At 37.6% G+C, this 144179-nt stretch overlaps 2 protein-coding genes across 3 annotated transcripts; both read left to right on the top strand.

Moving 5' to 3' along the window:
• The first annotated feature begins 46845 nt into the window (after positions 1-46845).
• LOC6053413 (POU domain protein CF1A) lies at positions 46846-53023 on the top strand. The gene is given in 1 exon segment (XM_038261610.1): positions 46846-53023. A coding segment is annotated over 1 exon segment (1602 nt). The 5' UTR covers positions 46846-48260; the 3' UTR covers positions 49863-53023.
• A 1314-nt stretch (positions 53024-54337) lies between these two features.
• On the top strand, positions 54338-122911 carry LOC119770523. 2 transcript variants are annotated; one of them, XM_038265545.1, is made up of 5 exons: positions 54338-54690; positions 121188-121309; positions 122486-122582; positions 122642-122736; positions 122800-122911. In XM_038265545.1, exons 1-4 carry the CDS (start codon positions 54348-54350, stop codon positions 122704-122706), a joined length of 627 nt encoding a protein of 208 aa, XP_038121473.1. In that variant the 5' UTR covers positions 54338-54347; the 3' UTR covers positions 122707-122736; positions 122800-122911. The 2 variants fall into 2 exon arrangements, with proteins under 2 accessions (XP_038121473.1, XP_038121474.1); XM_038265546.1 differs by lacking the exons at positions 122486-122582; positions 122642-122736; positions 122800-122911 and having other exon boundaries at positions 121188-122064.
• Positions 122912-144179: the final 21268 nt, after the last annotated feature.

Here is a 144179-nt window from a genome sequence, read left to right as displayed (position 1 = left end):
TTTTAATTCGTCCCATAAGCGTAACAATAATTATGAAATTTTGTTGTGGCTAAAAGTTTAAATTATTAACTGAATAAAATTTAACTGTTATGGAACTCAAGGATCTTTTGTTTCCACATCTTTCAAAAATGTTGCCACAAAACTGAGTGTATGCAATGACATACAAATGTTCAAGGAGGAAACACTTGTACCACTGATTATAAACATTTAAGAAACAACACAACTGGTGATCTTTTCTTTACTGAATGCGATTGCTTGGTCGTCACCCTTGTCACCCTCTTCTTGGTCACAAGAAGAGGGTGACGAGGGGAATTTAGCAATTTTAAAGTTTTATTCTATCAATGCTTCTTTGATTTGCAAATTAAGAAACAAATTCAAAAACAATACTGTAAATTTTGAAAAATTTGTAATTGATGACACGACCACTAAGTTGCTCAAATTTTCCCTTAAAAAACATGCAGTCACAGCCTAACAATTGAAAACCAAGTTTATAAAAATAAGTAAACCTTTTCCTCCAAATTTGGAGGCATGTTATTTTGAGTTTCAAAAAAGGTATCAAAAATCAATGAACATTTAAGTCGTAGTTTCCATCAAACTGGACTTTCTAACTTTAAAATTGCTATTGACAGCAAGTGAGCAACCTCGGTTCACTTTGATCATGTTTGAAGAAAGTGCGATAGATAGCAATATTTAGTAAAAACTTCAAGTTGGTGGAAATTGCGCAGTAAAACTCTGGATTTTTTTTTTAAATATTTGAGATAATTTTCTTTGCAACTGTGAATATTCCTTTACTGCTTATAAACAGTTGAGAATAAAAAAAAAAACAAATTTCAAATGTTGCTCAAGAGTCTTAATTTTCTTAAGGCGAAAATCCAGATCTAGCAAACTTTTGTTTACGTTTAAAAAAAAATAAAACAAACAAATAACAAGTTGATGTTTACCACCACCCACTATGACATAGACAAATTCATTTAACTCAGGAAAAATCATTCAGCGAGAACCAAGAATAGAAAAAAAAAATCAGTGCAGGTTTGAGTCCCACCAAACTACTGAATTGAACAAGCAGATTTGGAAAGCTTTTTCAACAAAAAGAAAGTATTCCACAAAGTAATTCAAATTTCGATATTAAACATACATTGTGAAGAATTACTCGGACTTAATAATTTATGCAAATGTTTAAAATTCGTTATAATTCTTTCAAATTCGTGTCAACAATTCAACTCTCGATTCCCGTAAATTTGAAATTTTGAGAATCGCCGCCCTCTAGTCACAAGCTGGACCTTATCACGACACTTTAGGGAAGGCGACCTATGGAATGTTATCATTAAGCTTAACATTGAGTTAAATATATGCGGCCCGATACTTTTCATGAGTCATGAGAAAATGTTACTTACTTTACTTTTAACTTTTGACTGTAACATAACTGCTACGTTGTGTTACGCATTTTGTGATACACCTAGTTTTTATTTTTTTAAATTAAGCATGAAATTTTATATTTAAATGAAAAAATGCAACTTATAAAACGATTGAAAATCAGTTGTTTTATGACATCATGATCAGGAATATTTTTTGGATTTTTTTTAATCTTCTAGAAAGTTTTTCGGCATGCCCGTTCATGCAGCTTTATCCTACACATCATTTTTGTTGTCACTCAATTTACGTTTAATGTTATCAATCGCGGGTTCGATTCCCGCCTTATCCACTGAGCTTCTATCGGATGGTGAAGTAAAACGTCGGTCCCGGTTTCTCCTGTCTCGTCAGAGGCGCTGGAGCAGAAATCCCACGTTAGAGGAAGGCCATGCCCCGGGGGGCGTAGTGCCAATAGTTTCGTTTTCGTTATCAATAGTTTCAGTGAAGAGGGGTTTGTCTAACGTTGCAATTCAGGGTTAAGTTTTAGAGAAATGTTGGCATTTTTTGCACCAGATTCCTCGAAAAATTTCTCATATTATATAAATAAGCAATGGTTTATAAATTAAAAAAAATGTTTAGGAGAAATTGATCACTGAATCCTTATAAACGAATTTCAATTTAATTGATTTGATTCTACTTTATATGCAAGATTACACTGTCAATGGCTTGCGATGAACTTTTCCCGGTAAGAAATGCGTATGAATAAATTAACCAAGTTGATAAATACACAATGTGATAGAAACAAAGACATGCTGCTTGCATTGTTTTCAATTTTCGGAAATGCTTGCCAAGCATATCAATTTCCTTGTACTACCAACTTAAGATATGATTCGTAATGCTGCACTCCCAAGACCCCAGTCACCGGTGTCTTCTTGCCATATCAGTACAGTCCTTGTGACGGATGCTTCTACAGATCCAGCAGCATCTTAACTCCCTGAATGCGTGTGTGTGTCTCTCAGTCTCTCTCTCTCTCTCGACCTGACTTTATGCACTCTCAGCCAGGAAAAGGATGCACTTCCTTAAGGGTTGTCAGCTGAGGGGAAGTTTTCCTTTTCACATGCTGACTGCACTCGTCTAAGATGGAATACCAAGCCTGGCCGAGGCCTCGGCATAATCCTGTGCCAGGTTTTCCGATTCCGATTAGTTTGCATAAGTTTCGTGTAAGGAGTAAACAATTGAATAGATTATTTCGCAATGGCTCGACTGCTTGGGTTTGACTTGGGTCTTGGGATGCGTCTTGTCTTGTGATGGACCGGAATCATTCTTCCTTGGCTGGTGCAACAACAGCACGACGTGCGTCAGGATTTACAGGCCCTGTCTTGGAAGAGGCCATGCTTGAAGGATTTATGCATGCGATTAGACAGTACAGAGTATTATTTCGACTCAATGGGCATGCAATAATAATGTGAGGTTCTTACTTCCTTTGCCGTTTGCATTATCACAGTCGGTTTGTGTTTGTGCACATGAGTGATAATCGTTAAGGTGATAATGTTGATTATATTTTATTGCTTTGCTTTGCATGAAAACATCAGTCATAAACGGGGTTGAATCTGTATTTCCTTGGAAAAACTATATTCATTGATTAATCTTTTTTGCGTAGTAGTTATTTTACAATCATCAAGTTGATGTAATTTTTCTTTCATTTTGTATGGACCAGGGATGGAATAATCGCGAAAAAAAATCATTCTCGATTGCGAACTTTCTTCAACCAGGAAAAAGAGAACACGCTGAAGAAAATCGCTCCCGAACTTTACGAAGAAATCAATCAGTTTAAGATTATTTGTGAATCTCCACACCCGTAGGAAAAATATATATCGAAATCTGCAACAGTGTATTTGCTGCAGAAAATGTTTATAACAGTTTTTGCAGCAAGCTTATAGATTATTTTTGCTAAACATGTCAGTGATCTGCAGTTCTCAATCTTACATAGTTTAGGGAAGTATTTTTGAGCTTTGATGTCAAAGGAAAGTTTGATCAATACAAAGTTCTACGTTGTTTGATCATACCAATACTAGGGCGGTCCTGAATTTTCTTATTTTTTTCAAAATCTGTCTCTGCACCCTGATGAGATAGGAGCATATTTTATTCGGCAGTGCAAACCATTTTGAACAACTTTGCTGAAGACACCAAATTTCTATCTCTGAATCTGTGCAGCCGGGACCGTGGTGTAGGGGTAAGCGTGATTGCCTCTAACCCAGTCGGCGTGGGTTCGATCCCAGAAGGTCCCGGTGGCAAATTTTGAGACGAGATTTGTCTGATCACGCCTTCCATCGGACGGGAAGTAAATGTTGGCCCCGGACTAACCTAAAAAGGTTAGGTCGTTAGCTCAGTCCAGGTGTAGGAGTCGTCTCTCTGGGTCCTGTCCTGGTGGAGTCGCTGGTAGGCAGTTGGACTCACAATCCAAAGGTCGTCAGTTCGAATCCCGGGGTGGATGGAAACTAAGGTGTAAAAAGAGGTTTACAATTGCCTCAACAATCAAGCCTTTGGACACCTAGTTTCGAGTTTTGGCAATTTTGATGTCTTGAGGGTATATTTTGGGGCCATTTCCAAATAACTGAAATTGCGATTTCATATAAAAATCGAAGTGTCATACATTCTAGTTGGCTTCGTTTAGCTTGAATATGATTTAGCAAACTTCCGGACATCAAAATACTAATATAATACAGCAGAAATTAAACGCTCAATTGAAATAAAAGAGATAGAAATTTTGTGTCTTCAGTTTTTTTTCGATACAATAGCTGAAAGGTTTTACTTTTCAGCACTCAAATGAGTGCTTTAAAGTTGAACTTTTCAACACTTGTATTGAAACGTAATACTTTTCAATATCATTTTAATTTGAACGGTGAATTGACAACATGAACGTTTGACTTTGAATCCCATTCAAAGGGTGTTTTCGGAGCTTAAAAGACAAATTTGTATAGGTCTGTCCATGTCACCTGAGTACGCTTTTGGACTCGACCTTCACCGATTTGGACCAAACTCGGAGGCAGGGCTGTGGAGTCGGAGTCGGAGTCGGAGCCGGAGTCGGTGGAGTCGGGTCTTTTTGGGAAACCTGGAGTCGGAGTCGGAGTCGGTGTCGTAAAAACTCGATTAGCTGGAGTCGGAGTCGGAGCCGGAGTCGGCAAAATTTTATTAGCTGGAGTCGGAGTCGGAGTCGGAGCCGAAAATTTCTGATTAACCGGAGTTGGAGTTGGAGTCGGAGTTATCTTAAATTCAACAAAAGTTATGTTTATTTTTTATTTTTCTTTGTATTTGCTATACTGCCGCTCTAATCGTGTCCGTCCCATATGTAAAAACAGCAAGCCGAAAAAAACGCGTGTCAAAGTTGTCCCGCTCATAAGGCTACGTGTTAAAATTTCACGAAAAAGTGGATTTTCTTCGGCTTTCTAGAACAAAGTACTACATTTTACTCGTTTTTCTGATAGTTTACATGATTTTGAACCAAACTGCATCATTACCTCAAAATTGACGAAATTACATATGGGACGGACTAGCTTCGAGCGGCAGTATAAAACAGATTAATTTACAAAACTTCTTATATTATTATTTTTTTTCAAGTTGCATGCGCTACGTTGCCATTTTTTTAGAGATCACTAAATGTTAACCTGATAATCAACTCGTACCCAAGTATGTAGTATCATCATAACACAAAATAAAAAATATTGGTTTTGTAGTCAGAAATATCTAATTGATTTTTTACTGCATCCTTTTGCCAATATTTATGTACCCTTTAAACTCAAATTTGACCAAATTTAATGTAGTTCTTTCTGAAAAAAAGTACACACACAGTCATCTTATAACCCGATAGCGAAAATCATGGTGGTTTTAAGTAAATCAATGTTCAGGAAAAAAGTTACGAGGCACATAAAAAAATATAAATAATAATCACTATTTATGGAAATCGAAAACAAAAAAAATCACTGACAGGATAACTCTTCCAACAAATATTCAACGATTATAACAATCTATTACTTGGAACTCAACATGCGCATTTTGTTTATAACTTTTTACAAAAAATTAAAAGTGTCTGAGAATGTTGATCCTTAGGCAAACTATTTTCATATTGTTGCAAATTATCGTTGAACAAATCTCAAGATTTTAGGATAGGACAGGATTTCAAGATTAAAAAAATATCCGTGACCTAGAAAATATTTATCCTTTGGATTTTTGTTTTTTATCCAATTCTAAGTTTTTTCATATATTTTCATGGAGGCGCACGACCATTCATAAAGCTTCGTTTTATGTGAAGATGCAAGAAGTATCGCGCGCCTCCTTTTAAGTATATAAAAAAAATTAAAAATTCAAATAAATCCAAAATTCCAAGGTAAATTATTTTCTAGGTCACGGATATTAGAAATGGACCCCATAAGCGTTCTTACCACGAAGATTTGTTTAGATACATTAATTTGTAATAATAAACTTCATCAGCCTTGGCGTGATGTCCATGTACGTCTCAAAAATTTCAATGGAGCTTAAAAAAATAGTTTCGTTTAAATTGTTATTTATAAATACAAAGTGACTATGATAGTCACTGTGCTTCTTATAAATGTCAACTTAAAAGTGAGCAAATTGAAATTATTTGTTAAATCAATCATTAAGGCCTGCTTTCTTTTGACGATCATAAAAAATAACAATTTAATATTTTAGCTTTGAATCAATTTAATGAAAATTTGAGGTTAAGTAAATAAATCCTAATTCACTTACCAAACTGTTCTTCTGAAAATGCCTTCAAACTGGTGTTTTTTTTTTATTTCAATAACGTCTAAAACTTGTAAAACTAGAGACTTTTTTCGTTTTTTTCCGCTTAAAGAGTTTTTAAATAATCCTATTTATGATTTTTTTTTCGAAATAATAGTAGACTAACTTTTGAAATAATTAAAAATATGTGGAGTCGGAGGGCTCCAACCATTTTTTGAAAGCTGAAGTCGGATTCGGAGTCGGCTAGAGTTGGTGGGCCGGAGTTGGAGTCGGAGTCGGTTGGATCTGAAAGCCGGAGTCGGAGTCGGCTAATCCCAGAAAGCCGGAGTCGGAGTCGCTTGAAATATAACCCGACTCCGCAGCCCTGCTCGGAGGAAATGTTCATTTTTCTGTAGTAAACAGAAATCCCAACTTTTAGACCAAAATACTTTCTTCTGGTTGCATTTTATAGGAGATTGTCCTAGGGATTCGATGAAAATATCTCAAATGCCTTTATTTTTTTTTACAATTTATGAAATAAAACGTGGCTTTCGGGTTTGGTATTTCCTAATCCTCTAAATATCTTATATGTGAGCTACCAAATTGTATTGATATTTATATGGAAAACTTTTTATTCATGGAAAACTGTGATGTTAAATGTTAAAACAGATTATGCGAAAATGCAGCATATTTAATTGAATGTACTCTTTTCTTGGTGAAAAGGTGTTCAAAAATGACAAATGAATCGTTTGTAATTAAAACTATTGACATAAATTTCTACTAAATCACATGAAGCTCTTATCGTTACAATCATGTTGCCGAGTGCGTATCGCATGTTTCACCTCTATCGGCAAAACTATCTGCACCAGGTTAGCCCAGACACCAGGCAATGTGTTCGAGATGCATAATTTTCGCGTTTTAAATAACTGTATTAAATGGCACGGCAAATATTCATGCCACGAGTTTGCTCAAATGAGTAAGTGAGAGAGCGCGAAAAAACATACGAGAGAACAAAAGAGGTGGAATGTATTTGCCGACGCCGCGAGCGAGCTCATAGTTCAAAGGCCGCGACCGATGCAACGACGACCGACGACGACGACGTGCTATTATTATTCGTGTAAAACGAGCAACAACGCAAAGGAACAGAAGAAAAAATAAATGCAAAAAGTGCGATACGATTATCATGAAATTAGACGTTGCTTGAAATCATAACAATTTTAACGATATTATTAAACAAACATCAACATGCCAAACGGTGTCTCTCGATCGTTGTGAGGAGGGAAGCTGGGGAGGTCTCCCTTCCCTTCCCAACTCACCGCGCCGGTGTCGATGATCGTGTAAAGCGAGGTAGCTTAGGGTAATCAAAGCTCAAGCCTTTTCAGCGCCAACCACAACAGATCGTCAAACGGACGAGACGAGATCGGCGGAGCAGCCCGCTCGACAATGAGAGTCACAATTTGTGTGTGTATGTGTGTGTGTGAGAGATAGAGAGAGAGTGAGAGAGCAAAAAGAGAGGTGCCGGGCGAATTTAAATATTTATTCTAATTGTTTTTTAATTAAGAGGATTTCCATATGAATACATTAATAAAATTACAATAATAATAATTTCTTCAGCGATTTAATCCGCGCTCGCTGGGTTGTCTTTTGTGCAGAGATCCGATGCTGGTTATAGGTATAGGTGGACGGTCGGAGTATCTTGTAACACGATCATGATCGCTCACTTATCATTTAGCACTTAGCTGCAAATTGTGGAATTACTGCCACTGTATATGACACTTTGCTACTTGGTGAAATTTATTGGAATTTATGACGTAGCTGAGCAATTCTCTGGAATTTCGATCATTCGATTTTTTTTTGTAATTTTTAATCCGGCTGAAACTTTTTTGGTGCCTTCGGTATGCCCAAAGAAGCCATTTTGCATCATTAGTTCGTTCATATAATTTTCCATACAAATTTGGCAGCTGTCCATACAAAAATGATATGGAGCAATTCCAGCTCAAATCAGGATTTTTTCTGGTACTTTTGTACCCGACCCTCTCCGATTTCAATGAAACTTTGCAGACTTGTTATCCTAGGCATATATAAGCCATTTTTGTGTATATGGAGCCAAAAGTACTCGAAAATAGCATTTGAGAAGGGCGTAAGGTATTCAAACATTTTTGTATTTAGTAATTTAAAAATTACTGTATCTCGAAGCCGTTGCTTCGTATCAAAAAGTGGTCTAAGACAAACTTGTAGGAAATTGGATGGGCTTTCTGAAAAAAAATACACTGAAACAAAAATACACGCCACATCTATGAGATTTTTTGATTTTTAAGTCTTAAACTTAAATTTAAAGGTGATGTCGCGATTTTTTTTCAAATTTTTTGAGGAAATAGCCTAAAATATAACCAAAAGACTGACGAAAAATGCAGGATGGTATGTCTCACCTAAAAAAATACAAAAATCATTTACTAAAACTGTTTTTTTTTGAAAAGTGGTCTAAACCTCAAAGTTTTTGAAAACCGGTAGTGGGAATCGATTCTCCAGACAATTGTACATAAAAGTCTCCATATTGACCATTGCCCTATGTCCAATCCTTGGGAAAAAACAGCGGTTTTAAAAATGAAAATGTTGAAAATACGGGTTTTTTTTGTGGTTTTTGACAATTTCTATATGACAGACTTGGTTTTTCAGTCTCGTAAATATTTTTACCGGATAGCTCGTCCAATTTCCCATAAGTTTGCCTTTGACAGCATTTCAATTGGATGTAAGGGCTTACAGATATAAGCTTAATTACATTGCTTATAACTGAAAATAGAATATTTTTTTCAGTGTGGTAGAAACCAGGATAGTAAATTTGATTACGTAAATTTAAAAACGACATAAATCAAAAAGCTGTCAAAAACAATGTCAATTTAAAAAAATAAAAATAGTGTTTATTTTTGCAAATTAAGTTTAAGTGACAAACAGTGAAATTAAAAATCACCATTTTTTTTAAACCGTGTATATTTTTTTCAGTGTAGTCCATATCCTTTGCCGAAGACATCAAATCGATCAAAAAATTACTTCAAAAGATACAGATTTTTGAATTTTCACATATCATTTTTGTATGGACAGCTGCCAAATTTGTATGGAAAATTATATGAACGAACTTCTTTGGGCTTCTTTGGGCTTACTGAAGGCACCAAAAAAGTTTCAGCCGGATTAAAAAATACAAAAAAAAAAATCGAATGACCGAAATCTCAAAGAATTGCTCTAAATCGTAGTTCCAGTAGTTTAGAAGATACTAAAATGTTGGTATCAAAACTCTGGGTGCAAAAGCACTGATTGATGTGCACATTATGCTCCGATAAATTAAAAACATTCTAAAAGTAATGTTATTCAGATCAATTGAAAACGAAATAGATGTAGCTGTTTCGATAGAGTTTCAAATGTTTTTTCACATTTCAAACAAGAACAGAGAGATTTTCGTTGTGTTAGAATATGTTATAACTTAATTACAAAACAATTTCCTTTCATCAAGTAAAAATTGACAACATTAGCAGAACAACAGAAATTGCCCTACACTGCGTCATGCTCCATCGATTATCGTCATAAAGCAATGTTTGTGTACTTCTACGAATTAAAAATTCAAATTAAATCACACTAAACGACCCCACATCCCGCGTGCCGTTGGGCCCGCGATGACAAGATGACTTAATTATGTTGCGGCGATGCGATAGGGTCATTTGCGATATGTTTCTTTCCTTCTTCCACCACCATTCATTGTCGTGATGAATGGAATAGCTTTTCCAGTCTAGCCAGGAGCCTTCTGGTTGTGGCGATAAATGGCGCGACGGAACAATTACACACGTGTTACGGAGGCCGGAGAGTGAGTGATCGAAAGACACGGGATAGATGACGAAGGGAAAAGCGAAAGGTTGGAAAATTTGCTCAGGAGAGGAAAACATGGCGAGGTCTGCTTAGCGAGTGGGGCGCTACCTGGTGGGAAAAGTCGAGCGCCAAAGTTGGGCTGCCTTCGACGGGGTTGCTCGTTACTCGTTGCTATATTTTTCCCTCTGCTCGGTATGGAAAATGGTATCGAACGAGTCCGGGACGATATGGCAAGACGGCAAGATGTGTGAGAAACATGTGCAATTGGAATGATTTGTAGAGTTTAATTGATTTTGCATAAATTACGATTTTTTAACGATACTAATTGCAATTCTTAGGCTGTTTTTAGGAACATGAAATATTGCTGGTTGTCGTAATGACCATATACTTTGACAGATGTGTAATGTACAGCGTGTTGGAAAAGGGAGGAGAATTTTACGTAAAGAAAAAGTGAAAAAAACAGTACAACAGAACAACAGAACAACAGAACAACAGAACAACAGAACAACAGAACAACAGAACAACAGAACAACAGAACAACAGAACAACAGAACAACAGAACAACAGAACAACAAAACAACAGAACAACAGAACAACAGAACAACAGAACAACAGAACAACAGAACAACAGAACAACAGAACAACAGAATAACAGAACAACAGAACAACAGAACAACAGAACAACAGAACAACAGAACAACAGAACAACAGAACAACAGAACAACAGAACAACAGAACAATAGAACAACAGAACAACAGAACAACAGAACAACAGAACAACAGAACAACAGAACAACAGAACAACAGAACAACAGAACAACAGAACAACAGAACAACAGAACAACAGAACAACAGAACAACAGAACAACAGAACAACAGAACAACAGAACAACAGAACAACAGAACAACAGAACAACAGAACAACAGAACAACAGAACAACAGAACAACAGAACAACAGAACAACAGAACAACAGAACAACAGAACAACAGAACAACAGAACAACAGAACAACAGAACAACAGAACAACAGAACAACAGAACAACAGAACAACAGAACAACAGAACAACAGAACAACAGAACAACAGAACAATAGAACAACAGAACAACAGAACAACAGAACAACAGAATAACAGAACAACAGAACAACAGAACAACAGAACAACAGAACAACAGAACAACAGAACAACAGAACAACAGAACAACAGAACAACAGAACAACAGAACAACAGAACAACAGAACAACAACAGAAGAACAGTAGAACAGAAGAACAGAGGAAAGGGACCATCCATAAACCACGTGGACACTTTAGGGGGGGGGGGGGTATTGCGATTGTTCATGCTCCATACAAAAAAGTTTTTTTTTGTATGGACAATTGTCCACGAGGGGGGGGGGTTAGGATTTACAAAAAAAAATGTCCACGTGGTTTGTGGATGGTCCCAAAAGAACAAAAACTAATAGCTGATCGGAACGGAATGATCAAAACGGCAGACCTTATCATCAATCCAAACCTAACGAGCCGTAACGCGTTGGCATTGGAATGAAAGTAAACATTTTTAATTTTATTCAATTAGTCGCTCTATTTCTGAAAGTTCCCACCGGAGGAAAACTCGTCCGCACCAAAGTGTCCATCTGCAACCGGTTCGGTGAGTGGCGGCCAGAACTTCATCACTGTGTGTCGTTGTCGTTGCGACGGACCGTTGAGCAGGAAATTCTCAAACTTCCGAATATAGATAACATCGTCTCAGCTCTACACTAGATCATCGCTCGATTCAGCACAACATGGATTGGGCCCAAAATCGAATTCATGTTTTGAAACCAAACACACATTGTAGTCTACCATAAAAATCGAAAGGCTGTAAAAATACTAAGTGTTTTATAGGGTTTTATTGGTCGTTAAAATATTTTATCGCCCAATAAAGAGAGTCGCAGTGCGTTTCTAATAAACTATTTCGGGGCGGGTTCGATCTTCGCGACACGCAACGCGATCGAGAATCTGCTTGGTTTATTTGATCGAGTCTGATATGGTGGAGTTGAGGCCGTGGACCGTGTCTTTTTTTTATGGTGACAATTCAAGACCACGCAGTCTCGGCTGCGGCCGCGGCTCATCTTCTGGATTTTAATCTCCCCTCCGGTATCGAAATGGAGAAGATGACTCTCTCGCATTCCGTTTGAAGTATTTTGATCGTAAATCACGCTTTAATTATATCGCTGATTTCCAATCAAACGTAATGTCACGGATTTTAGTTACATGGACGATGAGGGTTGGCCTTCAGCTTAGGGGAGCTTTCTGATTGGATTGATGCGTTCAAGGGATTTCGGATATGAAGGTTGCAATCAAACAACACGTTGAACATGATTGTTGTACAGATTTATTTGTGCATTTCAATATGTTATCGAATGTGGTGAAGCTGGTGAAATCTTACAAATAAAGTTGTCCTCTTTTGAATTGAGTTGATCTTTACATTTTCAAATCGATCAAAATATTGTTTTGCAAACAGCTCCAGCAAATATTTTTATTAACAAAATTAGATAAGGCTCCCGGGTTTCATAAAAATTGCCAAAAATGTTTGTTTTTCCTCCAATTTGCGTTCATAATCTGGAAGGTTCGTCGCTTATATAAAAAGGATCGTGAAATATTTTTCATAACCTGCTTTAAAACATTGTAACAAATTTGTAAAGGCGTTATGAATTTACAATACATGTGTGTAACAAACAACTTGCAATCGTAAGAATATTCATAAACTAATCAGGCTAAATTTCTTCTTCTTTCTCTTAATTCTGCGGAAGTTTCGCGTTTGTTGAAGCAAATTTACACCAACTTCCGTTGCGAGGACCGCTTCAATTTAGGTCCATCATGTAACCGGTGACAAGAACAACTCGCCGGCAGCAGCAAAATTCCATTCTCCACCGGCCTCCCCCATGCCGGTGCCAACAACGCATCACTTCCGGTTGACCGTTCCGGTTACACATTTGCGGAACGCAGCGCAAATGCAATGGAGGTGCCTATCACCTTTGCTACCTCCCGGGGAAGTTGTTTCAAGTTTGTAGCCTACATCCAAAGTTTTCCTGTACGGGGTCGGTCGGTTAAGACGGATATCCAGCAACAATCCACGTGACGACGGTGGAGAAACTTTTCCAAACTGCTGCAGTTTTGCAGTGTCGTGGTGAGTTCTGAGGGGGAAATTTATTATTGCGCTGCTGAGCTTGGCCTAAACTAGGTGAGCTAATGAGAAATTCTCTGAGATTTTCTATAACTTTATTTTTCCATGAAATCTTAATGAGCAAAGTTTTTAAATAGAATTTGGGTTTTTAATTGAATATGAAGAAAGCAAAACAAAACGACTAACGTTTTTGAAATGATTTCCAGAAAATGTATTTATAATGATTTGAGACGCTACTTTCTCCCGATTTTGTAATTTGTTCTAGGCACGATTTTAACAGTATTTGGAGTTATCATACGACTTATTCTATATAAGGGTAATTGATTCGAACTCCAAACTTTTTTTCCCATAATAGTCAAACAAATCACCTTCTAAGTGCGGCTGAAATGACGCAAAAATAATATGTTTTGAAAATTATTTTTTTTTGCTAAAATCGTCATAAAACGTCATTTATCAAACCACCCTAACACGGAATAGGTCACTGTTATGACCAAACAAATAAAATATGTGTCGAATTATTCCAGCCAACAAACCCTCAGTCTAATTTTGAGCACGATTCAAGCACTTTTGTTTCGATTTGTGCTCTTTTAATAAGAAACTGCTGTACCTTTTAAAAATTTTAGAAATTCTGTGTGATATATCAAAATCTATTTTGGAGCATTTTTTTTTCAACTAAGGGATTACACTACTCGACAAAACAAAACTTGTGTCAAGGGATTGACGATATCTCATCCGTTCCTGAGAGAAAAGGCATCCCCGAATCCGATGCATTCGACAGAATTTGATTTTATGTCCACGCGGACTGATGCAAATCTGGTAAATTTTTTAACATAAAAAATCGAACAATTTAAAAAAAACCATGCGTCTCCTCCCAATTATATGAGCCATCTACAAGAATATGGAAGCGCCTGGTGCATAGCCATTTCCTTTAAGCACAACGGAAACAACCAATACAAATGTATAAAAGTTGTCAAGTTCTCGGGGGTCCACAGCTAGCATTTTTTGTACGATTATAAAAAATAAATATTAAAAGTTTAAAATTAATTTATTTAAAAAACATATTTTTTGATTTATTTGTTTACTAAAATTTTATGTATCTTAAAGGTCTTAAAGGTCATCCAAGGACTCCCTGGAGTTAAGATCTACGAGTCTACCGCCGTAACAAGCAAAAGGTCGTGAGATTTTGACCCGGATCATGTGCGTATAGCATCAATGGATATGGTAGACTACTATATGAATGTGTTGGGATGTTCATGGTCATCCAAGGACTCCCTGGAGTTAAGATCTACGAGTCTACCGCCGTAACAAGCAAGAGGTTGTCGGATTTTGACCCCGGATCATGTGCGTATAGCATCAGTGGATATGGTAGACTACTGTATGAATGTGTTGGGATGTTCATGGTCATCCAAGGACTCCCTGGAGTTAAGATCTACGAGTCTACCGCCGTAACAAGCAAGAGGTCGTCGGATTTTGACCCCGGATCATGTGCGTATATCATCAGTGGATATGGTAGACTACTATATGAATGTGTTGGGATGTTCATGGTCATCCAAGGACTCCCTGGAGTTAAGATCTACGAGTCTACCGCCGTAACAAGCAAGAGGTCGTCGGATTTTGACCCCGGATCTTGTGCGTATAGCATCAGTGGATATGGTAGACTACTATATGAATGTGTTGGGATGTCCATGGTCATCCAAGGACTCCTGGAGTTAAGATCTACGAGTCTACCGCCGTAACAAGCAAAGGTCGTGAGATTTTGACCCCGGATCATGTGCGTATAGCATCAGTGGATATGGTAGACTACTATATGAATGTGTTGGGATGTTCATGGTCATCCAAGGACTCCCTGGAGTTAAGATCTACGAGTCTACCGCCGTAACAAGCAAGAGGTCGTCGGATTTTGACCCCGGATCATGTGCGTATAGCATCAGTGGATATGGTAGACTACTGTATGAATGTGTTGGGATGTTCATGGTCATCCAAGGACTCCCTGGAGTTAAGATCTACGAGTCTACCGCCGTAACAAGCAAGAGGTCGTCGGATTTTGACCCCGGATCATGTGCGTATAGCATCAGTGGATATGGTAGACTACTATATGAATGTGTTGGGATGTTCATGGTCATCCAAGGACTCCCTGGAGTTAAGATCTACGAGTCTACCGCCGTAACAAGCAAGAGGTCGTCGGATTTTGACCCCGGATCATGTGCGTATAGCATCAGTGGATATGGTAGACTACTATATGAATGTGTTGGGATGTCCATGGTCATCCAAGGACTCCCTGGAGTTAAGATCTACGAGTCTACCGCCGTAACAAGCAAGAGGTCGTCTTATTTTGACCCCGGATCTTGTGCGTATAGCATCAGTGGATATGGTAGACTACTGTATGAATGTGTTGGGATGTTCATGGTCATCCAAGGACTCCCTGGAGTTAAGATCTACGAGTCTACCGCCGTAACAAGCAAGAGGTCGTCGGATTTTGACCCCGGATCATGTGCGTATAGCATCAGTGCATATGGTAGACTACTGTATGAATGTGTTGGGATGTTCATGGTCATCCAAGGACTCCCTGGAGTTAAGATCTACGAGTCTACCGCCGTAACAAGCAAGAGGTCGTCGGATTTTGACCCCGGATCATGTGCGTATAGCATCAGTGGATATGGTAGACTACTATATGAATGTGTTGGGATGTTCATGGTCATCCAAGGACTCCCTGGAGTTAAGATCTACGAGTCTACCGCCGTAACAAGCAAGAGGTCGTCAGATTTTGACCCCGGATCATGTGCGTATAGCATCAGTGGATATGGTAGACTACTATATGAATGTGTTGGGATGTTCATGGTCATCCAAGGACTCCCTGGAGTTAAGATCTACGAGTCTACCGCCGTAACAAGCAAGGTCGTGAGATTTTGACCCCGGATCATGTGCGTATAGCATCAGTGGATATGGTAGACTACTGTATGAATGTGTTGGGATGTTCATGGTCATCCAAGGACTCCCTGGAGTTAAGATCTACGAGTCTACCGCCGTAACAAGCAAGAGGTCGTCGGATTTTGACCCCGGATCATGTGCGTATAGCATCAGTGGATATGGTAGACTACTATATGAATGTGTTGGGATGTTCATGGTCATCCAAGGACTCCCTGGAGTTAAGATCTACGAGTCTACCGCCGTAACAAGCAAGAGGTCGTCGGATTTTGACCCCGGATCATGTGCGTATAGCATCAGTGGATATGGTAGACTACTGTATGAATGTGTTGGGATGTTCATGGTCATCCGAGGACTCCCTGGAGTTAAGATCTACGAGTCTACCGCCGTAACAAGCAAGAGGTCGTCGGATTTTGACCCCGGATCATGTGCGTATAGCATCAGTGGATATGGTAGACTACTATATGAATGTGTTGGGATGTTCATGGTCATCCAAGGACTCCCTGGAGTTAAGATCTACGAGTCTACCGCCGTAACAAGCAAGAGGTCGTCGGATTTTGACCCCGGATCTTATGCGTATAGCATCAGTGCATATGGTAGACTACTATATGAATGTGTTGGGATGTCCATGGTCATCCAAGGACTCCCTGGAGTTAAGATCTACGAGTCTACCGCCGTAACAAGCAAGAGGTCGTCGGATTTTGACCCCGGATCATGTGCGTATAGCATCAGTGGATATGGTAGACTACTGTATGAATGTGTTGGGATGTCCATGGTCATCCGAGGACTCCCTGGAGTTAAGATCTACGAGTCTACCGCCGTAGCAAGCAAAAGGTCGTCTTATTTTGACCCCGGATCTTGTGTGTATAGCATCAGTGCATATGGTAGACTACTGTATGAATGTGTTGGGATGTTCATGGTCATCCAAGGACTCCCATGAGTCTACGAGTCTACCGCCGTAACAAACAATAGGTCGCCGTTTGGCTTAAGTGGTAAGCAAGGATATACGCACAAGATCCGGGGTCAAAATAAGACGACCTCTTGCTTGATACGGCGGTAGACTCGTAGATCTTAACTCCAGGGAGTCCTCGGATAACCATGGACATCCTAACACATTCATATAGTAGTCTACCATCCATGATGCTATACGCACATGATCCGGGGTCAAAATCCGACGACCTCTTGCTTGTTACGGCGGTAGACTCGTAGATCTTAACTCAGGAGTCCTTGGATGACCATGAACATCCCAACACATTCATACAGTAGTCTACCATATGCACTGATGCTATACACAAGATCCGGGGTCAAAAAGACGACCTCTTGCTGTTACGGCGTAGACTCGTAGATCTTAACCAGGAGTCTGGATGACCATGAACATCCCAACACATTCATATAGTAGTCTACCATATCACTGATGCTATGCGCACATGATCGGGGTCAAAATCCGACGACCTCTTGCTTGTTACGGCGGTAACTCGTGATCTGCTCGGGAGTCTTGGATGACCATGAACATCCCATTCATACAGTAGTCTACCATATCCACTGATGCTATACGCACATGATCCGGTCAAAATCCGACGACCTCTTGACGGCGGTAGATCGTGAACTCAGGGAGTCTCGGATGACCATGAACATCCCAACACATTCATACAGTAGTCTACCATATCCACTGATGCTATACGCACATGATCCGGGGTCAAATCCGACGACCTCTTGCTGTTACGGCGGTAGACTCGTAGATCTTAACTCCAGGAGTCCTGGATGACCATGAACATCCCAACACATTCATATAGTAGTCTACCATATCCACTGATGCTATACGCACATGATCCGGGTCAAATCCGACGACCTCTTGCTTGTTGCGGCGGTAGACTCGTAGATCTTAACACCAGAGTCCTCGGATGACCATGAACATAACATTCATAGTAGTCTACCATATGCACTGATGCTATACACAAGATCCGGGGTCAAAAGACGACCTCTTGCTTGTTACGGCGGTAGACTCGTAGATCTTAACTCAGGAGTCCTTGGATGACCATGAACATCCCAACACATTCATATAGTAGTCTACCATATCCACTGATGCCGCACATGATCGGGGTCAAAATCCGACGACCTCTTGCTTGTTACGGCGGTAGACTCGTAGATCTTAACTCCAGGGAGTCCTTGGATGACCATGAACATCCCAACACATTCATACAGTAGTCTACCATATCCACTGATGCTATACGCACATGATCCGGGGTCAAAATCCGACGACCTCTTGCTTGTTACGGCGGTAGACTCGTAGATCTTAACTCCAGGAGTCCTCGGATGACCATGAACATCCCAAAACATTCATACAGTAGTCTACCATATCCACTGATGCTATACGCACATGATCCGGGGTCAAAATCCGACGACCTCTTGTTGTTACGGCGGTAGACTCGTAGATCTTAACTCCAGGAGTCCTTGGATGACCATGAACATCCCAACACATTCATATAGTAGTCTACCATATCCACTGATGCTATACGCACATGATCCGGGGTCAAAATCCGACGACCTCTTGCTTGTTGCGGCGGTAGACTCGTAGATCTTAACACCAGGGAGTCCTCGGATGACCATGGACATCCCAACACATTCATACAGTAGTCTACCATATCCACTGATGCTATACGCACAAGATCCGGGGTCAAAATAAGACGACCTCTTGCTTGTTACGGTGGTAGACTCGTAGATCTTAACTCCAGGAGTCCTTGGATGACCATGAACATCCCAACACATTCATATAGTAGTCTACCATATCCACTGATGCTATACGCACATGATCCGAGGTCAAAATCCGACGACCTCTTGCTTGTTACGACGGTAGACTCGTAGATCTTAACTCAGGGAGTCCTTGGATGACCATGAACATCCCAACACATTCATATAGTAGTCTACCATATCCACTGATGCTATACGCACATGATCCGGGGTCAAAATCCGACGACCTCTTGCTTGTTACGGCGGTAGACTCGTAGATCTTAACTCCAGGGAGTCCTTGGATGACCATGAACATCAAACACATTCATATAGTAGTCTACCATATCCACTGATGATATACGCACATGATCCGGGGTCAAAATCCGACGACCTCTTGCTTGTTACGGCGGTAGACTCGTAGATCTTAACTCCAGGGAGTCCTTGGATGACCATGAACATCCCAACACATTCATACAGTAGTCTACCATATGCACTGATGCTATACACACAAGATCCGGGGTCAAATAAGATGACCTCTTGCTTGTTACGGCGGTAGACTCGTAGATCTTAACACCAGGGAGTCCTTGGATGACCATGAACATCCCAACACATTCATACAGTAGTCTACCATATCCACTGATGCTATACGCACAAGATCCGGGGTCAATAAGACGACCTATTGCTTGTTACGGCGGTAGACTCGTAGATCTTAACTCCAGGGAGTCCTTGGATGACCATGAACATCCCAACACATTCATATAGTAGTCTACCATATCCACTGATGCTATACGCACATGATCCGGGGTCAAAATCCGACGACCTCTTGTTTGTTACGGCGGTAGACTCGTAGATCTTAACTCCAGGGAGTCCTTGGATGACCATGAACATCCCAACACATTCATATAGTAGTCTACCATATCCACTGATGCTATACGCACATGATCCGGGGTCAAAATCCGACGACCTCTTGCTTGTTGCGGCGGTAGACTCGTAGATCTTAACACCAGGAGTCCTCGGATGACCATGGACATCCCAACACATTCATACAGTAGTCTACCATATCCACTGATGCTATACGCACAAGATCCGGGGTCAAAATAAGACGACCTATTGCTTGTTACGGTGGTAGACTCGTAGATCTTAACTCCAGGAGTCCTTGGATGACCATGAACATCCCAACACATTCATATAGTAGTCTACCATATCCACTGATGCTATACGCACATGATCCGGGGTCAAAATCCGACGACCTCTTGCTTGTTACGACGGTAGACTCGTAGATCTTAACTCCAGGAGTCCTTGGATGACCATGAACATCCCAACACATTCATATAGTAGTCTACCATATCCACTGATGCTATACGCACATGATCCGGGGTCAAAATCCGACGACCTCTTGCTTGTTACGGCGGTAGACTCGTAGATCTTAACTCCAGGGAGTCCTTGGATGACCATGAACATCCAAACACATTCATATAGTAGTCTACCATATCCACTGATGATATACGCACATGATCCGGGGTCAAAATCCGACGACCTCTTGCTTGTTACGGCGGTAGACTCGTAGATCTTAACTCCAGGGAGTCCTTGGATGACCATGAACATCCAAACACATTCATATAGTAGTCTACCATATCCACTGATGATATACGCACATGATCCGGGGTCAAAATCCGACGACCTCTTGCTTGTTACGGCGGTAGACTCGTAGATCTTAACTCCAGGGAGTCCTTGGATGACCATGAACATCCCAACACATTCATACAGTAGTCTACCATATGCACTGATGCTATACACACAAGATCCGGGGTCAAAATAAGACGACCACTTGCTTGCTACGGCGGTAGACTCGTAGATCTTAACACCAGGGAGTCCTCGGATGACCATGGACATCCCAACACATTCATACAGTAGTCTACCATATCCACTGATGCTATACGCACAAGATCCGGGGTCAAAATAAGACGACCTCTTGCTTGATACGGCGGTAGACTCGTAGATCTTAACTCCAGGGAGTCCTCGGATAACCATGGACATCCTAACACATTCATATAGTAGTCTACCATATGCACTGATGCTATACGCACATGATCCGGGGTCAAAATCCGACGACCTCTTGCTTGTTACGGCGGTAGACTCGTAGATCTTAACTCCAGGGAGTCCTTGGATGACCATGAACAACCCAACACATTCATACAGTAGTCTACCATATGCACTGATGCTATACGCACAGATCCGGGGTCATAATAAGACGACCTCTTGCTTGTTACGGCGGTAGACTCGTAGATCTTAACTCCAGGAGTCCTTGGATGACCATGAACATCCCAACACATTCATATAGTAGTCTACCATATCCACTGATGCTATACGCACATGATCCGGGGTCAAAATCCGACGACCTCTTGCTTGTTACGGCGGTAGACTCGTAGATCTTAACTCCAGGGAGTCCTTGGATGACCATGAACATCCCAACACATTCATACAGTAGTCTACCATATCCACTGATGCTATACGCACATGATCCGGGGTCAAAATCCGACGACCTCTTGCTTGTTACGGCGGTAGACTCGTAGATCTTAACTCCAGGGAGTCCTCGGATGACCATGAACATCCCAACACATTCATACAGTAGTCTACCATATCCACTGATGCTATACGCACATGATCCGGGGTCAAAATCCGACGACCTCTTGCTTGTTACGGCGGTAGACTTGTAGATCTTAACTCCAGGGAGTCCTTGGATGACCATGAACATCCCAACACATTCATATAGTAGTCTACCATATCCACTGATGCTATACGCACATGATCCGGGGTCAAAATCCGACGACCTCTTGCTTGTTGCGGCGGTAGACTCGTAGATCTTAACACCAGGGAGTCCTCGGATGACCATGAACAACCCAACACATTCATACAGTAGTCTACCATATGCACTGATGCTATACACACAAGATCCGGGGTCATAATAAGACGACCTCTTGCTTGCTACGGCGGTAGACTCGTAGATCTTAACTCCAGGGAGTCCTTGGATGACCATGAACATCCCAACACATTCATATAGTAGTCTACCATATCCACTGATGCTATACGCACATGATCCGGGGTCAAAATCCGACGACCTCTTGCTTGTTACGGCGGTAGACTCGTAGATCTTAACTCCAGGGAGTCCTTGGATGACCATGAACATCCCAACACATTCATACAGTAGTCTACCATATCCACTGATGCTATACGCACATGATCCGGGGTCAAAATCCGACGACCTCTTGCTTGTTACGGCGGTAGACTCGTAGATCTTAACTCCAGGGAGTCCTCGGATGACCATGAACATCCCAACACATTCATACAGTAGTCTACCATATCCACTGATGCTATACGCACATGATCCGGGGTCAAAATCCGACGACCTCTTGTTTGTTACGGCGGTAGACTCGTAGATCTTAACTCCAGGGAGTCCTTGGATGACCATGAACATCCCAACACATTCATATAGTAGTCTACCATATCCACTGATGCTATACGCACATGATCCGGGGTCAAAATCCGACGACCTCTTGCTTGTTGCGGCGGTAGACTCGTAGATCTTAACACCAGGGAGTCCTCGGATGACCATGGACATCCCAACACATTCATACAGTAGTCTACCATATCCACTGATGCTATACGCACAAGATCCGGGGTCAAAATAAGACGACCTATTGCTTGTTACGGTGGTAGACTCGTAGATCTTAACTCCAGGGAGTCCTTGGATGACCATGAACATCCCAACACATTCATATAGTAGTCTACCATATCCACTAATGCTATACGCACATGATCCGGGGTCAAAATCCGACGACCTCTTGCTTGTTACGACGGTAGACTCGTAGATCTTAACTCCAGGGAGTCCTTGGATGACCATGAACATCCCAACACATTCATATAGTAGTCTACCATATCCACTGATGCTATACGCACATGATCCGGGGTCAAAATCCGACGACCTCTTGCTTGTTACGGCGGTAGACTCGTAGATCTTAACTCCAGGGAGTCCTTGGATGACCATGAACATCCAAACACATTCATATAGTAGTCTACCATATCCACTGATGATATACACACAAGATCCGGGGTCAAAATAAGACGACCTCTTGCTTGCTACGGCGGTAGACTCGTAGATCTTAACACCAGGGAGTCCTTGGATGACCATGAACATCCCAACACATTCATACAGTAGTCTACCATATCCACTGATGCTATACGCACAAGATCCGGGGTCAAAATAAGACGACCTATTGCTTGTTACGGCGGTAGACTCGTAGATCTTAACTCCAGGGAGTCCTTGGATGACCATGGACATCCCGAAGTACCCATAGACCTTTGAGATACATAAAATTTTAGTAAACAAATAAATCAAAAATATGTTTTTAAATAAATTAATTTTAAACTTTTAATATTTATTTTTATAATCGTTCAAAAATGCTAGCTGTGGACCCCCCGAGAACTTGACAACTTTTTTATACATTTGTATTGGTTGTTTCCGTTGTGCTTAAAGGAAATGGTTATGCACCAGGCGCTTCCATATTCTTGTAGATGGCTCATATAATTGGGAGGAGACGCATGGTTTTTTTTAAATTGTTCGATTTTTTATGTTAAAAAATTTACCAGATTTGCATCAGTCCGCGTGGACATAAAATCAAATTCTGTCGAATGCATCGGATTCGGGGATGCCTTTTCTCTCAGGAACGGATGAGATATCGTCAATCCCTTGACACAAGTTTTGTTTTGTCGAGTAGTGTTATCAAGAGTAAGAATAAATGCAAAAAAACTGACTGAAATTGCAAAGAAAAGTGATAGAAAAAGTTTAAAACTAGATCAAAATTTTTTATCCTTCGTAGATTTTGTTTTATTTTTTTTTTGTATTTCATAGTATAATTGTTAAGGGGGAGATAAGATTTTCAGGCCCAGGCGCGAAAATAAAAGCAGCTTACATCAAATATCTCAGCGTTTTTTTTTTTTGATTCAGTGGGTTTCAGTGGTTTATTATTGAGGAAAATGTTCAACTTTAAGCATTTACAAAAGACATGATAGAAAATCACAACTAAATGACCATATTTCTAATTTTGAAAATATCTTAAAATGTTATTGTTAGAAAAACTTTTTTTTCCATTTTTTTGCCTTCCTCACTGAGGTAAGGCTATAGGTAATCCTGCTCTAAAATTGAACTTTTTATATAAAGCTCGAAAACCCACCTTCATCGACTCAGAACTGAAAACAAAACAAATGTGTGTGTGTGTGTGTGTGTGTGTGTGTGTGTGTGTGTGTGTGTGTGTGTGTGTGTGTGTGACCAACATTCTTGCCAAGTTTTCTCATCACTGACTGAACCGATTTTGATCAAACCAGTCTCATTCGACTTGGTTTAAGACCCCAAAAAGCAAAGCAATCCACTTTAACGACCCCCGGGTCTTTTGTGGTCTCTGTTGCAAGTTTCTGTTCACTTCTAGGCGTCCGAAGGTTATGTGTGGTGAGTCATCCTTAACCTCTTTTACGCAAATGGACCGACGTTTTACTTCCCCATCCGATAGGAGGCCAGGAGGATAAGGCGGGAATCGAACCCGCGCCCCATAGCATCTTAGGGATCGGCAACCGAAGCCGCTAACAACCGCACCACGAGGCCCCATACTGCGCTATTAAATTGTTTGAAGTTTCAATAAGTAGTTCAAACGTTATGTATAAACATGAGTTTTCGCAAATAATCATATGTTAGAAAAGTGGCATTGAAACAACTTAAATACCAGTATGTTATACATCGTTTGTTAGGTAATCGAAGGACCTTTCAACGAGCCCAAAATATTGCAGATCTGGCAACCCTGTCTTAATTTATGACCTCTTAAGTGAAAGAAATTTCTAAAAGTCCAAAACATTGAAGATCTGGCAACCCTGTCTCAAGTTATGTCCCTAAAACACCTAAATAACATTGAAGAATTAGTTATAAAAATGATTTAAGAAAACTTGTTCAATCATTCAAAAAATTAAATTTTCTGACAGCACTGGCCCAAGATATCGATACTGAAGTGCATTTAAGCTTTTAAAGACAGGAAATCGTTTTTATGGGAGTTTTTATCTTTGGAAAGGTGATTAAAAATCATTCCGACAAATTGTAAAGTTTTTGTTGTTTTTTAGACGATGATTGGGAGCTTTTAGTATTTAGTTAGACTTATAAAGAACATCCGACACAAACGTAAAGCAAGAAGATGTTGGATTTTTTTTAAATTGCGAAATCAGATTATTTGATTAAAAAAATATTGTAGAGCTTCAGAATAATAAAAATTAAAATCAAGGCAAAAAAGTTGAATTACAGAGAACTGCTCTTAGGAGAAGGATGATGAAGGAGTGGACTCTCTCGGTCCCCTCGACACGAGTCAAGGATTCAAGCCGGAACGGAACCTAGGAGCGATGAAAGTTTTGCCGGTGGTGGCCAGTAGGTAGGTAGGTGGCTGGTGGTTGTTTTGCACTCGGCTGGATGTTTTCGCTCACTCGGGCTCTCCTCCGGTGTGTATATTTTATCCATTATTCTAATGTGCCATAATGTAGTGTAATGGAGAATTTAGCGCGAAAACCCGGAACCCCTGCTGGTGGAGGACCGCAGGGCCGGAGAAGGCCCAAGCCCCCTCGTGTCGTGGCCGTGGTCGTGTCGCGCGTCAAAGAGGTATGGCAGAAGAACGGGACTTTTGCGAGTGAAAACAAGTTCATATATTTTAATTTGCTGCGATGAAAATGTGGAGTACATTTTTGGGAAATTTACTACAAGACATGGCGCGCACGTTTTGTGCCACACGTTTTGGCCCTTTGTAGTTGTAGTTTGTGTGTGCACACACACCATCGATGGCAAGGTTGGGGGGTTTGCGTGAAAACTTTGCCGTGCGCTCAAAATATGTTGGGGTTAATTAAATAATTCCTTGGCTCTTTAGGTTCTGCCTGGCCGTGAGGTGGCGCGGCAAGTTGGATGCACAAAGCGTGAACAAGTGCGGCACGGCAACTACAACACCCAACGATTTAATTTTCCTTCGTCAGTCGCTGATTGACAGCGTAACATTGTGATGTTTTTGGCGAAGTTGTATGTACTTGATGGGACATTTTTTTCTTACACTCGTGTAGTACTAAAATTTAGCGAGATATTAAGAAAAAAATTAGTTAGACTGGGAATTCATCATTTTTAATTTTTAATAAATAAATCATTCATATTTATGTGCATAAGGTATTTCAAAATGTCTATAGTATTCAATGAAGGATCAATTGCTTTGTGTCTCACATTAAATTGATTTCAATTAAGGCTTAGATCACCAGAAATGCATTAAAATTTTAATACGAAGAGTGCTGAAAAAAGTGTTGCAACAAGTTGAACATAACATTGTTTGCAATTACCTAACTTGTTGTACGTCGCTCATTTTAATGTTTGACCTTGAATAAACAAAAACGAGAGCACGCAATGTAAACAATAACAAACACGTTTTGTTTGGTTGACCATCCTGTGAATTTTCCTGAAGTTTGGTTGAATTTGCTTACCGGGGTCCCGAGTTATGATAGAAAAATTTTACGGTAGTCTAGCTTGTACGTGCGTCAAACGCGTTCTGACCTGACATCCCTTTGACCAGTTGTCGCACTTACATCAATTTTCAGGCTGTGTCAAGATAGCACGAGAAGGTTGAAACTTCTTTCATATGAAAAGTGGCAAAAATGCACGGAGTTTTTTTTCGGATTTCGTTGAATATCTCAGGATTGAAATCGAATTTTGGGGATCTGTGAAGGTCAAAAGGTGAGACATTGTGAGCTGCACAAAATGGTGTTCTTAACTCAATTTGGCCCAAAATGCACGTACGACAAGTTAGCACAACAGTGACGATTTGTCGACAAGTTAAGTATCATACTTCAAAACAGTATCGAAAAGTATAATGCTTCAAGGACTTTCGGTAATGTAATTTTTTTTTGTTGAGCCTTATGACCACTGCGACCAATTAGAGGAATATTCTGGTTAATGTTATTTAGACGGAACATAAAACTTAATTTCAAGTTTAATAAAAAAGGACAACAAAGTGTTAAAATTTATCAAATGTTACTCTAGGCCGCTGTTGTAACTCTCGACATATGAAGTGTTGGGTTATTTTTGGCTTGATCAGTTGTAGTAAGGAAAATGTGAAAATGTGATGATCGTTAACAAAGTTTGTATCAGAACTGAATCTATGAAACGGTCACTTTGAACACAATCACTATTGCGCATGTTCCAAATTGTGTTGCAAACTTCATTCCTTATGACTCATTCATTGGAAACGCACCTTCCGAGTGAATAAGGAATTCGAGCAGAGTTCATTTCAGAAAGGGGAAGTGCTTCAGTTCTGTTTCGTTTCGCTAGGGGAAGTTACTTCATCTTCGTCCTGTGTTGGAGGTGAGTGCATACGGCAATCACAATTCGAAGTGGAATGATAAAGCTTTCCAGTTGGATTTTTTTTGTAACGCAGTGCAGGAAGTTGCAGAAGTGTTGAATTAAAGACCGAACATAACTGTGGCACAGCTGAGTGGTGATGGTCGTTTAACGCGCCAAGCATTTCCAACGTTTCCGCATATTATGTCCTAGTAGCACATTAGACCTGGTTTAGGGTAGACGCCGAAGTAGGAGACGCCGGTTCCATCACGCATCATGACCTGCCTGCTGCTGTTTAGATCCGAAACGGACCTCCAAAAAACTGTCATGCATCATAAAACATACATTAGAGTTTCTTCGAGTTTCTGCTGCTGCTGCTGCTGCTGTCCGAGGTGCTTCTCGATCAAAAGGAAAACCATTATAAAAAAGGCCGAGCGTGAAGAGCAGGAAAAAAAGCCACGAAAAATTGTTCAGAAGCAAACAACCCCCGAAAATAAACATCATAGACCGAACCACGGTCGCAGCAGCGCGCTTCAACTGGATTAGAGAGACAGCTTGTGCTAACCAGGGCTTTGGGTTTTTTTTCTCGGTTTGGTTTGGTTTCAATTCGTTTGTTTCTTCGCTTTGCTATGGGACAGCCCCGTATGAGTAACGAGTCGAGCATAGCGAAAATAAAATAAAATTAATTACCGGAAGAAGGTGGATTTATTGCGCGCCGGACAAGCACAACATTTTTGGCGGAAAGCCCGCGCGTGGTTTAACGTGGTTGTGTCGATACAATTGATGTGTTAGATGGAAATGAACAAATATTTAGAAAAAAATCCTCAGCCAGACCAACTCGTTTTTTCTAAGCACCACAGGTAAATTTCCAATCAATCAGATGTGGTAGATAAAATTTAAAAATGATAAAAGAAATCTATCAGTTCAGAACAGTTTCGGGGAAACAAAATGCATTGATCTCTAAGACAAAGTATACACGCACACTTTTTCGAAAATTATGAAAATATGTATTCATTAGAGCTGGAAATTTGGATATCCGTATGAAACTATAAAAAATTGAACTAACATACACCAGGTCCTGCCAACTGTCAATCCCGTCTATAAGGCGACTCTGAGAAGAAACAAAAAGGTCGTAGTTCCTAACCTTGTCCTGTCGAACACTTAGTTTTCCGACCTTGCCTTTTCAAAAATTGTATTTTAATTGTTATTTTCTAATTCCTTTAAAACAAATTTGCCCGATAAAAACGTGTGGTTGGATGAAACAAGACAAGGCTTTTTGAGTCCAGTTGGTTAAAATAAGTTTCTAGCTGATCAAAAGCTTACAGAAACCTGAATTAAAAACATTTCACTTGGATGAATATTATTTTCATACTCACTCAGAGCAATATTATTCGTGAAAGACTTAACATTTTGTAAACTGAGTACCGTAAACTGGGGTCAATCGGGACACATGGGGCGAATTGGGACAGCAGTTTTAACCATGTTGGAGCACAATATTTTGATTTCTCTGGTTGGTTTCGGTTAGAACAGACTCAGGCCAATAAAATGTGTACATCCATTTCCAAATTTAAAAGCTTTAAGTGCTCTAAAAACTGCTGTCCCTATTCAGACTGTAGTCCCGATTCACCCCAGATTACGGTATAACAAAATATTGCAGGATCATAAATATTTGATTCAGCAATTGCATAATTGTTTAAAAGTTTTCCATATGCCATGGAATCATATCGGCTAACTGTTCGGATTTTAGTTTGGCAATAGTCGATAGCCTTAACTTCGAATTAAGACTGAATCAACCGATGACAGTTTAAATGAAAATTTTTGGTAATTCATCAATTTTTTAGGTTTTTTTTCTTCTCACTAGGGTAATCACTTAGCTCTATCTGTTGGAGCTGTAAAAATGTAATTTTTTCGAAGTTTACAACGATTTTAAAATTTCAGTTGTTTACCCAATTTAAAAGAAAAAATAAATGAAATAGTTTAAAAATTATTGTCAACATTTTTTTCCAAATTCAAAAATGTGTCTATCATCAATCCCCACGAAAACAGTATGATTCGAAAAAAAAGTTCTCCGATCGGGCTCAAATTTTTTCTGGGGGATCCTGGGCTGAAATAATTCACCGGCATTTTTTTTGTTTGGCCATTAGGGTGACCTACACCCTGTTAGGGTGGTCCGAAAAATGGCAATTTAAGAAGATTTTCGCAAAAACCACTTTTAAAAAAAATCATATCTCCACGCCATTTCATCAGATTTTAGCTGTCCTAGACGCAAAAGAATGGTGTTTAGTTTGGCTTTTTGGAAAAAATGATTAGAAGTTTCAAAAATCTAGATAAACATTTGAAAAAATCGTATGAAAACTTAAAATGCTGTTTTGAAGGTCTCGGGACCAAAGAGCCTATGTTTGAAAATATTTTTATCGGATTCCTCGGAAAATTTCACATAACTTATCAAAAACTGGTGAAGTTATGTTTTCGATACTCTGAGATATGATTTTTTGAAAATAAAAACTGGGTTTTTCGACGTGCCACGCACAAAAATGGAAAAATGACGAAAACGGGAAAACCCGACTTTTTCACTAAAACTGCGATAACTTGAAAATGTCAGCGATGACCTATACATGTTAGGGTACCAAAATTTTTGTGACCGTTTTAGAACTCATTTCCAAAAAAATGATGAAATTTTTGAAGAAATTTGTTATTTTGAAACACATTTCGTATAGTGACAAAAAAAAACTTGAACTAAACCTTTTTTTTTAATTGTAAAATCACTTTACAGATGGACTAAGAGGTAATTATGGTCCTTAATCATGATTCCCAGGTCCATTTCCGATATCTCGTGACGGTGAGGCGGTTCGACTCCTTAAATTTTTTGGATTTCACTAAGACACGTTTTTCTGTGAATTGTAGCTCGAACCCGAGAAGTGATAGACATTTGGCGGCAAAGGGACTTTTGTGTTAAACAGGATGTACTTGGTGGCGACCCTAAAGTATAAAATAAATATTTACATGAATATGCAATAACTCCTCTTCAATGTTGTTTTTTAATCTGGAATGAAATTTTTCATTTCTAAATTACGTGGTTTTTGTATAAGGGGTTTGGATGTATTATCCACGAGTTATCAGCATTCAACGTGAAAGTTTTTTGAAATATGTAGTGACTTTCATTTTTTATTGATCAAAAGAATATATACATTGAATCTAGAATAAACTGCAAAATTATAGTCAAAATTTGATAAAAAAACCCTGAACCATTAGGCATAAAAAATGTTAAAATTTACCAGTGTAAAAAATCATGTGTTTTTTTTAAATAAATCTTTCAAATTTTTCAAAACTCTAAATTCACGTAAATCGACAAATATCATCGAAATTCACCCTCTAATGAAGTGTTTCTGAAACGCTCCATTGATACCGCAAACAACACCCAAATCAACAACCACCGAAAATTGCTCATCCTACACACTGTGTTATCGCGACTTAGGCCACACAATCCTTCCTCTCTGGCTGTCTGACTCTGTGTGTGACTGCACTTTTGCACCGGGCTCTGGTGGTTCGTTCATAAATCTTCCGCGAGTTCCATCAATGACCAAATGCTTGGGCAGGTAGCCACGATGAGCGCGTTTGTTCGAGCAGTGTGGATCGGAGTTGAAAAATTATGCCACTTTTCAGGATCAGCCCCCCGATAGGAGATTCATCATCCTCGAGGTGCCTCATTTGGGCGGCTGACGGGGGCAGAGAGTTGTTGTTGTTTGAGCAAAGGATTAAAATGCAGTGTTTTAGAGATACATTTTTCGGTGGACAGTGGGTGAGAATCGTTTTGTTGTGTATTTTCGTTAACCCTCGACAGTCACTTTTGATGCAGCAAAAGGTAGAAGGTTCTAAAATTTTAGGAAAAAAAACTGATTAACTCAGTGTTGATGCAATGGATCGATTTAGTCTAAGAAGGGTAAGTCATGTGGGTTTCAAAATTCTCTTTTAAGAAGAAGCGAATAAATTAGACAAATGTGTCGTCAGTCTCGGCGATACAGTCGCGGCTTTATTATTTTAATGCTTTAGGTAGCATTTTATTTAATGATGCCCGTAATGATTGGCCATTTATCTTTGCTTCTGTGCGCCGGCGGATTGTATCCGGTGGTTCCTTTCCCCTATCCCAGGATAAAGCCGGCAGGTCCTCCACAGGTTCCAGCCATAGACACAGTTGACGAAATAATTTGGTAGTCAAAGTTTTATGCAGATTAGGACGAAAAAAGGGTTCGTCCGAGGGGAGGGTGCCAAGTGGCTGGCGGAGAGAGACATGATTTGTTTTGGTCACTTTGCAAGACCGGATGAGGCCCGAAATTCCGTACAACAAGCTCGGTTGGCCGCCCCTTGTCGGATCTTGTTCCTTGTTTTCGCGCGCGCTTTTTCGAGTTGAAGAAGTGCTAAATCGATTTTCAATGTCGCGCGTTGGCGGCGACAAGCGAGGTGCGGATTAGGTGAAAAATGGCTGTTTAATTTAGTTGTGACTTTAAAGGGGAGAAATTTGTCGGCTTCTTGCTGCAAAAAACGAGGAACGGAAACATAATTAAAGCGACCATAATGTGGGCATTCAGGGCAAAAGAGTTTAAGAGACTAAACAGAAGCCCAATTTCAAGAAAATGAAGACTGTTGATCTGTGGTTTTATTGCAGTTACAATTTAAATTGACTTTTGAATAGCCCTAATTCAGAATAAAGTTTAAACATTTGCCTACCTCGTATTATTTAAGTGAATGTTCATCAATTTAAAATGCCTTCAAATACTCATTTAGTTTCAAACTGCTTTCAAACCACTCAGCCCGGCTTTAATGAAGTTCTTTGCTTAGTAGTGCAGCACCGAGCACCGATCGTCTGACCTTGAAACGTAAATTAAATTAACCTGTTTAAAGCGAATTACCGGGCGTATAAAACAAATAATTAACGATTTATAGACATGCAAACACGTCTCCCACTAACTCTCTCGTGAGTGCGCAAATTAAGTGCATCCTGGCTGAGCCACAACACCACACCTCAAGTAACTGGAACTGTGTGATGACTATACAGCCTCAAGTCCAGATCGGTGAGGTTCGTCGCCTGTGTGGTGGAAATTTGAGGGAAAGTGTGTTCGAACATTTTGTGAAATCTTTCCTTCAAATTATTAAAAAAACACTTCTCCGTAATCAGAATCATACAACTAAACATGAGCAGGCAAATCATCTGAAAAATGTGAGGCTCTGCAGATGCATTGGTCCCCCCAAATTTACTGCAATTTCTTTTTGAAATTATTATGTCCCTTTATGATATCATGTCGAGGAATTCTTGGTGCCCTCTGCTTAAATTATAGGTTTTGAATTCAGGAACAATGTTTTCGTAGACAAGACAAACTATTAAATACTTTCTCACACCGCATTAAACACGGTTTAGGGTCTCATACATCGCCATTAAACTAATTAAAACTTTGAAAAAGTAGTTCAAAACTTATGTTTCAAAAATGTGTTTCCCCATACATACATCCGGATGTCAGATGAGCGGCCAGAAATCAACTCAAGAACCGTAATTTCATACATTATTTCTGGAGTTTTTTTGAAAAGGTCCAATAAACCAAATTTCCAGTTTTTGCTTTTTGGGTGTTTTTAGAACCGCCTTGAGTCAGGGGTATTGAAAAACACCCAAAAAGCAAAAACTGAAAATTTGGTTTATTGGTCCTTTTCAAAAAAAACTCCAGATTTCAAAGGTAATTGCGAAATATTTCCGACTTAAACGATAACTTAAGATATGACAAAACTAATTCATGTTATGACCACTTATTTAATATTTCTGTAATTTATTTATGCCGAATTCCACTAATCAGTTTGAAAACTTTGTAAGGCTTCTTAATTTACGAGGCTAAAATTTTGAAGATATGGCAACCCTATCTCAAGTCTTTTACACTTAAGTCATATTGACATACTTTACGAGGATGAATCTCAGTTTGATCAAGATGGTTCCCAAAGAGTTGACAAATCAGAATAAAATCATAGTCGAATCTTTTGTGTGACCAATTAATGTTCAGCAGTAGGGAAGGCATCAACCATATAAGTGGAATAAGCCAGTCAAAAAAAAAAAAAAAAAATACGCTTGAAATCAGTACACATTATGCGCAATTCTCTAACAAAATCGGAAATGGATATTGATTATATATTTTTTGGTTTAATTTTGTTGGGTCCTTTCCTATGACCGAAGAAGCTATTTATTGCCATTGCTTCACCCATAAAAGGGTTCATACCATTTTACAATGTGTTCATACAATAATGGAAGGTAAACACTCGAAATAATTTTTTGTATTTTTTAATCCGACTGAAACTTTTTTGGTGCCTTCGGTATGCCCAAAGAAGCCATTTTGCATCATTAGTTTGTCCATATAATTTTCCATACGCATTTGGCAGCTGTCCATACAAAAACGATGTATGAAAATTAAAAAATCTGTATCTTTTGAAGGATTTTTTTTATCGATTTGGTGTCTTCGGCAAAGTTGTAGGTATGGATATGGACTACAGTGAAAAAAATGATTCACAGCAAAAAAAAAAGTTAAATCCATTTTCAGGTGACTTTTTTTGAAAATAGTCGCAGTTTTTCATTTTTTTAAATTAGTGCATAGTTTGCCCACTTTAGAAAAAAATATTTTTTAAATGCTGAGAAAATTCGCTATATTTAGCATTTTTGAACTTTGTTAAAACGACCCCTAGTTGCTGAGATATTGCCATGCAAGTGTTAAAAAAACAGATAAATTGATGTTTTCTTAGTCTCACCCAAACAACCCACCATTTTCTAACGTCGATATCTCAGCAACTAATGGTCCGATTTACAATGTGAAAATATGAAACATTCCTAAAATTTTCCGATCTTCTCGAAAAAAATATTTTGAGTCAAGACTAACATTTCAAATGGGCTAATATTCAATATTCCGCCCTTTTGAAATATTAGTCTTGGTTTAAAAATTTTGAAAATATTTTTTTTCGAAAAGATCGGAAAATTTCACGAATATTTCATATTTTAATATTGTAAATCGGACCATTAGTTGCTGAGATATCGACATTAAAAAATGGTGGGTTGTTTGGGCGAGACTCAGAAAACATCAATTTTTCTGTTTTTAAACACTTGCATGGCAATATCTCAGCTACTAAGGGTCGTATCAATAAGGTTCAAAAAAGCCAAATATAGAGAATAGAGACAAATTTCAGCTTTCCAAAAAAAAATTTTTTCTATAGTGGGCAAACATGTGCACTAATTTAAAAAAATGAAAAACTGCGACTATTTTTAAAAAAGTCACCTAAAAATGGATTTAACTTGAAAACGATGCAAGTTATCAAAATTTCACTTAAGTACTTTTTGATTGCAAATTTGATTTTATATCGAAAAATGAAGTTGAAAAATTTCGATTTTTTGAAAAAAATCAGTATTGATTCAAAAATTCATAACACATAACTGGAAATTTCTGAAAAGTTGGCATTTGATGTCCTCTAAAACATATCAGAAAAGGAAAAAATATAAATATTGTTTTTTTTGCAAAGCAAGTTTTAGTGACAAAAAGTGAAATTAAAGATCACCATTTTTTTTGCTGTGTATCATATTTTTCAGCGTAGTGTAGTATGAACATATACCTACAAATCGATCAAAAAATTCCTTCAAATGATACAGATTTTTGAATTTTCACATATCATTCTTGTATGGACAGCTGCCAAATTTGTATGAAAAATTATATGAACGAACTAATGATGCAAAATGGCTTCTTTGGGCATACCGAAGGCACCAAAAAAGTTTCAGTCGGATTAAGAAATACAAAAAAAAACTAATGACCGAAATCTGAGAGAACTGCTCTATTGTTAACAGCATTTAAAAAAAAATACATTAAACATTGTTTTATTTGAATAGTGTGAACTTTATTAAACATTTGCAAGAGATAGTTAATGCAATTTACGGTCGTTGAAGGTATCCTTCATTCTTGTGGCAATGACAGTCAATGATGGTTCTGAATTCAGGGTTCAGAAATGCTTCTACAAACAACACAATGAAAGGCAATTTTTGATTGAAACATTTTGAATCGAGATTTGAATGTTTTTTCTAAAACGAACATGGCCGCCAAATGGCCGATCGGTGATGATGCCTTCCAGAGCCTTAAAATTCAAAAATTAAATAAACACATCGGTAATGCACTTTAGCTCAAAATTTAGCACTCTTGGTGCACTTAAATATAATTAATTTAAATAAATAAATAAATCGAAGAGGGTGAAGTTTAACGAACTCGTTGTCTGCTTATTTATGCGGAAAAGTCTTAATCATAACCTACAACTTTGGTGAATATAACTAATCAAAGAAAGTTCAATAACGATTCTAAATTAAAATGTTAAAAAACGCGATAAAAATATTGCGAAAAGCTAAATTTTTGATCCTCAGTAAATGTCATTGAAAAACTAGCAGAATTAATGAAAATGTGTTTTTAATTTCAAATATGATCTGACCCAAATATTTGATGTTAAGAAAACCAACCCACCGTCAAGACCCGATCTTTATTAACAGTTTTTCTGAAAAATGTTGTTATATGTTTCAAAAAATTTCAAATCCCTTTCTGATTTATAACAGTTTAATTACAATTTACTTTTCTATGTTTCGTCTCCTTAACAGTTGCTCCTTATTTTAAAACCATCTCTCGACAAAACATTCTACGATGTCGCAAACACGAAATACACTAATCAGTCAGTCTAGTTTAGCACAGAGCGTCCATCCCTCGGCTAAGCTTGCCGTTTTTTGGCTCCCAGTTCCGCCCAATGTGGTGTCGTCGTCGTCGCCTACTGATCCGACGAACTTCCAAAGGGAACCAACCGTTTCCGATCAAAACTCCCGCGCCAGACTACTGGGATGCCACACACCACACACGGCGTTGGCGTGGCCAACTCATCATCACCATTCCATTGTGGGGCGCACTCGGCGGTTTGGCATACCGTCAAGTGGCGTTCTTGGGCCGGCCAGGGCTTGGCCGTCTCTGCGCCATCGGAACGGATGCGACCGCAGCACGAAACGTCCACCAGAAACCAGCATGCAAGTTGTGAGTGTGTGTGTGGCTTGTATGTGTATGAATATCGGCATAATATGTAGGTCTCTGTACCGAAACCGAGAACAATTAGGGGTGCATAATTATACATAAATTAAAGTGAGTTTGCCTTTTTTGTGAAGTTGCTGCCGGTTGCCGTTTGAATGAGCGCGGTTTGCACACTTGACTTTGCTGAACTTGCTTGCCACACACTGTTGTTGTTGTTCTGTTGTACACATGCCCCGTAATGGGTACGTTCTGACGGGGACCGGACTCTCTTCCCCGGGGTGTTCTAATGTGACCGATGGTGACGAGATTTTTTGTTCCCCGCGCTTTCGATCGGCATTTTGGTTCCGGAATCCGGCTTGGGAAATGTGTATAATTTCAGACTTTTTAGAATAATTTTGCTTGGTAAACAGTCAGTGCTGCCGGAAGGTGTTTATTGAAAGACCGGGACCGTAGTGCTGGACGGTCGTTGTAGTGGACACCAGAGGTGAATTATCAGCAGAAAACACCGAGTTTGTTGCAGCACTTTTCCAGAGACTTTGAATGCAAATTGTGCTGGCTAATGTTTAAAATGTTTCAATTTTGAGCCTTGAGTACTGCATACAAACGAGTTATTTAAAAATTAATCATCAAAATAATAGAACATATGAACTTTGCAGCACTGAAATGGGTGCTGAAAAGTTGAACTTTTCAGCACTAGTATCTAAAAGTAAAATTTTTCAATATTTTTTTTTGTTTTGAACGTTTAATTTACTTAGTACATGGATGTTTGATATCAAATTCCATTCAAAAAGCGTTTCTCGGAATTGCAAAAATGTTGCAAGCATAAACTACTATTAAAAAACATAGTATGCCAAAAAACAAGATTGTTCAATCGACTTCTTGAAACATTTTGAATTTCCTCATTAAAACACCCAGTTCATTCAAATCGCTTATCACAATTCAATGCTCACGCAAAGTTCTTCCACATGCTTACCTCGTTACAGTCAGTTTTCCATTTTTCTTCGTTGAAGTCTCCCAAGGAATTCCGCACAAAGAACTGTAATTGCGCGTTTAGATCCAAATCGATACCAACCAACCGACGACCTTCCCCGAACTCCGACCAGGGCGGTAGACTACTAAAACTTCCCTAACGACCTATTTAAAGCGGAACCATCCCTGCAAGTCGACAGCAGTCTTCTAGTATCGATCAGCTGAAGAACTCACACGGGAGGGGGTCGGGTCATGTGTCTTCCCGAAATTGTTTTAAAGCCTCTCTCCCACCCCCTCATGTGGCTTGATGGGTTGGTTTGCAAAACCGATTGTTTATTTTATCGATTTTCCAGCCAACCCTGAATACTAAAACATTTCCGCGCCGACGACCGAAGGCAAATAGGGCTCAACCCGGTGTAAAAAAAAGACACAGTGTCTGTAGGCCCAAGGCTAGAGGGCACTCTGCTGGCAGAAAAGTGAGTCCTGTAGGTTCATCCTGGTCGTGCTTTATCGCATTTCATCACCCCTCTTCGCCGTCGTCCTGTTAAGGATTCCACCCGGTGTATATGTTTGCCTGTGTGCGTTAGGGTGATGTTTTCAATAGTCTCTCGTTATTCATCCAAAGTCGTTCTCTTCTTGCTCTCTTTTTGCGTCCTGAAGGATTCCAATCAGAATTCTTTTGAAAACACGTAATCGTATTAGATGGTGCTGATGATCGTCGGCCGAGAAGGGTGAAAGGATTCAACCACCCACTCTAGAGGGAGGGGGGGGGGGGGGGGGAGAGGAACGAGGGCATCAACGAGAGTGAAAATCAATTTATTCACCACATTCAAATTTAACAGGCACACCGACACCGACACAAATGCCATTGTTGTGGCGCGGCAAGTGCGGGGGAGTGGTGTTGAAATAATCTACAACACAATACAATAGAAGCCGGCAGCGGCAGGGCAGGCAACAGCAGGGTGGCGACTCACTCCGTTTTGCCTTCCTCACCTCAATGAGGAAAGGCTTTAAAATCACTCGAAAAATCTGGAATTTTTTTTTAATAGGTCCAATAAACCAAATTTTTAGTTTTAGCTTTTTGAGTGTTTTTTAATACCCCTGACTCAAGGCGGTTTAAGAAACACCCAAAAAGCAAAAACTGAAAATTTGGTTTATTGGACCTTTTTTTAAAAAAAAACTCCTGAAATGAACTACTTTATTCCACATCGTAGGCCCACCTTCACGTATACCTATCGAATCAGAATCAAATTCTAAACAAATGTCTGTGCGTGTGTAACTCTGTAAGTCCGTGTACGAAAAATATGCACACGATTATCTCCGAACTGGCTGATCTGACTTGGACCATTTTGGTCTCACCCTAGTCAATATTATGAAGTTTAGAAAAGTACTTCAAAAGTTATGCTAAAAAACGATTTTAGCTAAACTTCGGAAAATTGTAAAAAGGGTGTTTTTCGTCATGTTATACAAGGTATTCAAAAGACCTTTCCAACAAGCCCAAAACTTTGAAGTTCTGACAACCCTATTGAAAGTCATTACCACTTAAGTGTTATTTCTACACTTTTTAGTGGCCGGATCTCAGATATTTTGATGAAAACGTTGACCAGATCTACCATGCCACCTATCGTTGGATGGGTAATCAAGAGATCTTTTCAAAGAGTCCAAAAGATTGAGAATCTGACAACCCTATCGAAAGTTATAAGTACTTTAGTGTTTTTAGTTACCTTTTTTTAGGCCGGATCTCAGATATTTTGATAAAAATAAGTGTTATTTATACCACCTAAAGGGGGATTTAGTAAGGGTTTTGAGTCTAAATCTAGGTTATCGGACAAAAAAAATGTTACAAAATTGAAATTACAGGCCACGGTATCAACATTTGAATGAAAAGAGTGTTTAAAAATGCATTATATACAGTGTTGGTATCATCGCGCTCTCGCAAGAAAATTTTCTCTCTATCGAGTTCTCGCCGCGAGTCTCGAGCTGCCGAGAGAAACTCACCGATTGCCCGGGCTCTCCTCCGCTCGCGAACGGGCTTTCTCGCGAGCCAGAATTGCCCGTTCGCGAGAAGTTGAACGTGTTAGAAACGAACAAAAAACAACACAGCGATTGAAGTTACACCTCTATACCATCGCCTGGTTCGTATTCATAAGCCTGATAAACAAATTGCTAGCTTAGGGCGAACGGCTAGCACGAGGCGCTCGCGAGCGCTCGCGGCGAGAGCGAGAACGCGAACGAAAATGCGAGCGCGAGCGAGAAGAGAAAAGTACTACAAGTTCTCTCCCTCGTTCGCGAGCGAGAAATGCTTTCCTTCTTCTCGCTCGAATTCCAACAATGATTATATACCTGTCAAGTTGTTTTGCAATCATTAATTTCCAAGATTTCTAAATATTGACGAAACTTTTGTTTTTGGGATCAAAAAAGTTTTTGCGGTGCTGCACATTGTAATTTCTTAAAAGTTCAAAATATTTTTAATTGAGCCCAAACAACCTAAATATGATTATCAATGCCGGAAAAGGCATTTTAGATTGTTCTCAGTTGATTAGATTTCTATTTCCGTTGAAATTTTGATGTTTTTTTAATTTTAATTTTTTTGACCATTTTGAAGGAGGAAGCGGGGCTGGTGACTTTTTTGTGATTTTCATTGTATGCACCAATTGATTTATTTAGTTTTGTTTACAACCATTATTAATCTACGGACAATGATAAGTCATTTTTGGTCGTTTGACATTACACCTGCAAGTGTAGTAGTGTAATCGATGTTCCGCTGAATTATTTTTTCATTTTCTTTTTACCGATTTTTCGTGCGCCAGAGAGGATAGTCATGTTCCCTTCCGATTTTTCCTCATGATGAGCGATAAAAAAATATCTTTTGATGAAGATTCTCACATCGCTGTATTGCTAAAAATAAACTTTTCAGAAAATGCCAGAGTTTGAATAAAATATTAATTCAATAATGGTGCCGATGCTTAATACTACATGACTTAATGCCTTCAACAAAGGAAATCGCTTCGATGAAGGGGTCTTAGTAACCTTTCTTTAGTTTTTCATTTCTGGGCTGCAACTATTTTTTAAAATTTAAAACGTAGGTTTCTCAACTTTGTGGTCTGGTCATATATTAAAGTTATGGACATTTATTTTACAAGTTTAATTTTTAAAATTTCCACAGATTGCCACAAATTTATTGCGTGTAGAAATCTGAAGTTTTTTTTTTAAAGGTCCAATAAACCAAATTTCCAGTTTTTGCTTTTTGGGTGTTTTTGAAACCGCCTTGAGTCAGGGGTTTTGAAAAGACCCAAAAATCAAAAAGTTAAAATTTGGTTTATTGGACCTTTTCAAAAAAAAAAAAAAAAACTCCAGAAATATACTCATCTAATGTCGCTTATTATAGTCTCAAACAAATTTCCTGAGAATCGAGAGGCTCAAAAATGGCTGGCTTCATGCTCATCTCCACTTTATTGAGGGAAAATAACATTCCAGTGGAAAACAAATATTTCCCAGGAAATGCAAAAAAGTCAACTATCTGCAAAATTTGATTTATAAATAATATAAGATCAATTAACAAAATTTAAAAATTTTCAATGGCCTAACGATTTTTTACAGTGCTTAAATTATAAGTGTTTTCCCTGTTTTCCTATAAAATATTATGTTGCCAAATGTTTCAATAAAAACGTGTCTGTATATTTAACAATCAAAAAATATGTTCTCCTAATTTTACCATAATTTGGGGCGAATCGGGACTTCTGAATAGGGACAGCAGTTTTTAGAGCACTTGTTGGTCTGAGTCTGTTCTAACTGAAACCAACCAGAAAAATCAAAATATTGTGCTCCCAGTTTACGGTTCTCATACTTCTTAATTTAAGAACGTTGAAAATGAGGAAAATTTAGAACTAAAAGAAAAAAAATAACTACAAAATTTCAATGCAAATTACTACTAATGCCTAAAAAATCAATGCCTGAGGCATTGATAAAAGTTCATTTTTTTTTAAACGAGTCCAAACATGCTAAATATGATTATCAATGCAGAAAAAGGCATTTTAGATTGTTCTCAGTTTATTAAACTTCTATTTCCATTGAAGTTTTGATGTTTTTCGAAAAAATAATTTTTGGTCCTCTGATTTTTCGAACCAATTTTGAAGGCGACATAAGCTTTGGAAAATATTTGCAATGGCCTTAATGGTTTTAAAAATAATATGTTTTTGTTGAGATTAAAATATGTATTACATACTAAAAAATTACCATTTAAAAGAAACTGATTTATAAAGATTTATTTCATGTTTTGTGTTCTAAGCCTGCTAAATTTCCTATCTAGTTATTATAAGAGAGCACAGAGGCGTCGATGAATTTATTAGCATTTGTCTAAAAATAAATAAATAAAATACGATAGAATACAATTTTCCATCGCTTTGAATGAAAATGATGATTTATGCTGATTGCATACTAGATTTCACTACGTTTTTGTGATTATTGAATAGTTTAGTTAACCAAGGCAAGGCAGCGGCTATGTTTAACGCAAAACATTTCTGTAAAGAAATATTCAATTTTCTGAATGACTTATCATCTCAGGTTTTTTTAAACACAGTTAAGCTACAAACGAAAAAAAAAAATCAAATAGTTTATGAATTCAACTTAATTTGAACGTGATAAAAATGGTTTTAGTTATCCGTTATCAATACATCATACAGAACATAAAAATAAATAAAATATTGAATGAAATCTTATTATTGCACCTCAAAAAACATTTCTCCGACATTAAAATATCCCTTTTCAAGTGGCCACCCTGCCACCGCCAGGACTCGTGCAAAACATTCCAACAATCGGGTCGTCGTTGTCGTCGCCGTTCCGTTGGTGAGTGCCTCCAGGGCATGTTCCACTCAGTCGACTTGTGTCACTCTCTTCGGGGGCTCCGGAGGGCAACAGAAGAACAGAAAAGTTCCAAAAAAGCGAGCGCAAAAACCCACCGAGAGCAATTTATCGATTTTCCAATTTACTTTCAAACTAGAATTAAATTTCACTTTAACACGAGAGGGAGCGCACGCCTGCGAAAAGTGCCATTTAAGTTCGAGGGGTCCATCACCTCTTCAACAACGTTGCAAAGTGAGTGAGTGAGTGCGGTAAAGTAAGACGACAACCACCGTATTATTGACTTGTGGCTGTGGCTAGGTTTTTTTTTGACGTTCGAATTAGAAATTCAAATTTTTAGCAAACTGAATACAATAACCTCACCTCACACTCGATAGGTCTGATGTCTGCAACGCGGAGTGCACTTGCAGGGTCCGAGGGCAGGCCGGCGGGCAAACTCGCAATGTCCATCCTTCTTTTTTTTTGCTGTAAACTAGACTTTGGTTGGGGCAGCGAGGAGTGTGGTGGAGGAAAAGACAACACTCAAAAGGTGTGAAATTGACTCAATTTTTTGTTAACACACACGCAATAGTCGCGAGCTATAGCGAGTGACGACATTTTGTATCAGATTCCAATGATCACTTAAAAATAATCTGCAGAATTTTTTATTCTTTGCGTCCCATCCAATACTCGTTCAACGGCAGCGAAATTATGGGAATATATTTTTATCAAACTTGGTTTATGTCGAAACAGCTAGTCTCAGGATAAGCAGGTATTTAATATGAGAAAATGAAATGGTTTATTACTACTGAACAATTCACTTCAAGAATGCAAACCTTCTAACAAGCGTCGGGTTAGCATCCCTGACAGCCAATCCAAAGATGATAGTTCGAATCCCAATTGAAACAAAACAAATCTTCTGCTTTTTGCCATACATTTTGACGATTTTTTCCATACAAACTTCAAGCAATTAAAGGGGTTCCAGTGGTCAGAATGAGCTCAAATTTTTAATTTAGTCTAGTGATGGGCCAATCTTTAATTTCAGGGGGAAGCCCCGAGAAAGCCCGATTTTGGGCAACCCCAATGATCATATTTTATGAATTTTTGAAATTCCAATGTTCAATACCACAGTACATAGTACTTTTTTTTCAGCACCACTTAAGTAACCACAAGCACTTAAGAGCGAGTCCACGAGCAAAGCATACCCATCTCGCATCGACCTCACCAATCTGCCACCAATCAGGGGATGTTTTTTTCATATAAAACTAGCATCTGGCCAAAATATGAGCACTCTAGGTCAACGGGAAGTTGGGCAAATCAGGACAAAAATTTTGAAGGTTCAACAATGTCAAAAATCTTTAAAAGGCTATAACTTAAGCAAAATTTAATTTAATTTCAAAATTCAAAATACATCTGAAAGGTCTTAAAAATGCAACAAAATGCAGGGAGAAGCATCCCAATTGGTTAAATCTTATTGGCATTTTAGTGAAAAGATAGCACACTTTTTAAACTCAAATAAAAAAGTGTGCCATCCAGATATCAACTTGATTCGACCTGCAGCTTGTAGGGGACATCTGGGACTACCATCTGAGACTGAGAACGCTTTGGGTAAGGTAGTTTAACATATTAAATAGACACTTTTACTGATTGTGATTTTTGCTCGGGGACCCCTAAGATCCCATTTCCTGGTGATAATTTTATCATATTCGTGTTATAGCCTCTTTTAAGAATTTTGACGTTTCTGAACCTTCAAACTTTGTGTCCCGACTTACCCCACTTTCCGTTGACCTAGAGTGCCCACATTTTGGCCAGAAGCTAGTTTATGTGTACAAACAACCCTTGAAAATTTCAGGCAGATTGGTGAGGACCAAACGACATCCCATACAAAGGGGTATGCCCTGTTCGTGGACTCCTGGACTTGCTCTTAATTGAAGTATTGATTCAGTACTAAATCAGCAGTTCAATCACAAATTTTAGATTTGATCTTTTTATTCTTTTATTATATTCGAAACTGTACCACATTTAAAAGTTTAAAAAAAACTGCTGTCTATTTTCAGACTGCATTCCCAATTCACCCAAGTTAACGGTACACGATTAAATTATTTAAGGACAAATTATCAATAAGTTCATTCAAATATTAGGTATTGAATTGGGTGAATAGGAATAAGAAGGATAATTTATCTAGCGATTAAAAAAAAGATGAAATATTACATTCGCTGTCGAATATACATTGGAGTAATGAAAACGACTTATCATTCCTGCTACATTTAAAATGTTTATTATCAGTTTCTCGAAAAGAATGCTAGTTTTTCGGAATCAAAAAATATATTTATCATTTTTAAAGTGAAGAAGAAGAAGACTTCCATCATTGCCATGATTTTTTGTTTAAAGATATAAATTTTGCGTTGCTATCAATATTTTGACAAAATTTCTTCTACAAGTTGTTCAGTATAGTGCCCTACACATGCTGATGTCCCTTTCCTTGCAAAGTTGTGGAAATTGTCATTAATCAATGATTTCCAACTAGAACGTCAATGATTGTGCCACAAAATTATATAAATTTTGAAACATATTTGATTTAAACCAAAAATTCTTTCAGTGGCTTCAATAAGGCAACAACTGGCTTATGCTGATTTATTTTGGTGCAGAAATTTGTTACATTTAATTCAATACAGAGAATTTTAGAATGATGATCAACGGCTTCACCTTAAGAAATATTTGTACTTTTTTTGCCGCTAAAAACAACATAATCGTTCTTAGCCCCAATGGTTTGACACCAACTGTTGTCTTCACAGTAGGACGTAACATTAGGCGTGTTCAAGCAAAGCTACGTCCTATTGAAATATTAACTTAGAACGGAAACTTTTGTTTTGTTCAGTGGTTCATCAAATTAGTTAAATGATTACTCAGGTTTCCAAGAATATTCGAGTTTTAAATATTTTCAAACTATTCATAATATTGTATGTTTTTCCATCCGACACCTAATGTTGGCATAGAGCTTCTGAAAAGCGTTTCCAATCGATAACAAGTAATAAATAGATTCATTAGAAGTGAGTAAGCAAGTTTTTTTTTCAAAAGTACACATAAACTGTGATAAGCCTCCACTCTTTTCTGGCTAAACGTTACTGTTATTAGTTTTGAACTAGTCTAAATGCTGCAATTTTTCAAATTATTTGCTAATTGGGTCCTAAAATGAAGCTTGGATTGCTGATATTATTGTTTACAGCGATAAAGCTTATTTTTATGAGTACAATGACCCTTTGTACGATCACAAAGAGTTTAAAATGAATCAATTTGGAAAAATTAGCCTAGCGCTCCTTCTTGACTGAAAAGTTCCTACTTGACAGCTCGTTCCAAGGGGACCGTAGTGGATCCATCGAAAAAATGTTGTCTTGTCAACATTTTTTTTGCATTAAAATGAAAAAAAGTGATCAGAAATGGCTTTTAATCGTGTTTTTTACCGTTGTACAAACAAATTGACATAGGGCTTTAGTACCCAATTAAATACACTTGTCAATTGAATCTGAAGAAAAATATTTGTAGAAATGTACCATGTAACCACTGAACCTAAAATAAGTCATAAAGCTGTCCTGGCACAACGGAAGTAAAAAAATATTTTAAAAATAAAACAGGTATTTTAATCGATCTTCATTCAAATGCAAAATAGAATTTCAAGTTTTGAAAGTATGTTTTTTCCAGTTTTTTTTTAACATTAATTGTTAATTTTTATTGGAAGGCAACATTAATCTATCAACACTTCTGACTTATTTCCTCTTAAACTGTTTTGAAAGTTTTGATTATTAATTATAACATAAACTGAACAATCCTGTTGAATGATATTTTTTAAATTACCAAGCAATTGTCTCACATTGTCACTTTACTTCTGTTTAAATGTATCTTTTCCAATTATTCTTTAATTTCTTCACTTTTTAACTTTTGTTACTTACCTTTATTGCACTTAACAACTAAAAACATATATACGATCCTAGTACTAATTCTAACCAGAACCAAGAAATCCACCTCGACGCAGCACCTGAAATTCTCAGCTTCCGCACCTTGCTAAACTATAGAACAGCAAAATTTCCACCCCACGGCAAACAAGAATTTTCACCGTCGTCGGTTGGTTTGCGGAGAGTTTCCGCGCCGAGTCGGCCAAGACCAGCAGCAGCAGGTTGAGCAAAATGAAGCGCGCGCTCTTCGCGAAGTTCTCCCGCGGGTTGGTCCCAGCAGGCTGCCTCTTCCCGGTGGTGGTGGTGGTGGCAGCTCCTGTACGCATGCACCACTGTTTTGTGTTGTTTCTTCTTTCTTTCTAGAGAGGTACCGGCACCACAGCAGCTCGACACAAGTTTGAGTGGTGAAAAACGATAGAAAGGGATGGGGAGATGGAGCGCGTATAGTCGTGTGTGGTGAAGACACGAGGAGAGCAAGGCGCTTGTGGTGGTGTGTACGTGTACGCGTGAGAGAAGTGAGGAGTAGTTGCGCACTCGTTCTGGTACGAAATGGTTGCAGGTGAGAGCGAGGGAGAGCGCAAACGGAAAGGGGTGGAGCCAAGGTTTTGACGTTGAAGTTGGAAGAACGGAATGAGGTGAGATCAGCCAAAGTGGTGAGGTGAAGTGGATTTCGTGCGATGGTGTGTGTGTTGGTGCGATGAGTAGCGAACGAAGTGTGCCTTGAGCGCGACGCTGTGTCTTGTGTTGTGCTGTGGACCAGCTAGGCCTACTGCGAGTGTGTGCGTGGAGTCGTGTGTGGAAGAGCGACAGCAAAAAACGATCGAGTGAGACACGGGAACCACACCGAGTGCGGTGAATAGTTGAATATATTGTTTAGTCAACTTCTATGATTCGGAGCGTTTGCACGTATATGTCTCGATTGTGCGTGTATATTTATTAATTTATTTTTTATTTTACACACAACGTTTCTTTCCTCCTGGAGCGTTCGTCGTGGAGAGTGTGTTTTGCTTGAGATCTGAGCACCGCGCGATGACAGTACGGCGGTCGACGACGTAGCAGCGACGTGAAATCCGTTTTTCACCCGAGATCGTAAAACAATTTGGACAAGCACACACAGGTCGTGAACAACAGAAAATCGTGAACGTGAACGCCGCGAACGAGTCAAGTTCTGGCCAGTGATTGCGTTGACAGCGAAGGTTGGTTGACGCCGCCAAGTGACAACGAGGAAAATTTGAGTAACGAAAAATATCCAGTGAAATGTGAAGATAGTCGTTATCAAAAGACGTACCTGATACCTGAAATCTTGGAAGCGAGTTGATGCAAAAGTCAAGAACCAGCATCAGGCCACACTTGGTTTGTGACAACTGAGTGGGACTGCCATAGCGATCCCGAGTGAGGGTGAAGAAAACAAGAATAGCATCAGCAGCAGCAAGTGATCTAAACCGAAGAGCGCGCGCGGGATGTGTGCATAAGTGTGTTTATGTTTTGATCGTTTTTTTGTCAGTCGCGCGCGAGAGTTCTTTATGGTTCCCGGCCGGAGAGAGAGAGAGAGAGAGCGGGGAAAAAAAGGAACCCAAATAAATGCCACAATTAATTTGAATAATCTTGAATGAAGAAACAGAAATTAACATAATTCGTATACTCGCGGGACGCAGTAGCGGCTTGAAACAGCATCCAGTGGCGAACACCGAACGCAAAGTTGTACGCGCGAAGATACAAACAAGAAACTAAGAATACGGTTGAAAATTCCAGCGCCAGTAAAACAATTTGAAAGAGTTGGAGAGAAGCAAAGAGAAGTTATTAGCGAAGAGTAAACACCTGAGCGATGATTGATTGATTCTAGCTCTGCACTGGAGAATTGAATTATCGAAACTCACACACAGCCAGCAGCAGCAGCAGCAGCTTGGAAGCAAACACACAACTTAAGACAACGGCTCAGTGTGGACGCTGAAAGAGGAAGACAAATAAAACAAGTCTCTGATTTGATTACTTTGACGTGATCGACATTTTTTGTGAGTGTGTCTCCAGCGCGAGAGATCATCGGTGAGAACCAGGCGCGACCTGTTACTGCGGCCAGTGCAGGTTTCGGGTGAAACCTGATAGTAAAACGGGACAGCAAACGCCAAACGCCGGAATAAGGGCAGTGGAAGAAGCAAATTTTCGGTGCCGCTGAGGCGTGTTATGCTAGTGAACCATTTTTGTTAATATCGGAAAACTGAGCCCAAATTTGGAGCCCTACCCCGCCAGCGTGGACGGGCTTAACAGCCCGAGAGCGGTGGGGATGGCCGCTACCACGTACATATCGTCCAGCGGGGAGTTGGATATGGCCTTGGGCGGCGGATATCATACATCTTCACCGCGGAGTGCAGCCGATGCAAACGAGATGAAGTACATGCATCACCACCACCACCAGAGTCACCACCACGTGCCCTCGAGTCCTAGTCCTAACCCAGCCGGTCTGGGTGGCGTGACGGGTGGACTGGGCGGCGTAGGTGGTAACCCATGGGCCGCACTCCAGCCAACCGATCCTTGGGCCCTGCACTCTCACCATCCTCACAGCCACCCGCATGCGACAGACGTGAAGCAGGAAATGCATTTATCGCAACAGGCCCGGGCACAACAGGGCATGGCCTCACCACATGCTTGGCACGCACCGGTACATCCTGGAACGCACTACGCGACCGGGGGATCTCCACTGCAATACCACCATGCAATGAACGGTATGCTCCACCATCCTGCTCATCCTGCTCATCACCAAAGTGCACCACCTATGCATCCCTCGTTACGGGGTGAATCGCCTCAGCTACACATACCACACCACCACCTGCAAGGCGATCGGGACGTGAGTGCCGGTGAGGAAGACACCCCAACGTCGGACGATCTGGAAGCATTCGCAAAGCAATTCAAACAGCGACGAATCAAGCTCGGATTCACCCAAGCCGACGTCGGTCTAGCCCTCGGTACCCTCTATGGCAATGTTTTCTCCCAGACAACGATATGTCGATTCGAGGCTCTACAGTTAAGTTTTAAGAATATGTGCAAGCTAAAGCCACTGCTGCAGAAATGGCTCGAGGAGGCTGACTCAACGACGGGATCGCCGACCAGTATCGACAAGATTGCGGCACAGGGTAGAAAACGGAAAAAGCGAACCAGCATCGAGGTGTCCGTGAAGGGCGCACTCGAGCAGCACTTCCACAAACAGCCCAAACCATCTGCCCAAGAAATCACATCGCTTGCCGATTCGTTGCAGCTCGAGAAGGAAGTGGTCCGGGTATGGTTCTGCAACCGACGGCAGAAGGAAAAGCGAATGACGCCACCGAACACGATGGGCGGCGACATGATGGACGGAATGCCACCAGGGCACATGGGTCACGGTGGACACGGCTACCATCCGCACCACGATATGCACGGTAGCCCCATGGGTACGCACAGCCACAGCCACAGTCCGCCCATGCTCAGCCCTCAGAGCATGGGAGGTGGAGGGCACCATCAGCTTACGGCCCACTAGCAATCAGAGCACCAGGAGTCCAGCAATAACCCGGCGGTATTCCAACCGATACACCATCCGGCGATAATGCAACCGCATCATCACCACCATCATCAGCATACCGCCGCTGCCGTCTCCTCCGTCGCTGGCAACAGCTATAGCATAGCATCGACCACCACGAATACCTCTTCGCCACCGTCGATGACGTCGCCATCTACCGGGGCACCGATGCCCGGCGGATCGCCCTCATCTTCGGCGGCGGCTGCTGCTCAAATGTACATAGATCATAGGCATCACCAGCAGCAACAGCAGATGCACGCTAGACGGATATTTCAAGAATGGACTCTGCAGTTCGGACCAACCGGATCTGCGACTGGTGCACGATATCTCAACTAAGGACCCTCTCCAAGGACGGGGTCTTTCCCAACCGTAAGAAGAAGACGAAGATCAACATTCCCACAAACGGCAACAACAACAACAACAACTGCAACTTATATGAATACAACACACGAAACCAATAAGATGCAAGCTAGTAAAATATTAAATAATTTGATGCCCCCCTTAAATAAATTGTTTAAATAAAAGTTTAAACTCTAAACAACACACAAAAATCAAGCAAAAAGTGGTGACTTAAATACAATTGGTGAAACTCCGATCGAAACTGTGTTTACCTGTACATAGAAAAAGAAAACAAAACAAAAAATATGCAAAGTAAAACAAGTAATGAAAGTAAGCTAAATATAATCAGTACCGCGTAAGAAATGTATGCAAAACTTAGAATTTATAAATGAGATAACAAAAAAACAACAAAAAAAGCAAAACACACAACAGAGCTAGTTAGGAATGAATGGAGAGCGCGCGCGGAATTCCAAGAGCAAAACCAGAGAAGTTCTAGTGATATATATAAAAAATGAGTAAAGTAGCACCGAAAACCCACGAAAATGATACCACAAAAGTGTGTGAAATGTATAAAAAATGAGCGAAACAAAAAATATACTTTGTGCAAAATAGAAAATCTAACCATCGAAAAGTGAGTTCAAGCTGTAAGTATTCTTATCCAAGTGGGCACTGCGTTGCAGATTTTTCGTGATTGGCCGACGGCAGTTCGTGGCTTGCTTAGATTCCAAACTTTTGTTTTGCAAAAAAAATTAAACTGGTGGCAGATTTTTGTACTGCCGGCCAAGGTGTTAGCGTTGCGAGGGAGATCCAACGGCGACGTCCAAAACGATTCCGGCCAAATAATCGTGAAATTGCTCTGCGGCAGACCTTCGGGAATACCCCGGGGTTGTTCGCTCGTTGCCGGGTGTGTGTGTATGTGTGCACGAGGTCGTAAATTTTTGAAGTATCGTTTTGTTTTCTGGGCCTGCTTTGTTTCTTCCTTGCACATCCTTGATTCTTCCTTGAGTCGATGCGCCCCGCTTGCTGTGTGCGTGTGCGTGTCCTGTGTGTCTCGTGCGGGAAATTTCCTGTTCAGGAAATTCCGGTAGTATCCTTTTACGACCCGGAGCCCCGACGGCAGGCCGATTAGTGATGATTGTTTTTTCGTCCTGTTGCTTTCACACCTTTTCGGCTAAAGTGTCCTTTCGTGTTGGCTTGCTAAGCTATAGCCCAATTCGCTAGGTCAACAAGGGGCAGGGCTATCGATGGTTGTGCCGTTCCCTTTTTGCGCTGGCTTCTTCTTCCGATTTCTTCCAATTTCTGGAGATTCTTACGGAATTTCCCCGTAATCGTCCCGGTGACGAGTATTTATAGCTTGTGACCCCCGGGATGGTTTAAACCTGGGAAATTCCTCGCCACACTCTTCGCAAAGAAGGTCGCAAGAATGCTGAGAATTGACTTTCGATGAAAGATTTCCTAGTTTGAGTGTCCACCAATGTATACCGAACCCCCTTGGTATACATAAACGCAAGCAAAATATTTGTAAAACAAAATGTGAGATCAAACATAAAACAAACACTAGACAGATGTAGAGATGCGTCAGATGGAATCTATAAAATCAATACAAAAAACTGTGTACGAAACAATTACAAAACATAGAATACCAATATTTGTAAGGTCGGATAAGATCTACGAGGAGAGTAAAATCCCCAGCAAAAGTGCGTTCATCAAACATTCCAGAATAAAATTCCTTGTTTAATGCTCAAAAGTACACACATTTTTTGTTCTTTTTTAATTTCGTGAAATCCCTCAAACTTGATATTTTTACACTAAAACCCCGATGGTTTGACAACGATATTTGCCACCTCTTTTGTGCGAAGCTCATACGCTCTACCAATTGTTAGTTTTGCTAGTGTGCATGAGAATCGTGTAAAAAGTGACAGGTCGTCATTTTAGTTTGGCTTTATCAAACCGACGGGATACAAACTAAAGGATCAAATTAAATGATGTTAAATCAGTAGGTTAGTGTAACATGCTTTTTATCTATTTTCACAAGCTAAAAATTCAACTGTTGAAAAATTCTTTCAATTAAAGATATTCCTTACTTGTTTTTGATGGAATTGGTTAAGAAGTCATTTGCAGTTTGTAAATCAACAAAAGATACTAATTCTTTATCCGTTCAATTTAATACGCGTTGTTTTAAAACTAAGTGGGTTCACTCTTGATTGAAAACATTAATTATAATCAAATAACATTAATTCATTTAACAACTAACTAAATTCAGATGTTTGAAAACAATTTTAAACAATTGCATTAAAAAATTATTCTGCCGTTTTTATTTGAATATCTTTGTAAATTTCTCCTTAACTAATTCTCCCACAGTTTGGATGACATAAAAATTGATTTAAGAAAAAACAACAATGGCTGAGTTTTTTGCACTTAGAAAGATTTTTTCTTACATTTCCGTGAATTTGATTTTTTAAACTCTACATTTGACATACATGTTTCATCTCATTTGTTTCCGAATCAAACCAAAACATTTCGTTGCTACGCAAAATTCGCACAATTCGGCAGTTTCGAAACCTCCTACTTTCCACGTGCAACACGCATTTTATACGACGAAGCAAAATCGAGCAAAGAAAAAAAAACTTAGCTTAACGAATAGGTTTAAACAAAAAAGATAAAAAAGACAGGGTAAAATTATAAAAGTAAATGAAAATACCAACCAAGGTTTACGTTTGCGTTCTCTAGAAATCAATTTCGCTCAGTTTGGCCAGTAGTGCCGTTCCTGAACATAGGGCGGTATTTGTTTGTTCTTGGGTTCTTGTTACAGTCTTCTCACTCACATACTTTGAATTGGGTCATTTATTTCTCGAAAATCTTGGTGTAAAACAACATTTATTTTTTTCTCAAGCTTGGCAAGCGAAACAAATAATAGACTCGGAAATCGACTTAACTCTATATTTATGTGTTACACGTTTTGAATCAAAAATAAACTGTAAATCGCGAAATCTCAATTTTGTTATTTAATGTGTAGAGAAGAAAAAATAAACGAAAACGACGACAAAGAGTTTAGAGATGAGGATAAAAAACAAAAGCTTATAATTCTACGATTAGTTAATTGTGAAATCGTGAAACATGATTAAACTTAGTACGAGTTTAAGTAAAAGAAAAAAAAATACAAGCAAGTCATGTATAAGAAAGCAAAACGTACATTACACTTGATTATTGAGGAATCTCCCGCATAAGCAAAATAATAAGTGTAGAAGTGAACAAACAAAAAATCCAACCCATGCAAGTATATATAAAGTGAAAATACAAAGCAAAATTGTACTAAACATCTAATAAGTTTTGTCGACTGTAAATACTTGTAGAAAGACGTGTTTCCGCTCGGTTTGTTTTCCGTTTCCGTATTTCACTCCGTTGCTAGTGAAGAGAGTTCAAGAATTTTCTCGTGAACTATTAGTACACTTTTTTTTTCTTGTTTTGTGTTTACATACGTAAATGAGATTTGTTTGTTCAAAATCAAATTAGGCAATGCAGAAAAGAAAATCAAATACTTTATTGAAAGTAAAGTCAGCCCGTAAAGAGTTTAGTTTAAAAAACGCAACCAACATTCCAGTGCGATTGGAATCGATCGCAAATTCCCAACAGAGACAGGACTTAATTATTGGTTTAGTTTTATTCGTGTCTCGTTTCTTGCAAAGATTATTTTTACTCTGATTTGTAAGCAAAACAATGTGACAAGAAAGCACACACACACAGAGAAGAAAGATTAAGATAAGTAATTAATTATTAGAGTTATTATTATTCTATTATAATTATTATACACGAAGAAAAACCAATTTTATTAAAAATATTTATGATGAAAACAAAAATACCCAGCATTTCCTTTGATTTGACGCTTCGAAAAACAGACAACAAAAAACTCTCAACAAAGTTTTCCATTTTGGGGTTGCTTGTCTCGTTTTGGTGTTGGTGTCTTTTCTCCCCAATTCTAAACGATGTTGGTGGTGGTGTTTGTAGCTTTTCCTGGACCAAATCTCGCAGTCTCCCCACGAAAAACTCCAAACGGTGACGACACCAACACCAGCGCAGTCAAAGCAAGCGTCGGAGTGGGAAAATCCGAGAATCTCCAACAAATACACCCACAGTGGAAGAGCATGCCATGGCAAGTTGAGAGTGAGAGTACCTGCGTTTTCCTCAAATTTCCACCGTCGTCGTTGATCTTGCGGGTTGTGTGTGTGTGTGCGTTGGATGCTGTGCATGTCCTTTCTGTCATGATGTCCTCCGTCGCGGGGGGCTTCCGACGATGATGGCCAATGATGACGGTTTGGGGGGGCTAGCCGACGTTTCCATGGAAACTGTCTCGCGCTTTCCCCCTTGGAGCATCTGTGTGAGTGAGTATGAGTGTGTGTGCGTGCGCACCGTGAAAACAATGTACTGCCGCCGGTGACTTGGATTTATGTTGCTTTTCTAGTGCTAGTAATGTGGCCTACTACGATGACTAGCTCTCATCGCCGAAGAAATTTGCGTGCGTTTGCGCGCGTGTGTGTGTGTGTGTGTGATGGCGGCGGCGGCGACTGTTTGTCATTGTCACTGTGGTATAGTGTGGTGTGGCACAAGTGTCATCATCGCTCAGTGTCATCACGCGTGAGACACGGTCGACTCTGTCGCCATTTTAATGATGATGGAGGCGGTTTTGTCGTCCGCACCACCACCAGCGCCATCTCGGAGAGGCACCTGAAACGAACCGACGGCTGTTGGTGTTGTTGCTGCTATTGTTATGCGTTCCGGTTGTGTTGGATGAGTCGTTTTGGCGGTTGTTGGAATGTACAACGCGGCGGTAAGTACGACCCCAAGCCAGCACAACTTTACTCGCACACTCTCTCGTCGGTTAGCTTGAAGTTGGAATAGCTGAGCAGAATGGCTTTAAAGTTTGCTGGAATTTTGTCAGGTAAAGTCGGGGGTAGTTTGTTTGGGATAAAATGACTAAATTTAAGCTAATAATTTTTTTTTTTGACTAAATAACATTACATTTGAAGATAAAGCCGTCAATCATTTTCAAAGAAAATTCATCATGACTCTAATTGCTATATATTGGATGCTTTATGATGAATGTTTTCACCTTAATACTTTCTCAATTAATTCTCACCAAAAGTTCACGTTCTTGGTTTAATATGGGGGTTGAACAAAATTTTAAATTGATCTAGAGTAAAATGAGAAATATATAGAATATTTTGTAGAGTTATGTTGACATTTGGATATGAATTGAAAATAGAAGTAGCTATGCGGGAGACATAACCGGAACGGAGTTGGATATCATAAATGACGTCAGTTTTGTAAATATCGTGGCATCTCCTGGACTTTGGAAACATTTCGATATTTGCTCAAATTGATATCAAATTGGAAGTTAATAGTTTTACTAAATATCACTACAAGAAGTCTTTTCAACCATGCATTTCGGTATTAAAAATATCTCAATCGCTCATGTTTTAAGTCATGTGAACTCTGCTGATTGCATTTAAAAATCATTTAATCAATTTTGGGAATTGTATGATTTAATGATCACTTGCGAAATGTGGACAACCATTTTTAATTCCCTTTAAAAAGAAGCTTAAAAATGGTACTTTTACTGATACTAAATACGACAAAATACCTACATCTGTTTCATCAACTCTTGTGGAATTTTTGTTGATTTTCGCAATAAAACTTAAAATTAAAAATAAATCTTATCATCGGTCATTCTATGTGCAAACTGTTGTTCACGATAGTATCTCTCCAAATGAAATTTAAAAGATGACTGTAAGGGCACAAAAGCGTTGCCACCTGATTTTGTTTATTATTGATTCTCGGAGTGCAGATTTATAATTGGAAACTTAGGGAATCCCACACCTTAGATATGTTTTTGAGACTTTTTCAAATCATTTCAAGGGCTCCTCGATCATGAAATTATCTTTAATTGATTTTATGATTTGATAAATCGAATCCTGTCTGAATCAAGACTAACATTTCAAATGCGCCAAGCTTTCAATATTACGCCCTTTTGAAATATTAGTGTTGATTTAAAAATAATGAAAATGTTTTTTTTCGAAAATATCAAAAAATTTCACAAATGTTTCATATTTTAACATTGAAAATCGGACCTTTAGTTGCTGAGATGTCGACATTAGAAAATGGTGGGTTGTTTTGGTGAGACTTAGAAAACATCAATTTTTCTGTTTTTAAATCTTTGCATTGCAATATCTCAGCAGCTAAAGGTCGTGTCAAACAAGTTCAAGAAAGCAAAATATAGAGAATTTTCTCAGCTCTTCACAATTTTTTTTTAAATGTGGGCAAACGTGGGCACTAATTTTGAATAATTGGGCGTCATCCATAAAGTACGTACGCTCTTAGGGGGAGGGGGTTACCGTAGGTGTGACAAAATGTGACGAAGGGGAGGGGGTTTGCGAGACTGTGACGTCACGCTAGGCTTTTTTAATATTGCATAATATTAATTCGTAATGTACACAATTACATTAAATCCTTCTTTCTAAAATTTTTGCTTACTATTATTTAGAATTATCACATTATCAATTATTATATAGTCACTTTTTTTTATTCAGCTGGAACTTCAATATTTTGCAAATACTTGCTCGATAAAAATAAATGGCTTGAAAGCAGGATGTTCATAACAAAACTGCTATAAACGGTTTGAACTTATTAGATACAAAGCTGTGAAAAACAGTTTTCAAGATATTTTAATACTTGAATGTTATACTAGGCCTAATTTTAAAAAAAAAGATACCAAACTGTTTTTTATATCGCAATGTTTATTCTAGAAAATTAATAATTAGACAACTGATAATTTTTTTCCATATTAAAATTGGCAAAAATACCAAAATTATGAGAGTTTAAAGAAATAAAAACTACAAAAAATCCCATCGAAACAAGGGGGGGGGGGGCTGGTAAAATGTGACGTACTATTTGAGGGGGGTTCAACCTTGTGTGACAAAGTGTGACATAGGGGGGAGGGGGGGTTAATTTTGGCCGATTTTTGCGTGACATACTTTATGGATGACGCCTTGCTACTATTTTCAAAAAAGTTACCTAAAATGGCAATAACTTGAAAACGGTGCACATTATCAAAATTTCATTGAAGTACTTGTTGATGGCAAATTTGATTTTACATCGAAAAATGAAGTTGAAAAATTTTTGCGATCAATATTTCGATTTTTTGAAAAAAATCAGTATTGATTCAAAAATTCACAACTCGGTCAAAGATTTTTTGCCCATTCTAGAAATTTCTGTTCAGAACTATTCAGAAAATGTTATATTTTTTATGAATTCATTTAATTAATTTCATCTCATTTTCAATCAATTTTCCTTTTTTTTTAATTAGATTAGTGTATCCAGTTTAATCGATAAACGAAAATTAAGCTGTATCTGCATTTTTCATTTGATTTATTCAGTTTTTAAGCATTACTTGTGTGAAGTTATTATTCTAAGCTGAGATATGGAAAAAAAGTTATAAAGCGAAAAACATCGTTTTTTTTTTTATTTTGGAATTGAAAACATTGGAATTGTTTTTTTAATATTTAAAAAATGCATTTAAATCGTTTAAACTACTTCCATTTTATTTTTATGAACTTAATCTACAATTAATCAAACTCATTTAATTCATTTTTTATGAAAATCTGTGTCAAATTCATGGTATCATGATTATGATATAAAATATTGTCTTTATGATTTAAATAGCCTTAAATATTCTCAAATGAAATTGTGAAAAAACACCCCTTAAGTTTGATGTTAAGTTCTTGAAACGAATGATTGCAATACAAGGAAAAAAGTCAATTATCGGGATCCTGAATTGTGTTCATGAATTTGAGAACCACGAAGACATATTTTCAAATTTATAGTGAAAATGCACTATACTCATAATTTAATTCCTTCGGTGTTCCCAAATTCATGAACACAATTCACGATTACGGGAATTATTTTTTTTTCTGTGTAGTAATTCGTTTAAAACGGGATTAATCTAATTTTCAAATAAAACACAAAAAGTCAGTTTTGCCAAGCAATTTTTCATATTTTGCGAAAAACCGGGTTGCATCGATTGTTAGAAAATTCTATGGGAACCTTTTGCGAATAGTTTACCACCGGAAGAAGCGGGTGATGACTGAAATGATAAGTTTCAGAATGTTTTCTTTGAACAAATTTCTCGGTAATATAAAAAATAAGAATGAAAAGTCGGCATCTTTTCAAAATTCTTGAGAGATAGTATATTTTTCAGAACTGCATTAAAATGTTCAATGATGGCGCGTGAGCAAAACAAAACTCCTACGCATGTTTTCAACAGTTTTTCTTGTGCATTCTTTGATTGAGATCAACAGCATCATTGTCGTCGTTGTCATCTGCTGACATAATTATTTTTGATTAAAAAAAATCTAAAAATACTATGGTTTTAAATAAGTATAAGTATTCTATTTGAAAATTTTATTTCGCAATTCAGCAAAACTTAACCTTGCTTCACCCAAAAACCTTGACAACAGCAAAAAAAAGAAGAAAAATCCGCTGTCAAAACTGTTGCCAACATCCTCCGCATATCGCGAGCACATCCTCCGCCATCCGTCGTCGTCGTGAGTGCGCGATGATGTGCGCGTCGTTTTTCGAGATTTAACAGATTTCTGTTTTAATTTCGAGTGAAAACTGCTACCAGAGCATCGGAGTTTGGTCCCGCTCGCCTCCCCGCTTGTCCTTCCATCGTGTTTGACGTTGAAGCACACACACCTTCCACGGCTTGCTTCTTCTTGACTTGACAGTTTGCGCTGCTCACCGGGAAGGATCAAGAGATTGCAAAACGGAAGAGGTGTTGCAAAATTCTCTCGCGATGCTGCCAGGGGATAGAGAAAGAGAGAGAGAGGAAATACGCGCGAATAAAGACACGAAGGCACTGTGGAGTGAGATTTTAAAGCAGCGATTAAGATATTTCTGGGTCTTTCATGGCGCGGTTTAATAAAAATGAAATAAAAATAAAACTTTTCCGTAGCATCAAGAGGGATGGTTCTGCCCGTGTGTCGCGGCGGTTGGTTCATTCATGGTGAGTGCAGTGGAGAGAGAGTTGGTCTTACTGCGGATGAAACTATTAAGCTTTGTAGCTTGATTAAGTGGGGCAGCGATGTTTTTATTTTGTAATAGATATGTCAAATTATTTGAAATGTACTGTTCTATATATGTGTTATTTATGTTATTAGTTCCTTATTTTTCAATGCAGTTTGAATCTTCAACCGAAATTGAACGGTCGTTACCATTCACCTAGGGTGGCTCCTCATACCATTTACCTTCCCAAAAAACGTCCAACTCCATGCGAAAGATCCTTGGGATACTGTGGAGATTTTCCCTTATCCGGTTAAAAAAGTCGAGAATCAACAACACCCGTCTTTTAAATCCCCTATCCTTGATCCCTTTTGTGCGGTGGAGATAGGAACGGCCGGCAATGAACGGTTGCCATGTAGTTGAGAAAAGGAGAGCATCGAATTGTCGCATAAACATGACGAAATCCAGTTTGAAAAAAATATATAAAAAAACCGTGATAGATTTTCAGATAATAATAAAAAAACTTTTACTGGTTCTGAAAAACCTGGCATAACTCCCTTTTCCTACTAGATCTACAAAGCTTGTGATATTTTTGTGGTTGTACAACAAACTTGGCCGAACTCCAGAAACCCGCGCTTCACGTTGGTCCTTCCCGAACCGTTTACTAACACGCGCGCGTGCCGTTCCCGTTTCCCACCTTCCGCTTGCGGTTTTCCATCCTCTCCCCGTACCGCGCTCACTTCCGACGGAGGTTCCAGTAATGAAAGCAAATTATCCGCGTTTGTCAATTATCGGCTCGCACGGCAAATTACACGTCGTCGTCGTCGTGTGTCTAAATACGCCGCTCCGGAGTGGTCCTCGTGAATCATCCGTCTAGCAGCACCAGCCAGCGGATAATTAGGTTAATTCTAGCCAGCAATCCGACCGGCTTTAAGATAATTGAGACCATCATTCATTTATTAAGCCCCCCCCCGCGTGTCACTGACGTTGTTGTTGAGGGGTTTTACATCAATAGTTGGGTGACGAGGGGGCCATAGCAAGTTGAGCAATTATTTGATAAAATACAAACGTTTTACGATAATGTACGGTAATTTGTATGGTATAAAAAAAACTATTGATCGAGGGAGTTTTTTAAACATATGATAAAACATGACAGGCTTCTGACTTTATAAAAAAAAAACAATCCGCGTCACGTGTCTGTATGCTTCCAATCCAACGCCCTCAGACTGGCTAAGAAATTATAAGAATATATCTCAGTCCCGGAATCCATTTTAAAATGTCAGACCTGTGGTCTAATTTCGAGCAAGTAGAAGCCTAAACATAGCAAGTAGCACCAGGCAGAAGGATTTCAATCTCCTCAGGCAATTTCACCCTCTAATGCCAATTTTTTTTGTCGATTGTTCTGTTTTTCCCGTCATTTTGATCAACTTTTGTTTTACGAAATTCTTTATATTTCTTGTTTTATGTTTAGTTTTTTTTATGCTACTTATTCCTATCAATACCTCTTATCTTTTTAGTTTTTTTTTATGTTTTTAATGTATTTTTTTCATTTGTTTGCTTATTTTAAGTATTTTTACATATTATATAAACAATGTTAGTGAAAAGTTAACCCCAGAAAAAAAAATACACTTTTAAAAATGTTGGCAATGCCACATAAAACAAGTTACACTTCCAACCCAATTTTACAAGTTAAACTTTTCCAATTTTTCAAATCTTATTTGGAGAGTTCCTCTTTTCAATGTTTCTTGAAGATCAAAAACTGGTTGAAATATTGATTTTGGGCAAACTTTTAGATCAAAGCCCGCCGGAGGCGGAGTTGAGTTCCAGATGTTGTCCACACAAATTCAATTTAAAAAAAATGCATTGTTCTTCAACCCCCAAATCCCGGGAATTTTTTCATTCTGTCCCGGGAATTTGCGAAACTGAAAAAAAACAAAGTTTGGTCTTGAAACAACTGAATACCGTAAACCGGGGTGACTTTTAAAGGATTCCAATTTGTTTTTGGAATATTTTCCAACAGGTAAGGTTTTACTCAAGATTATTATTTTTAAAACATGTACTGGGGTACACAAAAAAATGTGAATTTACTCGACACAGAAAAAATGAATCACATGTAAACTCAGTTGATGTAAACTTGAGGTTCGACGTTAACCGTTGAATCACACGTTAAATCATGTTTTTACGTATAATTTGTTGCAAATTTACATCAAATTGTATTTAAATTTAAATGTTTAATGACGTGCAAAAGTGTTACATCATAAATGATGTAACATTCGGAAATATTTTATTGTGTGTAGGCCACACAAAGTCCATGCACTATTTTGGAAAAACATGTTTTTCAATAGTGTTTAGAAAAAAAAGTTACGTTAAAAATTCTTACTTTCAATTCCGGGGTGACTTTGATAGTCATTGTTTTTGTTGTTATAATCATATTTAAGATGTTCAAACTTTATTTGTACGTTAAATGTACCATCAATGATGTTGCTGATATTGTTTTTAAGAAAAAATATCAATATTTATATTTAGTTACCTTAAGCTTTTTAACAAATAAATATAAACTTTAAGTAAAATTGTTAAAAAGTCGGAATTTTGCCTGGAATTTGTAAAAACTAGATTTGTTTATAAAATTAATGATTAATATTGCATTTTATACTGAATTCGATGCACTAATCACAAGTTTTCACATTTTACATGAAATTTGTTCAACTGAAATTGCCTATAAATTTGGAGTTTTTTTTAATTGTGTTTCAAAAACACATATAATTTATAATTTACAAACTTATTTTACCTTCTCCTAGTGGAAAATTGTTTCCGATTCAAAATCATGTTCATTGAGGAAATCATGACACTTTGAGAAGTTTAAAATAATGACTTTCATCAACATTTTCTTAACTATAATTAACTAACTTTTTAAACTTTTCAAAATTTTATGAAAAGTTCTTTTTGAGGTTCTTTCAACACTTCTCTACCACAGTCAGAATGATTCTAAGCAATTCCGTACGCAAACCTATCAAATTCACCCCGTTTTACGGTACTTAGAAATCAATATGAATTTTAAAGCATTAAAATTTGTATTTGGCATATCCATGCCTTTGTGCTCTCTTATGTTATGCTAACTAAATAGGAAAACCAGCAAGCTTAGAACACGATATCTCAGCTTAAATTTGGCTAGTTTTCAGATTTAGTTTTCAGATCCGCAAAATACCTGGCCGCAAAATACCTAGCGCTTTTAATTTTTTCTATTCAATTTTATATATTTTTAAAAAGACTGGGTATTATTGTAATATTTACGTATATTTATCATCTTAAATTTGAAAAAAAAAACATCATATCTAAATATTTTTCAACAGACACCAGCATCTTGGGCAAATCAGGGTAAATGTAACGAATTAAGACAGCTGTATAAGCCAATTTGTTTTTCTTCATGTTTAATGATTTTTTTGATTGATTTCTGGTAAAACAGGAACTGAACAACAAAATCAGTATTCATATTTCCAAATTTATTGCTCTGAAACTTCCTGTACATATTCAGACTGAAGTCCCGATTTTCCCCAGGTGGTGGAATTGATTTGTTTAATATGTTTTATATGAAACATGAAATTCTAAACTTATCCAAAATATTACATTGTCTGGTATCATTTTATTTGTTGTCGTTTCTGTTTTTTTACATTTTGAAAGAATTTTTTAAGCTGAAGTAAAAAAGTTGAATATAAGTGGGTAATTCTCTACCAACTCACACGAAATCGGGAAAAGTTGCCCCAACCCCTCTTCGATTTGCGTGAAACTTTGTCCTAAGGGGTAACTTTTGTCCCTGATCACGAATCCGTGGTCCGTTTTTTGATATCTCGTGACGGAGGGGCGGTACGACCCCTTCCATTTTTGAACATGCGAAAAAAGAGGTGTTTTTCAATAATTTGCAGCCTGAAACGGTGATGAGATAGAAATTTGGTGTCAAAGACATTTTTATGTAAAATTAGACGCCCGATTTGATGGCGTACTCAGAATTCCGAAAAAACGTATTTTTCATCGAAAAAAACTCTAAAAAAGTTTTAAAAATTCTCCCATTTTCCGTTACTCGACTGTAAAAATTTTTGGAACATGTTATTTTATGGGAAATTTAATGTACTTTTCGAATCTACATTGACCCAGAAGGGTCATTTTTTCATTTAGAACAAAATTTTTCATTTTAAAATTCCGTGTTTTTTCTAACTTTGCAGAGTTATTTTTTAGAGTGTAACAATGTTCTACAAAATTGTAGAGCAGACAATTACAAAATAATTGATATATAGACATAAGAGGTTTGCTTATAAACATTACGAGTTATCGCGATTTTACGAAAAAAAGTTTTGAAAAAGTTACTTTTTGCGTTTTTCTTCGTTTCGTCGTCCGTGTCTGTCGCGGGTGACCATGAACGGCCATGATCGATGACGACCAACTTTTTCAAAACTTTTTTTTTCGTAAAATCGCGATAACTCGTGATGTTTATAAGCAAACCCCTTATGTCTATATATCAAATTGTCTGCTCTACAACTTTGTAGAACATTGTTACACTCTAAAAAATAACCCTGCAAAGTTAGAAAAAACACGAAATTTTAAAATGAAAAATTTTGTTCTAAATGAAAAAATGACCCTTCTGGGTCAATGTAGATTCAAAAAGTACAATAAATTTCCCATAAAATGACATATTCCAAAATTTTTTACAGTCGAGTAACGGGAAATGGGAGAATTTTTTATACTTTTTTAGTGTTTTTTTCGATGAAAAATACCTTTTTTCGGAATTCTGAGTACGCCATCAAATCGGGCGTCTAATTTTACATAAAAGTCCCTTTGACACCAAATTTCTATCTCATCACCGTTTCAGGCTGCAAATTATTGAAAAACACCTCTTTTTTCGCATGTTCCAAAATGGAAGGGGTCGTACCGCCCCTCTGTCACGAGATATCAAAAAACGGACCTCGGATTCATGATCAGGGACAAAAGTTATCCCATAGGACAAAGTTTCACGCAAATCGAAGAGGGGTCGGGGCAACTGCTGTGTGAGTTGGCGGAGAATTACCCAAGTGATTTATTTTATTTAAATCACACTGGATAATATAATTTGGTTGATTTAAAATCCAAAGGACAACTAAATACAAAAAAAAACTTTTAATAACTTTGAATCTATTCAAAAACTGTTGTCCTTGTTTGGATTGAAGTGTAGTTTATCACCTATTAATAGTAATGAGTAATTTGTGCTTTAATACTGCCTTTTGAAGGTTTGCAAGGTTTTTTGAATTAATTGTCGAGTAAAAAGACGTTTATCGTGAGACAATATACAGTCATCCCACATATTTGGAACGGTTTCCAGATCGGCCAATGTTCAAAAAATCATAGCACATCGTTAATTGAACTTAATGATTCGCTTTACCTTAATTTGAAAGATTTTCTTGCGATCTTTCGAATGCTGTATCGAACATCTGCAAATTTTAACTTTTAATGAAGTTTTTGAAGAATTACTTTGACCCTTGAAATCCACAAATTCGGAACACTTTTTTCTTACGAATGTAAACAAAGTTTGGTTCTCTCCAGGAGTACATATTTCTACCAAATAATGACTTCACGCACTGAAACCAATAAAACTCAAGCTTAGTGACTTTTTTTTTGTGAAAATATCAGTTAAATTCAGGTGTTCCACAATTGTGGGAGGCACAGTAACATCCCACAATTATGAAACAGGCCATTTGAAGGCAATGTTTTGCTGCTCTGGACATTTTAGTCTTGGAATGAAGTTTTTTTTGTTCAAAAAGTATTACTTTTTTTAGTGAAGTAGCAAGATAATGTCCAAATAAAGGTTCTAAAAATAGTAAGGTCGACAGAAAAGCTACTTTTGGCATGCTATTGACAAATTATCATAAAAGTGTTCCGAATTTGTGGGTGTTCCGAATATGTGGGATGACTGTATGATGTATCATCGTATCATCGACATCCAACGAAATTTAATAATATTTCTGTACAATAAGTTTTTTGTTCTGGAATACAGTTCAGACTCGATTAATCACAATTCTGTAGATGATTGATGATAAAGTTGTATAACCTTCATTAAATTTGGAAAAACTTTCCCGAAGACACGATATTTTTAAGGATTTTCTGATGAAAAGTTATGAGCTTCAGCCAGGGAACAAGTTGATAGTTAAAAAAAAAATACGAAATACGACTTATAATTTGAAAATTCATGCAATTTTCTTGAGGCTCTTTATTATAAATCAGGAAGATGATTTCTTCAGCATTTTACGAAAAAAAATCTCCCATGGGTCATCTAGATTTATAACATTTTGCTTCCTCCATACCGTGCCAAATCTCCATCGCGTACACGTAGCCCCTCCGCGTTCATGAATGACATTGAAATTTAAAGCCATTACCAGCATTATGTCTTAATCAATTCACCGGAATCAAACAGCAAGCAGTGGTTGAGACCGGCCAAAGATCCCGCGAGCATGTGCCATCCCGCGACCCTGCCCGTGGGTTCATGTCTTAGATTCGGATCTCCCACTCTCGTTCCCGGCGTGGTGGTGTGATGCGTCCCGAATTGACCGTGATGCCGCAGCCGTCGTGGCCAAGCCGTGCCTCACGAAATCTGCTCGAAAAGCTCGGCCAGAAAGCGTGCTCATCGCACTCTGATTGCGTGGTGGGGTGGCCGGGGGCCTCTGAGGTGCTTCCGGCAGTCCGGCTACCGGTGACCGTTGAGGAGGGGGCGAGGGTCTAACGAAAATGCAATAAATTAAAACGTGAAAACGTTTGTTGTTTGAAGGCACTCTCGTGTTTTGTACTTGCCAGAACGACCTTTGCTTGGAAACAGACTCATCGTTTGCAAGTCAAGTGTTTAGCAAGTTTGTGACAATGAAGCATTTCAGTAGGGACACCAACCATATTATTCGTTCCCAACTTCTGTCAAATAAACCAATTTATTAAGAGCTGTATTTAAAAAGCACCGTCTGTTTCCTCACTTAAACGCCACAGCCAAACGCGCCATCCCCAGACATCAGGAGATGAACATACTTAAGCCAATGTTGATATCTCGAGTTGGCAGGCAGAAACCAGACGAAGCCACGATCAGACAGATTGAGTCCGAAACCCCAAGTTCGGTCTGGACGGGTGAGGCGGGGGATGCGAAAAGCTCGGCCAAAACGAAGAGATTGCAATAATGAGTGTGCGATTTTTCGAGTGCAGCTGATTTTGATTGGGTTGTTAAAATTTCACGAGCGCCGCCGTCAGAGATATTGGGCGGGGGGGAGGACAACGGAGAGGAAGAAGCTTCTGTTGGGGCTGTTTTCAAGAGCTTTGCTGCCAAGTGCCAAGTGTTTGCGTGGGTGGATTTGATTTATCGGCCAAAGTCGAGCGGATTATTGGGTTGCTCACTTCTGTTGGGTGTGTGTGCGTTTGCCACTTTTTGCGCACAGTTTTGTTTGATTTGAACGTTGAGAAGCTGGATTTCGATTTGAAATATTGCTTTATGTAATTAGGATGAATTTGTCTTGATAAGTTGGTTTAAAATATATTCAAGTCTTCAAAAATTATTTAAAAAGGAAAACAGTATCTCAGTAGTACAAAGGCATGATTACAGTACAGAATGTACTGCCAACACTACTCGTATGAGAAATTTTTTGATTACGATATTTGTGAATAACCCCTGGACAAATCTAGAACACATTTCAGTCGAAGGGGTCCACATGCTCCCCAGGCCATTTCCTGGTACCGCCATTGACTGCCAAAGGTAATTCAAAATATCGAAAAATCTATGTTAATATTTTGTTTCCTAAGCCTTAGTCCTTCCCAACCTGTGATTTGAAGAATTTAAAACTTTTCCATTGGATTGAAAATGGAAAATAAACATTATACAATGCGTTTTAATAGTTTACGAAAAACATAGCTTTCTGTTGCATAAAAAATGCGGGTACATTGATAAATACTTTTAAAAATCATTTACATCAAACGACAGATATTCATTTGTTTAATGTATACTCTAAAAACAGTATCGACTCTTCATTGGTACAATTCATCAAGGGGTTACATACGTGTAGAAAATCACAAAATTTCATCTTACAGAAAAATCACTAAATTTACTAAAAAGATGATTTTCAAACACTCCTGAAAGTTTCACGAAGATATTTCATAACTGAACTGAGTAAGAGACGATTTAAGTTTACAATTTTGTAATGCGCAAAGCGAATTGTCAAACTATGAGAACGTTTTCTCTAAACATTGAGTTGGGTTACGGGTGCCACGATATCTCGAGATGGGATGGACCAAATTGGCTGAAATTTGGGGTGAAGACTTCAGAGACATATCCCGTGTGCTTTCTTTACAATAAAGTTTTGTTTTGTTAATAGATGAAAGTTTAAAGGTGTGCCCACACCAACCTCAACAATTTTGACGAATCCCACAGACATGTATGTCTGTAACTCCTTAAGTTAAACTGCAGTAATCGATTCCCAATTTTGTGTAATATCTTGAGAAAGATTTTTAGATTCTTTGCTAAAACCATTTTTTTAACACTGGAACGCCCAACGCATGTCCAACTTGCACGGACGCCCAAGCCTCCCAAAAAAATTGGAACGGTAACTTCAACACGCCCGTTCTCGGGCATAACTCAACCAGTCAGGACGATTCTTGTTCCCAGTGATTTGTAAGAATGTCTAGATGATCCTAAAATTTTGCAGAACTTGATTTGAACAAATCTGTAATTTCTGCGACCGAAAACATCGTTCCAACTTTTTTTAAACGATTTGTTCAAATTAAGTTCTGCAAAGGTCTAGAATCATCTAGACATCCTAACAAATCATTGGAAAGAAGAATCATCTTGATTGGTTGAGTTATGCCCGAGAACCATTGAGTTGAAGTTACCGTTCCAACTTTTTTGGAGCCTTGGGAGTTGGAATGTTAAGCAGGCCAAGAACATCATTTAAACTGATTTTTGAAGAAGAATCAATGCTATCTCTTGCTTATAATTTGCTTAAGTTTTTCTAATAGTCCTGACAATAGCGTGTGATTTTTTACGGTTAAATCATTTTTTTTGGATCATAAATGGGAACAATTACAAAACATCGGAATTTAAAGGCAATTTCATGCTCTTTTAAAACTGCTTGAAATAAAGGCATTGTTATCATAAAGTAATTGTGAGCAGGAAAATTACTGTAAAAAATCAGTTTCCAAGATACAAAATATTATCTCCTGACACAACATACTTGTGTACAGCAAAAAAAAGTTGAGTTTTGAAATGTTGAAAATTTCGTAGGTTGAATATTACCTCTTTTTTGAGTAATATTACCAAAAAATGTGTAAAAATATGAACCTGATGAATATTCACCAGGAACTGATGAAAATTCATCATAATCTGATGTAGGGGAGAGTAGGGAGACTTGATTCCCTTTTTTTTGTATCGCACATAACTCTGTCAATTTCTCACAAAACTATGAACTTTTTGCATGAATTGAAAGCTTCAACATTCATCTATGTTTGGCTTATAAGGGTATTTCATCAGATTAACTATTCGAATCATGCCAAGCGTTTTAAAAAAATATTTCAAACTGGCATTTTAAAAATGTTAGGGGTAACTTGATCCCCTTTCATTATTTTGAAGAAATCTTAAGCAAAATGTTTCTTATTCATCCAAACTTTTAATTTTCTATAAGTTACAGCAATTTCACATAAAATATTTGAAAACTTAAAATATTATTTTTAGACCAAAATTAAGCATGTTTACAAAAGCTGGAAATTTTTGTTTACAAAACTTTTGAAAAAAGGTTCAAACGGCAGTAAGTTATGTACAACTATACTAAAGGAACCTATGTATGAAAACCCATCCCAATTAATTAATCTTGAAGCTGATTCCAGTGACTGTAAAAATGCAGGAACAAGTCTCCCTAAACGCACTTTTTTAAACAATTGATTGTAAAAATAGTATGACGATAAATTTAACATCAAATGCGTAAGGGTTTTGGAGTTGATAAGTTTATCAAACAATTCATGTATGAACAATATGTTTGTGAATAATTTTTGAGTGTTTTCTATACATATCAACACAAAGAAAAAAAGATCTCTTGGAAGTTTTTTGCAGCTCGTTTCAGAAAAATGTGTGTAACTCAATCTAAACATTTTTTAATTTTTTTCTTTGTTTTCTACAATGAGTTTTAGTCAATTTCGCACAACTTTCTAGAACAAAGCTAATTGTTTCACCCACATGCTGACGTGATACAGGCTTGGGATCAAGTATCCCCGGGGATCAAGTCTCCCCACTCTCCCCTAATAATACACATTTTTTTCGACACAAAATCTGTCATCATTTCCTGATGAATGTAACCATCATTTTTTTCTGTGTATCACACATTTTTAACGTGTTTAGTTTTGTAAAATTTTACAGAATTTGCATCAGCCGAGCTATCATAATTTTATTGAAACTTTAGAAATAAAATTATTTCAATAGTATGCAAAACTATCTCCAAAATGCAGCACGTCCTTAAAATCATACAATAGCATTTATATTTTAAAACCAAAATATATTTTTCATTTGCACACATTGTAGAGTGGTCTAGACTACAAGATTAAGTGGAAAATGGATTTTCCGAAAAATTGTAAAGTTTTTTTTAGCTTTGGTGACTTCAGAAGAGTTTTTGCAAATAAAAGGGGCAACGCTTGGTTTGGTTGAAAATTTGTGTGGTTCACGATCAGAGTGATTTTGAAAATTTAACTTTTCTGGAATATTTTGGGGAATTTTTAACTAAAAGAAAATTGATGGACTTGCCAATTGAAGTAACTTTGTCGAATAAACCAACATTTTATCTCACAATCTACGCCTTCTACGACCAAATTGAGAGAAAGAATCTGAGCAAACCTTCAAAAATCAGTTTTTTTGAATGTAGCAATTCAGGGTTAAGTTTAATAGAAAAGTGATGATCGGGGTAATTTGAGAGCTCTACAAACATTTTTTGCACTTTATTTATTTTTGTAAAAGTATTTGTTATATAACTTTTATAGAAATCATCTTTTTTTTTTGACAAGTAAATTCACAATTCACTTGTTATAAAATTCTTCTAAGTTCACACTTTATTGATCCATGACATACATTTTATAATCAAATTTTATTTCGCTGGAAAATTTCAATTGATTACCGTAATCAAGGGTGACATTGGGTCTGGGGGTGAGATTGAGTCATACAAAAATGCTGAAATTTGTATGACCCAATGTCACCCTTGATGACGGTTTATCTAAATTCTAAAAGCTTTGAACTGAACAATATCAACTAAGAATTAAACCTAAATTAAATATGCACGATTTGTTTTTTTATTATGACAATGCTACAAAAATGCCTGTTGAAAATCAAATGGCGTGTTTCTATTTTGCAAGAGACATCAACATCTCAACAAATAGATTTTCGAGTATTTGCAAATCACTTTTGTATGAATAGCTCTTAAAAGTGTGGGAGACTTGTATGGAAGAATAAATTATGCAAAATTGATTCTTTGACTCTAGAAACTCAGAGAGTTGTTCGTGTCATTGCTGATTTATCAAGTATCACATTAACTTAGTCAAAAACCAACCTGCAGCTTCTCCCAAATGCACCGCGTCATCAGTGTCATCGAACTGGGTCAATTTAGTCATTATCTTCGAACGACTTCAAACACGTTCTACGCTTCCTCACCGGTAATTGCGTCTAATATAGATCTGCTTTTTCGGCCGGTATCAAATCACCCTAAATAAAACTTTAATGACCGATCTGATCCCACTAAAACAACAGTAAATAAATTAATTACCAATAAAGTCGGTTTTTATTTGATTTTTTTTCCTTCAACTATAAAATCCAACATTCGTTACGGTTATCAACCTCTCTTTTTTGAGGAAGAGTTTCGGTTAACTGATTCCGGCATTCTTGAACATCACCCTTTCACGCCGCGACCACTAGTAGTTGATGGTCCCCCCTACTCCTCCCGAATCGACCCAACCGAACCCAATCGGAGGGAAGGAGCTTGTTACACATTACCTGAAGATTCCACCGTGGTCGTCTCCAACAAACTTTATGTTTTTCGATCCATCGCTGTCTCTGGCTTTTTTCCCGTAGTTAATTGTTTGGGGCACCCCATTATCAGTGGCTGGCCATCCAAAATTCCTCCCCGAAAAAAAAAACTTTCAGCCCGGGATTGGACAAAAAGGTAACACCAAAGTGGGGGAAAATCACCCAAGAGGAAGAAGATTTAATTGACGCGGTGTCCACTTGGAGTTTTTTTTCTGCGCCTGTTTTTTTATCTGTTATGTTCCCTTTTTTATTATCTAAATATTTTACGAGCAACTAGCAGGTTGTCCATCGGATGCAACTGTGTAATGACCCACGTGCCCGAGGATTAATCACATTTTACTGGCCACCTTTGATTGCGTTTAGTTAACTATCTGATAAGTACATCGAAATTTTAGATTTTATAGTTGAACTTGTATAGGAAATTTAGGCGAGAGTCAGTATGTCAAAAAGGCCCAAAACATATAGTATGCAAAGAAAGTATTTAAAAAATGTAGACAATTTACATTTTGACAGGAACTATGTTACTATGTTTTGTTCAGAAACTCATGCCGAACATTTTGCTATAGAAACCTCATGAAAAGATGATTTCTATAAAAGTTATATAACAAATACTTTTACAAAAATAAAAAAAGTGCAAAAAATGTTTGTTCACCATTCGAAAAATTAACATAAAAAATGTTATGGCGTCATCCACAAAGTACACAGTACGTCACGGGGGGAGAGGGGGTTGTCGCAAGTGTGACAAGGGGGAGAGGGGGGGGGGGGGGGGTTCGTGAGACTGTGACGTAACGCTGAATACTGAAAATTCGATCTTAAAATATATTTAAAAAAGTTAATTATTTGATAAACTAAACTCATAAATCAAACACGATTCGAGGCTTTAACAAACATAGTTTTTGATAATAGATTTAAATCATCAGATTAAAAAAATTGAGGTTTCTGTCACTACAACATTTAAAACTTCAAAAAGGTATCCTTGATTGATTAAAAACAATTAGGATTGACTATTAAGTTTATTAACTACTTAGTATAAATGTTCATATTACTCTAAAAATTGTATATAAACCTTATCTAAACTTAATTTTGCAAACTTTTCATTTATCTAAATGTCAATATATAACCGTAAAGATGTAAAATGAACATTTTGGAGTGGATATAACACCGTTTTGGACGTCTTTGTATCGATAGAATTGATTTTTCGTTAGAATTTCGTACTAACCTGGAATGACGTCAAGATTCACAAGTCAACGGATGTGCCATCGGAAAGGGCATAGCATATCCGATCTTTTGATACCCAAACATATAGGTTTAGCATAGCATAGCATTGGTGTCTACCCGTAGCTGCTACTTCGTTATTGACCAGGATCCCCAAACATTGCTCCGTGGACCACAGATGAAAAGTAGGAACCAATCATCACCCCTTCGCAATTTTCAAAGGTCCCTATCGTGCTGATCAATACCGACGCCGGCCACGACCAGAGGTAAGACACAAGGAAGTGGATGGGAATGTTAGCCGATACTTGAGTGATGGGATCGCTAAATCGGCTGCGTCTCCGACAAAGTATCACATGAGTTTTGAGGGGTTAGTAAGATGAGTATGAGGTCAGGATTCACTGTGGTAGGTGATGCGACCATGAGCAATTTGTTTATCGGTTGAAATTTTAAAAATCTTAGGCAGCCGGCTGCGAAAAGATAGCTATCTAAGGATTTAAATATAGTATTAATTCGACCGCGATTCTCCAGATATTCTCCGTCGGCGTGACTTCCGATCAACGATGATGTAGGAAGGGCTTCATTAAAATTATTTTATATCATAGGCCTTAAAGCATATTCGTCGACGTGCCTTCCGATCCTCGATGATATGGAAAGGACTTAATCCAGCAATACGACTTTCTTGTCTCAAAAAACAAAAATCTAATCGTTTCTATCGAAAACTATATAAAGAGAACAAAATCAAAATTCATCGGCCAACGAACGCGTTAACTAAAAAAATGGAAAAAGAAGTAGAAGCAATCCAATCACCCCATGTACACAAATAGCGATATAAAAGAGACGGAAAATAACACGAAAAAACAGGACTGCGCATCCCCACAAGCACCGCACTACTCCTTTTGATACCCAAACATATAGGTTTTCATTAAAACCCACATTTTTGATACCTGGGTAAAAATGTTGTAACGTTTTAGCATCCTGCTGAAAAAGGCCAAAAAATGTATGGAAAATGAAGACTTTTAGATTTTTTTTGTTCTAGTGGATCAAACTTATGCTTTGCTCAGGTTAAATACCTGGGTACGTGGGTTGAATTGACAGAGATGTATTAACTTTTTTACTAAGTAGTTAGTAAACTTTTTATTCAATCTAAATTATTTTTTTAATCAGTCAAGGATGCCTATTTCATGTTGGGCTCTGGATTTATGGCAAACAGTAATTGTTATATAACTTTTTATAGAAATCATCTTTTGGTGAGCTTTTTATAACAATGCATTTCTGAAAAAAGGTAGTACTTGGTTCTGTCAAACTTTAATTTTTTTACATGTTTCATCACAAATAATTTTGCAAGCTTTTTATGTAAATTATAGATAAGATTTTTTTAAATTATAATTAAATCCATTATAATGGAAACGTTTTGCATGAAATTAAAGAGTTTGAACAATAGGTAAACATTATTTTGAACGTTTAGCTCCTATGAATTGACAGAAGTAGAAAAATTGTCAGTGTTTTTATTAGTTATTTTAAGTTATTTACTTTGTTTTATTGAAACAGCATAAACAACCTGCCTTTAACGACGTGTTGAACTATGGGCGTAACGCCTAATGATACGCAAATTTTAAACGACAAATCACACACACACATACACCACCGGTTTTAACTTAACTTCCCCTTTCATTAGCGAGTGCTTTGCGCCGCCGATCGCGGGCTGTCATTCTCCGCGCTGAGCCTAGTGAGAGCCGCTAGAGAGATGGAATTTCTAAACTATGCGATTAGCTACTTGTCGATCAAAGGGAGAGCGAACGCGCAGTCTAGACGCACACTCAGACTTTGGAGGCAAAATTAAGGGCGAACCATGAAACGCGTCTGCCTTTAACGGGGAAGGTGTACAGATTTTTACTATCAGGAAATATTTCAAATTATTAGCCGTTGATTTTACGCCCATGTTTATAGTAGTAGTGGCTGGGTGTAGATTTTTCTTTCCCGACAAACGGCTATAAAATTATTTAGTGCGTAAATTATACACTTTTCTCGTGTTTCTGCTTTTATCGCTTTTTCGGTTGTTGTGGCTTTGGTTTTGATTCGTCGGGATTTCCAAACTAATTTAAGAGCCCAGGTATGAGTCGTCGGGCTGACATTCAAAACAGAGTTGATTCTAAGTTACAGTGACAAATGCAAGCCATCCAATATGTTCTAGACTGTTATATTGATGTGAAGCAAAAATAGTAATAATAATAATAATAATAATAAAGCTGTTGAACGAAAATGCACCTCGAAATGTAAACCTATTGCAACACATAAGACCAGACATCGCCACCAAGAAGACGCTCAAAACGAAGTTTAACGAAAGTCGCAAAGTGAATCGCCACTTTGCCAGACGGTTTTGTCCTGGAGCAAAATTATTTCTGCTAAACGATCGTTTTTTGGAGATGCTGCATCCTTTTTCCCTTCTTGCTGTGTCTGCCAAAATTTGGCTCCAGCCGTCAATCGTTTGCTTGACCACATCAATCAGTCTCATCAAAATTTTGACAATAAGAATCAGTTTTTTTGTTTTCTTTTGCTTTTGCGTCTTTGCTTCTAATTTTGCTTTAATTTGCTTTCGTTCTGTTTGTTACTGTTATGTATCAATTCTATAAGACTAACCTTCATCTCTACCTTTTTCTTGCTTTAGTTAAACTATGTTATTGCAATACGTGCTTTGTCCAATCGTGTACTGCGGGATTCTCCAAATATGGAAACCTCGTATTTCATGTAGTAAACCTAACCCATTCCCATTTCCCCTACTTGCTCTGGCAACACGGTTCTGGTCCCCACCAGAATCACAACTGGAAGGCAGCAGCAGCAGTAGCAAAAAAATGTGTCGAATTGATTCTACCCTGCCGAACAATGGAATCTAACAATGATTATTTTTATTTCATTTATACCCGTTTAATTCAATCAACAGCTTCGAATTTGTTTCATTTTTTTGCGTCCACGATTTTCTTCGTTTTTTCCCTAGCTTGGTCCCGAAAAAAAGATCGGAAGCAAAGAACAATAATATGCCCTGGCACTTGGCTTGGCTGGTTTCGGTCGACAAAACTAGCAGAGTGGCCCCGGAGAAACAATGCAATAATGTGCGGCAGCGCGCCTTATCCGAAGGACATTCGATATCTTTTACCACCAGCGCTGGTGTTGCTGGTAGTAAAATCGGAATGCTTACGGCAAACCGAGGAAGTTAGTAAAGCGTGGCCCGAGCAGGAGAGGGTTGTGAAACAAAGGCATTTTTATTTATTTCACTGTTTTGAAAGTTTCATTTACAACCTGAGAAATTTTGATGTATTTTTTCTATCTTCTCAATTCTCTTAACTTATCGGCTTTGCGTTCCAAAGATCACTCACTAACTATTTAGTTTGAAACAGATTTGGTTATTGGGTCTATGATTAAAAATTTCGATGTTATCATGGCACTCGAAAATTCTTAAAATGGAATTTTAAAATTTGCATGTTTTTTAATTATGTTCTTTATAGATTTTTCTTCTTTTTTCAAATTGATTTAAAAAAACTAACTTAATCCACCTATGTGGTTGTTGCCTTCCTCACTTTTTACCAACATTTGGTGATATGATGGGTTTGGACACAAATTCTATCTATCTTCTATACTGCCCATGTTCGCATAAATGTCCCATATGAAAAAATAACAGACTGAGTAAAACGCATTTGAAGTTTGTCCCACACATAAGGCTACGTGTTAAGTTTTCACGAAAAAACTGGATTTCCTCCCGATTTCTAGAACAAAGTACTGGATGTTATAGGCTCTTTAGAAAGAGCACACGATTTTGAACCAAACTGCATCAATAGCTCAAAAGTGATGAAAATGCATATGGGACATTTATGCGATCATGGGCAGTATATATAAACAAAATTTCGACGGTTTTGTTCGAACGCGAATCAATTCAACACGGAACGTCCGATCGAGGTGCTCTTTGTTGCGTTGGGTTCGTATGGTAAGTTCGTGAGTCCAAGGAAGGTTCTTACGCCAAAAAGTTACAACTTTGTCCACCGATTCCGGAAAATTTGCAGGTTGTTTGGGAAAGGTTAAAATCAAGTTTTTATCACAGGAGGCTGAATAAGCAAAAAAGTAAAAAACGTCAACAAACGAAAAAAGGCAGAACGAAGTTTGTCAGGTAAGGCTTGTTTCTCAATAAAGAAATACACAAATGTCACTTAAGCGGTCATAACTTGAGACTAAGCGTTGTCAGATCTTCAATGTTTTGAACTCATTGGAAAGGTTTTTTGATTACCTAACCAACGATCGGTCGGAAGATGTATCCGGACATAGTTTACATGCATTTAAGCAAGATCCGGCATCAAAAAGGTACATAAATATCACTTAAGTGATCATAACTTGAGACAGGGATGCCAGATCTTCAATGTTTTGGACTCATTGGAAAGGTCTTTCGATTACCTATCGAACAATGGGTTGGATGATGGATCCGGACATAGTTTACATACATTTAAGTGAGATCCAGCATCAAAAAAGTACATAAATATCACTTAAGTGGTCATAACTTCAGACAGGGTTGCCAGATCTTCAATGTTTTGGACTCATTGGAAAGGTCTTTCGATTACCTATCCAACGATGGGTCGGATGATGGATCCGGACATAGTTTACATACATTTAAGTGAGATCCAGCATCAAAAAAGTACATAAATATCACTTAAGTGGTCATAACTTGAGACAGGGTTGCCAGATCTTCAATGTTTTGGACTCATTGGAAAGTTCTTTTGATTACCTATCCAACGATGGGTTGGATGATGGATCCGGACATAGTTTACATACATTTAAGTGAGATCCGGCTTCAAAAAAGTACATAATTATCACTTAAGTGGTCATAACTCGAGGCAGGGTTGCCAGATCTTCAATGATGTGGACTTATTGGAAAGGTTTTTTGATTGCCTATCAAACAATGGGTTGGGTGATGGATCCGGACATAGTTTACATACATTTAAGTGAGATCCGGCATCAAAAAAGTACAAAAATATCACTTAAGTGGTTATAACTTGAGACAAGGTTGCCAGAACTTCAATGTTTTTGACTCGTTGGAAAGGTCTTTTGATAACCTAACCAACGATGGGTCGGGTGATGGGTCTGGACATAGTTTACATGCATTTATGTGAGATCCGATTAGCAACTCTGACACTTTTTTATACGTTACTTTTGAACTACTTATCGGATCTTCAAACAATTCAATAGTGCAGTATGGGGCAACAAACCGGATCGAATGCAACTTATTTGACTCAAATCGGATCAGCCAGTGCCGAGAAAACTTGGCAAGAATTTTGAGCACCAAGGGGAATACGCACACACATACACACACACACACAGACATTTGTTCAGTTTTCGATTCTGAGTCGATAGGTATACATACATGAATATAGGTCTACGAGGTGTTTATCAAAAGTTCATTTTTCGAGCAGGATTATAGCCTTACCTCAGTGAGGAAGGCAAAAAAGAAAGTTCTTTACGACCATTTTTATGCCAAATCGACCACTCAAAAAATCTGGTCCGAGATTTAAGAATATTATTTGTTTTGGTTAGACAATTAGCTGAATCAAAAGTGACCATGGTTTAAATGATTATCATAAAACAACAAATTTTACCTTTGTTGTGTTTACACATTCTCAAAATAGAATCTAACAAATATGATTCAATTATAAGAGCATTTAAAATATGTTTTAAAAATCTTTTATGATTTTCATTTCTGAATAAATCCCACATATTCAAAGACTCAGCCAAAACTTAATTTTCAAAATATTAAGCGATTAGCACCATTCTACAAAGTTGTTTCTTGCCTCATAAGCACATTTGTCAGAATTTGACAAGTTTCCAGAAGTTTTATTAAAATGGAATTGAATAAAAATATCTCATTTTAAATTTCTCATTGAAACATTTTGCTTTTTGGAAAAAAACAAACACTTTGAAAGTAGCAATAATTATTTCTTCTCCAAAAGATTGCCCAGAATACACACCGAATTGAAATTGCAATTTCCCCTGTAACTTTATCTCAACACATTTATTGTGGAAATTACCCTATTGTTGTCTACAATAAAAAATATTTATTTTCATTTGCGCTATGTTATTTGTACTCCTATTTCATTTCATGTTAGACAATTAATGTTTTTTTTTGTTTTTTTTTAAACTTACTTTCGATACCTTCTCAGGAGTGATAAATAATGATTCTTTTTAAGCAATTACTGATGGATTTTTCATTGATTTTGGATTGGATGCTACCGAAAATTAGGATAATTTCAAGCAACAAAAGTAAAATATTGGCAGAATTTAACCCTCCTACGGTATTTGGGGTCCTATTGGGCCTTTTCGAAATTTTAATTACCATGATTTTTTTCTATGTATATGCTAGAGCCTTGAAATTAAACCTCGGACGACATAAAAAAGTTAAATTAAAGATATTGGGGTCATTTCCGACCCAAAATTTTGACCCACAAAATCGCCAAAAAATCAGTTTTTGATCAATTCTGGTTCTCTTGGTCTCAAGTGAAAGCTTAGGATGTCTCCTTTCCGAAATCGACCCGGAAACACGGAATTGGTCACTGCGGCCACCGGGAATCTGCTACATTAAAAAAATACCTTTTTGAGACCCCAACTTTGACGACCTGTATCTCCGGCAAATTTCAACCAATCAGGATACTCCGGGTTGCATTCGACAGGTATTTTTTATACTTTGACCACAAATACTAATATCACGACCAGGTGACCCACTCCCGAAAACTTTATGTTTTACTGTTTTTCACGGTTATGCTATACCATTACACTAGTGATAGTTGAAATTGATCCATAACACTAATTGAAAACACAATACACGATTGCTAGAACCACTCTGGACGGCCAGCTTGGCTTTTTTGGTGAAAACATATCATGATTATATTTCAAAGAATGCAATGATTTCTTGCTCTATTTCATGTAACATCTCAAAAGAAAGATTTAATCTGTGAGAAGATAACATCTTAGATTGAAATTACTTTTATGTTCGCCAATCATACTCTGAAAACTATAAAATATGCAATGAAATGTGTCAGAGTAAAATTCAGTTCTATCAAATTGCAATCGACACCATTCCACTGGTCGGGACTCCGTTGGTGTCACCGCGTTTCTTGGGCACAAAATCCATTCTTACGACCCAGTCGTGATGCCTCCGTTAAGCACACATCCACCACCCAAGACTCCAGAACGTGGAAAGCGCCAGCACCAGAATTGCTCCACACTTTCTTGCTGCAAACAAAACTAAACCGGACTTGCTTCCGTTCCCGCCAGTTCAGTTCTGTATGGAAAAGAAGCAATATCCTTTCGTCTGAATGTGTCCCTTCACGTTCTGATATTTGTTCATGTGACAAATGAAATCGGCAACCCTCGTCACATCCACAGTCCACTGAGCTGTGTGCGGTGGGGTTTTCCTCAAAAGAAAGTGAGCGCAACAAAACCCCGACGTCGTCGAGGAAAAAAACACTGCAAAAATACTTTGTGATAATTTGTCTTGTTGTCAGCAATTACGACCATGTTATGGTGTTTCCCTCTATATTAGATTAGGGAAGCCCACCTACAGTCAGTTGCTCGAAAAGGGTGAATTTGAATTTGTATGAAAAACGGTTTAATAAAATTTTAAGAAAATTAAACATTATGCTGTTCAACATTGCATCAGAATATGGTCAAGATGATTTCAGGATAATGCAACTGAGTGTACAAACCCCTTATGAAATAGAAGCCACAGCTCCGGAAAACCTGCCCGGGCGCGCACCGGTTCTGGTTCCGATGGCGTCTTCTGCTGACACTGGCTGCTAGGCTGGGAACCCGTTCTGCGTTCCGGCCACCGGTTTCTCATAATCTTCATTCAGCAGCAGCGGCGGCACCGGGCGTCCAAGGTCCCTGAAAATGCCAAATCTGTTTGACTACACACACAACAGAAATAGTCCAAGCCATTTGGAACAGGTTTCTCTTACCTCTTTCGATGGGTTTTGTCTTTGGACTGTTTTTTTGTTGTTCACTATTCTACACGGAAAAAAAGTGTTCCGGAAATCATGCAAATCGTACCATGAAATCGTGAATAACGCGATTTTTGCTTTACGAATTTTTGAACTATGCATATTGGGCACGAATTATCCAGGAATCGTGAATAAATATGCATGACTTTCCATGGCCGATTTCACTCGTAAACGTGAATAATGTTCATGATTTCATGAAATAGATGCATGCAGTCGTGAAAAATATTCACGATTTTATGAATAAAAATTCATGATTACGGTCGAAAAAATATACATCGTGAATAAAAATTCATGATTTCATGCATAAAATTCATGACATCGTGAATTTTTATGCATGATTCGTGTACAAAATTCATGAGTTCTGGAATATTTTTATGATTTATTTTTGAAGGCGTAAAAAATTCGTGAAATCATGTATAAACTTCATGATATCATGCATAAATTTCATGAATTCGTGATTTTTTTTTATGAAATCATGAATTTAATTCACGTTTACGAGTGTATTCGGGCATGTCTAATCATGCATATTTATTCACGGCTACTGGTTTATTCGTGCCCAATATGCATAGTTCAAAAATTCGTAAAGTAAAACTCATAATATTCACGATTTCATGGTACGATTTTCACAATTTCCGGATTACTTTTTCTGTTCATTTACCATATTGTTCCACTGGATGCAAATATCGGAATTGACAAGGAACCCTGTTTTGTGAAATAACGGAGGACATTTTATGTATTGCCAATGTACTCTGGCCCCACCTGGCCACTTTGGAACTGGTCACCGGTTCCCGGTGGTCACTGGGGACAATTTGGAATGTGCAAGGAACCCTGTCATGTGACATATCAAAATTTATGAAATTTAAAACTGTGGCCATTGTATGTGATGCCAATGTACTCTGGCCCCACTTGGCCACTTTAGAACCGGTCACCGGTTACCGGTGGTCACTGGGGACATTTTGGAATGTGCAAGGAACCCTGTCTTGTGACATATCAAAATTCATGAAATTTAAAACTGTGGCCATTGTATGTGATGCCAATGTACTCTGGCTCCATCTGGCCATCTTGGAACTGATTACCGGTCACTGCAAAAGAATTCTAAATTTAAAATGGTCCCAGTTATGTGATGATCAAAAATGCCTTAAATAAATGAAAAATACAATCATAACTTTAGTAAAACCAACATTCAAAACTTGACATGAGCATTTCGGAAACGTCAATTGAGTACCGATCGTTTCTATACAAAAATACAACAAAAACTTGAATTAAATACAAAAAGACCTAAGGGATTTCATGTGCAGTCCAGACTCGATTGTCTGATTGTCTGAGTGCATAATAGAATAATCGATAATTCGTATAATTAAGCCATTATTTTTTTGTCTCATTAAGAACTCTTGTTACAATAAAGTGATTAATTACAATAATGGGATTTTTTGTGTTAATGCAGATGATCAAACACTTTAATTTGACGAAAATAGAGTCATAGAGAGTTGAATTGAAAATTTGAAAAATAAAAAAAAACACCGAAATAAAATACTCAACATACTCAACAAATCTTAAAATCTTAAAATACTTCAAAAACTCAAACTATTTAAAACAGGCAAAATAAATTAAATACTTCAAAAACTCAAAATAGTTGAAATACGCAAAATACATAAAATAAATAAAATGCTCAAAATGCTTAAAAAACTAAAAAAAACTTTTTTTGTATACTTTATTAAAGAGTTTTTAAGCCGAAAACTGGTTCAACTCTTAACTTAAAATAATTAAAATACTTTAAATACTTTAAATACTTAAAATACTTAAAATACTTAAAATACTTAAAATACTTAAAATACTTGAAATACTTAAAATACTTAAAATACTTAAAATACTTAAAATACTACAAATACTTAAAATACTTAAAAAACTTAAAAAACTTAAAATACTTAAAATACTTAAAATACTCAAAAAACTTAAAATACATAAAATACTTAAAATACTTAAAATACTGAAAATACTTAAAATACTTAAAATACTGAAAATACTGAAAATACTTAAAATACTTAAAATACTTAAAATACTTAAAATACTTAAAATACTTAAAATACTTAAAATACTTAAAATATTTAAAATACCTAAAATACTTAAAATACATAAAAAACTTAAAATACTAAAATTACTTAAAATACTTAAATAACTTAAAATACTTAAAATACTTAAAATACTTAAAATACTTAAAATACTTAACATACTTAAAATACTCAAAATACTTAAAATACTTAAAATACTTAAAATACTTAAAATACTTAAAATACTTAAAATACTTAAAATACTTAAAATACTTAAAATACTTAAAATACTTAAAATACTTAAAATACTTAAAATACTTAAAATACTTAAAATACTTAAAATACTTAAAATACTTAAAATACTTAAAATACTTAAAATACTTAAAATACTTAAAATACTTAAAATACTTAAAATACTTAAAATACTTAAAATACTTAAAATACTTAAAATACTTAAAATACTTAAAATACTTAAAATACTTAAAATACTTAAAATACTTAAAATACTTAAAATACTTAAAATACTTAAAATACTTAAAATACTTAAAATACTCAAAATACTTAAAATACTTAAAATACTTAAAATACTTAAAATACTTAAAATACTTAAAATACTTAAAATACTCAAAATACTTAAAATACTTTAAATACTTAAAATAATTAAAATACTTAAAATACTTAAAATACTTAAAATATTTAAAATACTTAAAATACTTAAAATACTTAAAATACTTAAAATACTTGAAATACTTAAAATACATAAATACTTAAAATACTTAAAATACTTAAAATACTTAAAATACTTAAAATACTTAAAATACTTAAAATACTTAAAATACTTGAAATGCTTAAAATACTTAAAATACTTAAAATACTTAAAATACTTAAAATACTTAAAATACTTATAATACTTAAAATACTTAAAATACTTAAATAAATTAAAATACTTTAAATACTTAAAATACTTTAAATACATAAAATACTCAAAATACTTCAAAAACTTTAAATATGTTAAATACTTTAAAAAATAATTAGCTACAATATTAAAATTATTAACATACTTTAAAGAACATCTTTCAAAGGCTTAAAAAACTTGAAATACTTAAAAATTTTAAAACCTGGAAAAATAATTGAAATACTTAAAAACTTTAAAAACATAGAATATTAAAATACCTGAAAAAATGAAAATACTTAAAATCACACCTAAAAAAATGAATATTTCAAATACTTAAAATATTTGAAATACTTGAAATATTAAAATACCTAGAAAAAATTAAATCTTAAATTTTTTTAAAAACTTAACAAACTTTAAACACTTCAATAATTTCAAATACTTGAAATGATTAAAAACTTTAAAAACATATAATATCAAAATACCTTAACAAATGAATATACTTTAAATCATTAGCATATTAAACATACTTCAAAAATAAATATTTCAAATACTTAACATATTTTTAAAACTTATACAATATTAAAATACCTAGAAAAAAATAAATGCTTAAAATTATTTAAATACTCAACAAACTTTAAACACTTTGAATATTTAAAATACTTGAAATACTTAAAAACTTTTATAAGTCACAATATTTACATACCTGGAAAAATAAAAATACCTAAATTCATTAGCATATTTAACATACCTCAAAATAATAGTAATTCAAAAAACTTATTAAACATTACAAAATTAAAGTACCTGGAAAATAAAATTGCTTAAAATGCTTAAAACAAGCTTATGTTTACAATATTAAAATCATTAAAATTATTAACATACTTTACCTGTCCCCATTTCTAGCTCAAAACAAATCGCCGAAATGTCACTCAGCGCATCCACGGGAACCAATAAAAAAACGGGATTTTTTCGTTTCCAAAACCAAAACAAACCTCACAGTCTGTCACACGCGTAGAATGCCCCGGCAATTGACAGAAAACCGAAATCCCTACGAGTCCGCGACCAAGAAACTGTCACACGCAGAGATAAAACACGGGAACAGTCTTATGGACCATGTTCCCTTTGATTCGGCAATCAAAACAAACACGCGAACCAACCGGGAACTGTTCTGTCTTTTGCAGATTGTCCTCACTCTTACCTTGTTACTCCTCCTGCCGCTCGGTCCTCCTCCCGCGCTCTGTCCTCCTCCTGCCGCTCGGTCCTCCTCCTGCCGCCCGGTCCTCTTCCTGCAACTTGGTCCTCCTCCTGCTAGCTCTTGGCTCCGTTGCCATTTCCAACGGAACGGCTGCAGATCTTTTCCCGGTTCCGGTGGACAGCACCTCCAAATCCCGGGTCCACAAATCACGATCACTTTCACCGGCAAACACAACAAACAGGACACGACAAGTCACAACGCGATTGACTTCGTGGCTAATAAACACGCGGCTGAACTGGCAAGCGAAAAACAAACTTGACAGTTCGAGCGAAACTGTTCTTGATTGATCAAGATCACTCGTCATAAACATGGATAAAAATTCATAAACCCATGAATGTTATGCACGAATTCATGCATTTTGTTCATGAAATCATGTAAACTTTCATGAAATCATGAAAAACATGATTCATAAATTCGCGAATAAAATTTTACGGCGTAAAATTTACGCATGCATAAATAATCCTAAAATCATGAATATTTTGCATGAATTCATGAAGTTTAGTCATGACTTCATGTAAATCAGTCATGAAATCATGAATAGTGATATGCATGATTTCATGAAGGAAAATTCATGAATATTCGTAAAAATATTTTAGCCACGAATAAAATTCATAAATTCGTGCATTTTTATGCACGATTTCATGAATAAAATTCATGAAATCATGAAAGGTATCACGAAATCATGCACAAATTTATTCACGAATTCATGAATCGAAATTCACGATTTCTCGCACACGTTTTTTTCCGTGTATTCTCTATCATATCGATTGAAGAAAGGGACCGAGACACACGGAGATATGGAAGTAAATTTATTGACTAGAAAGAACCGCGTGAAAAGAACCGTGGAGAACTAAACAACATGAAAAAGCCAAGGTGGAAGAAGGAAAAAAACCTGATTTTATGGCTAATAAGAAAGCACATGTGTGGTGTCTCCTGTGTTTATTAATCGGAACGGGCCACGACAAACGCGCAGGACAAGTCTTCGACAACAGATTCACATTCACTTTTTTTTTACTTTACTCTTCTAACTGGGACCTCTTACGGTCATCTCATCGGAAGAAATTCTCTATGAAAAAATAATATTTAAATTTTTTTGCTCGGTTATCAATTATTTCGATATTTTTTCAACTTGGCAGATTTCCATACAAATTGCCATAAAAAAATATTCAAGATTATTTACATAGAGAAAGATTATCCTGCTCACGCCAGTTGATGTTTACATTAGGAACGAATAGGACATACTGCTTGTTTGCACTTCGACATTGTCCCAATCAATTGTTTTGATAGAAGAATTTTGTTGACGAAATGAGGACTTCCTAGAAGAATCATAGTTTCAAATGAAAGAAAAAACCTATGGCACGCTCCTCTTCATCCGTGATAACGCGCTGTTCGCCGACGTCCTTGGTCCGATTTGTGTAGAGCTTGTTTCCGATCGTGTTTTTTTGAGTTCCGTAAGTCTCGGAGCCCTCCCGGTGAGTCATTCCTCTTGCGATTGCCTTAAGACATTTCTGATGGTTGTTATACGCATGGCATTGTGCTGAAAACTTAAGTGAAAACATTGGTACAATAACTTCAAGATTGGTGCGCTGGAAGTGGGGACGCGAAGTCGTGATTATTCAGGTTAATTTTTGGTGTGCTTTTTTGTCGCTGTTCTAATGGGATGAGTGATTGTGCTAATCGAATAATAGCATCATTGGTGCGCTGGAAGTGGGGACGCGAAATCGTGATTATGCAGGTTATTTTTTTGTGTGCTTTTGTGTCGCTGTTCGTATCGGATGAGTGATTGTGCTAATCGAATAATAGCATCATTGGTGCGCTGGAAGTGAGGACGCGAAATCGTGATTATTCAGGTTAATTTTTGGTATGCTTTTGTGTCGCTGTTCGTATCGGATGAGTGACTGTGCTAATCGAATAAGAGCATCATTGGTGCGCTGGAAGTGGGGACGCGAAGTCGTGATTATTCAGGTTAATTTTTTGGTGTGCTTTTGTGTCGCTGTTCGTATGGGATGAGTGATTGTGCTAATCGAATAATAGCATCATTGGTGCGCTGGAAGTGGGGACGCGAAGTCGTGATTATTCAGGTTAATTTTTTTGTGTGCTTTTGTGTCGCTTTTCGTATGGAGTGAGTGATTGTGGTAATCGAATAATAGCATCATTGGTGCGCTGGAAGTGGGGACGCGAAATCGTGATTATGCAGGTTATTTTTTGTGTGTGCTTTTGTGTCGCTGTACGTTAGGGGTGAGTGATTGCGGTGATCGAATATTAGCATGACTTACTGAATTATTTGTGTCTTGAGCGTAATTTTCGTTGAGTAATTGGTGTTTTGTTGTGATTTTTTTTTTGAGATCTTAATTAATTGTTTTGTGATTTTCAAAGCCCTTCCTATATCATCGTTGATCGGAAGGCACGGCGTCGGGTAAATTGTGTATAATGTTTTGAATAAGGTTTTATTTTTAATGGTGAAAAAGCCATTTCTATATAATGATCGAAAGATGCACTGACATTTTGAATTAATTAATAGTGGAGTGAAATAATTGTGTGTGAGTGACTTTGTGTGTTAACCAAAAAGACCTTCCCATAGCATCGTTGCTCGGAAGGCTCGCCGACGGGTCTGTTATGAAAGTCCTCCCCATAGCATCGTAGCTCGGGAGGCATCGAAAAGCCAATACCTTATCCTACTAACCCAAAAAATAATAATCACGTGATGCTTGAAGGAGATGCTGTGGATTCAACGGTCTCAAGCGGTATCAACAAGTATATAGCGAAAAACTGTGTGCTTGATGAGTCTGCAACTTCAACTATCGGACTAACATTCCTCCCTTTCGTTGAACTGCAGGCTTCTTGGGAGGGCGCCGGTATTGATTAATAAAGTAGGGATCTTCAGAGGTTAAACAGTGAACGGATGGTTGGCTCCCACTGATCATTTTTGATTCATTGTTTAACTTCAGCTGATCTGTCAATAACGGAGTAGCAGCTCATTGGCAGTCAACCATGCTCATGCTCATGCTCAACATTGGTACAATAACTTCAAAATTTGAGCTAAACTTTTAAATAAATTCCTAGCAACAAGTCAAAAACACGCCGGTTTTGTCGATTGTGCTGCAAATTGACAGTTTAATTTTGGTTTGAATGCTCGCTCTTTTGAATGTATTGGTGCGATTCTGTAATAAAATGCAATTATAATGGTGTGCGTAGCCAAGTTTGTCCCAATGTCACCACACATTACGCTCTACTCAACTAAGTGGTCAACTGAAAACAATTTCAAACGTTTTCTTTTCCTTTGGAAATCACATTTAGGTAGCATGTTTGGGCTCGATTAATCATATTTGAAATTACTGTGAAATTGCAATGTACAGTACCGCAAAAAGAGTGTTCGTGTGTTTAATTTTGTGTAGAAGATAACTCTTTTGTTAAAGAAACCATTTTAAAATTTAAATTCTGATTTCATAAAGAACTGCTACCAAGCACCGTTCCGTTGTCTACCTGCCATCACCACAGTCGCTGAACCCATCGAAAAGCGCCCTTAAAATGCCCCACATCTCTTTCTCTCTACTCTCCTTCAACCCGAGTGCCGAGAATCTTTGGTCCAGTTTATTTCAGTGGAATTTCGTCGTCCCCATGTGCGGAGTCTGTGTCCACGGGGGACATTCCGCCGTCCCCCACTGCCCCTTGGCCAAATTGGCGGGTGAATAAAGTGACTAAAATTCCTCCCAAAAAATCCCGAAATTTGTTCCTAATAAAAGGATCAATCAAAAGTGAGGTAGCAGTTTACAGCGGTACAGATTCTGCTAAAGAGATAAAAAGAAAATTACAGCCCAGCGTAATATGGTTGGGGTCCCCTCTGCCTTGGTCATCCGATGATTTGGGCCAATCTGCCCGGGTGGAATGTGAAAAATTTCGATTCAAAAATAATACACTTATTAGCGGAGGATGCGAGGACGAGCTTCGATGGGTTCTGCGAACATCGATACTTTTTTTTTGCGGTTTTGCTACTTGTACTTTGGAAGAGGGTTTTTTTTTGTGTAGCTCTCAACGGTTTTAGCAAAATCCCGAGCACGTGTTCCAAGGCCAAGTGCATTTTTATGCAAGGTAAACTCCTGTGGCGTTCGGATGTTTGGAACGTGCTACGTAATTGATACCCGATTTGGAGAATTTTGGAGGGAGATGGTTTGGGAAGATGATTCTGTGGTATTAAAGGTGAAAACATAATTATTTGTGGTACTACTTTGTACTCTGAGGCATGCAATCTAACATCAAAAATAAGGATACATTTCTGGAGATTTTTTTGAAAGGTCCAATAAACCAAATTTCCAGTTTTTGCTTTTTGGGTGATTTGAAACCGCCTTGAGTCAGGGGTATTAAAAAACATACAAAAAGCAAAAATTTTAAATTTGGTTTATTGAACTTAAAAAAAAACTCCAGATTTATTCGTGGATCAGAACTTTAAAAGACCCTTGAGTTGGAGTTGGAAAATCTTAAGAATGCGTTGCCAGAGTCGACTAATTTTGATCAACTTTGTTTGAATACCTTGATTGGAGTCGGTTTGATGGATTGTGTACAAGCTAAATCTCCAGTTTTTTTTCCGAAAGATCATTGAAATAGACAGAATAAATCAGGGCATGGAATGAATTTCAATAGATAGTATGACTATTTTGAGTAGTTGTATGCCACTAAACACATATGACTATAAAGCTTCAGTTTCACTTTCCTCATAAACTCGCTCCACCAGAATTGCGGAACTTAACGCTCATTTCTCAGGGTAGGTACCTGTCCTGTCCCGGCTCCCCCGGCGACCTTTACCGTTCATGATCAATCAGCAGATTGAATGTTGTTTGCTGGGTGTTTGAACAATTTCAGGTTCAAGCAAGTACCACACTCTACTCTACTCACCTGTGCGCGCGACTAGTCTTGACTTGAGGCTCGCTGGTGAGCTTCGATTTGCCCACCACACGCGACCCCTAGATTCATCTATTCTTCCAGAGATGAAACCGGTGGTTTGGGACTAGCTCCAGATCTAACGGAATAGGTCTGGTAGATGATTCAAACATAACCTCATCTACCCTAACGTGTGAGAATCGTTCATTAGATAAATTAAATGAACGAAGCAAGCAAACTAGGAAGGCGCAGAAGAGGAGTGGAAAAAAAAGCTCAGAAAAGCGTAGGTGTCATGACTTCGCCTGTCTTACGAGAGCGCGCGAACTTCGCCTTGGTGGCAACGCTCAAAGTGGCAACAGCAGCAGCATCCAGCAACTCAACGTTCAGAGTGGTCTCGAGCAGCGGACGGTTGCGGAGTCAAGTAGCAAAGTTGAACGGCGGCAGGGAGCGAGCGCGCGGAAGGAGAACAAGATTCGAGCGCACAAGAATCTAATCTCAAGTCGTCGTGTGGAGTGGTGGCCTGAAGTTGAAGGAGCGCACACATGCAGCCACCTCCGCCGCCGCAGCCACCACCGTGGTGACCTTGTCCGATTCCGATCCCTCCGTGCCGCTACTCCCGACGACCTGCGTTGATTGGGATCTACGACAGGGCAGTGTGCAATGTTGCACTGCACTTTGGGTAGGATTCCATGACGTCAAAGGTACTGTTACGTTTAGGTTTGTGATAAAATATAAACAATATAAATTCATTTTTAAAGTCTTTCAAATTTGGTTCATTTTTGGCGATATATCGACTTCAACGTCGATAGTACAAACAAGACAATGATAATACATGATTTTTCCTAGTTTATGCTTATTGTAGAATTATTAGGTATCGTCATCTGGGACGAATATAGACTCATGGGGTGAATCGGGACAACTATTTATGCCAGGTTCTTGCAATATATTGTGATATTATTATTGATTTAGGTTTATCGATGCACTAATTTAGTAGATCTGTACTATTAAATTAGTGCATCGATTTTCAAATTTTAAAGCTGCTTCAAAAGCTGCCGTCTCTATTTAGACTGAAGTCCTGATTCGCCCTAGTTGGCGGTACATTTCTAATTTATATGAATTAGCGCTGATTGCATTCGTAAATCTTAGAATCTGATTACAATTCAAAACAATTAGTTTATTTACGATTTCTTCGTCTAATCAAATCAAAGAATCTTGGTTTAAATCTTGTTCAGTATTGTGATAAAAATTTACTAAGATCTGCTACACTATCAGATCAACGATGAATTCCAGGATGTTGTCGTCATACCACACATAACCTTCAAAGTGCCAATAAAAATACCACCACTGTGAGGTGATGGTTACCGATAGCCACCATGTTTAGATGAGATCAGCCCGGCATTCGTTTCGAAAGACGCCAAAAACTTAAAATCTAAACTTATTTCAAAGATTGTGGAAAAAACACACACACACACACACACTTTTGAGTAGAAAAGACCGAATCTGTAGCAATAACAATAAATTAGCTAAATTATTTATATAGTACGAAAGCTTCAAGCCCCCGTCAGCGATACTTTAAACACTTTGGCTCCCGCGGCTGCTCTATTCTCATCGATCCTCATCGCGGTCTTCCTCATCTCATCGACATCACCATCAGCAGCAGCGGCAGCAGCAATCGTCGTAGCGTCTTTTATTAGCTTAGCTATTGATGCCGTGACAGTGAATTCAGCGCTCGCGGGAAACCTAAGCCTCTTTCCCGCCGTTGGTTGTTCCTTATGCCTCACCGGCAACCATCGAACCAGCTCAGCTTCGGACTTGAACCAACCTGCCCATCGTCTAACCTAACTGCCTGCCGAACATTGGGCACTCCAAAAAGCATGGCGAGGCACGCATTGTCAGAATTGTTTTTTTTTCTGTGAATTTGTCAAACTAAGTTTTTAACTTGAGTGGAATCAAGTACAGTCCAGACTTCATTGTCCGAATTCTCGATTATCCGAAGTTTCGATTATCCGAAGGTTTGCAAAATTTGCAGTTTATTGTTCCATAAACCCGCATGAAATCATTTTTTAAGCAGCACATGATTTTTTTTCGACTTCATTTTTGGCCTGATGTCTTTTGAGCTAAAAATTCAAAATGCGCTACATTAATTTCAAATTTTATCGGAGATATTGACAACTTATACAAACCTCAGGGATATGGAGATACGGAGTTATCTTCAAGAAAATTTAACAATACTTCCTTTCCTGCTCTGCGCGTTTCAACTCCAACCGACGATCCATCGACGATGAAACTCGCGCGCCACGACAAAAAACATCGAACGCGGCCTGACCCGGCCCGCCGAAGCAACAAAGTGCTTGGCTGCGGCGGAGGAGACAGGTTATCTAATTAATTTGTGTCTACGAGTTGGTGTGGTGTGCCCCATTCTCTCCTGCCTGGTGTGGTGCGCTGTCCCACGCGTGTGTCTCCGTCCCAGTTCCCTCTCCCACACGTGGAACACCCCCTCCTCTTTCTACCTTTTGGGATCACTTCGAATCGGGCCTGTTATAAAAATATATAATCTGCTAGATTACTTCTATATCTAAATCTAACAATGTAATAACTTATATTCAATGTCATTTGTTAGAGCTTTTCCTCCTCTCCGCTAAGCTAGGCCCCAAACTCTGGGACGGGGTTAGTTAAAGCTCGGAGGAGGTTAGTTAAGGTGGAACTGCGGGGATGAGAGGGCAAGGTGGACCAGGCGGCTTTCCGTTGGCACTTCTAGACACGGCTATCGAGTGTCGTCGGTCGGAGGTCGGACACGCTGACCGGTGAGGAGAAGCGAACTGACGATCCCTCAGCGATGGCACTTGGGGTGGAATTTGTCACGACAAAATGTTAAAGGAGGGAACGAAACTTACTTTAGTTTAAAAAACATGTGAAAACTATCAATTTCTGAAACACATTAGTAATTAGAGAAGTTTAGTCACCATTTTTTTTTATTTCCCAAGCAGAAAAAGTTAAAAACCACTAAATTTAACCAGAATGAAGCTGCACTGCAATTCAATGATGAGAAAGCTTCTGACAGTCTTTTACTAAAGTTTGGGTGTAGAAAGAAACTATTCACAATAACACTTCTCAAAAGAACTAGGACACTGCCGTAAGCTTTAGCAATATGGGAAAGACACGTAAAATCTGGATCAATGTCTTCCCCCACTGGTAATAACCCCTATAAAAATAAGGCAAACCTCCAGATTTTCACCACATACACATATCAACAGAGTCGTTTACTACCACTAAGTAGTTGTGGTGCAATTTGCTAATAGAACCTAGAACCTACAAACAACAGAGCCCATCCCGATATTTCTGAGTTTTTTTGTGTTTGTTACGATAGTCTCTTCTTTCAGCTCCCCTTCACCACAGTCCTAGGTCTGATCCCAAGGCATCAAAGAGAGTCGCTAATTTTCGCCACCGCAATTTCTTCAACCTTATTGTTGTGAGCGGCTGTTCTACCGCCGTCGTCGGTGCATGCTTATTTCCCAGTGGAGCAGCATTTTGGCTTGCCTCTCCCTCGCACTCCTACTTTTGCTGGTTTTATTATTTATTATTTGAATTTATTGCCAGTGATAGCAGCCAGCACACTTTATAGACGCATGTATCGCTCGAGCAACAATTTATGAGAGCATTTTCGTGGCAAACATAATCACACACGTGAAGACATGCGGTTACCAATTTGGTCGGCCTATTGTTACGTTGTTTCCAGAATATCTACAATCTTAATAGTTGGAAACTGTAAGTTAAAAAAATTTATCAAAAAATCATCAACAATCTCTCATCTCTCATCTCTCATCTCTCATCTCTCATCTCTCATCTCTCATCTCTCATCTCTCATCTCTCATCTCTCATCTCTCATCTCTTATCTCTCATCTCTCATCTCTCATCTCTCATCTCTCATCTCTCATCTCTCATCTCTCATCTCTCATCTCTCATCTCTCATCTCTCATCTCTCATCTCTCATCTCTCATCTCTCATCTCTCATCTCTCATCTCTCATCTCTCATCTCTCATCTCTCATCTCTCATCTCTCATCTCTCATCTCTCATCTCTCAGAACAACAAATCAACGAATCAATAAATCAGTCCTTTTCATCCGTTAGTTTTTTTTATTTTAATTTTTTTTATTTTACTTCAGAAATTATGGTTAGGAGTAGTGCGTCCATCCCGGGTATTCCCGGGACAAAAATCCCGGGATTTTTCCAAAACCGGGAATTCCCGAATCCCGGGATTTTTCATATTTTGTCCCGGGAATTCCCGAAATTGAAAACATGTCAAATTTTGGTCTAGAAATTCAGATTTGGTTGTGGAAATTAGTAATCGATAAGCATTTTAAAGCATTAAAATTTTGTAATCGGCATATAACAGCATTAATTTGGCAGGGAAAATTGTTCAAATTTTTGTTTAAAAATTATTTAACTTTTCATCATAAACCGGCATCTGGAGCAAATCAGGACAAAAGTAACGAATTAAGACAGCTGTTTAAGCTAATTTTTTTTTTTTAATAATGTTCTGATTGTTTTGATTGGTTTCGATTACAGCAGGAACAGATCAAAACAATTAGTACACCGATTTCCAAATTTATTGCTCTAAAATCTCCTGTGCCTATTCAGACTTCAGTCCCGATTATCCCCAGTTGGTAGTTGGTTGGTAGTTACTTAAAGATAATTTTTTAAATATGTTTTTGAATATAAAACATAAAATTCTAAACTTATCCAAAGTGTTACATTGTCTGGTATAATTTTATTTCTTGTTGTTTTAGACACTTTCAATGTAATTGTATAAGTTTTGTATGATATAAATGTTATATTATATGAATAAAAAAATAACAGAAATATATTCAGAATTCTGGTTTAAATAAATTCCAAAGCACATCAAAGAACTCATTTTTTATGTGTTTTTAAATTATCTACTGCTGTCCTTGTTCAGATTAAAGTATAGCTTATCACCATCAACAGTTTTGAGCTAATTTTATGATTTAAGCTAGAAAAACGTAACAAATATAATGAAAACATAGATTTTATGACTGCTGCAAAAATTTCCCGGGATCCCGGGATTTTTCCCGTTTCCCGGGAAATTCAAAACTCGGGAAAATTGGACGCCCTAGTTAGGAGATGTTTTATTTTGGAAAAGATTTTTTTTTTTGAAATTTCATGCAACTATTTCAGTGCTTCCTCCACACCACAGATTACACAATTGCATAGTTTCCGCCGATTCAAAGCAAATCATCATCATCTCCGCCGTCCCTTCTCTAGAGCATAAACGGCCACCAGGTCGACCTAGTGATCGTAATAAATTTAAATTAGCGAAGAAAAGACCCGTATCCTCTTCCTTCGGACGCTTCGTTCTGCATCATCCAGCAGTTCTACTACATTCATATTCTGTGTGATGTGTGATGCATCGTGCAAACAAGACCCACCCACCTCGGCTCGTGTGGCGGCTGCACTTTGAATGCAATTTTCGTATTTGCTAGGTCTTGCCACCAAGACATCAATTACTCGGCCGCTTTCTAGGCACACTGACATCACCCAGATCTTGGAGGTGAACTTCATCAATCATCTGGAGCTGGGCGACTAAAAAGAAATAGAAGAAAGACGGCTGTGAGGTGGAACGAGGAGATTTCTTGGATAAAATTTGAAAAATCCCTGAAGCTAACTGATCTCAAAAACAAACAACTCAATAAAATTATAGACCAAATAATAAACGGAAAGTGACCTGTAATTGAAAGGAAGCTATCCGATCACGACTACCGTGAGATAGTCCACAGACAAAAAAGAGTTACTTTGAAGGCACTTTGGTCAAAAACTTTGAACATTAACCGCATACTCAGATATCCTGAACTGCCTCGAGAAGCTGAGAATCATTGCAAATCTAATAATTTCTTCTCCCTTCGACGCTACCAAAACGCTAAATAAAAAGTCACGTTATCTTTCACTACCGAGCTGCTGCATTTTTGCGCGCTCTGTCTGGAACCCTTGGGCGATTCATGATGATAGTTGCAGGTTTTGGTTTCCGATCCCAAGAGTGTTCAAAAAAGGGGTCTTTTTCTTGAAACTTAAAATAAAAAATAACCATTTTAGATTTTCGAATACAACATTAAATTGAAACACATTTTGACATTTTTTATTCAAAGATTTTTCCAAAGAATCTGTCGACCAAGAGTGTGCAAAACTCTGTCATCACGCCATCTCTTCTGATTTCGGAGCTTCCTCTTCCCTCTGCCAGCCAACCCTTGCTTGCTGCTATGCGCTTTGATGCACCAAAATGCAGTCAGTAAGACACGAGGCTTGGAGGCGCTCCCCGAAAAAAACGGTTCCTCCTCTCAGATGTTGCTGCAATCCGGCACGACATCATGTAGGACGACGTCGAGACGAAACATTTTCGCAGACAGTGCAGAGCGCGCAGACTGATGCAGACTGATCTGGTGGGAAGAAAGAGTTTAGTGAAATGTTTAGAGAGTGAGGAGAAAGAAAAGACACGGTTAGGAGGTCTCTGGAACTGCCTTGGGAGAAATTTCTGTCTGGATGGGCGGCCAGACACTGGTGATGGAGAGAACTAAATTGTGTTGTAGCATGAATCTAGGTTTTTGCTGCAACTAATTGTGATCGAGAAATGCAGACAGATCGTCAGGTTCAAGGTTTCAGGTATGCCGAAGGAGTTGCCTCAAAAGTAGCAATACAACAGTAACACGACTGTTGAAGGCAGCTTTAAACCAACGTTGAATCTCGGTTTTTTTTCACCTAACAGGTCCCAAGTAATTCAAAGTATACTGAAATGCGCAAACCGCAACCGGCACTAAACTGCGAAGAGTAGCAATAGTCCGGGGAAGAAAAAATAAACATCCATACGCCACCAGAATCCTAAACGATATCCGTGCTAGACTTCAGAGGCAAAGGTGGACGAAGCCACGGTGCGTTATAACTCCTATCCCTTGGTAGATTCTATCCTTTATGATGAAAAGATAATTATTGGTAAAAATATTTAACAAGACATGGACAAATAATGAAATCAACAACTCATAAGCTTATTCATTAATTAACTTATCAACTCATCAACTCATCAACTCATCAAATCATCAAATCGTCGATTTATCAACTCATCAACTCATCAACTCACCAACTCACCTATTCATCAACTCACCAACTCACCTTCTGATCAATTTATCAACTCACTAACTCGTCACAGATCAACTCTGGAGTTTTTTTTGAATGTCCAAATTTGGTTTAAGTTTTTGCTTTTTGGGTGTTTTTAATACCCCTGACTCACGGCGGTTTCAAAAACACCCAAAAAGCAAAACTGGCAATTTGGTTTATTGGACCTTTAAAAAAAAAAACTCCAGAACTCTTCTCTTCTCTTCTCTTCTCTTCTCTTCTCTTCTCTTATCTTCTCTTCTCTTCTCTTCTCTTCTCTTCTCTTCTCTTCTCTTCTCTTCTCTTCTCTTCTCTTCTCTTCTCTTCTCTTCTCTTCTCTTCTCTTCTCTTCTCTTCTCTTCTCTTCTCTTCTCTTCTCTTCTCTTCTCTTCTCTTCTCTTCTCTTCTCTTCTCTTCTCTTCTCTTCTCATCTCTTCTGATCTCTTCTCTTCTCTTCTCTTCTCTTCTCTTCTCTTCTCTTCTCTTCTCTTCTCTTCTCTTCTCTTCTCTTCTCTTCTCTTCTCTTCTCTTCTCTTCTCTTCTCTTCTCTTCTCTTCTCTTCTCTTCTCTTCTCTTCTCTTCTCTTCTCTTCTCTTCTCTTCTCTTCTCTTCTCTTCTCTTCTCTTCTCTTCTCTTCTCTTCTCTTCTCTTCTCTTCTCTTCTCTTCTCTTCTCTTCTCTTCTCTTCTCTTCTCTTCTCTTCTCTTCTCTTCTCTTCTCTTCTCTTCTCTTCTCTTCTCTTCTCTTCTCTTCTCTTCTCTTCTCTTCTCTTCTCTTCTCTTCTCTTCTCTTCTCTTCTCTTCTTCTCTTCTCTTCTCTTCTCTTCTCTTCTCTTCTCTTCTCTTCTCTTCTCTTCTCTTCTCTTCTCTTCTCTTCTCTTCTCTTCTCTTCTCTTCTCTTCTCTTCTCTTCTCTTCTCTTCTCTTCTCTTCTCTTCTCTTCTCTTCTCTTCTCTTCTCTTCTCTTCTCTTCTCTTCTCTTCTCTTCTCTTCTCTTCTCTTCTCTTCTCTTCTCTTCTCTTCTCATCTCTTCTGATCTCTTCTGATCTTTTTCCCAAATGATGAGCCAAGGACCACCAAAACCACTGGCGGGGCTACCGCGCGTAACCACACCGTCATACGCTGTACTACACGCAAGCGATTGCCTCCACCTTCCTGGGTGCCCACCAGAGCAGCGAGTGCTTGCCACCAACAAGTTGATAGTAGATATTGGTAGCACCACACATCCAGTAGTTTCGGGGTCCTCGCGCCTGCCTTTTTTTTCTTTGCCTATTCGCGATTCCAAACATCACGACAAAAGCAAAAATCGTACAAAAAACGCCAAAGAAGAGACGCTCTCTAAGCGCTTGGCTTGTTGGTTTGTTGGGCGGTCGGTTGGCGCGATCCGTCGATATTTATGCATAAAATCTACATAATATATTTAACCGTAACATTGAAAATCCATCGCACCCCGCGCATATGTACGCGATGTGTTCTGTTTGTAAATGGTGGAGTTTATAATGCAAATTCGCGTTATTACCTCGCTATTATCGGCTTTCGGTATTATTTTCGGAGAAATATTTCTTTTCACCACGCGCGGCAAGGAGTGTAATGTACGACGTGTACGGCGCAACGCGACTTTACCGGTCTCGGGTAAACACGGCTGGTTGGTGGGGACAGTGTTGCCAAGTGGTTGGAAAAGGGAAGATTTACACCTACTAGCGATCTGTAATGTTATCATGCCGACTTTACAATTTTTGTTATACGCAATTGACAAGGGAAATATTCTATCGGGAATGGAGCTTACTTCTACCCATAGCCAGACAGCAGGGATGCCAGATGCTCAGATTTGTATAAGACATTTAAGCTTGTGCCAGCCGTTTTTGAAGTGTATATACCTTCTTTTTTTATTAAATTAAGATTTTGGAAACAAATCAACCGAGGTTTTTTGGTAAGTCTTCTATTATAATGCTTAAGTTTTTTTTCTGATTGATTTCCATGATCGTGATATATTTTAGTTTCGGATAAGGTCACACAAATGCACAGACATGCACAGGCTAAAAATACCATTTCTGGAATTCTACGATTAGTGATTAAAAGTCTATTATAAAACATGTTGATTTTTTTTCATTATCAATAGTACTAATCCAGGGGTGTTCAATGTTTTTTGAGGCCGGGCCAAATTTGAAGCTCAAATGAGCTTGCTAGCCAAATTTACAAAAGTGATAAAATTACGTTATTTTAAATTAACACTAGAACGCCCAACGCATGTCCATTGGACATTGTCCAACTTACACGGACGCCCAAGCCTCCCAAAAAGTTGGAACGGTAACTTCAACTCAATGGTTCTTGGGCATAACTCAACCAATCGGGACGATTCTTGTTCCCAGTGATTTGTAAGAATGTCTAGATGATCCTAAAATTTTGCAGAACTTGATTTGAACAAATCTGTAATTTCTGCGACCGAAAACATCGTTCCAACTTTTTTGAAACGACTGCCTCCGCGGAATTTTCGGCGATTTTTTTTACACGCGAAAAAAAAGTTGGAACGATGTTTTTGATCGCAAAAATTACATATTTGATCAAATTAAGTTCTGCAAAGGTCTAGAATCATCTAGACATCCTAACAAATCACTGGAAAGAAGAATTATCTTGATTGGTTGAGTTATGCCCGAGAACCATTGAGTTGAAGTTACCGTTCCAATTTTTTTGGAGCCTTGGGCGTTGGAATGTTAAAAAACTAGAACATCTGTCAGTTGAAGTTTTTTTTTAAATTTATTTTATTTTTAGAACATTTTCATTAATTGAAAATAATAGAAAACACAAAAAAAACACTTTTCTGTCAGTATTGTTGTTTTTATTGTGTCAAAAAGTAATGAAATGTACTTGTGTTTTCATTAACATTTTTAAGTTTTTTTGTATTTCGAAAATGGTGACATGTAATCTGTAGTTTTATCTATAGATCAAGTGTATAGGCTAGTATGCAGATCGGAAGGAAAGGGGTCAAGAAACAGCTTCACGAACAGCAGAACAAAGAAGAGGTTGGGGCTTTTCTTCACCCTCTCTGATTTGCTTGCGCTGCCGCTTCTGCCCATTTGATTTTTTTCTTGCCCGGTTCCTTCCGAAGTGCGTATACCGCTTATTACTGAACAAACCCAAACATGCTCAAAATGATTCTTAACCAAATTTGAACGTTTTATAAAGATTTCCAAAAATGTTTGATGAAAGTTTTTACTAGTTTCACTCACATTGAAATTGTTTTAATGGTTAAGATTACTGAAAAAAAATGTGCCGTAAAATAGGAATCAAAATATTGATAAATCATTAGTTTTTATTAACAAAATATTAAAAGAATAGCATAAAAAATCTTAAAATAAACCTTAATTTTGAAAAAGTATAAATTCACATTACAAGTGGTCAACGGGCCACTTAAAATGATCATTCAAAATGGGTCCGCGGGCCATACTTTGGCCACCCCTGTCCTAGGGGAAATTCTCGTATGTTTGGCAGGTTAAGCACTCGCTCCCAACTTCATCCAATTTGCTGATTTTCACTATTTAAACAGCTAATTTTGCAAAACCTTTGATATAAACTTGCTTGCTCACTTGAGCTAATTATCACTCGATTTCAGTTGAAAACGCTTTTAATGAGCTTTTATTGAATGTCAATGTGCTGATATGGCAACATTAGAGGCACGATGGAATTAGGTGCTGTTCCCCTAATCATAATCTACAACCAAAAACACCAAATCGATCAGAAAAAAACCGTTTTGAAAATACATACAATTATTTTGGCTATCTCGTTGTACCAATTCGATGTTTTCGTGCTATCTTGTCGCACGTCGCTTGTTGGGTGTTCAGAGAAAAACGCGTTTAATGTTTGACCTTGATCCAGCATCTAGTGAGTAAACAATAACAAACTCGTTTTTGTTGGCTGACCGTTTGTGCATTGTCCCAAAGTAAGGTTGAATTTGATTGTCGGAGTCCCGGGTTATAAAAAATGTATATTGTAGTCGGGCAAGTACGTGTGCCAAACTGCATTTGACTTTATTCCCGTTGGCCAGTTGTCACATTTGCAGCAAGTTTCAGGGTGTGTCAAGATAGCACGATCAGATCGAAACTTCTTTCATGTGAAGAGATGAATCCAGGAAAAAAATAGTTTCCACCTTTTTATAATCATTTTTCTTTTTTAACTAAAAATAAACGTTGTTGGGTATGACGACAAACGATATGTTTTTAAATATAACTCAAGACGATTTAATTAATTTAGTTGCAATGTCACAAATCACTTATTTTATTCATAAAGAGCCATTCTGTTCTGAAAAATCTACTAAATTTTCATCGATTTTCGATTCGGAAATTTTCAGTAAGTCTTCGTTTCGGCCTCCCAGAACGACTTCTTTGATTGAAAATTAATACACAAAAAATGTTGTTTTTTTTTATAAGGCCAAAAACATTAAACAAAAACAAACTTAATCCACCTACACGGAGAGACCGGCCAGGGCAAATCTAAGAAAATCTTGGTTAATTTAACTAAAAGTATGGGTTAATTTTTTACACAGCTTTTTTTCAACAATCGATTGTTGATTTTGTTAACCCGAAATTGCTGACCACCTGTAACTAAATGTAGCTAAAAAAATAGTTGGAATTGCCATTTTTGTTGGTTAAATGGCCGAAAAAAAATTCTAGCAGTCGACTGCTAGAATATTTTTTTCAGAAAATCAACTATTTTTTTGTTTTCAGCTGAAATATTGTGGAATATTCCGTAAAAAACAGGCTGGACCATACTTTTCAACTATTTTTTAACAATTTTTTTTCGTTGTAACAACCGAAATATTTTTGCATGCAGCAAATTATTAGTGGTTATTAACATAACATTTCTTAATTAAACATAATTTATGTTAGTTTCTATATATATTTTCTTTGATTATTTAACGATACAGGCTGGGCCGAATTTCTAGCTATATTTTTACTAATGTCTTACTTAAATACAGAAAAATATTCGTACATGTAGTCAGGAATTAGCTGTTGTTAGCAATATTTTTATTGAATTTACAGTAAATTTTATAATAATGCCTCACAAATAAATGCTGGGTGTTTTTATATTCGCATTTATTCTGCCTAAAATTTTAACTTTTTGTACTAATTTGTTTTTTTTTTTTGTGTGAAGTTATTAAATTATTGTTAAAAAGCATAAAAAACTAATTTGTTTTAACTGTTATTATAAAACATGTTATTATAAAACATGTAAAGTTTAATTAATGTTTTAAAAATTAAATGATGAAAGGATTTTACAAATTTTGTTAAACATATTTAAAAAGATGTTTAATTTCTCGTGAATTCCTTGAAAATAGAAACCGAGCAAAATTTTCACCAAGTTAAAGTTTTAAGTTTTAAGTGTTGTATTCACTTACAATCACTGTGAAATTATCCGATAAGTCATCATCATCTACAACGGTCTCATTTTTAGTTATTTTTCTTGTGGTTGGACACAGAATTCACACCAAAGCGAAACTTTTGCTGCAAATAGACATATGAAATTTATTAGTAATTTTATACGAAATTCTTAATTTCGGCTATAAACTGAAAAAGGAACGAAAATAAATGTAATTATAATGAGGAAAGAATAAATACCAATAATGCTACTTACCAAGCTTGCATTAATTTAACAATTACTTTTGGCAACAAACTTTCGCTGCATTTGATTCAATTTATTCAGCGTACTCCGATTCCTGAAAAAAATATTATGAGTTTAACTTACCAGTTTATTGAGCAGTCTTCTTTAAACAGCATTTTTAAAATATTTGTATCTTCTTTTGTATATCTTTTATAAATTTTAGTTTTTAGACATTTCCCATAATCGAATTTTTATTTTTATATTATGTGTACGCATTTCTATGTATTTTATGGTTGATGATTCTGAAAAAATAATGGTTCATTGAAATTGTATCCATCGTAAGCACGAAGGAAAAAATAAATTGTTGTGTAAAATTAAACCCAAACTTACTTAGGTTAACCAACATTTTGTTAAATTTGCCCGTGCAAGTGTTGTCGTGCAAGAGCTGGCCCGCCTCTTCCTTCCACTGCCCCTCTCTATCCTCCAAACATTATCATAAAGTCCCCTCGCATCAGAGGTCCCCATTGCGAATGTCTTCGTCTTGCTCTTCATAGTTTATCACCTGCAAAGTAATCATCAACAAACTTACTCACCAATTGCACCTCCTCAGTTGCAGCCCAAGTAACATTTTAGGTTTTAAGTAGGCCATAAAAGCCTATTTAGGCCGTATCAGGGTTTCCAGAACCATGATAAAACCTGTAAGTTTAAAAATGTTACTAGGGAGCAGTGTGCACTTCGATTTACCACTTCAACTTAGCCAAATAGTGTGATTTTTACCTTTCACATCCTCTCACTTCACAATTAACAACACAAACTCAACAAATCGACCGCTCTCGTTCGAATCCTGACTTCAAATGACAGACGTTAACAAACCCAAGTTCATCTTTTAAATATTCAACCAATTGTTAATTATATTCAACCAACAAAATTTTTGATTTTCCTAAAACCAAAGCTAACAGTCGAGCACGTTCATTCGAGTTCGGGAAATCTGTTAGCTTTTTGCCTCTAGCATTTTCAACAAACAGGTTACTAAATTATTACTGAATTTTAGTTATTGTAACGGAATATTGGCAGTGACAAGTGCGTTTTTGTTAAAATTTACGAAAGTAAAATCAACAATTTTAATTGTTAAAATTTCTGGGCACAGTCTCTCCGTGTATGTGGTTGGTGCCTTGCTCTTTACAAACAGTGGGTGACGGGTCGCCAGATCTTCAATGGAAAGGCCTTTCGATTACCTAAAAATCCCAACAGAAATCTACCTTATTAAACTTTTTTATAAAATAAATGAAAACTGTGATTAAAAAGACTCAATTGTTTTCAATGTGAGTAAAATTTCCTGAATTATTTTTTTTATAAATTATATGCTCCCGGTAAGAATTTGTCTCGAGTCTTGAGCTGAAATTATCGCTGGGTTTGTTGAAGTGTACCACGTGTGAGCCACCCCCAAAATCCGAACTCCTTTCCCGAGTGAACCGGCAACACTGGAACCATGAAAGCTCGCTTCGAATTGTACGAACGAATATATTGGTGACGAGTATTGAACCCACCACCCTAGGTGAAGAGTGCGAGGGAACGCAGAGGAGTACAGATCCGGCGCACATCGCGCGCCAAAATGCGGGAGGACCTGCTAAATGTGGACATTTTTCGTTTTTTGCTACTATCCAACAAACGTGAAGTTGCTGCTGCTAGCTGTTGCATGTGGTCTTCCCATCCCCCCTCTTCCCCTTGGGGTAAGAAGTGGCCAAGTATACAACAGAAGTCACCACGTTTGAAGACGAAGAAACGCGAAACGTCGCGCGCGCTTTTTTTTTGATGAAAAGATATTGTACTCAACTCATGTAGGATATATTGTTTGAATACGAAATGAACTCGGTCGGTCGCTGCTGCAGCTGCTTTTTTGACGCTGGGGTCGTACTGAACAGTTACTTTTATGGTTCTTCTCTCTGGGGCTGGGGCAATATGTAGCGAAATTGATTTTGATTGATTTGACTACTTGCTGGTCGTGACAGAGCTCTACTTTCTGACTGACTTGGCCTAGCATTACGCGGATCTTGGACGGACAGACAAACACGTCGTCGTCCAAAGTGGGGGATATCCTGATGCAGATGCAGGAAGAGAGCTACATGTTCGGATTGAAGGCATCCATTAGACGGCGATAGCCTGGGGACAAATTCGCTTGCACTACGGGCTGGCCAGCTAGCCGATCAAGTTCTAACCACTTCGACAACTTCTCAGACGGTTCAGTCTGGTAGCAGCACCAACTGGGGTAGAGAGAGATCGAGTTCAACAAAAATGACAACATGCTCAATTAGTATGCATTATGCAACGATAATTGCGGGTCTTGCTTGGAAATATAATTTTAATAAGTACTTTTGAGAAAAGAATTAATAATAGCTATAATCTTCTCATGGAAGGGAAGCGGTTTGTAGAGTTGAAGAAGATGCTCATGTTCCTAAACGATGCTTATCGTAATCCTTACTCCAAGGTAGGCGTGAAAAACAAGTCGACTCTATCAACTCGCATATGAGTTTGGCTGATCTCCAATGTAACGTTAGTCCCACATGAACTACCCTAGTGCGAGCAACTCATGAGCACTAAACAGGTCTATTAACACTTGCGGCCAACCGGGATGATCGCGTGGTCAACCTCTAAAGGGGGCACCCCCTCGGGTTCTGTCGGCTGTTGACAGGTGACCTGCGCGGGGGGACAAATCGCAAAAATGTCGTATACGGAGGGAGACCGTAGATTAATCTTAACACTTTTTTTTCGCTTGCTTCCTTAGCTTATAAATATTGAAAGTAGCTTATAGTTGTTAGGAGCTGGTGGTGGCGCGAAGAAAATGTTTGAAAAGTTGACCGCCGCCGCTGAGAACAGGTTTCGTTGTCGTTGTCACCGAAGTTGTTGTTGCTTGAAAGGTCCCGCTCGTGTAACATATGTACCTACTGACCTTGGGCCAGATGATTCTAGAGAAGGTGGACACGGTTGAGAATTAGAAATATATATAGTACTCGTTTCGGTGGAGGTTTGGTGTTAAAATATGTGAATTTGTAGTTCGATGTGAAATTATTAAAAGATCAATTATGACCTGAAATGGATTTTCTTCCGTAACGCTTTTTTCAGGTATTTGGCACCATCAATAAGGAGTTTAACAATAATTAACCATTTTTGACATGTTTGAGCCACCCTTATTATATGAAGAAAATCTTAGAGAAACCCGAATGCAACCAATGAAACAGCAATTCCCCACGAAAACAGCATGGAAAAAAACAAAAGTGCTCGGATCGGGCTCAAAATTTTTGTGGGAGTTCCCTGGCTTAAATAATTAGACCCGTATTTTTTTGTTTGGCCATTAGGGTGACCTACGCCGTGTTAGGGTGGTCTGAAAAATTGCCATTTTCGTCGATTTTCGCAAAAACCACTTTTTTCGAAAAATCATAACTCCTCGCCATTTCAACCGATTTCAATTGTCTTATACGCAAATGAAAGGTGATAAGTTGGCCTTTCAAAGAAAAATAGTAAGAAGTTTCAAAAATCTAGCCTAACATATGAAAAGGGCGTATGCAACTTTAAAATGCCGTTTTGACGGTGTCTGGACCAAAGAGCCTATGTCTGGAAATAATTTTATCGGATTCCCCGGACATTTTTACATAACATACTAAAAAATGGGAGGAGTTCATTAACAGGATTCCGAGATATGATTTTTTGAAAATAAAATCCGTGTTTTTTGACGCGCCGCGCGCAAAAACCGGAGAATGACGAAATTGGCAAAAAATCAACTTTTTTCACAAAAACTGCGATAACTTAAAAATTTCAGCGATGACCTATACATGTCTGGGTACCAAAAGTTGCGTCTTTTAATTACGAAAATTGTTTGTCTGGAGTGTGTGGCAGAAGTTGCAAAAATAAGATTTTTCAGTACGATGCGTACAGATATTCAACGAGGTTAACTGATGTATACATTCATTTTTTTACATTTCGCTCATTTTTGGGGAAATTTTAATAGGAGAAAGGGATAAAAACCTGGAATAATATTTGCAATGGCCTAAAGGGTGCCAACCAAGAAAGTTATTGTCTTCTTATTCCAAAATTGTAAAACTTACTTACCCAATCCCACAACAATCTGATTTTAAAAATAGTCAAACTTTGTTGTAAAAAACTTTGAAGACTGTTCTCTAGGGGATGAATATAAAAACATGTCGATATTTCCCGTTGTTTGAAGATACTAAAATGTCTGTAACAAAATCTTGGTGCAAAAGCTCTGATTACCGTTAAACCTGATCTTCAACGGCAAAGCGCAGAATGTTGCATCTGTCACTTTTGCCCCTGTTTACTTTGTTACTTTTGATGTCAGAATGCAGCAGGCCGATACTCGACTGACATCGGGATCAATTTGACGATTGTTTTCGCAAAAAATTGCGTAAGTTTGATTGTAGATTAGACTTCAACACAATCAAGTTTTAAATTGCAGGATGTATACTTACAAGTGTCTATCGCAAGTTTGGCAAAATGATTTGCTTTTATAATCAGTGTAATGGCCTATCTACAATCACTTTACTTAGAAAATTGCACTTAACTTAGGAATTTGAACCAAAGGAAATGAATCTGATCTTCTTCTATAGAGAAGTTATCAAATTGCAAACTTGACGTATGGTTTGGAAAATTTCAAAATCTACGGTAAGTTGACGTTTCCATATCAAAGGTAAACAAACAACTGCATTGCAACGTATCTCAGCTCTGCAAGTTTTCTTAGTTGATTGTAGATGATGGCCGTAAGTTGCGTACTTTCCTAAGTAACTTATCTATTTTACTTTACTTAACTGTTCTAAGCAAAGTGATTGTAAATAGGCTATAAATATAAGAATTCTGCCAAAGGGAGGTAGGGACAACAATTTTTTGCTGAAGTACAGTCATCCCACATATTCGGAACACTCACAAAGTCGGAACACTTTTGTGGTAATTTGTCAATAGCATCCCAAATGCATATTTTCTGTCGACCTTTCTATTTTTAGGACCTTTATTTGGACATTCTCTTGCCATTTCACTAGTAAAAGTAGTACTGTTTAAACAAAAAACTGCATCTCAAGACAATTTCATTCAGAGCAGAAAAACACTGCATTTAAATGGCATGTTCTTGTGCCTCCCACAATTGTGCAACACTGATATTTTTACATAAAAAAGTTATCTTGAATTTCGTTGGTTCCAGTGCGTGAAGTCATTATTTTGTGAAAATCATGTACTCATGGAGAGAACAAAAGTTTGTTTACATCCGTAAGAAAAAAGTGGAAAAAATTTGTGGATTTCAAGGGTCAAAGTGTTTCTCAAAAAACTTGATATAAAAGTAAAAATTTAAAGTTGTTTGATAAAGCATTCGAAAGATCGTAAGCAAAGCTTTCAAATGACGGTAAAAGCGAGTCATTAAGCATAATTATCAATTTGCTATGATTTTTTGAACATTGGCCGATCTGTAAACTGTTCCGAATATGAGGGATGACTCTTAACAGTACCATGAGGTTAAGTTTCAAATGAATACATCAACATACCAACAAATTGCCAAATTTAACTCATGATCCGATACTCAACGCGTTTGAAACTTGTCTTCAACGCTGCCAACAAAGTGACCAAGTCACGGGTAGCGTCCAGGGGCCACCAACAAGAAGGGAAGAAGCGGTCGTCGCGATCGTCGTGATCGATCGATCGCGACACTCGGCGGCCCGGTTGTGGAACGTGATGTGCCTGGCCGCTAATGGCCTCCGGAGGTCCACCGCGTGCGCACAAAGTCGTGTGCTCGAGTGCCCATTTTCGATGCTTTCCAACCGTGGCCGAGTGGCCCCACTCCGCCTGTTTTGCGCAAAATGTTTGTCTACCACGGTCATAGACGGTTTGTTTCGGTGGAAGATGTTAAACCTGGATAGAAGTCCTGCCCCGGGAGGGTCGTTGCATCGTTCTTCGAAGCCAAATACACATGCGGTGCATTACAAACACACGATTAGGAAAAAAGTTAATGCGTTAACGGTTGCTACCGGGAAAAATGAAGCCATTAGCTAATTTTACGTACAATTTACGCCCCAAGAGGTGCCCATATAAAAGGTGGGTAAATTATTCAATTACTGTGCTTGTGCATCTCCAGTGTGTATGTGTGTGCCGGTCCCATAATTCGTCGTCGTACTGCGAGGGATGCTGCTCCGCCACGTGATTCTTCTTGACATCGAACGTCGAGGTTCAACAGCAAGCCAACCAACCTACTCGTGATTCGGGTGGCGCAACGCCGCAAAATATTGTCGATCATCACTCCGGTTTTACGACCTCCCTGTACTAAGCTGGGTTCTATGTGTAGGGGAGCATTCACAAATTACATTTCTAAGTATTTTTTTAATAGTTTTATAAATTTCTAACAGAGTTTCAAAAATCTTTTTCATTTTTTTCTAAAAATTATTAAAAACATTTTGTAACCATGATCTTGCGTGAAGAATAATCATAACTTTTGTGTGCGCCGGTGTGCTGCCCATGAATGAGCTTCACGTTGCTCGTAAAAAGGCAGAACAGCGACGCACGCGGCCACAATGAGTGCGAGGGTGGAGTGGAACGCACCGTGAGGCAAACAAAAGCTGCAGTCGTGTGCTTATAAATAAAAAAAGGAGCATAAAAAATAGAATCGAGTGCCAAACCTACCTCAATTTTTATGCTCGCAACTAGCTCACAGACAAACAACAATAGCGGAGGAGGGCAGGGAGGGACGAGTTTCGAGCAGGAGATGCAAACGACAAACAGCTAAAGAGACAATCAGCCAACGCACATTCGCGCCAATCGGTCGTAGATCATCGACGGTGAGACATTCCAGAGAAGAAAAATTTAAACAGTTGATTTAGTTAAGTAAAGAGCAACAGAACAACAGATCAACAGAACAATAGAACAACCGAACAACATAACAACAGAACAACAGAACAACAGAACAACAGAACAACAGAACAACAGAACAACAGAACAACAGAACAACAGAACAACAGAACAACAGAACAACAGAACAACAGAACAACAGAACAACAGAACAACAGAACAACAGAACAACAGAACAACAGAACAACAGAACAACAGAACAACAGAACAACAGAACAACAGAACAACAGAACAACAGAACAACAGAACAACAGAACAACAGAACAACAGAACAACAGAACAACAGAACAACAGAACAACAGAACAACAGAACAACAGAACAACAGAACAACAGAACAACAGAACAATAGAACAACAGAACAACATAACAACAGAACAACAGAACAACAGAACAACAGAATAACAGTGTTCAAACAGACACCCCGGCAAAAAGAACTGCAAAATTGCGACATCTATGCAGTAAGTTCAAAAACAAATTGTCCGTTACACTCCGGACCAAAAGAATCAGCAATAGTTCAAACTCCAAAATTTTCACAGATTCTCCACGCCACAAATCCGACATTTTATAAAAAGTTTTAAACAAACTACACATAGACAAACAAAACAACCACGTACACGTAAGTAATGTCCCAACACAAAAAACACACAATAACTAACGGAAAAACCAAAAAAAAACCTTCCAGATCCTTGAAAAAGATTAAATAAATAATCGAAACGTCGGATATAGTGCAAAAAAGTTGTTTTTGCTGCTTATACTTGACTGAAAGCCGAAAACCGTTACAAAATAACTACCACAGTCGATAAGCCACCCAAAAGAATAACAGAACATCAAAACAACAGAACAACAGAACAACAGAACAACAGAACAACCGAACAACAGAACAACAGAACAACAGAACAACAGAACAACAGAACAACAAAACAACAGAACAGAGCGTTTACAAATTACGTTGCTAGGTACATAGTAACAACAGAACAACAGAACAACAGAACAACAGAACATAAGAGCAACAAAAAACTTTAAAATTCGAAGATTTTGAAAAAAATCTCACAATTTCTCCACCGCAATCCACTAAAATCGTTCCCAGCAACAAAGTGGATAAAGTCGAAGGGGTTTGGCCACATGTAGTCGATTCTCCTTACGCAGACATTAGACGGCCGGTTCCTTCGGAATCTACCGCACCAAGGTGGATGATGACGACACGGTTTCGCCTTGATGACACTGCCTTTTAAGGCTGAGAAGATGGGATGGGGTGGGGTAAAAGCTCGTGCGCGCGGGCTGTGTGTTGATAGTCGTAAAATATACGAAACTAATAAAAATCAACAATTTTGAAGATACCTGCTAGCCCTGATGGCAGACACGTCATTTGTTAGGTTGGATTTGTTGCTAGGTTGCCTAGTGTTAACTTGTTGGTGGAACACTGTTGCACATTGCTAGATATTCGTTTGATTTTTTATTTTTAAACTCGAGTTAAAATATTTAAGATCGTTTATTTATGAAAGCGATTGAATTTCGAAGTGATTGAATTTGATCAAACTAGCTTATAAAATCCATAGTAAAATATTGACAATTGAACAATTTTTGTCTAATAATTACCTTAAAAATTATAAATAATCGTTCTAATTAACAATTAAACTTTAAAAGTGTCCTTTTTCGAATTTCAATTCAATTCTCATTCGAATCCAATATCGCTCTTCCTCAGCTCACCACTCTCGCATACGAATCGAAGGGAAAGATCTTATTAAAAACCGTTTAACTTAATCACACACCGTGGGGTCAATAATTAGAACAAATAAAAATAAAAATAAAGCAAAAGGAGAGCACGAGAATTAAAAAAGAACTGCCCTTTTTCAGCGAGAGTGATGTAAATCAGCGCTCGCGATCATCACAGCAGTCTCGGAGAATTACTCTCTCGCAGACGACGACGAAGTAGGCTGATTGTCATTCATGCTTTTTTATTGGCGCTCGCGCTCACTGCTCGCGAGTTGGGCTCCCGCTTCTCCTAGCTCCTAGGGCAACACATTTCAGCGCAGTGATGGTCATTGATTGGCCCTCTTCTGCCGGGGGCCAAGACGCCAGCCAGCAGTGTGATGACAATGGCTGACTGGGTTGATTGGCTGACTGGGTTTTGATGGAGAGAGAGGATTGCGTCGCAAAAAAGGAAGCATAAATCATTTCTTTACAGGGTTGTGTGAAGGAGGAGGGGGAGGGGTGAGGGGTAATCACTGCACAGGAAGAGAGGAAACTCATTGAGCCAGTTCTTGTGTGTCATTGATGAAACTACCGGTATTGGGGCTGAGTGATGGCTATCGAGGGCGTTTATTAGAACTGTTCAATGATTGGGGGGCTAGGCACCTTTTAGGGTAGTTCAGTGTACTGAAATTTTCTTTTTTACAAAATTTATTTTTCTCTCTCACATGATTCCTGGGTGAATTGTTTCAAAACTTTACCCCAAATTAATAAAATGAACCACCCTACCGAACCATTAAATTTTATTTTTACGCTTTATGCAGGGTCTACCCCCGATGGGGCTCGAGACGGCCGGCAGACGGGAAAAAGCGAGAAAATAGTGAGGAGAAAACGCAATCGACCCACGGACAAACGAGAGCAAACCTGAACGTATGATTAATCCTATAATTTTTCAATTAATCATTCATTTAGGAAAATATCAAATTAATCACGGGCGGCCGTCTAGACTAGAGGAGGCTGTTCGAGCTATCAAAATAGTGTTCAGGACAGTTTTTGTAATAGGCTATTATGGCCATGGTATATTAAGTTTTTTTTGAGGGAATCATAATGTTTTTCAGTAAATTTGTGAAAAAGATGTCTCCACAGAATTAATTTCTCCATAGAAAAAATATTTTTTAGAATTAGAATTTGATATTTTTTTTAGAATTAGAATTATTAGATTTTTTTCGAAACTTTTTATTTTTTCCGTGCTTAGGAAGTCATTTTGAGCAACTTTTGTTCTATGAAAAACTTTACTTCTCTTGTTTTATGTTTTTCTTGTTTCATTTTTAGTATTTATATTTGCATTTAAATTGTTTTAAAATGTTTTAAAAGCATAGTTTGAAACAATACAAAAACTACTACATATTTATTTTAACAAATATGTTATAAATAAAATATTACGGAAAAACACAGCCAAAGTTTTCCCCAGAAAAAATGAAATAAAAAAAAACATTGGCAAAGTCACATAAAACAAGTCCGTTCAAAGTATTTTTCAAATTTATGTCCTCCCTTCAAAATCGACCAGAACTGAAATAAATTTGAATTGAATTTCATGTGTTGATAATCATATTTTGAATGTTTAGAGCTAGCTTAAAAATATTATGCTTTTCTTTTTTTGCAATGTTTCAAATTGAAATGGCGTCTCGGGCGTCGCGAGGTGCGACGCATATCTTTTTTACCGGAGCCGATTTTCCGAAAAAAAAATCCAAACTTTGAAGCTCTATCGAACTCCAGGGTGCCCCAAACTTCAATGTTATATATACCAGAAGATGCGCAAGGATGTGGCCTACACGCCAGTGATGTTTTTGGTAATAGCACGGGTTTTACGGGTTAAATCCCATATAAAATGGAAGGGTGGACGCCAGCTCCTGTTACGTCCAGTCAAGCTCATATTTGGGATTTGAGCTCAGTATGCCCACCGGAACAAACCCTTGAATGCCCACCAAAAAAATCATTTTGGTACATCCTAATAAGTATCAAATGATCGGGATTTTTAAAAATATTTCGAAGGTAATTTTGTTTTTAAATACAAAACGAAATTTTTCCGGAAAATAATCAAAATTTCAGTTTTTACAATGTTGATATCAAATGATAGGAATTTTTTCATATGTTACACATTTTTGAAGATGCTTAAAAATTTCACAAAACTATGTATTTTGAAAAAAATATCTTAAATTTTAGCTATCTTGAATATGGGTCTTAAACGATCGAAATTTTATCATATATTTCAAAAATAATAACATTTTTTTTAAATACTTAATATTTTTATGAAGTTTTTTAGAACATGGGTCAAATGATCGGGATTTTTCAAACATTTCGAAAGTAATAAATTTTTCGTTTGAAAATGCTCAATCTTTTCACAAAACTTCGTATGTTTAATTTTTTTTCTAAAATTTCAGTCAGTTCAAAACTGAAGTTTTGAGTATTTTTTAAAAATTTCGTAGTTTTCAGAATATATGAGTACTTTTATAAATTTGTTTTCCCACTTTCGATATACACGTAAAAATCCCGATAATTTCACACCCATATTTTAAAAAACTGATAACAAGTATTTTTTTTTCAAATATATGTAATTTTATGAAATTTTTCAGTGTTTTCAAAATTTGTTTAAATTTTTTTGAAATGTATGAAAAATCCCGATCATTGTATACCCATTTTGTTAAAACTGAATTTTGGATTAATTTTTCAAAAATACGCAGTTTTGTGAAAAATTTAGTATTTTCGAAAAAAATGTTATAAATTTGGAAATGTATGAAAAAATCCCGATCATTTGATTCCCATATTGTAAAAAACTGAAATTTGGAGTACTTTTTCAAAATAAAAACGTCAGATCGAATGCAACAAAAAGCTCATTAAAACATGCTGATGCAAAAAATTCAAAAATCTTTGAAACTGACTACTAGGGTGGCTCGACATGATCGATTTTTCAGAACAGGCATTTTCCGGTCACATTTGGGCCCCCAAACAACCCCCCAAAATTTAGGAGCGATTAGGTTTGACCCGGCTTACTGCAAAGCGATTCAAATTTGTATGGAAATTTGTATGGGAAACCCCCCCTTTTCACATTTTAATTTTTATCATTTTCATTTTTCACTCAATTTAAAAACTATTACCGTAGAAGTATAGCCCTGAATGTCCTCTAAAACTTTGTCCAAGAAAGTATGGTTCTATCTTGCAAAAAAAAGATGAAAAAAGATACAGAGTTTTTAAAAGAGGCATTTCAAAATAAGTGCTGAAAATTATATTTCTTGCCAACACTGCCAGTACTTCGGTAGATATTTCAAAATCGTATTTTTTTAACGTAATAAGGAAGCAAGCTAGCAAAATGGTGTCTTAGGAAAAGTTGTTGTATATGAAAGTGGCTTTTATTTAAAATTATTGACATGCAGGGTGACACACCTACAGGGTGTCAACCGAGCCCTAACTTCTACTGGTAACCTTTTAAAGCGTTGGTGTCTTAGGAAAAGTTGTTAAGCAACTTATTCCAAAAAAATGATATGGTTGGAAGACAAGGTGTCACATCTACAGGGTGTCAACCCAATTTCTTCTAATTAAGACCTTTTTGCATACAAATTTGAATCGCTTTGCGGAAAGCCGGGTCAAACCCAATCGCTCCTAAATTTAGTGGGGTTGTTTGGGGCCCAAATGGGACCGGAAAATGCCTGTTCTGACTGAATTAGTCCATTTTGAAATTTTCCCATACAAATTCAAGCCACTCTACTGACTACCCTACCCTACGTTATCGAAAATACGGAGTTTAGTGAAAATTTCGAGTATTTTTTTTTATTATTTTCGAAATATGTGGAGAAATCACGATAATTGCACTTTTAAAATATTGGAAAAATACGTATGTTGTGAAAATTTTCATGTAATTATAATTGCAATGGATAGCTGACATCATCCCGTTTCCAAAACAATATTTTTTTAAAGTTTAGACGATGTCTCCCATATAGCCAAAATCCCATAAGCTCTGTGCTTCAGTTAAGCACCGGGCCGAGGCAGCTGTACGAATCAAAATCGGGGCAGTGCAAAACCGGGACATGACTGTATGACACATGTTTTTTCTCTGCTATTCTTTGTGTTATTGTAACAGCTAATCTGGGTCTTTTAATGACAAATCCTGACCTCCTTGCAATAACAGAACTTGCAATTTTTGAGTTAATGAAATTGAACCAATTGAATTGATTTTCTTAAACTTTATCATCACTCTATCCTTAAATATAAAATACTCAACAAGAGATTTAGAAATCTTATTAGGGTTATCGCCGAAGATCACAATCTATTATCACAGTGCACATCGTGACATCACCTGTGCGACATCATTCTCGCAGAGGCGCACATTTTTCTAGTGAAACGGAACCCAAATACTGGGACATAAATAATAATGGTCAAAATAAACGGCCAAAGATGACCAAAACCAAGCGAGAGAGAGAGACCACAAAATATTGAAGATGAAACTCAAAACTCATTAGCCTCGAAACCGTTATCTCCATCGCTCTCCCCCGAGTCTCGCTAGTCCAGGCGCGATCGGGTTAGGCCGGCCGAAGCCTATCGACATAGTTTCAAGTGGACGGGACGACGAGACCCCGGGCCAGAAGGATGACACTTTTTTTGTTGGGAACGCGGAATCCCAAAAGGTGAGGATGATCAGCACGACACTAGCGCGCTAACGAGAAACGAAATTGTGTCCACTTTATTTCTGGGTTTTTTTCTCTCCCCGCCACGCGAATAGACCACATAAAATGTATGTGTGTGCTAGCGTGTGTGTGTGTGATTGTATGTGCGTCATCTGCCCAAGCTGGGGGTCGTTTATAAAAATTGTCATTTTGATTTGATTAATATTTCATACGATTTTAGGAGAAGGTTCCGTATTTATCGTTTCGTTTCGGGTGCTTTCTCCGAAGAATTTCCACCGGGTGATTTCTCAACCCGGGTTGGGTGTCTCGGGTTCTTCCAGAGCTTTATTGCCCCCATAGTCGGAGTCCACCCGTGTGCAGTTGTTTGTCCCGATATGAATTAGTGGGCAGAGTCGAACCCAGGTTGAACATTTTTTGTTTTCATGATATGTGGTTCTAATTAAAAGCATTTGCAATGTAATCTCATTTCAAATTTGAAATATTTTTTTAGAATAAAACTTAAGGTAAAAATAAACCCGGAAGCACATTTTAAAAATAATTTTAATCCGGGTGCAAAACAAAAAAAAAACGGCCTCAATTTTGAACTGTCAAAGTGTAATCAATTTTACTGTTCGCCAAAAGTAGAGAGTTTTATTATCGATCATTAAAAAAAATTTCAACAATGAAAAATGTGTGGCTCCTTAAAGGACCTGGTGTTGAAATCTGTAACAAATCTTAATAAAGTTGAAGGCGAGGTCTTTTTTAATTATAATTATGAATAAAAGTTGTTTATGGAGTCGATGCGGTTGTATCCGTCCAGAAGCTGACTTTATTGTTTGATATCGTTTGAAGACCTACTGGTTTAGTTAAAATCTTCTCTGTTAGTTAGTTGAGCTGACAAAATGAACACAAACTACTGATTATAAAACAGCCCATTTACCAGTATGAAAAAAGTCATGCTAGTGCTTGAACAGCCTCCTATTTGTAGATATAAACAAAGTGGGATCATTTGAAAATCACGTTACGCATTCTCTCTATTCATCACCCAGATTTTAATGATCATTTGAAATTTAAATAGATAATTCTCCGCCAACTCACACAGCAGTTGCCCCGACCCCTCATCGATTTGCGTGAAACGTTTGTCGTTGATCACGAATCCGAGGTTCGTTTTTTGATATCGCGTGACGTAGGGGCGGTACGACCCCTTCCATTTTTGAACATGGGTAATTCTCCGACAACTCACACAGCAGTTGCCCCAACCCCTCTTCGATTTGCGTGAAATTTTGTCCTAAGGGGTAACTTTTGTCCCTGATCACGAATCCGAGGTCAGTTTTTTGATATCTCGTGACGGAGGGGCGGTACGACCCCTTCAATTTTTGAACATGCGAAAAAAGAGGTATTTTTCAATAATTTGCAGCCTGAAACGGTGATGAGATAGAAATTTGGTGTAAAATTAGACGCCCGATTTGATGGCGTAATCAGAATTCCGAAAAAACGTATTTTTCATCGAAAAAAAACACTAAAAAAGTTTTAAAAATTCTCGCATTTTCCGTTACTTGACTGTAAAAATATTTGGAACATGTCATTTTATGGGAAATTTAATGTACTTTTCGAATCTACATTGACCCAGAAGGGTTATTTTTTCATTTAGAACAAAATTTTTCATTTTAAAATTTCGTGTTTTTTCTAACTTTGCAGGGTTATTTTTTAGAGTGTAACAATGTTCTACAAAGTTGTAGAGCAGACAATTACAAAAATTTTGATACATAGATATAAAGGGTTTGCTTATAAACATCACGAGTTGTCGCGATTTTACGAAAAAAAGTTTTGAAAAAATTGGTCGTCATCGATCATGGCCGTTCATGGTCACCCGCGACTAGAGGATGACGACTCTCGAGATTTTCAATTTCCCGGGAATCGAGAGTTGAGTTTTGCCATTTCCCGGGAATTCCCGGGACCCGGGATTTTTTTTAACTATCCTATAGTGTAAATAACTTTTAAAAAAAACCTTTCTTTTTAATGAATTCAGATACAATTAATTCATACTAATCCAATGAAATGTAAAACTAAGTAACCTCGTTGTTTTGAGGAACTATTTCTTCATTTTGATTTTTTACCTCAATCTACAAATAAAAAATCGATCCTTGAGCCTTTTTGGGACTCAAAATTGCAGTTCACAATGTTTACGAATCTCCATTCGCACTGAATGATTTTTCAAAAGTTGCACAAACTTGTTGTTGAACTTGTTATTAGATTTTGAAGGTAAAAATAACTAATATATAATTATCCATTTATGCAATATCGTATTTTTGCAATATGATAAATAACGACACAAAGTAAAAACTTTAAGTTGATTTTTTCCTTCTTAAGATCAACTGTAAATGTTCAAAATTAGCAGACATTAAATTTACAAAGAATGCCTGATTGTTATTCTCAAAATATAATTTAATATGCAACACACAAAATTACTTATTGACATCAAAAAAGGAAATTACCTCGATACAGCGAATTGACTTACTTAGAATAAAAAAAAACAAGATTTTCCTTCTTAAAAATAATTAATATTTCATTCTTGGTGTGTAACTACTAAGAATGTTTCAAGGTAAATTTTGGGGTCGACATTTTTGGTTACTCTCAATTATAATACAATAAGAAGATTAGAGAAGCATGTTCTAAACCATTTCGAATTTTTCAAATATTTTCTTATTGAATTATTGATTTTGGTTCGATATTTGTAAGTATAAAATTTCCCGGGAGTCTCGACCAAATTTCCCGGGAATCGAGAGGTCCAAAAATGGCCGATTTCCCGGGAAATTTTTCCCGGGAATTCCCGCTCGTCACCCTCTACCCGCGACAGACACGGACGACGAAACAAAAAGAAACGCAAAAAGTAACTTTTTCAAAACTTTTTTTCGTAAAATCGCGATAACTCGTGATGTTGATAAGCAAACTCCTAATGTCTATATATCAAAATTTTTGTAATTGTCTGCTCTACAACTTTGTGGAACATTGTTACACTCTTAAAAATAACCCTGCAATGTTAGAAAAAACACAAAATTTTAAAATGAAAAATTTTGTTCTAAATGAAAAAATGACCCTTCTGGGTCAATGAAGATTCGAAAAGTACATTAAATTTCCCATAAAATGACATGTTAAAAAAAATTTTACAGTCGAGTAACGGAAAATGGGAGAATTTTTAAAACTTTTTAGTGTTTTTTCGATGAAAATACGTTTTTTCGGAATGTTGAGTATGCCATCAAATTGGGCGTCTAAATTTACATAAAAGTGTCTTTGACACCAAATTTCTATCTCATCACCGTTTCAGGCTGCAAATTACTTAAAAACACCTCTTTTTTCGCATGTTCATAAATGGAAGGGGTCGTACCGCCCCTCCGCCACGAGATATCAAAAAACGGACCTCGGATTCGTGATCAGGGACAAAAGTTACCCCTTAGGACAAAGTTTCACGCAAATCGAAGAGGGGTCGGGGCAACTTTTCCCGATTTCGTGTGAGTTGGTAGAGAATTACCTTATTATTTTCAATTCATAGATGTGATGATTTCTTCAATCGAAATTTGTTTTTAAAACTAAATCTTCTTCAACGGGACTTCTCTATAAGATTCTTTGACCCAAACTCCTACCCTGGACAACATAGGCCTTGTGGCGCTGGCACTGCCGCTCCAGCACGCCCTGTGCCCATCCGCCAAAAGGTATTTGACCGCGTCGTTCCACAACCTCCCTCCCTCCGTCTAGCCCGGTCTTCGTTTTCTGGACAACAACCAAAAAAATTCACCTGCCTTTCGATGATTTTATAGTGAAATTTTATTGCCGTTTTTTCGGCGCTGCTATCTTCATCTTCTTTTTGAAAAAAAAAAAAACGGGGGGAAAAGCAGTCAAGAAACAAGAACCATTTCAAAAGTTTTGGAAGAGGTGAGGGTGGGGTGTGGGGTCAGAAGAGAAATGCCTTTTCTATGACTGGGAAAAGGGGTACAAGGGAGAAAAATATGGATAGAATGAGCCAAGATAAACATGGAACCAGGGCCAAAAGTGCTCGAAAGGTGTTTTCGGCGGAGGTTTCTTTTTTTTTGGCAACGAATCTCAATGGTTCGAAAAATTTAGCAGCCTTACTGTTAGTAGGTAGCCCTCCTCCTAGTACAAAACGAAGTGACTAGCTCATCGCCACCGGTGTGAGTGGCCAAATGGCCATTTGGAATCTTTAAGCCCCTCTTGGACCGGGCTGGACGGTTGGAGCTGAAGCCTTGGGAAGGGTGTAGGGAGCAACGCTATAGAGATAAGGCATAAAATATTAAGCAGTGATTTATGAAATCATGAAGATATACTATTACTTACAACTCGTAAATTTCCAAACTTTATAATAGTGATGATGAAACGACTGGGACGTTATTTTTCAGTCGCTGCGCTGTGAGAATTGTGGCCACGTGCTAGAGGAGGAAGATTCAGGCTGGGAAGGGGGTCAGTCGGAAGACTGGAAGGCCACCCAAGCCAAAGGGCATTTGGCCAAAACGAGAGAGAAAAAAATACAACTGCTAACAATCTACACACACAATGGGTTCTGTTTTAGTTTTACGCCATCCAAAAACCACCAGCGAATCCGCAGCGATGGGCGAACATTTCCAAAATACAGCTGAAAAAATCGCCACCGCACCACGTAAGAAATAGGTTACAATTTTTATGGCCCTCGTGAAGGCGCCGAACTCAATTCCGAGCCGCAATTTTCTAGCGATAGAGGTCAGCGGATTTCAAAAAAAAAAAATATCGATTCATATTTGTTCCTTGTTTTATTGGTGCACAGAGTTTCATAATTTTATAACTTCAAAAATGCGTTGAATACTCTCAAAATGTGGTACGACCAATGAGAATTATTTTCCACTTATCCGCCTTGAGATAGTTGAGATAAAAGTAACTGATGACATCGTTCAGATACTGATCGATCGCCAAGCATCACCCTTGCCATGGGGGTAAATCAAAGTCTTCCTAATCTCCGTCACGTCACCCGTCGAGGCGTTCGTCGTCGTGCTGCAAAGACAACCCCCAAAATTAATCCTCCACCCTAAAAAAATCACAGTCTCAATTCTTTACTTGTTCGAACTGTTCACCGTCCCCTTGCTTCCGACGGTGCCGGTTCCGCATAACCGCACCAACAACTCGTTCGCGCTAATCACCGCGATGCGCTCCGTCGAAAATATGCTCTTCAGAATCGACTTGGACTCCTCCGTGACGCGATCTCTAGCATGATCCTCCGGTTGGCATCGTCCTTCCGGCAGAACGGTACTGAAATCAAACCACCCAAAATAAGTTCACAATGCCCTGCTACAATCAAGTTCCGGCACTTACATGGATCGTCCGGCAGGCCCATTTCGAGACTCTCGCGGATGTAGAAGCCACACGACGGAAGCGTGTACAGAAAGATCCCGTTTAGGGCGGTGGAAAAGTGGACCACCGCCTTGACGACCTCGAGAAGCTGCTGGTCTAGGATGAATTTTTAGGCCGGGCTCATCAGGTTTGGCACGATTATGCGAACGTCCCACGACGACACTGCCACCTAGGGGGGAGAGGGAAGATTTGTATCAGATAAAATTCATATCAGTCGGAATATCTTGCGACGCTACCAAAATTAAATTAAATTACCTACTTGCTGAGAACAATTTGTTGACATTTGACGGTCAACCAAAAGAAAAAAAACGCTGATCATAGTAGCCAATCAAAATCCACCCTTTGAAAAAAAAACAACGATCACCAGGGCCGGCCGTAACCATGGTAGCCATAGTTACCAGAAATCAACAAATCAACAGGCTGAAAAGTTAAAGTGGTCGAGTGCAGACCCCCTAACCAGCCATACCCGCTTGAGAGGTTGTAGTGAACGGACGCTACTAATTGTTCTCTCTTTCTCGTTTCAGGAACCATCGCGATGGGAGCAAAAATGTCTCGCCGAAATGGGCGTAGAGCGGCCACGGCTACTCGGGACGACGATATGCGGTCGGGAGGGACGGAACTTGACCGGGTTGCGAGTAGCGGACGGGTCAATGCTAAGCCGGAGGTTCCGGGACCGGATCTGCCGGTTGTCGAACAAAATTTGAATGAAATTTCTTTTGAAAATTCTGACAATCCGGCAGATTTGGTTCTGGAATCACCGCCGGTAAATGATATTTCATTAAATAACTGTTTGGACATGGCTGCGGCGGATTCCATCTCGGAACCGCCTGCAGATGTAAATTTTTCTTTACAGGTTGTGACGACGACATTCGAGGAGGTGGTTCCAATGCCGGATCCACCGATAGAGGAGCAAAATTTGATTAATAACGATTTGGAAATTTCCGAAAAATCGGTGGATCCGGCATCGGAGCCACCGAAGACCGACGACGACTCAAACACGCTTTCGATTCCAACAGCGGCGGTGGTTTCCACCGTGGAACCGCCCGCTGACCTAAATTCATGTAAACTTGAAATATTTCTTTCAGATGACAATCCGGAACCTCTTCCGGAACATACGGAACTAAATTTAGAAATTATTTCTTCCAAAATTTTAGATGATCCCGGACAATGTTCCCACTCCGTTTCGGTCGAAATTCCTCCGGAAGTGGTTCCGGAGCCACCACCAAATCCCAAATCTGACACAACATATTTTTGGTGCTACGTCTGTCAAAATTCAGGTACAAACACATTGCCATGGTTGCTTCGATTGAAGTATTCCAAGCAGGAAGGTGCTGTGTCCTATCCCTCGCCTAGACCAGACCAAAATCCATGATAAAACTGACAGACCAAATCTGTCAGACCAAGACTGTCAGACCAAAGAGCAGAAAGTAAACTATCTTGGTCTTCGACGTAGGTGCACACAAATCAAGAAAAGAAAATTTGAAAAAGAATTTTATTTTTCCAATTCAATGACTGGGTTTGGACTGCAAAATTGAATGGACGTCAGAAAATGATTTAACAGTGCGGCGTCCTGTACACCGACAATTAAATGAGCAGTTGAAAGCCTTATTCTTCCATTTTAATTTTTGATCGCGTTTACGGTTTACACCTGAAAAATCTTGAAATTATTTATACGGATTTGTGATTCTTCTCTTTCCATCATTCCCTTGATTCCAAGACGGCAATGTGTTTGAAATATTTGTTTACTGGTTCGATGTGCTGCATTGCTCTCGGGTTGCTTGTTATTGTTTAACTTATTTTTGTTGTTGTTATTTAATTGCAGGTTGGCGTTTCTTGTTTCCCGAGCGATTTCTATGTTACCGATGTTGATGTTGATGCGTTATTTGAACTGGAGATGATTAGTGCATTAAATGGAATTGGTAACTTTATATAAAAACAAATTTAATAGAAAATGACAAAAGGATTTCTTTGATTACAGCTTCAACTGTTGAAGATGACGACGATGACGATGATGATGATGAAGATACTTACCATTACATTTGATGTTGAGGAGATTTTTTAGTACTTGACAAGGTAATGTAAATTTAGTTACCAGTGTGAACAACTGTAACTAATTCTCTGCTATACTTTAAATAGGCCGACTGGACGATTAGGATGACGGCGAAGCAGCATGATAACTGAAGCGGATGATGGAAGCCTTGCTGAAGAATATTTGTTATATTATTGAATTGTAATATTTTGATCTGTACTGATATTAGATTTTTTTGTAATAAACGAAAAAAAAGCGAACACTACTGTTTTAATTTCACATATTAGAAAGTTAACCATTTAAGCTAGGTTAAGGGTTGATAGATTTGGCACAGGTCACCATAATAATTTATATTGATCAAGACAAATCCAAAATCTTGAATAAAAACATATGAAGTAAGAGATCCCCGGCAGGTAGAAATAACAAACGGAGGTCATTTCAATAACAAATCCTTTCATTAGAAGAAAAATAATACCATCCCCAAAACATTGGTTAAAAATTATTATTGATTAGATCATTTGAGACAATAAAATAAATCATGGCACATGGAAAATCATTCAATCATTGATCGCGTTATTCATGTGATATTACAACTTTTTTTTTTTTAAACAATCAGCAGTCAGAACCAAGTTTGTCATTATTTTTTATTGCTGAGAAATTTTCCCAACATTCATTAACCCATTTTGTTATTAATTTTTATTAAGTTAAATATGGCAAATGAACTATTGGAAAATTTTGACCAATTTAGCCAAGAACATTATTTTGGCTATGAAATGTGGTTTTTGTACCAAAATTTTTATAAAAAGTGAAAATTTTTATTATGTTTTATATTGCTAATACTTTGAAAAGGTACTTTCTCTTTAATTTAACATTTTTTCAAATGTTGAACAAAATTTGAAAGCTGTTAGCCAATGTTTACTGATTTTATTAGGCGTTTGAAAATATTTAATATTCAATAGAAACAAAGTAATTCTACAAAAAATGTAATTAGCTAATAATTAGAAAATTATATAAAAAAAAGTTCTAACCTGACAGAAGTTGAACTTTTCCAGTTATTTCCACCTGTTCGGTGCGTTGTTTAAAAAAAAACTTTGCTTGGCTTGTTAAATGTTTTTTATTTAATGGTTTTATTTTGATTATTTTTTTCCGATAGCATAGATAGTTTTAAGATTTATCTATAATCTAATCATTATATTAGCTGGCATCAAAAATGTATAATTTTGTTAAACAAGTCACGGTGTATTTTTATGAGAACATAATAAAAATCAGCAGGTCTGATTTTTGGCATTCTTATCAATATGCCTCAAGAGACTTTAAATTACATATTTCACCAATTATTGATCGCTAATGTAATGTTCCCGGACCAAATTTTACAGATTTCTAGCTTTCATTGAAATCAATGAATCAATGCTGGAAGAACCAAAACGACCGAATTAAAATCATTTAAAACAATGTAAAAGGATCAAAGCCAAAGTTTAAAAAAAGGGTCTATCCTGCTCACGTCAGTTGATGTTAAGATGCATTCAGAACGAGCAGGATAGACTCTTTGTTTACACTTCGGCTTCAGCCCTATTACAATGTTTTGCTAGAAATGTTCTTGCTATTTGTCATGAAATGTTTTTACATGGTGCCTAATATCAGACATGCCGATTTTTTTATCATAAATTTGTTCTACAAAACACACCGTGATTGTGTGTTTAGGCGAATAATTGTATGGAACTTTTATTTTTGACAAATCTATTCAAAGTTTTTCCTTTCATTTTCCTGGGTTCTTCCTTTCTTTTGTTATTGTTATTTTTATTTTATTGTCCATTCGACATTTAAAAAAACCCACCGTCTTTACCCACAAAACTTTGATGTTTCGATAACATTTTGCAGTTTTGAGCATTTTGGCTTCAAGCAGCCCAGGGAGCAATATTCAATTTGTAGAGCGAGGTTTTGAACATACGTTCCATAGTCTGGGCACCCTAATGCACAGTGGTCTACCTTTCCGCGACGTAACACGACCGCCGACAACGACTGCCGTGGCGACAACGTGAACCTCAAATAGGAAGCGTGAACTGTTATCGAAACAAGCATTGTCAAGCTCTGAAAATTGAATAAATTTGCCAGCCGGCCGACCTCCAAGACTTGTGACTTGGACGGCGTCGTCGTTGTTGTTGTTTGGGGCAAAACAAAAGAAACCTCCTCAAATAGGGCGTTTCGGAAAGGAAAAGCTCGTGGGGTCATCCGCGATGCCCGTTTGGGTATGACACCGAATGCGTGAACAACGACGACGAAACCGGTGGCCATGAACAGGCAGCTGGCCTTTTGCGGGTGCGGTTGACCAACGAGGACGGAAGCCCGAGAGGTCAAAAAGTGACAAAAGCTTCCTACCGGTTGTGGCTGTAACGACAATCGTTTGGCTTGAAGCTTAAGCTGGTTTGAGCCATTTTTGAACGAATTGCTTAGTTCTTAGTTTAATTAACCAATTATTTGTGTAGTTTTCATTTAACTGATGTTTTGTAGCTGACAGAGAAGAAACTAGTGGGTATCAAATAAAACTTGTACGACTGTAGAAAAAATATATTTTAAAATAGCCGAGTTTGAGTACAACTTTTACCAAAAAGAAAAAAAAATCATACTTAAACATATTTACATAAAATAAAAGAACAATGGTATAGAAAAAGTGACAACGAGAGAAATGGTAACAAAAGTAAAGACAGCATCAACTAACGAAAAGATTGCCCAGTGTGTGCGTGAGTGGTTGAGTGGAGGCGCGTCGTAAATCATATAAAACTGCAATAATTTTGATTAGCCTACATTCAGTGCCGGTTCTGAGACCAGCACTGAATGGAGTCAACTTGTGGGGCTGAGGTGCGAGCTTAAAAAGTGAAACTTGTTTTCATTTAATGATGAGAACAAATCAACACAATTAGAAATGAAAGAATGTGTTGTTAACTTAATAAGAGTAAATAAACAATAGCTAACAACTGCAAAATGAAGATGTCCTATTTAAGGATACAAACGAATTATGAGATTGCAATAGAACCGTAAGGTGCAGGAATTTGCGTGGTCATGCAAAAAAGGTAAAAAAAGTGAAACCCCAGGATGGCCGGGCCGAAATTATACTTTGACCCATTTTATTAACGCCCGAGAATTGATACCCCGAAACCCTGTTTTCAGCAAATTAGTGAAAACTTCATTAAATATGTTAATTTCCGTCTGGTTCAGTTCAGCCAGCAGCACCAGCAGGGTTGTTGATGTTTATGTCCGTCGCATCTCGCACCGCCCCAGCCAGTTTCACCTGCGTACGACGACGTCTCGGAAGAGGTGAGGAGGGGCCTTCTCAATGTCGTCACGGCGACGGCGGATGACCAACCGGCATTGACGTTGAAGTTGCCACCGTTTGTCCTCCCCATCAAGGCCAGGATTTGAATCAATACTAGTGTTTGGGAAAAACTAGCTAAAGAATTTCTGCTAAGGTGTCAAGTGTTTCGCCAAAGTCAATCTAAACTAGTCTAATTAACGCCCCATATTTCATTCGAGAACCGGTAACTCTACTCTAGTTTTTAATTTATGAATGAATAACTTTGAATGAATACTAAGTTATGCTAAGCATAACCCGGTACAGCTTTATAGAATGCGCACTTGAACGACACCACGAGAGGCTGATATGGGAGGGCGATTTTTGTACGAAATTTACATACCCACACGCCCCCGTCTTTTGAATATCTTCTAGTTGTTGAGTTTGCCTCGCGAACCGGTGTGTGTACTGTGTCTGTCACCGTTTGGGTCATGTGGGGTACGTTGGAAATTACCGTCAGTACATTTATTTTTGACACACATTTTATGTGTTTTAAAAAAGTTGTCCACAGAAAAATTTAAGATGTGTATCACGTTATCAATAATATTTAAATTTACTGGGCTTTGACTTTGATTGCTGAGGAAATATTATAAAATTACTTGGAAAATTAACTACTTAATTAGACATCCTAGACCTATCTTCACGTGTACATATCTATTAAGAATCAAATAATAAGCAAATGCCTGTGAGTCATTCTTTGCCAATTATCCCAAACCCGCTTCGATTTCCTAGAAAATCTTTTAGGGGTAATTTAGGTCCCTTATCACGAAACCAAGGTATTTTTTCGATATCTTGTGACTTTGGGGCATTTAGTTTTTCTGGATTTTTACTTAGACGCGTTTTAGTTATTTGTAGCTCGAAACCGTGAAGAGATAGAAATTTAGTGTCAAAGGGACTTTAGGATGTCCGATTTGATGGCGTAGTTAAAAAAAAATCGTATTTTTCATCAAAAGAGTTAAAAATTAGTTGTAACCTTCTACCCATTCCCGATATTCAACTGTCAAAAGTCGAGAGAAATGTCATTTTATAGAAAATTTAATGTACCTTTCAAATCTGCTGTAGCCTAGAGAGGTTACTTTTTAATCAGTGCATGATATTTCCTTTAAAATTATGTGGTTTTTGTAACCTTACAGATATTCTATTTTCGAAAAGTTCAGTAAATTTTGCATAAGAATGACCCTTTAGACCGTTTCTTGTGACTCGTACACTGCTTGAATTTGAGAATTCTTTATAAATTAAAGAATCAAACCAAATACTACCGCTTATCATAAAAAAAAAACCAAGATAAAAACCCCTTAATTCTGGAACGCATGAATCTCAAGAAACGTGCAAAATGCCGAACTCACTGAAAAAAAAAAAAACATTCAAAAGCACATGATTGATTTCGAAAAAAAAAATCAAATATTGTCACTCGAATTAATTATCTTGGCACCTGCTGAAGTTTTTAAATCTGACAATCCAATCTATACAGCAATTCCATTTGAAAAGAGCTAGAAAGAGCTAGAAAAAAGCTACATTTTTGAAACTTCCTACTATTTTTTCTCAAATACGCAATCTAACCACCTTTCTTTTGCGCCTAAGACAGCTTAAATCAGCCATTTTTCGAACCACCCTAGCACGATGTAGGTCATCCTAATAGCCAAACAAAGGAAACCCCAGAAAAAATTTGAGACCGATCAGAGAACTTGTCTTTTCGGTTTAGGCTCTTTTCAAATGGAATTGCTGTATATAACAAGAGCACATAACAGTGATATATTAGTACTTTTCAGAATTCGGATATCTGAAATCAAAATAAAAAGTAGTTAAATAGGTAATCAAAAAACATTTCTAACTAGACCAAATGATTTAAGATCTGACAACCCTAACGTCATGATTCGAATTCCCGGACGCTTCGAAACCCGGACACTTCAACTTGTTTTATCATTTATTTGGATATAAGTTCGCATTATGAATGTCAAAACTGTGTTATTTGATGAATTCTAACATCAACTTTCATTTAAAGTTTGTTTGAACGCCGTAGTTAATGCCAAACAATTTAAATAAAATAAAATTATAAGTTTATCAAAAATGCGAAACTTTTCAACGGAAATATTTCATAGGCATCCGAAGCACCGGGAAGGCAAAGCAGAAATTTATGTTTTTGATTTTCTTAAATTCTAGCCATTTTTATATAAACTATCGATTGTTTTGATGTTAACAGCTTATTTGAGACCTAAAAAATGCCATTCACTAACATTTCAGTCCAAATTTGTGCGATTCATAAGCAAAATCGAGTGTCCGGAATTCGAAGCAAAAGTGTCCGGATTTCGAATCAGCTTTTAACAGTGTCCGGGATTCGAAGCACAACAAGTCATTTTAATTCTCAAATTCTGATGAAAAATTGTTAGAAAAGACATATTTTGCATGCATTCTCTTAAAACTAACTGTTTATACTAAATCCTGATGATATTTCTACATTTCCAACTTATTACATGATTTTTTGCCAGCTATAACAAAAATAATATGGTACTAAGTGTCCGGATTTCGAATCATGACGTTATTTGAAGTTATGAGCTCTTAAGCGATATTTCAGTACTTTCCAGAGGCCAAAGTTTGGTTGAAATGATGCGACCATTCGTTGGATAGGTAATCGAAAGACCTGCGTCTAAATTTTGAAAATCTGACGTCCCTCTTTATAGTTACGAGCACTTAAGTAAAATGTTATTTCTTTTTAGAAGCCGGAACTCAGAAATCATGATAAAAATTATGACCGGATCCATCATGCGACCCGCTGTCAGATAAGTAATCAAAAGACCTTTCAACCAATCAAAAAGATTGATAATCTGACAACCCTATCTGATGTTATGAACACTGCAGTAATATCGATAATCGATTGACCTTTTCAGCATGGCCAAATAATTGAAGATCTGAAATTTCATTCAACAGCTATCTTGTCGTATGTCTATTTTTGACGTTCTGAGAAAATCTCGTTTTAATGTGTGATCTTGAATAAACAAAACATAGAGCACGCAATGTAAACAATAATAAACATTTTTTGTTTGGTTGACCATTCGGTGGATTGTCCCGAAGTTTTATTGAATTTGGTTGCCAAAGTTCCGATTTATAATAACAAATGTTTACGGTAGTCAGGCATATACGTGTGTCAAACACGTTCTGTTCTGAAATCCCTTTGGCGAGTTGTCACACTTATAGCAATTTTCAGGGTGTGTCAAGATAGTTCGACAATATTGAAACTTCACAAAAAGATTAATTTTGGAAGGTTGAAATTTTGGTAAGTTGAATATTACCACTTCTTTTAGTTTAACCCCACATTTCCCCGTTCAAGACATCAAGCAATCATATCATTTTGCGCTTCTGTACTTGCCTCCACCCCTCTGCCTTCCTTCGAAGTTCCCCACCTCGATCAAGGCCCAGGGCGATCGCGGCGTCCGTGTCTTGTAGTTACGGACGGAAGGGGGTGGGGGCTGGGCCTTAAGTTCACTATCGCGCGCGCACTCATTTGAATGTTGTGCGAGGTGAGTGTCTGGCCATCGCCTGTGTGTGTGTGTGTCGTATGAATATCGCATTATTTCTTGGTCTCAGTGCTGCTTCTGCTGCTGCTGCTCGTCGGTCGGTAGTACACAAACCGGTGTGGAGAAGTACCGCTTGGCTGAATATAAATAAAATGTGCGCTCACACACATATGCATGCATATTTTATCAAATAAAATGACCTTGACCATATAATTTGACCTTTATTCCTTTGCTCCTACTGTTTATTATATCTTTAGTACCGGCTCAGTTAACTGTCTTCCGCCTTCTGTTGTGTTGTTGTTGATTTTTTTTTTGCTTCACTTATTTATGTGAGCAGCTGAGAGAAATGATGCGCTGCTCGAAATCAGCTGTTTCGTTGTCGGTAGTTGCAGGAGAGTATTGCAGTTGACAACTTTATCAAATCAAATATTTGAAGCATTTATTGGTATATATTATTTCAAACTTTTTTTTGAAAATGAATAGATCCATAAGATGATACGCTTTTCAACATTTTTTCTAAATTTTCGAGTTAATCGAATAGCTATTTATCACAAGGAATAGGCAACATCTCATCTCTGAAAATCTCGATTTATAAAAAAAGAATCTTCCGACTGAAAGTACAAGATATAGACATGTGATACAAATAACTTTTAAAAGCTAATTTCTTCACTTCAAAATCAGACTTGTTACTTTCAAATCTCAGGAAAGTTACCATCTCCAATCCCCTTTTCTTCAACAAAATTTCGCGTTTTCGGTGGTGACAACATTATTTTGGGTTGCCGTTAATGAAGATGGGATTGACGAGGTGGTGTCATGATTTCCGAGCGCGCTCCACACAGAAAGCTTTTAAAGTTCAAAGCTCACTTAATACTGGGGTCCTTTCACCCTTCGCGCTGCGGAATTGTTCGGATTGCCACCCATCGTCACCGTAACTGTCACTGTTGCTGGTGGAGTAATTGCTTTTGTTTCTTGTTTGAACTACCTGTCTTAATTTTCTTTCATTAAATTCAATTTTATGCATTTCATTGTTATTTTTTTGTTTATCTCAAACTGCACAATCTGAAAAAAAAATTTACCCGGAACTATTGCAACGATGGAAAAATCCCTAGGTGCGTCTCTCATTTACAAAAATTTTGATAACCAAACATGTATAGATCATCGCTTAAATTTCAAAGTTATCGCAGTTTGAGCGAAAAAATTAGTTTTTTTCAGTTTTTATTTCCAAAAAAATCATATCTTCGAATCCTGATAATGAAACTTAATCATTTTAACATATGTTACGTAAAATTGTTCGAGGAATCCGATAACAATATTTTCAGATATAGGCTCTTTGGTCCCGAGACCTTCAAAATCGCATTTCAAGTTTGCATACGTGCTTTTAGATATAAGGCTAGATTTTTGAATCTTCAATCCGTTTTTTTTATCTATAGACCTATCTAATCACCTTTCATTTGCGGCCAAGACAGTTCAAATCGGTTGAAATGGAGCAAAGTTATGATTTTTCGTAAAAGTGGTTTTTGCGAAAATCGTTGAAAAAAATCATTTTTCGGACCACCCATAACACGGCGTAGGTCACCCTAATGACCAATAAAAAAAGCTGGTCTAATTATTTCGGTCAAGGAAACCCCAGAAAACGTTTGAGCTCGATCGGAGAACTTTTTTTTAATTATAATGTTTTCGTGAGGAATTGTTGAATATTATGCCGATGAAAATTTTATATCAAATCTTTCCTTAAACTTATTAGACAATTCAATTGATTTTGAACCTTTCAGAATCATTTAAAAATCGTTCATATTATTTTTTTAAGTTTCACACTTCCAGCTCCTTGCGACGCAGCTAAAAATCTTAATTGTTTATGTTTTAAAAAAATATTATACGTTCAATTGACAAAAATGGATGGACAGATTGGAAAAGAAGGGGAGAACTATTACAATGAAATCATAGTTTTTTTTCCCATTTTTTTTCATTGTGAAATAATAAGGTCAATGAATGTATTTTTTGAATTTTATGTCACTTGACACTTTTTGAAGAAAAAATGAAATCACAAGCCTAGGTTTCATAATTTCAATGAAAAAGAGTTGTAAAATGCGTAATAAGCTAGTACAGTAGTTTAACAATTATTTGTTCTCAAAAATACTATGTATAACAATGCATTCATTTTCTGCTACTCCATATTGGTTTTGAGAGCACAAACTTATCCTGTCACTCTAAACGGTGCTAAAATGTTCAATATGGATCCTCATTACAGTGATAAAAAATCAACTTTTATTTTTGCAAGTCCGAAAAAGACTTCTGACAGTTGGACGTTCGTGTGTTTAGTCAGCTCCAAAACCAAAACAATGCGAAAAGTTTAATTTTTACAATTCAAGCTCTGAAAAGTTGAAATTTGCTGCACTCAAGAGTGCTATAATGAAATTTTCAACATTGTTATTTTTGGTGACGATAAGTAGGCCATTTCGTTTGTATATACAGCAATTCCCCACGAAAACAGCATTCTTTGAACGAGCTCAAAATTATTTCTGGGAGTTCCTTGGCCGAAATAATTTGGCCCGTATTATTTTGTTTGAACATTAGGGTGACCTACGCCGTGTTAGGGTGGCCCAAAAAATAAACATTTGCGTCAATTTTAACAAAAACTACGTTTTTGCGTTGTAAGAGTTCAAAAAACATGGTTCAGCCTTCTTTTTGTAAGATTTGAAGGTATGAAGATTAGAAAATTTAAATGTGCAATGATTTGAAGATATCAAAAGAATAGTAAATGTTTATGGATTTTAATATTCTTATACAATGTTACTTTCGTTGGTAAAACAACAACAACTAACATGTTGTATTACCAAAAAGGCTCATTCTAGGGAAAGGCCAATCTGATAAAAGGATTTCTGGGGAATTGTCCTTCAGGTTTTGTTTTTGGCGATGGTTTGAAATCAGATTTATGGTCTTGTTCATAGGTTAAAACGAAGTGCGTATAATTTAAATCTTTATTTTCTAGAATAAAAAGTTATTTAAATCAAAATCCATAAGAATTATTGCTGCATAATTTATAATATACGTTACCTGGCCAAAAGATCTTCACAAAGAGTCAAATGTCAAGCAAAAACTCGTCTCCTACATATTTCACAATCAGCACAAGTTTACAACAGCTAAACTTGCGTCACTAGCAGCTGATCAGGTAGGTCCACAAAACTGTAACGCAATCGGCTAACATTTCCAATATATCACCACGGCTGAGACCAGCCCCAAAACGAATCGAATCAAGGTCTCCGGAGCAAATGGATCTTCCAAAGCCGCGAGGGTCAGTCGCGATTTCTCGCTATCAACCATGGTGGTCGCAGGTCGCAGCTCAGCCCCGATAAGCTGATATTTTTAATCGCCTTACAGTTAATGATCTAGAGGTGACATCAAAACAGAGCAACGTGGTTTTCCTTGGGATGTGTGATTCTATCGGAAATCTCTAGTTTTTGGATGCTACGCTTCAGATAAGATATAACTTTTTTTTAATTTACATGAATTTTCATTGTAACCTCAGTTGTTTATAGCGTATCTGTGTAGAATTTTTCTCGACACGTTTCAGCGTATCATAAAAACCTCCAAACGATTTATTACATTTATAGCCACTGCATTCATTAATTATTACTTTCTTCCTCTCTCTTTCATAGCATTTGTACGTTTTTATGAACATTTTTTAAACATTTTTCAGCACACCACAACAATGTAAAACTGGAGATGATAAAACAAATCACAGACCAATAGTTATGCTCAACACAACTTCAGACAGCATAAACTCCTCTTGAAAAGATTGAGCGCGCACAGATTTCACGGTCAGTCATATAAAGATGTTCGTTGTTTGTATAGTTTTTATGTCTGGCATCGTCGTCCGTCTTCATGCCACGAGAATGCTTTAAATTTTTATGGCATCAATTTAGACCACGCGGGTCAAGCCCTTCCGCGCCAATTGAAGTCGTCGTAGCAGAGATCAATCTACCCTTTGGCATTTTTTTTTCATTTCTAAGTGATGAAGAATCTTTGTTCCCGGAAAGATTCTACCGTCACCTGGTGACCCCCAGAAGGTGCCAAAATTAAACAACAACGCGATGCTTTGTGCAGTGTGAGACCCTCCCTACTCCTCCCGACCTCTTCAACAAGTCATTTGCCTTTTTATTTGAGCAATTTTGGGTAAATATTGACGTTTCCCGCGTTTGCTCTCCTCAAACGCGAGACTTCTTTTTATGGTTTTATTTGAGCGAGGGGGGCTCAATTTTAGCTGGAATTTGTCAAAAGCTTTACACAATTTTTCACGGTCTCTCCCTCTCTTTTGTTTTGACGATCTGTGTGTCCGAAAATTTCAAGGTTCGCCCCTCTCGGAGGTAGATATTTGACAGTGCAACGTGATTTGAACAGCTGGGTGTGAGGGTCAGTGGATCGAAACTACCGGGTTGGGATTGAGATGGGTGATTTTTTTTCTGATTTATTGTAAGTTCCAGAATAAATGTGCCTATTTATTTTTTTCTAGAATGAAATTATTTTAATTGTTCTAGCTAGTGTTCTGATTTTCATTTTTTTAAGTTTCTGGTATACAACAAGTTCAAATTTTGGTTCAATCAAAGGTTTTTTTGTATGGATCTTAGCAATCAAGTAATCAAGTACTGAGACTACATCACACTGGAAAAAACACAAACCCAACACTTCCTTAAAAGTTTCGCCAGAACTGAACCTTTTTGATAAAAAAATTGTGTTATGTTTTGTTTAAGTGGGGTGAAATTCACTGAGTTTTCGTTCAATTTAAGAGTTATTCACTTTGAAAAGACTGACATTCCAAATATAATTTATGAAGAATTAAACAATAGTCATCACAAAACGCTTTTAACATTACAACAGTCAGGCCGCAAAAAAAATTAAAAAAATATATAAATTGAGATAACAAGCTAGAATTTAAACATTTCATTGGAAATTGCATTATACACTAGGGTGTTTCAACCAAAACCAAAAGTTCTCAGAATCAGGCAAACCGAGTTTCCCCTAGTAGAGGATACCCATAGGGACTCTCATGCCAAATATCAGCCCATTTGGTTGAGAATTGGCCTGTCCCCAGCGGTTTAAAGTTTACATGGAAATTACTATGGGATTTTTGTGCTTTTCGTTCAATCGTTCCTACAGGTCTGGGGACAACATGGATTCACTCGGAATAAAGACAGGTGTGTAGGGGATGGTCCAATGAACACATTCCAGAAGGAATTAGGCTTGTCCATTCTGTCCCCAAGGTGCGCATTGGATCGACGTCCGGTGTCTCCAAAACCAACGATTCATCCTTCAAAAGCATCGCATTTCCTTAGTATGCTATGACGGCTAGGTGCACGGAGAAAAAAGAGTTCCCAAAATCGTGAACAAGCGTTCATGAAAATGGGAACCACGAACAAAGTGTTCAAATTTCATGGTACGTTTTTCAAAATCGTACCATGGGATTTGAACACTTTGTTCGAAGTTCCCATTTTCATGAACGCTTGTTCACGATTTTGGGAACTCTTTTTTCTCCGTGTGGAAACCACGACGCCCCATATCAGATCGTGAACACGTGGAGAGGCATCGATTGCATTATTAACACAAAATCATCATTTTACTTTATTTAGAATAATTGAAATTCTTCCAGGAACATCAATAATTATAATTTTAGTACTTTAAAGAATGTTTCTGAGCCAAAACTCGAGTAGATGCTCTGCCACGTGTTCACCGTCTGACATGGGGCGTCGTAATTTTCTCCTAGCCGTCATAGCATACTAAGGACAATGCGTACATTTGAAGGGTGAATCGATGATTCTGGAGACACCGGACGTCGATCCAATGCACACCTTGGGGACAGAATGGACAAGCCTAATTCCTTCTGGAATGTGTTCATTTGACCATCCCCTACACACTTGATTTTATTCCGAGTGAATCCATGTTGTCCCCAGACCTGTAGGAACGATTTAACGAAAAGCATAAAAATCCCATAGTAATTTACATGTAAACTTTGAACCGCTGGGGACAGGCCAATTCTCAACCAAATGTGCTGATATTTGGCATGAGAGTCCCTATGGGTATCCTCTACTAGGGGAACCTCGGTTTGCCTGATTCTGAGAACTTTTTTGTTTGGCTGAAACACCCTATTATACACATTTGACAATTGACCTAACAGCACCCAAATAAATTTTAATTAAATCGAAAAACACAAAAAACTTCATTTAGTTGGCCGAACTGAATGAAAACAAAAATAAAACAAAAAGTTTTGAAAAAACATTAGCAGTAGTTTATGCAAAAAGTTGCGAAAGAAAAATTTTTTTATCATGAATCGTACATTTACCACGGTTAATTGAGTAGGATAACTTTAACGAGTGCTGAAAAAACAATTTATGCACACCACCATTTGAATGGAATTTGGATTTTTAAGTCTAATGTTCATGCGTTTAAATCAAAACAATATTGAAAAGTGTTAGTTTTCGATACAAGGGTAACCAACCCTCTACCAATTCACACGAAATCGGGAAAAGTTGCCCCGACCCCTCTACGATTTGCGTGAAACATTGTTCCGCCCCTCCGTCACGAGATATCAAAAAACGGACCTCGGATTCGTGATCAGGGACAAAAGTTACCCCTTAGGCCAAAATTTCACGCAAATCGAAGTGGGGTCGGGCAACTGCTGTGTGAGTTGGCGGAGAATTACCCACATCTTTTCAGCACCCATTGTAGAAAAAGTATTAATTTTTAATTCTGTTATTTTAATTAAAGGCCGTTTCTTCGTTTGAGAATGACAGGAAAATTAAGAATTTCAACGACAGAATTGCAACAAGTTGCAAAAAGATGATTTTTTCAGCATGAGTCGTCCATTTATCCAACGAGGTTCACCGAGTGCTGACAAACTCCTCTATTTGCAACTTTTTGCATTAACTACTATTTTGCATTTCAGAATAAAACAACCATTGAGTGAAATTATAAGTCAAATATTCATTTTTTTGTCACTAAATCGTTTGAATCAAACAAATGGTGAAAAGTATTACTTTTCGAAACAAGTGCTGAAAAGTGCAACCATTGTAGTGCTGAAAAGCTTAACTTTTCAGCATTTATTTTAAAAAAGTGTTGCTATTCGATTTTGTTATTTTTGGTACAGAAAAGTAGGCTATTTCGTCGTTCAAGAATGACAGGAAAAGTAAGTAGTTTTACGACGAAATTGCAAAATGACATTTTGTTTTATAATCAGGGGTACTTATGTTAAAATAAGTAAGGGTTCCCTTACCAAGATAATGTTGAAAAATGGTGATGGCAAATTGTTGGAATTCAAACATTAGACGATGGAAATTAAGTTTGATTTTCAGATTGAAAGTTTCTTTGAATGGGAAAATATAGGTCTCTCTCTTTCTTGCCACACCTTTGAGTGACTAAATCTTCAAAGAAGAGAGAAGGCATGGAAACTCCTTCCACTTCCGGTCTTAGCTTTTTTGTGTGTAACTGCCAAAATATTGTTTTTCTAGCAGTGACCTACCTCTCTGTTGCTTTCTTTGTGTTTGTGGGGGTGTCGTGTCACCAAGGGGTTGCAACCCTTAGTGGTTCAAAATTTAAAGAAAGAAAAAATGAGACTTTTCGAAAAGTTTGCCCCATCGAAAGTCTGTTCCGTTTGCGTGATTTACGACGGGGTCTGATTATTTTATTGAATCAAAAAACATCCAAAAAGGAGCGAATACTTCCTCTTCGAAGAGGGCTTTTGTGGGAATTAAGCTTTCAGTCACCCCCCGGTGGTGGCGGCGGCGGCGTCGAGTTATGGAGCTCTAATTTTTCAAACCTTTACCAACCGGTGTCCTCTATGTCGATGGCAGACACATCCTCGGATCCTCAGGACTTGGCCAGCGTCGTCGCTGAGTGGGGCGTGCTTGGTAGCGTTGAAGGTGATGTCGGCGTCGTCGACGTCGCCGTTTTCCTTCCCGAAGAGGGCACGAAAGATCTCGCTTTGTTTGTTTTCGTAATTTCCTTCAATTTATTCCACCGAACGGATGATTAATGCTTTGAACAAACCAATCAAAGATTGTTTGCTGAACAGCAGAATCGTGCAGTGATGGCAGCAACAACAACAACAGCAAAACGTACTGGAAAGTGTTGGAAAAGCACGGCTACATAGCTTGTAAGTGTTGCAAGTTTAAATTATGTATTTTTACTTTGGTTATTGCATGACATTGTTTTTTTTTATTTTCTTTTGGATTTGAGCTTTTAGCAGCAATTTCACTGTTTCACCGATCGATTTAATTTTAATTATAAGTCTGATAAAAATAAACAAATCAAAAGTCATTTTGGTCGAATCAGAACATTTGGTTCAAATTGGGACAGCTGCTTGAAGGCAGTTTGATTGGCATATGTTTTATTTAGAACAGACTCATAATATCAAGTTATCAAATCCAAATTTTAATTTTGCTTGAGAAAATTTTGAATTTTGGTTGATTTGCTCCAGTTGCCGGCATCACAAAATGCTTTTCATGTGATTAGGTGAGTTTGGGGTAATTTGGGCTTTTCTTTAAAATATTTTTTTCTTCTGATATGAAGTAGTTGTGACTTTTTACGTGATATCATTAACGGGGATCTTAGATGTCATTCCATAAATGATTTATAGACCATTTCAATCAGATATAAAGTTTGATGATCTCAGTTTAAAAACTTGAAAATTTCGCTCGGAATCTGAAATTTTGTAGTAAATTAAAAATTATTTTTATAATGGGTAATTCTCCGCCAACTTACACAGCAGTTGCCCCGACCCCTCTTCGATTTGCGTGAAATTTGTCCTAAGGGGTAACTCTTGTCCCTGATCACGAATCCGAGGTCCGGTTTTTGATATCTCGTGACGGAGGGGCGGTACGACCCCTTCCAGTTTTGAACATGCGAAAAAGAGGTGTTTTTCAATAATTTGCAGCCTGAAACGGTGATGAGATAGAAATTTGGTGTCAAAGGGACTTTTATGTAAAATTAGATGACCAATTTGGTGGCTTACTCAGAATTCAGAAAAAAACATATTTTTCATCGAAAAACCACTGCAAAAGTTTTAAAAATTCTCCCATTTTCCGTTACTCGACTGTATTTTTTTTGGAACATGTAATTTTATGGGAAATTTAATGTACTTTTTGAATCTACATAGACCCAGAAGGGTCATTTTTATATTTAGAACAAAATTTTTCATTTTAAAATTTCGTGTTTTTTCTAACTGTTTGAGTGTAACAATGTTTTACAAAGTTGTATAGCAGGCAATTACAAAAAAATTGGTATGTTAACATAAGGGGTTTGCTTGCAAACATTTCGAGTTCTCGCGATTTTACGAAAAAAAGTTTTGAAAATGTTGGTTGTCGTTGATCATGGCCGTTCATGGTCACCCGCGACAGACACGGACGATGAAACAAAGAGAAACGCAAAAAGTAACTTTTTCAAAACTTTTTTTCGTAATATCGCGATAACTCGTGATGTTTATAAGCAAACCCCTTATGTCTATATATCAAAATTTTTGTAATTGTCTGCTCTACAACTTTGTACAACATTGTTACACTCTAAAAAATAACCCTGCAAAGTTAGAAAAAACACGAAATTTTTAAAATGAAAAATTTTGTTCTAAATGAAAAAATGAACTTTCTGGGTCAATGTAGATTCGAAAAGTACATGAAATTTCTCATAAAATGACATGTTCCAAAATTTTTTACAGTCGAGTAACGGAAAATGGGAGAATTTTTAACACTTTTTTAGTGTCTTTCTCGATGAAAAATACGTTTTTTAGAAATTCTGAGTACGCCATCAAATTGGTCATCTAATTTTACATAAAAGTCTCTTTGACACCAAATTTATATCTCATCGCCGTTTCAGGCTGCAAATTATTGAAAAACACCTCTTTTTTTCGCATGTTCAAAAATGGAAGGGGTCGTACCGCCCCTCCGTCACGAGATATCAAAAAACGGACCTCGGATTCGTGATCAGGGACAAAAGTTACCCCTTAGGACAAAGTTTCACGCAAATCGAAGAGGGATCGGGGCAACTTTTCCCGATTTCGTGTGAGTTGGTAGAGAATTACCCAAATAATATTTTTTCAAAAAGAAAAAAAAAACTTGCACAATAAATAAAAAGTCATCTAAACAAATGTTTTCAGCCAACTGACTACAACCCTTTCCCCACATGTAAATGATTCACTACCTTAATATACTTATCAGCGCTACCCTTTCCCCCATGTGGTAGTGCCAATCGCTCACACGTACACATTTTAAGCGTGAAAAGCAAAATGTCAGCTGGGGAAAATGTGTGCACACGGGAAGGCTCATAATTTTACGGCAAAATTTCACCGTCACTGTCATTCGCCGCACCGTTTTAAGATTTGTCCCGATAAGATCGTGAAATGTGTGTCATGCGCTGGAGATGAATTGGTGGTGCAGATTAAATCCTCACATGTCCTGGGAGCTGCGATTAAGCAGGAAGCTTGATGGCATAATGTAGCAGCAGCAGCTCGGCTTGAACTGTACCGCTGGGACTGGCTGGCACGAGAGAAAGAATAGGACATGGCCCGGGAGCCGGACTCAGATCCAGATATTGCACCCTGGCGGGAAAATAAGAAGACGACGACAAGATGGACAATAACAATAATCGTAATCATATATGCAAAGGTTGTTAATATCGCTATAATTATTACGGTTATGATGATGATAATGATGATTATCGGTATGAAAATCTTTGTCCAATTTGCATACCGCACACCATCATTGATGGTCCCCCGTGCTACGTCGCAAACCGACCGTCTCGACCTCCTGTCTGGGCAAGGTGGCCAAGGTGGCATCGATCCAATGTTCAGGAATACCCTGATAGTTTGACAGTTGTCCCAACTAAACTGTCACTTTTCATTTAGCTTTCACTAGGGGTTTATCAATGTGTCCAACTCAAAAGTAACCCCATTCATTTGACATTGTCGAACCACCAGGGTTTCACCGTATCGGTTTGGTTCTGGGCCAGGTCGAAGATTATCTCTGCCGGGACTTGTCGGAGTTTTTCGGAAAGCGGAAGGCCCTGGACGTGGGGCCGTGCGGGAAATTGTTATTTTCTTCTAATGGCGGGTCTTAACGACCACGCACGCTCGCATTATTGTCCTCTGTCCGGGAGCAGAACCCACCACCGGAAGGACAGATGTTTTGACCTGTGAGTGTGTTAGAGAGAGTGTTGGACAACTTGAATCGACTGCTAAAGAATAAATCTCAATGTTGAAAAAAAAAAACTTTATGCAGGTGGAATGCGAAAAAAAGGAAAATCTCGGCTGAAATTGAATTAAATCTTTGCGTTAATCTCACTTTGTGGGGATCAGGTATGGATTAACGAGGATGCAGCTTCATAAAGTGAGCAAAAAAATGGAATGTAAATTTATTAATTTTCCTCAATTAACACCAATTAGACGGAATTTTACCCTTTTGAGAGGGAAGCATAAGAAATACCATGAAGCTGATTGCATGAAATTAAATTCAATGTTTCAATTTTCAGAACACCGTGATGTAGGGGTAAGCATGGTTTTGGTCCGTACAATTTTGGCAGCTGTCCATATAAAAATAAGGTATTTATGAGGACTGTCCAGAAAAAATAGGCACACGGGAAAAAATCTTGCTGATTTTTTTTTTGTTAACTTTTTTTTTACAAAAACACAATTTCTCAAAATCTGTATTTTTAGATTTTCGAGATTTTTTGATATCACATTTTTTTTTCTAAAATTCATGACTCGGCGGCAGATTTTCTGACCATACTTCTCTATGGCTCAAAAGTTGCGGGTTGTTGTCCCTTAAAACATATCAAAAAATCTCGAAAATCACAAAATATGTGTTTCGGGAAATTTAGTTTTTGTGAAAAAATAACTTTTTTTTTCATCGGCAAGATTTTTTTCCGTGTGCCTATTTTTTCTGAATATTCCTCAACAATACCTGCAACTTTGCCGAAGACACCAAATTGATCAGAAAATTCATTAAAAAATTACGGACTTTCTAATCTAATCTAATCTAATCAGACCCTAGCGCAGCCAATCTTTCGAAGGGATCCTGGAGAGTGCCTTAGGTTAGATGACGCCTAGCACTCTTCTTGTCATTTATTAACATTTGTAGTGCGCCATTGCATCGGAATGCATTGAAACATCACAAACGGTAAAGCGGCCAGGCCTACCGCGTAAAGCCGTATCGCAGAGATGACTTGTAATTGGGTTGAGTTTGAGCACTGTGTGTTCGAACAACAACACAATTCTGAATCGACAGGGGAGGAAGAAGCGTGGGGACACACCACCATACGCTCCGAGATTTTGGTTGTATTCGTTGGGAGCACTATGCTAAGAAGGTTTGGTACTCCGGGACCCTCTGGGATGGGACATTGTATTTCCACGAATGCCCTGGACACTATTTGCCGTGGTTATAGCGCCACAACTCGCTTCATTAAAAAATCACAGACTTTCGAATATTTACGTACCATTTTTGTATGAGCAACTTAAACAGTCGAAATCAGCCGATATAATAAAGAATTGCAAACTTTTTAAAATACATTGTATTACGTATATTTTGGAATTTTCAATTAAAATGGGCAGTTTAAGACTTATAGGACCACACGGAGAAAAATGAAGTCAAAAACGCACCATGGATTTTGAACACTTTGTACGTGGTACCAATTTTCATGAACGCTTTTTTACGATTTTGGGAAATCATTTTCTTCCGTGCACAGACCGAAAAAAGTCATTAAACTTAAGAAAAAGAATATTTTCATTAATTCATATACCAATTTTGCTCATTTTCGGTAGCAGTTTTTCAAAACATAGTTTAAATTTTGAAATTTTATTCTATTCCCTTAACCTTGACCTTGACCAAAGCAATAGGACAAAAACTTTAATTACATTTTGCACCTTCCTTAAGAACCTTGTGCGTATATGTCAATTTGCAAAATCATGGTTTGTTTTTGGTAAATTTTGACGATACAAATATTGAAAGTGAATGATAAAATAAAAAAAAACTGGCGACATAAATAATTCATTGAAAAAAAGCTAAAAATAAGAAAAAAAATAAAAAAAAGAGAACAACATGAAAAAAATTATAAAAAAGATCTATAAAACAACAGAAAAAAACAAGAAAAAGAATTAAAGAAAAAAGACAAAAAAAAAAGAAAACAATCTATAAAAAAATTTATTCAACGCGCAATTGTCCAAGCTCGAGAGAAAGGTGGAATTTCCATACAAATTCCACCTTTTTCTCGAGCTTGAGAGTTTAAGGTGTTAATATTACTTCCATGTAAGTTGGAAAAATGGATGCTCTTCTTAGGAATTTGTCTTTCATTTGGTCGACAGTAATGCTTCTTCATTGACTTTTATATTTTTTATTTTTAGTTTTTGGATATCTTGATCAACTTGAAATTGGTTTTCAAAAGATTCTATGAAATTTTCAACTCAGTTTTAAAATTTTGAGCATTTAGTGTTGAACATTTGAACATTTGAACATTTGAACATTTGAGCATTTAAACATTTGAACATTTGAACGTTTAAATATTTAAACATTTGAATATTTGAACATTTGAACATTTGAACATTTGAACATTTGAACATTTGAACATTTGAACTTTTGAACATTTGAACATTTGAACATTTGAACATTTGAACATTACAACTTTTGAACATTTGAACATTTGAACATTTGAACATTTGAACATTTGAACATTTGAACATTTGAACATTTGAACATTTGAACATTTGAACATTTGAACATTTGAACATTTGAACATTTGAACATTTTGGAGCAATTTTTAAACGTGCCTAATGTGCTTAACTTTCCATCTTCAAATACACCCCTGAACGTCCCAGCCCCCGTCAACAATGGAAAGCACAAATCGCCCCGAGATGTGTACGTCTACAACAAATCCACAGCGCCTCCCCCCCCAAGGCATCCCCGGCATTCGACACGCGGGGGAGTTCGCGGTGGGTCCATATCGCGAGCTCACCTTAATTTATGGTCCCAGGATGGGTTTTCCGACGCTGCGTTGCGTGTAGTGCCGAAAAGCAAAAAGCAAATTCCAGGGCGGTCGCCTCGCGAAAAGGATAGACACAGCGAACCATATCTAGAACGACATAATTTTCATGACTCTCCGCCATGGGGTGGGGGTGGTTTTTGGTGGATGATGGTGATGAAAATGGCGGGTGATGATGATGATGATTCATTAGAGGGTTTCTCTTTTAAAGTGATTTCTTATTTTTCTATTTTTTAACATTAATAGTAATTCTAAATAATTCAGCAAAATATGAAAACTATAATAGAATTCGTTTTCAGCAGAACCGCCCTAACTCTGGCCTGCTTCGATGATGATGCCGTCATGGCCAGCCCCGAGCTCGGTTATGAAATATCTGTACGCGTACGTGTACTCTGTGTCAAAAGTGGGATTAGAGAGGATCTACCCCTCCGCCTCAGATCGTCCGTCATTCTTCGTCTGGCGCGGCTCCCCTGCGAGTCGTGCAGCATCCCAAAGAAACATGGCGATGGGTGGCGAATCCCTCCACACGTTTTCCACCGGGCTTCCACGTGGGACCGACCGGAAGTTGGGGGGAGGAGGTGGTGAGTGGGGGGAGACGAACGAAGCTTCCCTTCTTTTG

Source organism: Culex quinquefasciatus, chromosome 3, assembly GCF_015732765.1.
Source record: "Culex quinquefasciatus strain JHB chromosome 3, VPISU_Cqui_1.0_pri_paternal, whole genome shotgun sequence".
Lineage (NCBI taxonomy): Eukaryota > Metazoa > Arthropoda > Insecta > Diptera > Culicidae > Culex > Culex quinquefasciatus.
Note: the sequence above shows the minus strand (reverse complement) of the source record. Positions and strands in the feature narration are given on the sequence as shown.

What these genes read in the sequence shown, in the direction of transcription:
- LOC119770523 (XM_038265545.1), top strand. Translation starts at nt 54,348, where the DNA reads ATGACTAGCTCTCATCGCCGAAGAAATTTGCGTGCGTTTGCGCGCGTG. An exon ending in GGGTTGCGAGTAGCGGACGG is followed by an intron (nt 121,310 to 122,485) that starts GTCAATGCTAAG and finishes ATTTAATTGCAG; the next exon opens with GTTGGCGTTTCTTGTTTCCC. An exon ending in TAGTGCATTAAATGGAATTG is followed by an intron (nt 122,583 to 122,641) that starts GTAACTTTATAT and finishes CTTTGATTACAG; the next exon opens with CTTCAACTGTTGAAGATGAC.